This window comes from Saccopteryx leptura, chromosome 4 (assembly GCF_036850995.1).
Source record: "Saccopteryx leptura isolate mSacLep1 chromosome 4, mSacLep1_pri_phased_curated, whole genome shotgun sequence".
Classification (NCBI taxonomy): domain Eukaryota; kingdom Metazoa; phylum Chordata; class Mammalia; order Chiroptera; family Emballonuridae; genus Saccopteryx; species Saccopteryx leptura.
The window spans coordinates 216,814,894-216,954,983 of record NC_089506.1 but is presented as its reverse complement, the minus strand read 5'-3'; the positions used below and the strand labels follow the sequence as shown (position 1 = coordinate 216,954,983).

The 140,090-nt window shown below is 49.5% G+C and overlaps 6 protein-coding genes and 1 pseudogene across 14 annotated transcripts; 5 read left to right on the top strand and 2 right to left on the bottom strand.

The window, feature by feature from the left end:
• The first annotated feature begins 19,221 nt into the window (after positions 1-19,221).
• CORO1A (coronin 1A) lies at positions 19,222-24,666 on the top strand. The gene is made up of 11 exons (XM_066383194.1): positions 19,222-19,363; positions 20,850-21,048; positions 22,212-22,334; positions 22,427-22,556; positions 22,639-22,823; positions 22,984-23,103; positions 23,311-23,415; positions 23,522-23,667; positions 23,773-23,830; positions 23,926-24,141; positions 24,453-24,666. Exons 2-11 carry the CDS (start codon positions 20,851-20,853, stop codon positions 24,555-24,557), a joined length of 1,386 nt encoding a protein of 461 aa, XP_066239291.1. The 5' UTR covers positions 19,222-19,363; position 20,850; the 3' UTR covers positions 24,558-24,666.
• Positions 24,667-26,756: 2,090 nt separating this feature from the next.
• Positions 26,757-27,656, bottom strand: BOLA2B (bolA family member 2B). The gene is given in 4 exon segments (XM_066383193.1): positions 26,757-26,896; positions 27,187-27,284; positions 27,374-27,504; positions 27,507-27,656. Coding segments are annotated over 4 exon segments (477 nt in total). The 5' UTR covers positions 27,655-27,656; the 3' UTR covers positions 26,757-26,796.
• A 239-nt stretch (positions 27,657-27,895) lies between these two features.
• On the top strand, positions 27,896-32,258 carry SLX1A (SLX1 homolog A, structure-specific endonuclease subunit). 2 transcript variants are annotated; one of them, XR_010751193.1, is made up of 6 exons: positions 27,896-28,083; positions 28,601-28,652; positions 28,741-29,079; positions 31,662-31,789; positions 31,894-32,046; positions 32,120-32,258. XR_010751193.1 is itself a non-coding variant. In XM_066383191.1 (6 exons), exons 1-6 carry the CDS (start codon positions 27,896-27,898, stop codon positions 32,147-32,149), a joined length of 825 nt encoding a protein of 274 aa, XP_066239288.1. In that variant the 3' UTR covers positions 32,150-32,258. The 2 variants fall into 2 exon arrangements, 1 of the variants encoding a protein (XP_066239288.1); XM_066383191.1 differs by having other exon boundaries at positions 31,959-32,046.
• Positions 32,259-33,594: 1,336 nt separating this feature from the next.
• SULT1A3 (sulfotransferase family 1A member 3) lies at positions 33,595-37,567 on the top strand. The gene is made up of 8 exons (XM_066383190.1): positions 33,595-33,756; positions 34,663-34,845; positions 34,955-35,080; positions 35,166-35,263; positions 36,142-36,268; positions 36,360-36,454; positions 36,922-37,102; positions 37,399-37,567. The coding sequence occupies exons 2-8, from the start codon at positions 34,698-34,700 to the stop codon at positions 37,509-37,511; spliced, it is 888 nt and encodes a 295-aa protein (XP_066239287.1). The 5' UTR covers positions 33,595-33,756; positions 34,663-34,697; the 3' UTR covers positions 37,512-37,567.
• Positions 37,568-37,717: 150 nt separating this feature from the next.
• Positions 37,718-66,903, bottom strand: SGF29 (SAGA complex associated factor 29). 5 transcript variants are annotated; one of them, XM_066383185.1, is made up of 10 exons: positions 66,727-66,903; positions 52,889-52,977; positions 48,274-48,349; positions 47,576-47,735; positions 40,361-40,425; positions 39,340-39,469; positions 39,124-39,270; positions 38,955-38,990; positions 38,705-38,867; positions 37,718-37,924 (listed from the first exon to the last, which is right to left on the bottom strand). In XM_066383185.1, the coding sequence occupies exons 2-10, from the start codon at positions 52,961-52,963 to the stop codon at positions 37,808-37,810; spliced, it is 969 nt and encodes a 322-aa protein (XP_066239282.1). In that variant the 5' UTR covers positions 52,964-52,977; positions 66,727-66,903; the 3' UTR covers positions 37,718-37,807. The 5 variants fall into 5 exon arrangements, with proteins under 5 accessions (XP_066239282.1, XP_066239284.1, XP_066239285.1 ...); XM_066383187.1 differs by having other exon boundaries at positions 47,576-47,648; XM_066383188.1 differs by lacking the exon at positions 66,727-66,903 and adding an exon at positions 66,467-66,681.
• LOC136403378 (dynein light chain roadblock-type 2 pseudogene) lies at positions 42,356-42,681 on the top strand (annotated as a pseudogene).
• Positions 66,904-79,752: 12,849 nt separating the features above from the next.
• On the top strand, positions 79,753-133,393 carry ACSM1 (acyl-CoA synthetase medium chain family member 1). Of its 4 annotated transcripts, none has more exons than XM_066383165.1 (14): positions 79,753-79,825; positions 93,806-94,051; positions 102,130-102,340; positions 106,180-106,387; positions 109,277-109,417; positions 111,771-111,930; positions 113,959-114,038; positions 117,264-117,387; positions 119,962-120,042; positions 120,547-120,648; positions 128,188-128,315; positions 129,338-129,437; positions 130,297-130,416; positions 132,933-133,393. In XM_066383165.1, exons 2-14 carry the CDS (start codon positions 93,860-93,862, stop codon positions 133,017-133,019), a joined length of 1,734 nt encoding a protein of 577 aa, XP_066239262.1. In that variant the 5' UTR covers positions 79,753-79,825; positions 93,806-93,859; the 3' UTR covers positions 133,020-133,393. The 4 variants fall into 4 exon arrangements, with proteins under 4 accessions (XP_066239262.1, XP_066239263.1, XP_066239261.1 ...); XM_066383166.1 differs by lacking the exon at positions 79,753-79,825 and adding an exon at positions 90,371-90,468 and having other exon boundaries at positions 93,810-94,051; XM_066383164.1 differs by lacking the exon at positions 79,753-79,825 and adding an exon at positions 90,371-90,468.
• The last annotated feature ends 6,697 nt before the right edge of the window (positions 133,394-140,090 follow it).

Genomic DNA, 140,090 nt, shown 5'->3' with positions numbered 1-140,090 from the left:
CGGTGGAATAACTCTGATGAATTTGGAAGCTCGTGGTTGTTTGGCAATAAGGAGTTAAGGTAAAAAAAAATGATGTTATCTCAGAGGCTAAGGATGGGTGAGGTGCTTCTGAAGGTGGTGACAGGACAGAGGCTGGAGGGTGGCTGGAGAGACGGACAGAGACAGAGAGAAGGAGAGACAGGAAGGGAGAGAGATGAGAAGCATCAACTCATAGCTACAGCACCTTAGTTGTTCATTGACTGCTTTCTCATATGTGCCTTGACTGGGGTCCTCCAGCTAAGCCAGTTAGCCCTTGCTGAAGCCAGCGACCTTTGGGCTCAAGCCAGCGACCTTGGGGTCATGTCCATAATCCCGCGTTCAAGCCAGTGACCCTGAGCTTAAGCTGGTGAGTCCGTACTCAAGCCTGTGACCTTGGGGTTTTGAACCTGGGTCCTCAGCATCCCAGGCAGACTCTCTACCCACTGTACAACCATCTGGTCAGGCTGCGTGTTCCAATTTTTAAAATTAAACCTTTTCTTGATGTATAAGATACAAATATCCTATTTGTTAATGGCTAAATTTTCTGATTCCTGATACATTGTTTAGAAGTTCAGAAGAGGAAGGAGTAGCTTCTTGAAAAAATTGCGACTTCAGGAATATGGGTTGGGTTTGGTTGGGTAGGTAACACAGAGTGATAAGAAAGAAACACTAAAGGTGACAGTGAATGAAAGGGTAAGTTAGGAGTTGTGTGGAGAGAAATGAGGGCAGATTGTACACTTCTTTAGCCTAGTCCTGAGGGCTAGGACAAGAAGATAGGATTTTTTGTTAGAAGAGAGTATTTTATTATTCTTCTCAGCTTGGGAGTGTTGCAGAAAAACATTTACACATTTGAATGTTGATGAAGACATTTACAAATATAGATAAAATGTGATAATTTTTACTGTTTCTTGATAAGATCCCTGGTTGGTGTCAGTGACAGCATATGATTGCACTTGTTATAGTTTAGGTGAAAAAGTGGAAGTTCAGGATGTCAGGATTGTGCTTGAACTTTGAGCACAAATCTTACGAAGGGCTCAGCAAATGCTGGAGATGCGAATATGAAACTTAGCCACACAGGCAGCCTCCCGCAGTTTATGTGGTGAATCTGAGACCGCGTTTACTGAAAGGAGGTCAGCGAGAGAAAGTATAGAAAACTAAATACCTGTTCATTCAGAGGTCACCGTTCTCAACCATCTGTGGAAGATAGTGGTGGGCATTTTGAATGTTTGCCTGTAAGTATGTGTGCTCTTTTTTTTCTTTCTTTCTTCCTTCTTTTCTTTTTTTTTTAAGTGAGAGAGACAGACAGACAGTGATAGAGAGGAAGGGAGAGAGATGAGAAGCATCAACTCATAGTTGCAGCACTTCAGTTGTTCATTGATTGCTTTCTCATAGGTGCCTTGACTGGGGGGAGGGCAGGCGGGGGGCGCTCTAACTGAGCCAGCGACCCCTTGCTCACTCTAGTGACCTTGGGCTCCAGCCAGTGATCTTTGAGCTCACGCCAGTGACCCTGCATTCAAGCCAGTGACCTCGGGGTTTCAAACCTGGGTCCTCAGCATCTCAGGTTGACGCGCTATCCACTGCGCCACTGCCTGGTCCGGCTAGGTGTGTGTGCTTTAAAATTACAACACAATTTTAATTTCAAGTCAAAACACACCAAGTTCTCTACTTGTTCAATTTATAAACCTTTATAGGGAAAGCGAAGCTGGACCCAAACAAGAAGCCTATGCCCGCCCTGCCAGATGGAAGTAAGTGGTGGGGTGGGAGCCTGCTGGCCTTACTCAGCACGAGCATTACCCCTTTGTCTTTGGTGCGTTCCCTGGCCTTGTGCTTGGTTTGAGGTGTTTTATAAACATTGTTAATCTATTGTCCCTCATCAGTGTGAAAAGTACTAGTTAGAGTCCTGGCCAGATAGCTCAGTTGGTTAGAGCATTGTCCCGAAGTGCAGAGGTTGCTGGTTCGATCCCTGGCCAGGGCACACACAGGAGCAGATTGATGTTCCTTCCTCTCTCTCTCTCTTTCTCTCTCTCGTCCCCCTTCCTCTCTCACCAAAACAAAAAAATAAAAAATTTAAGAAAGTACTAGTTAGAAAGTGTGATATTAGCAATAAATCATTGTAAGTCATAAGAAAATGGTGACTGCTCATGTGTATATGAGATGCATTTTTCCCCAATCGGGACCATTCGGCAGAACAAGTATCTAATTATGCAACCTGCAAAGAAGTATCATTGACATTAATCGTCAGAAGAAGAGGAAAACAGACTGGCAAACGCCTCCCGTGCCTGTTAGCTTGATATTAATTAATAAAACTTACAGGCTAACTAAGCTTAGTGAAAGGTACTGTGTGAAAATTTGAGTTACCTGACCCTGGTGGTATCATACTCAAGGCGCTTCTGACACAGACAACATCCAAATGAGTAACCAGGAGGCCAGTGTGGATGTGGTTATCTGCAAGTTCTCACTGATACGAAGATATGGAGGGAGGAGGTTTCCTTCTGCCACAGACGTCAACAGTAGTGTTACAATAAAAAACAACAACATCATTTTCAAGTAGGATAAGAGGAGCTTGTTTCAGAGCTTGAGGACTAACACATAGTCCTGTTTCAAGCCCAACGAACCCTCACTTATTATCTTACAAGTGAAGGCACATGTGAACGGGGTCTGATCTGTTTGTAGATGAATGAGATTCTTCATTAGTTACCAAAACAGTGTTCTTCCAGATGGGATGTGTAAATAGTATCTATTGAGCACCCGCTGGGGAAGCAAAGCTGAATAAGACTTGCTCCTGCCCTCCAGAAAGTGACAGCTTTAGAGGGGAAGACATGCCCATAAATGGTTCATTGTAGTACTTTACCGTTGTGATGACACACTACATTATTATAATTATGTTACTGTATTATAATGATTGGATTATTCAGACGGGGCTGTGGAACAGACAGGAGAGTCTTCTTCCTGGAACAGGTGCTGCCTGACCTTAGTCCAAAAAGCATGAGACAGGCACTGTAGGGAGGGGAAGGAAGGTGAGGGGTAGCAGGATGTGCAGAGGGGTGCAGTCCTCTGGCCGATGAGCGAGTCAGGGCTCGGGTCCTGGAGGGCCATCTATGCCTCCCTGAGGAGTTTAGACCCTGTTTTCACACAAGGGAAAGTCATCGAAAGGTTTGAAGTGGGGTCTAGCATCAGATTTACAGTTAGGCATTGTATTTTGTTGTCTGTTGCTGCCCTAACAAGTTGCTACCAACTTAGAGGCGGAAAACAACATGTTTATTATGTCACAGTTCTGTGGTTGAAAAGTCCCGCTTGGCTCAAGTGCTGGCCCTGCTCTGGTTCCACCGGGCACCGGGGTGTCCCCCGGCGGGACTCTGACCGGGAGGCTCCGTGAAGAAGCCACTGTTCAGGTTGTTGGCAGAAACTGATACCTTGTGGCTGTCGGGAGGAGTGGGGTCCCATTTCCTTGCTGCTGTCAGCGGGGACCACCCAGAGCTCTAGAGGGCTGAGCCTGCACACAGCCCAGACACCCCGGCGTTGGCAACGATGAGCCAGATCTCTGACCTCGCCCTTGGCCACATCGCCTTCGCTTCCCACTGGAGAAAGCTCTCTGCTCTTAACGGCTTATGTAATTAAATTGGGCTCACCTGAAGAAGACAGGATGAAGTCCCTAGTTGAAGGTCTGTAAACTTGATTACATCTGTAAAATCCTCTCATCTATGCAAGGTGACCTAGTTACAGGTCCCGGGGGTACAGGACATTTCTGAGGGGGCATTACTTTGTCTCGGTAGATATCACAGAGCAGGTTCCCCGCTCACAGCCATGCTCTGCCCCAATGCCTGCTTCTCCTCCTAGCTCCCTGGTGCCTTTTTTTTTTTTTAAGGTGAGAGGAGGGGAGATAGTGAGACAGACTCCCACATGCACCCCAACCAAAATTCACCCAGCAACCTCTGTCTGGGGCCAATGCTCGAATCAACTGAGCTATCCTCAGTGCCTGGGGATGACGCTCAAACCACTCAAGCCACTGGCTATGGGAGGGGAAGAGGGAGAGAAGGGGGAGAGGAGGGGGAGAGAAGCAGATGGTCAGTTCTCTTGTGTGCCCTGACCAGGGATTGAACCCAGGACATTCATATGCTGGGCTGATGCTCTATCCACTGAGCCAACTGGCCAGGACTTTTTATTTTTCAATACCTTCATTAAGATATAATTTACAGTCACTCGTTTTATGTGCACAATTGAATGACTTTTAGTAAATTTAAGGAGTTGTGAAGGCGTTACCACAATCTGGTCTTAAACTATTTCCATTACCCTGGAAAGGTCTCTCACGCCTGACTGCAGCCTGTGGCTGTCCCTGTTCAGTCTTCTTGTCATGCTCCTCCTCCGAATGCTGACGGTGCCCAGGACTGTCTTTGGTGCTCTGCGAAGTGCCCACACCGGGGCGGGATGCTCTCTACCAGGTGTGTGGGAATGCACATCAAGTTGTTGACATGGATCACCTCAGGGCAATGAACTGGAGGGTTAGTGTGGAAATGATTAATTTTTTTTATTATTAAAAAAAACTTCCCCATTGATGAGAGAGAGAGAGAGAGAGAGAGAGAGAGAGAAGCATGGCCTGACCAGTGGTGGCTCAGTGGATAGAGCATCGACCCAGAACGCTGAGGTTCCTGGTTCAAAATCCCAAGGTCGCTGGCTTGAGCCCAAGGTCACTGGCTTGAGCAAGAAGTCACTCCCTCGGCTCTATCCCCCTGATCAAGGCACGTATGAGAAGCAATCAATGAACAACTAAAGTGAAGCAACTACGGAGTTGATGCTTCTCATCTTTCTCTCTCTCTCTCTCTCTCTCTCTCGCTCTCTCTCTCTCTCCCTCTCTCCCTTCCTGTCTCTCTTTTCCCTTCCCCTTCAAAAAGAGAGGGAGAGAAAGAGAGAGGCATCAACTCATTATTTCACTTAGTTGTGTCCTCATTGACTGCTTCTCACAGGTGCCTTGACTGGGGGTTGAACCCGTGACCTCTGATGTGCTGGGTGGACACTTTATCCACTGAGCCATCAGGCCAGGGCCAGTCACTGTTTCTTTGTGTATCTTTCAGGATTTAATATAAAATGAGCATGAATTACTTTTGAGATTAAAATTCTTCATTATAAAAACATTAAAAGGTAATTCTTTCTTTACTATTCTGTGGCTGAACAAGAAAGGCCAGGTGTAGTCCTTTTTATACCTACCACCCACTTTTGTATCTCTGTTAGTAGTAAAATTTTCTAATCACCCACCGGTTCCACAGTAATGGTGATTTATAAAGTAGGGAAGTAACTTTACTTTATAACATTTATAAAGCAGAGTTACAGCAAGTTAAAGCATATAACAATAATTACTTACCAAGTACTTTATGTGGGATTTTTGCTAAGTTTGGCAGAATAAATCTTTATAAAACAACTTACTATAGTTAAATCTATCTTTTTATTTATACCTTGGTTGCTCCACTGCCACCCACCATGAAAGCTGGAACGCCCACTAGGGGGCAGTAGGGACCAGGTTGACTACCACTGAGAAAGGCTATGCTTCAAATGCTATGGAACAGGAGCCCCACCTGGATGTTTGGGAAAGACCCTCAGACACAGGTGCCAAGGCACCCGCCCCAGTCCATTCGGAACCGACACTGGAGGGAGGTTCCCTGATGTTAGCAGCACACCCAGACTCAGGGAACAAGCGTCAGACTCAGGGAACATACTTGTTTTCTCAGTTGAGTTTTTTTTTTTTTTTCAGGTAAAGGTATATGATTTTTTTTTTAATTTTTAATTTTATTATTATTACTTTTTTACAGAGACAGAGAGTCAGAGTGAGGGATATACAGGGACAGACAGACAGGAACGGAGAGATGAGAAGCATCAATCATTAGTTTTTCATTGCGCGCTGCGACACCTTAGTTGTTCATTGATTGCTTTCTCATATGTGCCTTGACCGTGGGCCTTCAGCAGACCGAGTAACCCCCTTGCTTGATTGAGCCCGCGACCTTGGGTCCAAGCTGGTGAGCTTTTTGCTCAAACCAGATGAGCCCACGCTCAAGCTGGCGACCTCGGGGTCTCGAACCTGGGTCCTCAGCATCCCACTCTGACGCTCTATCCATTGCACCACCATCTGGTCAGGCTCAGTTGAGTTTTTGAAATAGTCTTATTTGCGTTTTCAAGAGAAAACCTGGTTTAGGAATGTTGGCAAGGGAAAGACAAAATACTGTGATGCAGTAACTGTGAAATATTAACAAAGTTCCAAGAACATTTAGGTCTAAAAACTGCCGTAAGTACGGTTTTTGTTAGTTTTAAGTTGATCTTGTTTTTTTTTGTTGTTGTTGTTTTTTTTAAGATTTTATTTCTTGATTTGTCAGAGGGCAGGGAGAGAGAAGTATCAACTCATAGTGGCTTCACTTTAGTTGTTCATTGGTTGCTTGTTGTATGTGCCTTGACCAGGCAAGCCCAGGGTTTCAAACTGGCAACCTCAGTGTTCTAGAGCGATGCTTTATCTACTGCACCACTACAGGTCTGGCTTAAACTTGTTTTCTTTTTTTAAACTTCTGCAGAAGAACAATAGAAAAGTATGTTGGCTATTTCAAAAACTAAAAGCTGTACCACTTTTTTATTGTTTGAAGGAACAAGGGAGAAATTTTGAATGGGAAATCTCACAGATTCCATCATGAACCAGGTTCATCTGAGATGCCTGACAAACAAAATTAATAAATATCATTAAACTCTTACAGTAGTCATGATTAATAATTTCTCATAATTATTAAAATATATTTCACAATTCTAGTAAAAACGTGTTTATATTTCAGAAGGGTAATAAAAGAAGTTGCCAGCAAGAGAGCCCTTTCATTGAATGGTAGGAAAGCAAATACAGCATTTCTCTCCTTAAAATTAGGATAAGAGCAAGGCCACATATAACCTTAAGAAAAAAAAAAAGCAGGCCCTGGCCAGTTGGCTTGGTGGATAGAGTTGGTTTGGCATGTGGACATCCCGGGTTCAACTCCTGGTGGGGACACACATGAGAAGCAACCATCTACATTTCTTCCCCTCCCCCTTCTCTCCCTCTTCTCCCACAGCCAGTGGCTCAATTGGTTCAAGCATTGGCCTGGGTGCTGAGAATAGCTCAGGTGATTCGAGCATCAGCCCCAGACAGTGGTTGCCAGGTAGATCCCGGTCAGGGCTCATGTAGGAGTCTTTTTTTTTTTAAATTAATTAATTAATTTATTTTTTACAGAGACAGAGAGTGAGTCAGAGAGAGGGATAGATCAGGGACAGACAGACAGGAACGAAGAGAGATGAGAAGCATCAATCATTAGTTTTTCATTGCGCGTTGCAACACCTTAGTTGTTCATTGATTGCTTTCTCATATGTGCCTTGACCGCGGGCCTTCAGCAGACTGAGTAACCCCTTGCTAGAGCCAGCAACCTTGGATTCAAGCTGGTGAGCTTTTGCTCAAACCAGATGAGCCCGCACTCAAGCTGGCGACCTCGGGGTCTCGAACTTGGGTCCTCTGCATCCCATTCCGACGCTCTATCCACTGCACCACCGCCTGGTTAGGCTCATGTAGGAGTCTTATCTTCCCTCCTCTCACTTAAAAAACAAACAAACAGAAAACAAAACTCCTACAGCTTTTCCCTGGACAGAAACTCGGTTGGTTAGAGCATTATCCTGTTGCACAGAGGTTGCTGATTTGATCCTGGTCAGGGCACATACAGAAGTAGATTGGTGTTTCTGTCTCTCTCTCCCATCCTCTCTCTATAAAATCAATAATAATAATAAAAAACCAATAGCTTTATTGAAATAAAATACATATAGAATAAACTTTATCTTTTTACTTAAAAGTGTTTTTTAAGAGTAATAATTAAAAATTATTTTATTAATTGATTTTAGAGGGAGAGATGAAGGGAGAGAGCAGGAGAGAGGAACATCTGTTGTATGTACCCTGACTGGGGATCGAACTGGCAACCTCTGAGCTTTGGGACAATGCTCTACTCAACAGAGTTATCCGGCTGGGATAATAAAATAAACATTTTTTTTTTAAATGTGTCTTGTGTAGAAGACATGTAGATTATAAGAATTTACAGCTTTTGTCCCAGTTTATCTCTCCATTTACTGGATGCATTCATGAGAAACATATTACAGGTCTGTGGGAAGAAACAAAAGAAAGCACAAAAGTGATTAAGAAGGCTCAAATAATGGGATTTATGCCAATTACCTACAGGGATCTATGTATCTTAAAGATGTGAGAGTAAATGATATAATGTTATCAATAGGCTTATTTTACAATAAAAAATAAAGGTCTAAATAGATGACAAGATACTCTATGTTCAAGAATCAGAAGATATAATATTGTTAAATTGATCTACAGATTAAATACAATCTCTACCAGAATTTCAGTGGCTGTTTTTTATTTTTGTAGAAATTGACAAGTGTATCCTAAAATTCATATGGAAATCAGGGGTACCAGAATAGGCAAAATAATCTTGAAAAAGACAAAGTTGGAGGACTCATACTTCCCAATTTCAAAACTCACTACCAAGTTACAGTAATCAAGACAGCGTGGTACTGGCATAGATCAATGGAATGGAATCTAGAATCCACAAATGAACCCATATATCTATGGTCAATTGCTTTTTTTTTCTCTTTCAGTCATTTCTTTTTATTTATAGTTTGTGCTTAATGCAAATGAATTCTGTGACATGAGAGGTGACTACGAAGCAAAGCCTAAATGCACAAGCACCACATACAGTCCAAAATAGATGGACAGCATTCAGGTGTGAAACAGAAACAACTGCTCATCCACACACACAGTAGCTTGAGATCTGTTGAATTTGGTCTTCCTGGGTGTCGGGGTCAGAAAAATCAACAGGGTTTTTAGAGTTTGGATTTCTGGAGGACAGAGGTGTGGGGGAACTGGGTTAAGCTGACAGTCTGCCCAACCCCCACCTCGCTTGCCTGATTGGGTTGCAAAAGGCTGAGCCCCCCCCCACACACACACACCTCCACGTATTTGCTCATCCTACCTCCCGTGTCCCCTGGAGAGACTGGAGGCGGCAAGTTTCTTCTTTGTGTAAAGTTGGGATGTTTATGTATGGTGGGGTTTCTTTGCACTTGGTAGAATTCTTGGGTTGCGTTGGAAACTGTACTCAGAAAAGTCATTGATTTGCTAATAGCCCACTTTGCCCTATAAAATAAAGGAAGAGGCGGTTTCTGGGAGGGCGGTCTGTTTCTGCCAGCAGTAATAATTGCAGAGCCCTTCTGACCCCATCTTTTAATTCTTTAATTATTTAAATCTATTTTCATAATTCTGCACCGTTCTCTCTCGGGACCTGAAAATACTAGTCGTGCTGGTTCGAGACACCTGGGTAGTTTTCTAAGGGTGGAAATGAACAGACATTTCTTCAAAGAAGATATACCAGTGGCCAATAAGCACATAAAAAGGTCCCCAGCACCGTTTATTAGTCATTAGGGAAGGGCAAATAAAAGGCACAGTGAGATTCCACTTCATACCCACTAGGCTGGTTATAGAAAGACAGTTAGATGGTAAGTTTTGGAAGGAGGCAGTCACCAGTGTCTTCTCCTTTTCCTTCTCATTCTCCTTCTTTCTTTTCTCCTCCTCCTCCTCCTTCTTCTTCTTCTTCTTTTCCATGAGCAAGAAAATCTTTACACAGAGCCTCCTCCCACCTCCAATGACTACTTCAGGTTTCACTGGTCACTCTGAGGCAAGTAACCGTTCCTGACTCAATCACTGGCACAAGTAACAGGATTTCCATGATTGGGTTGGACAAATTATTTGGAGCAAAATGGAGGTTATGTAGGCAACAATCATATCACCACTGCAGACTTCCAAAGGAATTTCTAGTTGCTATTAGATGATGATCAGGCAGAAACTACAGATGTCTACTGCACTTTCAGAAACAGCTGGAATGTGGTGAGGAAACTCTTTAACTTAGATTCTGGAGACGCTGCTGCTAACGTACTGGGTGGTTCTAGAGGTGATTTGACTCTTTGGTTCTCAGTTTTTTCAAATGAAATGGTCCCTTCTAGCTTTGAAATATGTGATCATATATATTGCTTTGTAGTAATGAAAAATGGCTTATATGCTTTGCTGTACTCAGATAGAACATAAAAACAACCTTTGTAATTACCACGCAAATATTATTCCCCTACCATTTGGATACCAGTTTAATACTCCTATATCATCAGAAACATAGGATTTGGTATCAATAGATGCTTAAATCATGCAGTTCAGTCCTCACTTTCGTCTGCCCTGATTTTTCTGCGGGGAACTGTAGTGGTCATGGTATTTGCCTCTCTGCATCAGTTCTAAGCCCCCTTCCTGGTCCAAGTAGTTTGGATATGGTTGACTCCACCCTTCCAATTGGCAGAACAGCCACTTGACTGAGGCTTGGCCACTCAGTCTATTCCATCCCTCAGGCCACAGGGATTGGTTCAAGGTTGGGCAATTGACCCAAGCTGGCCCAGTGAGAGTCAGCCCATGACTTTGGCTGGGAAAGAACAGCTCTCTTTTTCCTGGGGTTGCCCATCTGGAAGGTAATAAACCTGGAGCTCCTGGCGGTCATCTTTGCCAGCAGTGGAGAGAACCTGCCCAAGAATTAAACACATAAAGAAGAACTAGAATCTTGATGATCCTGACAGCATCCTTTTAGCATCTGGACCCAGTCTCTGGACTTAGCAGTCCTGTGAGCCATTACATTCCTTTGATTTTGCACCCTGTGGTTTAAAATGTGTTTCTGTAACCTGCATCTCCAAAAGACCTGACTAAAAAAGACGACTTCCTTGCTTCTAGTTTGGATTGAATGCTCCAGTGCTGTAGAAATATGAGAGTAAAATCTGGATATAGATCAAAGGAAATGGATTCAGAAATAGCCACATAGAAAGTGAAAAAGGTATAGCTATTTTACTCAAGGGCTACTGCACCCCTGTTCTTCCCCTGTTTGGTCTACCATAAGGAAGGAAACAGGACACCATCTGGATGCTTGAAAACACCTCAAGACTTGGTATTTATTTATTTTGTGTCTAAGCCGCAGTTGGGTGTGAAAAGGTCAGGGATCTTGTCTCAAACCTGGGAACACGGTTCTGAGGGAATTCAGACACAGGACTTTGTTCAGAATCGGTCTAACTGTGGCCTCTGGGTCTTGGTTCCCATAAAAAGAGGGAGCTGGATTAAGGTCCCTTCTAGTACTGCTGTCCCAAGGTTCTATTGCAGAGGTCTCTATGGAGGCTGCAGGGAGAGGTCATTTGCAGAGACCTGGCTGGGGCTGACAAAGCTTCAGGATAAAATTCTCCCTGGCTCATGTGTGGTGAGCTTGGTTTGTCAATTCCCAAATGGAAGTGGATCAGCGGTGCGGCTCGTGTTTTGAAAACGCAGCGTGGGGGAAATAAATCAAGCTGGGGCCTTCTTTGCTGAATGTCCTTTGCTTTACAGGCACATCAGTTCTGCTCTTGAGATTAGTCAAATCAGGCCTCTGAGACGACCGGAAGGCTGTCCACGTCACCCCGACACAGAGCTGGGAAAGCCTGGGATGCATGCAGCTCGAAATGGCTTGGGGGGGGGGACCTCGATTGGCCCTGCCTCCTCCCTAGACCCGCCGTGCCCGACAGGCATGGATCCTAGGCCCACAACTCAGTTCACGAAGTTTGGATTTGATTCTGCGGAATGAAAGAGGAATCGTGACATGGGGTTGACATGGTCAGACCTGTGCGTCAGAGAGGAGTCTGGTCAAGGAACAGGGGTTGGGGGCAGCGGAGGAGGCTGGAGTCGAGGAGACTTGCTAGCAGGCTCTTGGACCCATTCTGGGAAGAAGCCAGGAGCGGGCTGTACTAGGGAAATGGCAGGGGACAGAGGATGAACTGGCCAGAGGAGGAAATGGTGAAGGTAGGATGTATAAGAGTTGGTGGTTGCTTAGCGGTGTTGCTGGGAAGGAATGGAGCGTTTATGTTTATTGAATGCCAAGCGTTGGGCCCTTGGCATTCAATAAAATTCCATGTGGCGGAGGAGCTGGTCTGTAAACAATCACTAGCCAGAGTACCAGTTACCGTGATGGAGGGACGCAGCAGGGACCACTAGCACAGGGGAGAAAGGAATCCGTTCAAGGACTGGCGGGGGGTGGGGTGGGGGTGGGGGTGTCAGGGAGCACTTTACAAAGAAGGAAGTTTCAACCTGCTTCTTAAGGGATAAGTAGGGGATGTAGGAGTTCGGTAGCAGAAAGGAGTAAGAAATGTTAAGCCTGTGCCCAGAGCAAAGAACAGAGTCCACAAAATCGTTGGCCAGTAAAACTGCATCCAACCCAAAAAGTGTATTCAGTTTTGCTCATAGTATAACATTTTTAGACATTTTAAAATTAGTTGCCAACATTGAAAGATCTGGAAATTGCATATAAAAATCTGTATTTCTAACTCGTCCTGAAAAACCGGGTTTAGCTACACAAGACCCACATTCCCACATGACAACCAAGTGCTCAAAACGCTCCTTCAACCACAATCCCTATTAGAATCCATCTGCCCACAGCAGCTGCTTGTGTTATGCGCCCAGTCCTCCGAGATAATGAGAGCTGGCGAAGTGGTTGTCTTTATGTCACTAAGGGGTGGGTTCCTCTGCAACAGGCAACCACCTCTACTCTCCCCCTGCCGACAGTGAGGGTCCGGCCTCATCCAGAGGAATGAGGGAGCCTGTTGAGCTTGGGCAATGACTCGCAGCAAGGCCAGAGAGGGGGCGGGGGAAGGTCGTAAGGGCTTGTACACCATGCTGAGGGGGTTTCAACTTCTTCCCAGAGGAGCTGGGGAAGCTTTGGAAGGTAGCCATATCGTGACCAATGCCGTCGAAGACGAATGAGAGGAAGGTCAGGGAGCTAGCGCAATGGCCCAGGCAACTCAACTCTGGCGGCGGCGGGCATGGAGAGAAAGGGGGAGGTTCAAGGTCAAGACTTCCTTCTCTGTGAGGCGCTCCCCGAGGTGCCAGAGGGCCGGCAGGTCAAGCCACATAGTTGGCAGTCAGAACTAGGGAGCTCTGCGGAGCAGGTTTGGGCCACAGAGAGAGATGGAGGGGGGTGTCACAGTGAAAGCTGGGGGTGTGGATGAGATAGTGTGGGGAGTTTGGGTGGCGCCCCGGGGAGCACCTGCACACACCGTGTGGAGCAAAGGGAAGACACTCCGCGGGACAGGGTTGGGAGGGGGGCGGAGAGAGAGAGAGAGAGAGAGAGGGAGCTGCAGAGCAAAGAAGAGAGACCAGAGAGAGTGGAGCCCAAAAGAAAGACTGCAGAGGGAGGGAGCAGGCAGTGGCACCAGGCCATCACCAAAACATGCTTGTATGATTGATGATCAGCAGGTTGTTGGTGGCCTCGGCGAGGGCAAGTCTGCGTGGAACTGTGGGAGCAGAAGCCCGACACGTGGCGGTGGAAGAGTGAGCAGGAAACAAGGAAGTGAAGACAGTGAGTGTAAGCAGCTCTTTCAAGAAACAATTGTGAATGGTAAGAGTGCGATAGGGAAGTGGTTTGAGGTTGCCAAGCAGAGAGAGACTCTCCCAAAGACACAGGGGACTTAAGTTTGTTTTTATTTAAGGAAGAGAGAGAGAGTCTGTGGAGAGGAGAACTGGGCAGTGCAGGAGAAAGGGGTGAAGGGACGGGGTGAGTTCACTGAAGAAATGAGAAGGAATGTGTCCCAAGAAGGCGGAATCGGAGATGGGCCAGAGGAGGACACATCCTCTGTGATAAAGTGTATGGCTGTTGATAGGAGATGGAGAGGTTATTGCTGGTAGGAGCAGAGGGGTTGGAAGAATTTTCACCTCTTCTCTCCATAAAACAGAAGCCATGGTCACCTCATAAAGGGTGAGGAAGGCAGCCCGACTTAGGTCGTTAGTGAGAAGGGCCTTGCAAGGTTGGCTCAGGCCTGAGACTTGTACTGGGCATCCCTATGTGCCTCCTGCTGAAGGCTGGAATTGGTTTTGTGTGACCAGTGGTGGTGCAGTGGATAGAGCGTCAACCCGGATGCTGAGGTCCCAGGTTTGAAACCCTGAGGTTACCGGCTTGAGAACAGGCTCATCTGTGGGTTGCCAGCTTGAGTGTGGGATCTTAAACATGACCTCATGGTTGCTGGCTTGATCCCAAAGGTCGCTGGCTTGAGGCCAAGGTCGATGGCTTTCTCATATGTGCCTCAGTCAAGGCACATATGAGAAAGCAGTCAATGAACAACTAAGGCAGGGGTCTCAAACTTGCGGCCCGTGGGCCGCATGCGGCCCGCCGAACAATTTTGTACTGATTTTTTTTTGTTTTCAACTGCAGTGAGAAAAGTGTTGCGTAACAGTTGCCTTTTGTAGACCTAGTGCGGCCCGCCGAATGGCTGTGATCTTGCTCTGCGGCCCACATGCTGAGTTGAGTTTGAGACCCCTGACTAAGGTGATGCAACAATGAGTTGATGCTTCTCATCTCTCTCCCTTCCTGTCTGTCCCTTTCTCTGTCTCTCCCACTAATAAAATAAATAAATAAATAAAAAAAGAAAAGAAAATCTAAAAAAAATCATTGCTAAATTTTTAGGTGCGTTTATCTATTGTATAATGGTACTGTGCTTAGGTAAAATAAAATCTTTATCTGACATGCAGTGTCATGGATGTATCTCAAAACATTATGCTACTGAAAAAGCCAGAACCATTATGTATTATTTCATTTGTATGGAATGTTCTAGAACAGGAAAAACTAACTGATACTGACAAAGCATATCAGTGATTGCCTGACTGAGAGTGGGACTGACTGTAGAGGGCACGAGGGAGCTTTCAGGGGTGATAGAAATATTTCATCTTGATGATGGTGGTAATTACATGGGTATATACATTTGTCCAAACTAACTGAACCATGCACTTAAAGTGAGTGTGCAGCCCCGGCCGGATGGCTCAGTTGGTTAGAGCGTTGTTCTGAAGCACAGAGATCGCTGGTTTGCTCCCCAGTCAAGGCACATACAGGAGCAGATTGATGTTCCTCTCTCTCCCTCTTTCTCTCTCTCTCTCTTTCTCTCCATTCCTCTCTTGCTAAAATCAATAAAATAAAAAAAAACAACCAAGTGACTGTGTTTTATTATTGCATATAAATAAAGCTGATTTTAAAAGGAAATAAAATAAAGTTACAACTAGAATAAAAATAATCTATTCAAAACAGCTTCAAAACTATAAAATACTTATAATGTAGCTATGGGAGAAAATAACCTAATGTAATATAATACCTTTACAGAGAAAATTATAAAATTATGTTAAATATAGTGTGTTTGTAAAGTCACGGTGCACTTTTGACTGGTCACAGGAAAGCAACAAAAGACGATAGAAATGTGAAATCTGCACCAAATAAACGGAAAACTCTCCCAGTTTCATAACTATCCAGTGCAGTTTGCTGTGGGCTCACACACAGATTTTTTAGGACTCCTTAGGTAGCTATCTCGTATAGCCTCTACAGACTCATCACTGACTGATGGCCTACCAGAACGGGGTTTCTCCACCAAACTGCCGGTTTCCTTCAACTACTTATCCCACCGAGTAATGTTATTCCTATGTGGTGGCACTTCGTTATAAACGCGCCGATATTCACGTTGCATTTTGGTCACGGATTCGAATATAGTGAGCCACAGGACACACTGAACTTTCCTCTGTACCGTCCACATCTCGACTGGCATGGCCGTGGGCTGCTCTGCTGTATACACGGTGTTATGTCATCATCTGCGCATGCGCACATGCTACCACATTGTCCTACAGAAACTGGGAGGGTTTTCCTTTTATTTGGTGCAGATTTCACATTTCTATCGTCTTTTGTTGCTTTCCTGTGACTGGTCAAAAGTGCACCATGACTTTACGGACATATTGTATATAGAGAAATACACCACATTCATGGAAATCTTAGTATTCTTCCCAAATTAATCTATAAATTTATTTTTTAAAATATTACTGATTTTGGAGAGAGAGGAAGGAGAGAGAGACACACACATCAATTTATTGCTCCATTTGTCTATGCATTCATGGGTTGACTACTGTATGTGCTCCGGCCGGGACTCAAACCCATAGCCATTGTGTATCAGGACAATGCTACAATTAACTGAGCCACCTGGCTAGGGCAACCTATAAATTTAATGCAATTTATTAAAAACTCTAAGATGCCTGACCAGGAGGTGGCGTAGTGAATGAGCATCAACCAGGGATGCTGAGGACCCAGGTTTGAAACCCTAAGGTCGTTAGCTTGAGGACAGGCTCACCAGCTTGAGTGTGGGGTTGCTGGCTTGAGCGTGGGATCATAGACATGACCCCGTGGTCACTGGCTTGAGCCCAAGGTTGCTGGCTTGAACAAGGGGTCACTGGCTCAGCTGGAGTCCCCCCTCCCGTCAAGGCAGATATGAGAAAGCAATCAATGAACAACTAAGTTGCTGCAACTATGAGTTGATGCTTCTCATCTCTCCCCCTCAGGTCTGTCTGTCTCTCTCTCTCGCTAAAAAAAAAAAAAAAAAAAAAAATTCAGTCTTTGTCTGTTAGAGGTAAATACTGAAGTGTTTAAGTTGAAATGCTATGATGTTTGGGATTTAATAGATTCCAAGAAAATAATGTGGAAGAAGACATGAGTCAGTAGTGGTCACGTGTTGTTCACGTGGAAGTGGTGACGCACACACACTCTAGGAAGGGGGAGCAGTGCTGGGCCCGTGTCAGGGGAGGACGCGACACCAGGTTTGGGGGGCAGGCGGTGGAGAAGCCGCAGTTCTCTAGGTCTGTCTGACTCCTCCACGCTCTAACACTCCACTGCCTCTCCTCCACGCTCTAACACTCCACTGCCTCTCTAGGGTGCGATAGGCCAGGGAAGGTCTTGAGGGCCTTGCTAAGGAGTTTGGACTTTATTCCAAGTTCAGCATTTCAGGTCCCTCGTCACTGTATGACTCTGGCACGTTGGCATGGCTCTGGGTCCTGTCTCCCTCCTTGGTGGGTGTACCAGCCAGACCTCTTTCAGACGCAGGCACCAGACATCCAATGCAAATGTACTGTCTTATGTGGAAAAAGGATCTTATGACTTACATAACAGGAAAGTTAAGGAGTTCAGGCACAGCTTGATCCAGATACTCAAATGATGTCATGACTATGTCTGTCCTCATAGCTTGCCTCTGCAGTCCTCGGTGAGAGCTTATTCTGACCAGCTTCGCCTGCACGGTGACAAGATGGTCTCTACGAGTGCTGGGCTCACAGCCACCCGCTTGCTAACCCCCAGGGGAAGAGGGCCCTCTTTTTCCTAGAGGCCCCACTATGTCCGCTTCTCATCACACACTCTTGAATCAAATGCCCATCCTTGAACCGAGCAGAAAAGGTTGCTTTGACAGGGGAAGCCCTGCCGTGTGCCTACCCTAAACCTTCTCTTGAACCTCAGCGATTGCCAGCGAGGAAAGTTTGGCTTTCCAAGGAAGATCCAGCTGCGGTCATCAGTAAAGAGGGGATGGTGAGATGTGGGGCCACCGTGCGGGAGCCCCACCAGCGCCTCTCATCGGCGGCATCAGCCTCTTCGTAAACACGTGGAGCGCCTCATGGCAGGCCACCCTCCACTGAACTAACTCTCACCCTCGTGTCCACTCCCCCACTGGCCCCGCGTCTGTTCCCCGCAGCAACCGCACCCCGGAATGCCACCACCCCACGGAGCAGGCCACCTGGAAGGCGGAAGCAGCATCTATGATCCCCGGGCCCTCCCCTCCCCAGCCATCAGGTTCATGGCCTTTGGGGGTGTGGTTTTCAGGTCCCTCACCCACATGCTTGTCCTCACCGTATGCCTGAGTTTCCTCTCAGTGAAACGAGGTGGTCTCTGCCACTAGGGTGCTGTGAGGGTTAAACGGGTGGGGCGTGTGTACAGAGTTTAGAACAGTGTCCGGCACACAGTAGGCGCTCAGCGGACGCCGGCTGCTGTTCTTATCGCGGTCCCGTCCCGCCCTGTCCAGCCCAGTCCGGCAGCAGGCTCTCGGGTACAGTACAGCCCTTTGGTTGGGTCAACAGGACGATCTGTAGAGCACTTACAGAGACATTGTCCCATTTGAGCCTCATTGTTTTGTGAGGTGGGCGGGACAAATCATCTTTACCCCCCCCCCCCCCCCCCCACGCAGGTGAAGAAACTGAGAGTCAGAGAGGTTAGACCTCTGGCCCAAGATCACTCAGCCAATCCGTGGTGGAGGTAGGATCTGCTTGAAAAGTCCCATTTTGGGAACTTTGCTCAGGGTGCCTCTCAGTCAGGCTTGCCCGCTCTCTCTAGTCCCCTCCGGGGCGGGGCAGGTACTCCAAACCGCAGTAAGAGCTGACGTTTATTTACTGAGCACTGGCTCCACTCCAGAGGAGGCACATAAGGTGACCCTTTCCCGTAATCTTGTAAGATAAGTATTAGTCTGCTACAGAGGGAGAGAAACTGAGGCTCAGAGAAGTTAAGTAACCTGCCCAGGGTCATTCAGTAGGTGTGGCAGCAGCCAACTCAGAAAGCACTCTGATCCTAGAGCAGGCCTTTCTTGCCCTCTGGATGTGGTCTCTGAGTCCAGGGATGGGCACCAACCCCGCCTTCCTCCGAGTCTGAAGTCTGGGCTTCTGCTCCTGCCTCGCTCCCTCCCAGCTACTTGGTCCCCTCTTGCGAGCTCCCTGGGGACAGGGATCTGGCTCCTTCCCCCTTGTCGCCCTGCACAGAGAGGTGCTCCATATTCCAAATCATTTTATGTGCACAGGCCGGGCACAGGTGCTCCTGGAGGAGGACATGCGGACTAGAGGTCAAGTGACTCTCCCAAGGCGGCCCATGTGTAAGCGTGGGAGCCTGCATGAGACCGGGGCGGCCGCGCAGGGTCTCCCTCCTCCGCGCTGGTGCTCCACCTGGTGCCCTGCCTGCCCGGGAGAGAAGGCGAGCAGCCCCAGCTGGGGGGTGGGCGTGGGGGCCTGTACAAAGGCCTGATGGGCCCGGTGCGGGGAGAGGATGGTGGGTAGGCTGGGAGCAGACCCAAGGAGAAAAGAAGGAACAGAGTATTTTTGCATTTTGACATTAAAAGTGCAGATTAGATGGTCAGCGACTGGCCGGCAGCATCTGCTTCGGCCCAGAGTTGGCAGCGGAGGCAGGGCTCTGGGCGGAGGGAGGCGAGGCAGGCTGCGGGCTGGCGGCCCGAGGCGGTGCCTCCGCGGAGGGCAGGGCTCTGTCTTTCACGAGCTCCGCCCAAAGGGGCGCTGCCACCCCTAAGGAGGCGGGTGGCCGGGCTTCTCATTCATTGTCTTGACAAGAGCATCCTCAGCGGGCAGTCTCTGGCTCCTCCGGCGCCTTCCTCCTCCTCCTCTCCCTCCTCCATTTTGGGGGGGTATCAGCAGCAGGTAAGCCTGGGACCCCCGGGGAAGGGACCAGGCGTCGCTGTCCTGGGCCACCTGTGGGGCTGGCTTGAGCTTGGCAGAAGCCGGCTGTGGGGGGTGGACAGGCTGTCAGAGCTGCTGGAGCCAGGCTGGGGACAGAGCCCGTGCGCGCCCTGCGTGCAGGGAACTCGCGCGAGGGTGTGGGTGTGCGTGGGAGGGTCCATCTGCGTGTCTGGGAGCTCGGAGGAGAGGCCAGGGTGAGGGGCCACGGCAGCCAAGATGGAGGTAGAGGGTCAGGACATGTTAGGGAACCTGACTGTCCCCAGAACGGGAGTCTCTGGGGTGGGGGTGGGGGTGGGGGTGGGGGGCAGGGTGGGGTGAGCCGAGCAGCTGCCCTGAGCTCGGAGACAGGAAGGGGTTGAGAGCAAAACAAGAAAATACCAAGTTCCCTTTTCCGTGGTTTCCGGGCCTGGTACCTGCGGTGGGGGAGGTGGCAGGGTGGGGCATGGCTTCCTGTCCTCTGACCTCCGGTTTGGGGCTCTTGGCTCCCCAAACCCAGGCTTCTCACCTGGGACTGATCCCTGCCCCCAGACTGCTTCTCCTCACACGTTCGCACCGCGCTCCTGACCGCTCCCAGGGGCTCCAGGGGGCCTGCCGTCCCCAGTGGGAAGGAACAGGCCCTAAGGTGGGCGGATGGGTGAAGCTCAGGCGGTAGAGGCTCTGGGCAGGGTGCCCACCCAGTGGGCACCGCCATCCCCGCACCCAGGGAGCCGGAGGCATTCCCTTCTGCTTCGCCTGCTCTGTGCCCTGCCAGTGGGGGAACCATCCTAGCTGGACCTCAGAAAAGGCAGCTGGGCCTCTCCCTTCCTGTGTTGTGTTCCAGCGGGTAGAGGTGGCACTTGGGGCACCTGCATAAGTGGAGGAGAGAGGCAGAGGATTGGGGAGGAGGAGAACCCAGCCCCAGGCCACCTGCCCATCTGTGGTGCCCAGAGACCTCCTGGGGAAGCCATCCTGACACTGAAGGACCGCCTCCCGGGCAGGCCCATGGGCCTTTCTCTCCGTGTGTGTCCAGCCCCGTGCCGGGACGGGAGGAGGCCAGCCCTGCCCCTGACTCTAGGAAGCTCCCACGTGGGCGTGAGGGACGTGAGGGCTGGACTCCTAGACAGAGAAACCCCCTGCCCCACGGTGGGAGCATCAGAGAGAAAGGCTGTGTCCATCAGCCTGTCGGGTGACAAGTGGCACTCGGGGCTGCCCCTCCCCAGGCTCTGTTGAGGCCCAGGGTGCAGGAGCAAGGCCTGGGGGGCTGTGGAGAAGGTGGCCTGCAGGTCGGCCGGTAGTGAGGGGTGTGAGGGTAGCAGGGAGCCCTGGGTGATGACGCTGGTGGCGTTCGCTGAGACCTTAAACGCCAGGCTGAGGGGGTGTCCTGGGGGAGACAGGGACCGCTGTCGGGTCAGAGTTGACCTGAAGAGAGGAAAGCTCTCAACCTATGTGCCCCCCTCCCCCACCCCAGGATGAGCCGGCAGGTCGTTCGCTCCAGCAAGTTCCGCCACGTGTTTGGACAGCCAGCCAAGGCCGATCAGTGCTATGAGGATGTCCGCGTCTCACAGACCACCTGGGACAGTGGCTTCTGCGCTGTCAACCCCAAGTTTGTGGCCCTGATCTGTGAGGCCAGCGGGGGAGGGGCCTTCCTGGTGCTGCCCCTGGGCAAGGTGAGCCTGTGGAGCGGAGGAGCAGCAGTGCCCCACCTCCGGTGGCCCCCTGGGGGCTCTGAGCAAGGGGCTGTCATCAAGCCTTCCTGGGCCGTAGTGTTGTCACCTGTAAAACTGAGCTGGGTCAAATGAGCCGTAAGCTTTCCCCAGCTCTTGTATGGAAACTGAATCTCAAAGGAGAGATGACATGAGAAGGATCACACAGTGAGTCCCTGAGACCCAGGGTCTCCTAAGTCTCAGCCGGGGCCTTCTCCCCTCAGGAGCACAGAGAGGGATGGGCTGGGGTCTGGGCAGGCCCAGCAGTGCTCTCCGAGTCGGAAGGGACTTCGGGTCTGGGCCTGTCAGAGCCCGGTAAGTTCTGGCCCCCAGCGCACAGGCATGGATGATGTAAGAGGGTCCCCTCCTCTGCCCCAGCCCTGCCCTCCTTGGAATCCTGTCCCCTCCCCCTGCTGTCTGCTGACCCCTACTCCCAGCACACTGCTGTACTCTTGGGGGGTGAGACAGGAAGGGGAGATGGGCCCTAACTTGTTACCTTAAAAGGGCCGATGGAAGCAAAGAGAAGAGGAAGTGGTTGTCAGGGTGGGAGCTGAGCCTGCTCTTCACGCAGGAAGCCCTTCTGCACCAGCTGTCCCCGGAAGTGGCCGTTTCCAAACCTCTGCTCCTGTCTGGGGGCCGTGATGACAGACTTCCTGGTCTCTCTCCTTTTGGAAAGACCTGTGTCCACAGCACAACCTCTCACACACACTTCCCTGGGGAATGCTAATCCTAATGCAGCGGATTCCCCCTTCCCCACCCCCTGCCCCTGGCCTGGCCTGGGTGCCACGGAAGCCTCATTCAGAGGAGCTGGGCGTGGTGGACGCACCCAGGGCACGAATGGGAAACTGAGATAGAGAGGGCAGGAACTTGGCCGTGATGTGACAATAAGGCTGGACCACGACCTGGCGTGGCCCTGGTGCCCGGTCCCACACCCCCAGTCTGTGCTTCCTGGGGCCAGCCCTTTAGACATGCCCTGACAACTCTGGCCTGGGGCGAACGGAGGACCAAGCCCTCCCACCCGAGGCCCGATCCATGTCCCAGGGGTCCGGCAGCCTTCCTCTCTGAGGGAGGTGGGGAAGACAGATTGGGTTTGGAGGGCTAAAGCACCTCCCTGCTGTGCCCTCTAGACTGGACGTGTGGACAAGAACGTGCCCATGGTCTGTGGTCACACAGCCCCTGTGCTGGACATTGCCTGGTGCCCGCACAACGATAATGTCATTGCCAGTGGCTCCGAGGATTGCACAGTCATGGTGAGCAGGGGTGGGGACAGGGACCAGGAGGGGTCTCTGGAATGGGCTTTTTCATCTGGAGTGCCCTAGACTCAGTCATCCCTTCTCTGCAGGTATGGGAGGTCCCTGACGGGGGCTTGACGCTGCCCCTGAGGGAGCCTGTCGTCACCCTGGAGGGCCACACCAAGCGTGTGGGCATCGTGGCCTGGCACCCCACGGCCCAGAATGTGCTGCTCAGTGCAGGTGCCTAGGGGACGAGGGGTGGGCTGGTCACCTGACAGCGACGGGGAAGGCTCGTGGCTTCTGACACTGGGGCATTGCCCAGGTTGCGACAACGTGATCCTGGTGTGGGATGTGGGCACTGGGGCGGCCGTGCTGACGCTGGGCGCGGATGTGCACCCGGACACAATCTACAGCGTGGACTGGAGCCGGGACGGCGCCCTCATCTGCACCTCCTGCCGCGACAAGCGTGTGCGAATCATCGAGCCCCGCAAAGGCACTATTGTAGCTGTGAGTTGCCATGAACCGTGACCCTTGACACAGGGACCTTCATCCCTCCTACCCACCACCAGTCGGACCCTTAGATGCTGCCCTCTCTTGCCCCTGGCTGGGGTGTGGCCCTTAGGGTGTGTGCATGGGTGTCTGACTGAGCACCTCCCTTTCCTTCCAGGAGAAGGACCGTCCTCATGAGGGGACCCGGCCTGTGCGCGCTGTGTTTGTAGCTGATGGGAAGATCCTGACCACGGGCTTCAGCCGCATGAGCGAGAGGCAGGTGGCGCTCTGGGACACGGTGAGTGCCGAGAGTCTGGAGACTGGAGGTCTGGTCTCTGCCTTGACCAATGCCGATGGGCCTGTTGACCCGCTGACATACATGGGGGCTTCCGGTGGTTGGTTTGGAAGGGACCCCTCCCACCCCGCCCTGGGTCACTGCCCAGGGGAGGCCAGCACGGGGCCTGGTGTGGCCCAGCTCATTGTCACCTCCCACCTGTCTCTACAGAAGCACCTGGAGGAGCCACTGTCTCTGCAGGAGCTGGACACGAGCAGCGGCGTCCTGCTGCCCTTCTTTGACCCTGACACCAACATCGTCTACCTTTGTGGCAAGGTGGCCCAGCTGGACAGGGGTCAGGGAGGGAGGTGGGCAGACTCAGAAAGGCCCAGAGCTGCAGGAACCGGTCGGTGTTCACTTCCCTTGCACCCACCACCCGCAGGGTGACAGCTCCATCCGGTACTTTGAGATTACTTCGGAGGCCCCCTTTCTGCACTATCTCTCCATGTTCAGTTCCAAGGAGTCCCAGCGGGGCATGGGCTACATGCCCAAACGTGGCCTGGAGGTGAACAAGTGTGAGATTGCCAGGTGACTGACCCCTGACCCCGACCTGAGCCTGCGCCTTGCGTGATGCTGACCTCCAGTCGCAGCCCAGCTATGCTGTGGCCGTTGCTCACCTTCTTGTTCCCGCAGATTCTACAAGCTGCATGAGCGAAGGTGTGAGCCCATTGCCATGACAGTGCCTAGAAAGGTGATGCTCCCATGCTCCTCCCTGGGCTCAGGCTGGGGAGTGGCAGGGTGGTAGTGGGGCCTGGGCACACTCTTAACCACTCGGCTTGCCCACAGTCGGACCTGTTCCAGGAAGACCTGTACCCACCCACGGCAGGGCCGGATGCCGCCCTTACAGCTGAGGAGTGGCTGGGGGGTCGGAATGCTGGGCCCCTCCTCATTTCCCTCAAGGATGGCTATGTGCCTCCCAAGAGCCGGGAGCTGAGGGTCAACCGGGGCCTGGACACTGGGCGCAGGAGGACAGCACCAGAGGCCAGTGGCGCTGCCAGCTCGGTGAGGGGCAACGGGCTGGGAGGCAGGGAGGCTGGGATCAGGCTGGGAAGCCAGGGTACGGCAGGGGCTCTGTGGCTGTGATCACTGACCCAGCAGGAGGTAGCTGGCCTTTGAGGCAGCCCAAACTCCCAGGGGGCTGGGAGCGGGTAATCCTGTGGCCTTGGGAAACAAGTTTCAGATTATAGGCCTGCAGCTCTCTGGCAGGCAAGTGGCTGAGAGATAGAAGGGCCCACGCCCTGGGGTACTTAGTGGGTGGCAGGGCTGGGGGAGCCCAGGCCGGAGCCGGGCTTGATGCCGCGTGGACCCTCCAGGACGCCATACTCCGGCTGGAGGAGGAGATGCGGAAGCTCCAGGCCACGGTGCAGGAGCTACAGAAGCGCTTGGAGAGGCTGGAGGAGACAGTCCAGGCCAAGTAGAAGCCTCCAGGGCCTTCCGCTGGGGCCCACGGCGTCGTCGCCCTCCCCTCCCATTCCTACCCCCCAGGCCGCAGTGGCAGATAAAATAAAATGGCTTTATTTTCTGGTATCTCCCTCTGGTGACTGGTCACCGCATGCTGTCTGCTGACCTGACATGCTCGCGCTCCCCCCTCGGTAGCCTTGGTGGGACTGACCCACGGCAGGGGTTGAGGGACGCCTCCGAATGCCCAGACCACAGGAGCAGGTCTTGGCAGTGCATGCCAGCCCGCTCGGCTGTGTTCTGGGAGCCTGCTGTTTTCTGGAGGGCAGGTTTAAGGTCCTCAAGGCCCTCGCCTGGGGCCTCAGTATCCCTCATGTTTACCCCAAATCTGCCTTTTCTAGTCACTCATATCAGATTACCTGCATCCATATTGACACTGGTGCTTGTGGGGAAATGAACAACTAGCACTTCATGACATCTTTCGGTAGGCCCCAGGGGTCCATTAGTAAGGAGCCAGTGTCCACTTGGAAGGCTGAGGTCAGTGTTCAAGCCCCGGGATTGCCCAGTCAAGGCACATGACCGGTATCAAGCAACAAAACTCAAGTGAAGCAATGATACTTCTTGCTCCCCCAACCTCTCTCCGTAAAATCAATCTATAAAATCTTACGCTGCATAGTTGAGGGGCTTGAAGGGCAGGTCCCGAGTCATGCCTGAAGTCTCCCTTTCTAGGTCAGAGCCTTTCCTGTGCAGTGCTGTGGCCACTTGAGCCCTGGCTGTGGGTTCTACCTGCGCCGGGCCTCTGGGAGAGGGACCTGCATAGACCTGTCAGGCCCTATCAATTGAGGGCTTGGAAGTGGGTTTCCGATTCCCAACTTGGCAGCGGAGCCCCGAGCTGGGACACAGGGCTGTTGGGAAGGGGTGTCCTGGCCACAGGAGAATTTGGGTAACATTACACAAGGACAGCAAGGATTTAATGTCCCACTTGTTGTCCCCTTCTTCCTCTTCAGCATGCCAGAGAAAACCCTCTGGGTAGAGCACTGTCAGGCAGCCGTGACACCGTCCCTGTCTGCCCATTTTGGTCTCACCCTCCCTACGTAAGCCGTATTACCCTGGGCGAGTCTTCCTAGGCCCATCTATAAAGTGGGGAAAAATAACGCAACTCTGTGAATGCAGTAGGCGCATCCAATCAGGGATGTGGTGGAGAATCAGAAAATCTGGAGCCTGGGCCTGTCAAAGAGGCGAGGTTCCCTCTCTGAAGCTCTCCTGTAAAGGGGGATGGGCTCTTCTGAGGGACTCGGTCACTAGCTCTCCTCCTGGCCCAGGAGACGAAATAGGTTCAGGAAAGGATCCCTGGAACCCAGAAGGGTGAACCTGTCATCACCATGACTTTCAGCTTGACCAACCCATCTCCCTCTGATAGGAACATGAGACAGAAGTGGGAGTGGAGACAATTCAGGGGCCAAGAAACTGGCCTTCAAAACACAGGGGAACAGGGAGGGTGGGATGGCTGAAACCTGGAATTTGTTCTCCCAAAGAGCCCTGGCCCAACTGGGTCTCAGGGACTTCATCTGTGCAAGGCCTTACCAATCCTACCATTTGTGTTTAAGCTGATATTAAAGCCATCACCTGCCCCAATTTCATGGCTTCAGGCTGGCCTTATTTTCCTATTTTCCTCTCAATCCTATCCTCTGCCCAGACCTCCATTCCTGAAAATCTCATGGTGTTCCCAAGGGTATCTGTGGCCACATCAAACCCAGGGCTAAATGGTCATTGGACCTTCCCCAGTGGGCCAAAATTCATCAGTATTCCTGCTGTCGGAAAGCACCTGAGGGAACCTGCAGAAGTGTGGGATCCTCTATTATGCTTCTGACTTTGGGGAGATGTTGGCAAGAGGGAAATGTTTGGCCAGCACCCTGCAACCCTAAGCATTTTCTCATCTTGAAGGCTGGCAGAGGACAGGAACACCCAGCAATGGTCAACAGATAGGTGGGTTGGTTGGGTAGTGGCAGTAATCCTAAGGGTCTACCAAGATTACAGAAAAGGCCTGTGCGGCCTGCCCTGAAAGGGATTTTAAGGCTTGAACTTTCATCTGACAAGGGGACACAGAGGTCTATGTGTGGAGAGGGACTTGCACTAGGTCAAGCAATGGAGTAGCAGGGCAGGAAGAAGCCCCAGCCTCAGTACTCCTCCCACACACAACACACCAACGAAGAAGCGGGTTCTGATTCATAATTTAATAGCTGTGCACGTCCTGGTCCCTTACTTCTGCTGCTCACCGGCCCACTGCTCTGGGGTCAGGGTTTTCTGCTCAAAGGCATGAATACGCGGAAGCTCTTCTGCTAGGCACGCGTTCACCAGCCTGGGGGGAGAGATGGGGTTAGGAAATGGTAGGAGCCTGAGTAAGTCTCCAAAGCTGGGTTGACCCAGGAGATTGGAGGTGTCCCCAGGTTAGAGTCCCCAGGACCTGGGAACAAGAGAAGTAGAAGGCTTAAGTCTTGATGTAAGGGCCGAGAAGGCACGATCCTCGGGGTCGTAGTCCACGGTTCTGGGTCGAATTGGCGGGGATGAGGGACGAGAGTTGCGGGGAGTGTCCGGGGTTGTGGTCTAGGAGGTGGGACCGCGCTGAGCGAGGTATTCCCCGAGCCTCACCGGTGTCTCTGAAGCAGCGGCTTCCCCTTGAACTTGGCCGACACCACCAGGACTCGGAAGCTGGACGCGCAACGGTTGGGAGTCGTGTCCTCCACTTCCTATGGGGCAGAACGGCGTGGATGATGCCAAACTGCTCACCCAGGAGCCCTTTTCCCCACGCTGGGCGAATCCAGGCCGCTCAACTCACCACGTGCTCTGCCTCCAGGTCCCGCTGCAGCTTCTCCCGGAGGTAGTCCGCGCTGAGTTCCATGGCGGCAGCCCAGCGGGGGCAGCAGCCCAGCGAGGGCAGAACCCCAGCTGAGACACCGGTCACACTACTTCCACCCTTCCTGGTGCCACTTCCGCTGAGGCCTCCACTTCCGCCCTTACTAAGGCGTCCGTAAACCCGGCACTTCCGCCCTCACGCAAGCCCAGTTTTCTGTCTTGGGTTTTCGCGCTTACCGCCAGCCAGCCAATCAGAGTCTGCATATGGACGGACTCGGCCCCAGGCGACGCTAATCGGTGTCCGCCGCCTGCACAGCGGGGTTCCGCCGGCGAGTTTGTACACCCTAGCTCCAGCCAGGAGAGGGTGCGCCAACCTGCGTTGCTGCAGCCTCTAGGGTACCTCGAAATCGCCCCCAAGCGCTTTCACCTACACAAGCATATTGCGGCCCTGGCAACTGAGTCCTCCCCGAGGTCAGAGGCCGCAGCAATCAACCCACAAGGCCTGATGGGCCCCGCGGGAGGCGCGACAAGGCCCGGGCGCTTCTTCGGTGTTTACCTGCTCTATTGCCTGAACCCTCGGCACCGTGGCCGCGTCTACGTGGGGTTCACGGTCAACCCCGCTCGTCGGGTCCAGCAGCACAACGGGGGCCGCAAAAAAGGCGGGGCCTGGCGAACCAGCGGGCGCGGGCCCTGGTAAGACGGTGCGGGTTACTCAGGTGGAGGGCTTCAAGGAGGAGGCGGGGCCCACAAGGGAGAGGCCAGTGACAGTGGGCGGGGCCGGAGTGGGGCTGTGAAACAGGCCTGGCGCGACTAGAGACGTGTGTGGGCTTGTCTCGGGGGGAGACATGGGAGGGTAGGCTGTGGGACCCAGGCGGGGCCGGGGAGCAAGTGGACAGATGACTTAGGCTTGGTCCGGCGACTGGGTTGGGTGGACAAGGCTGGGATGGGAGATAGCCTGGAAGGGGGAGGCACTGAGGAGGGCAGTTAAGTCCCTGGACTGGAGGTGGAGCTCGAGGCTGGCATGTGCGAGGGAGAGATCTCTAAGAAGGAGGCAGGGCTTCCTGGGCTGGTCTTGACGCCAGCTGCGAGGACTACCCTCTCTGGCTGTCTGAAGGAGAACCGGGGCGAGGGGATTCAGCTTGACACGGTGGAGGCTGAGGGGGTGGGGGGCTTACAGGCTGCGCCCCGCCTCCCCCGTTCTCTTCCCCAGGGAGATGGTGCTCATCGTGCATGGCTTCCCTTCTGCCGTGGCCGCCCTTCGGGTAAGAAAGGAGACTGGGGTGGCGGGAAGATGAGCTGGGGCGTGGGGCCCTCCCTGGGCGGTCCTGAAACCCTAGTTCCTGCCCGCAGTTCGAGTGGGCTTGGCAGCACCCACAAGCATCGCGCCGCCTGGCCCACGTGGCTCCACGCCTGCGCAGCGAGGCCACCTTCGATTTCCACCTGCGCGTGCTGGCCCACATGCTGCGCGCGCCGCCCTGGGCGCGCCTCCCGCTCACTCTTCGCTGGCTGCGCGCCGACTTCCGTCGTGAGCTCTGCCCGCCGCCGCCTCCGCACGTGCCGCTGGCCTTCGGGCCTCTGCCACCCCCGGTATTGGCCTCCAAGCGCCCGGCCGATCCCTTTGCTGACATCGAGTCCCAACCAGCCCAGGACGCTGAGGCCCCTTGCACCCTGTGCGCGCACGCGCTCCAGGTGAGAGGCGCTACCTACTCTCGACAATTTAGGATCAAGCTGTTCTCTGAGGGTCGCGCTGCCCACTGACCCCCTTTGGCAGCTCCGCTTCCATCTCTAAAACGGGGATGAGAGTACTAGCGGTCATTCCTCGACATTAGTCCCCTCCCGTGCGGGGCCTTTGCCCTTCCCCTTTCTCTGCACAGTTCTTTCCTAGACCTTCAGCCTTGCAAAGTGCTGCTTGTTCTCTGGGAGGTCTTCCTTGGCCATATAAAATGGCAACTTTCTTGGTACTTCCCTGCTTTTCCTTTTTTCTTAAATGTTTATTTTACTGATTTTAGAAAGAGATGAAGGAAGATAGGAACATCAATCTGCTCCTGTATGTGCCCTGGATCGAACCAGCAACCTCTCTGCTTGGCGATGAAACTGTAACCAACAGAGCTATCCAGCCAGGGCTTTAAATTTATTTATTTATTTACTTTTTATTAGAAAGGGACAGACAGAAAGGGAGAGAAATAAGTATCGACTCGTAGTTTCAGCACTTAAGAATATTGTTCAATGATTGCTTCTCATGTGTGCCTTGATAGGAGGGGGGCTCCAGCTGAGCCAGTGACCCCTTGCTCAAGCCAGCAACTTTGAGCTCATGCCAGAGACCATGAGGTCATGTCTATGATCCCACGCTCAAGTGGGCGAGTCCACCCTCAAGCCAGATGAGCCTGCTCTCAAGCCCTTGACCTCAGGGTTTTGGATCTGGGTCCTCAGCATCCCAGGCCAACACCCTTATCCACTGCACCACAGCCTGGTCAGGCTAGGGCTTTTTTTTTTTTAAGTCTTAATAAACACATTTTCTGACATATCATGTACAGCTGACCCTTGAACAACATGGGGTTAGGGGCACTGCCCCTGCACAGTTGAAAAGCCAAGTATAACTTTTTACTTCCCCTTAAAAAATCCTCCCTGGGTATCCATAGGGCAGGGGTTGGGAACCTTTTTGGCTGAGAGAGCCATGAACGCCACATATTTTAAAATGTAATTCCGTGAGAGCCATACAACGACCCGTGTACGTTAGGCATTATCCAATAAAAATTAGGTGTTGTCCCGGAGGACGGCTGTGATTGGCTCCAGCCACCCGCAACCATGAACATGAGCGGTAGGAAATGAATGGATTGTAATACATGAGAATGTTTTATTTTTATTTTATTTTTATTTTTTGCATTTTTCTGAAGCTGGAAACGGGGAGAGACAGTCAGACAGACTCCTGCATGCGCCCGACCCGGATCCACCCGGCACGCCCACCAGGGGCGATGCTCTGCCCATCCTGGGCGTCGCCATGTTGCGACCAGAGCCACTCTAGCGCCCGAGGCAGAGGCCACAGAGCCATCCCCAGCACCCGGGCCATCCCTGCTCCAATGGAGCCTTGGCTGCGGGAGGGGAAGAGAGAGACAGAGAGGAAGGCGCGGCGGAGGGGTGGAGAAGCAAATGGGTGCTTCTCCTGTGTGCCCTGGCCGGGAATCGAACCTGGGTCCTCCGCACACTAGGCCGACGCTCCATCGCTGAGCCAACCGGCCAGGGCCTGTTTTATATTTTTAACGTTATTTTTTTATTAAAGATTTGTCTGTGAGCCAGATGCAGCCATCAGAAGAGCCACACCTGGCTCGTGAGCCACAGGTTCCCGACCCCTGCCCTAGGGGATTGGTTCCAGTATCTCCCTGCCCCTTTGGATTTTCAAGTGTCTGATATAAAATGTAGAACAGTGCATATAGTCAGACCACTGCGTATGTGAATTCCCAATCCAAGATAAAAAATACTGTTTTTAATCTGTGATTGGTTGAATCTGTAGATGCAAAACCTGGGGATACGGAGGGCCCACTGTGTATTTATTGGGGAAAAAATCCTTGTGTAAGTGCACCCCTGCAGTTCAAACCTGTGTTCTTCAAGGGTCAACTGTATTTTATTTAGTCTATTACCAGTTGCTCCCACTCCCCCACACTCCACTCCACAAGGGTATATTCAATTTTTAAAGTATTCCTTCCTGTAGAACAGGGCAGGTAATATTTTGTATATTGACTGAGATGATAGGTCTGACTTCTCATAGTAAATATAAGTAAATAGAATACAGTTACGTGCCACTTAACTGGGGGAATATATTCTGAGAAATGTGTCCTTAGGCAATTTTGTGGTGCAAACATCATCGAGTGCACGTACACCTCGACGGTGTAGCTTACTACACATCTAGGCTCTGTGATATACCTCCATCATATATGCGCTTCCTCATTGACCAGAACGTTGTGTGGCACATGGCTGTACTTGCCATTCAGAGATTTAGCGACCTGCTGGAGATCACTTAGCCTGCAAGGAACTCTGGTCCAGCTGCAGTGGCCATGCTGTGTAGGACCATTGCTAATACTCACAATTGACCAGCTTAGTCCCTGTGGGCAAGTCGTTCAATCCCTCCGTGCCTGTTTCCTCATCTATAACATACAAATAATAGTAGTACCTGCCTCATAGGGTTGTTTTACGCAAAGCCCTTGGAACGGTGTCTGGTCCGTAGAAACTCTTTATGAGTGTCAGCTACATCATTACTCCCCATTTCGCTCTGCCAGGATGAAGAAGGCCCCCTGTGTTGCCCCCACCCTGGCTGCTCCCTAAGGGCCCACATGATCTGCCTGGCAGAGGAGTTCCTGCAGAAGGAGCCAGGGCAGCTTCTGCCCCTGGAGGGCCAGTGCCCTGGGTGAGTCCAGCAGCCCTGTCCTAGCCTGGCTGACCTCTGGGAAGATGGTGCCCAGTCGTCCAGGTCTAGGCCCAGGGCCTCTGAGTTCTCCTCTTGGCTCCCAGGGCCTAACCTGGACGAGGCTTGTGACCCTGACTCTGTGTCTCCCGCCACCTGCACCCTTTGGTAGCTGTAAGAACTCACTGCTGTGGGGAGACCTGATCTGGCTGTGCCGGATGGGCGCCCAGGAGGAAGAGGAGGACTTGGAATCAGACGAGGTGAGAGGTGGTTTTGGACCATACCCCTCCCCCCCATCCCCTGCGCTGCCTCTGACTACCCTTGTCTCCCCAGGAACACTGGACGGACATGCTGGAGATCTGATCCTCGGCGTCCCCACCCTCTACCCAATCCTCTTCCGGGCCACTCCAGTCAGGTCTTGGTAGTTTTTATTGTTTTACAATTTTGCATTAAAAAGTCTGAGTTAAGGGTACCTTCTGGTGTTTGTCAGGGTGTGTGTGTGTGTGTGTGTGTGTGTCCAGCATGGAGGGGCCCTGCTGGTAACTGGGGCCTGGAGGAGAACAGGGGGGTGTAGGAGCCACTGGGCCCAGCATGGACCAGCTCTCCGCCTCAGCTTTCCTCCGCCTGCCTCTGAGGTCCCAGTTCTTGAGGGCTTGGAGACTCCACTCTTGCCTCAGAGCTCACCCACCTCCAGTGCCCAGCTTGACTTTGGACTTTAACCCAAATAGTAAGGACAAAGGCCAAGCCCCCTTCAAACCCAGGGAAAGAAAAACACCTCCTGGGGGCCTATTTTTCCACTATCCAAGTGAGGCCCTTGGGAACCATGGAGCTGGGCTCACTCCCAGGATTATGAGACAGCATTCTTGCTCATTCCCATCCTACGCCGCAAGAAGAGCCTGCTGGCCCTGGCTGGTTGGCTCAGTGGATAAAGCGTTGGCACAGCATGCAGACATCCCAGGTTTGATCCCTGGTCAGGGCACACATGAGAAGTGACCATCTGCTTCTCTTCCTCTGCCTCTCCCCCTTTTCTCTCTCTCTTCCCCTCCTGCAGCCAGTGGCTTGAATGGTCAAAGCATTGGCCTCAGGCACTGAGGATAGTTCAGTTGATTCGAGCATCGGTGCCAGAGAAGGGTTGCTGGGTGGCTCCCAGTCAGGGTGCATACAGGACTCTATCTCCCCTCCTTTCTCTAAAAAAAAGAACCTGCTGCGCCTGACCAGGTGGTGGCGCAGTGGATAGAACGTTGACCTCGGATGCTGAGGACCCAGATTGGAAACCCCGAGGTTGCTGGCTGGAGCATGGGATCATAGACATGACCCTGCGGCTGCTGGCTTGGCTGGGCCCCCACTCCAGTCAAGGCATGTACAAGAAGCAGTCGATGAACAATGAAAGTGACACAACTACGAGTTGATGCTTCTCATCTCTCCCCCTTCCTGTCTCTAAAAAAAGAGCCTTCCTTGCCCTGTCCTAAACCCTGTCACTCTGGAAAGCCTGGCTTGCCCGTGACCTGAATGAACCCTTGGTGTCTTCAGACTGGCGAGGAGGCACCTTTCCCCCCCACCCGTCCTCTCTAGACCGGGTTTATTCGAGATAGCTGTTGGCCGGCAGGCTGGGGGTCCAAGTGCAGCTCAGGAGCCAGGATTATAGCTCAGAAACCCACAAAACACTTTCCAACCCTTTTGTCTAGATTCAGTCTTTTATTTTCTACACACTAAACCCACATCTTGGGTTTTCAGGCCAAATCCTGGCCCCAGCTGGGGTGCTAAGAAGGGGAACAAACAGGGAGGGGCCCTCCCACTCTGAATCCTACCCTTTTCTTCCTGGAGAACAGCCGAGTCTCAGCGCTGGTTCCAGATCCCTCCCACTTTGGACCTCTGAAACTCAGCTCTGAGCAGTTCTACACTCCCCACACTGCACCCAGACAAGCCACAGCACACCGAGGTGGTCGGGAGGCCAAGTCTGGAGCGGTCAGGTGAGAGCGAGGCTGGTGGTGGGCTCGCTCCACCTCCCTCTGCCTGCACCGATAGCTCTGATCACTTGATCTCTCTCTTCAGCTCCATCCCAGCTCCATCTGCCACCACCTCCAGCCAGGCTGAATCCCTTCCCTCCTTCCCCTGAGTCATCAGTTTTGTTTATTCACACTCTGCCTTTCCAAACAAGCTCCTTGGTTCAATTGGCTGTTTATCTCTAAGCCAAGAGGGAGTGTGGCTAAGAGGGAGTGTGGCTAAGCAAGGCGGGGGTGGGGTGTCACAGGCCCAATGGCTTTTGGGGGGTTTCTATACGTCAGGGGTCTAGGGAGATCAAGGCGGGAAGGACGGAGGGAGCCCACGGGAATGAGACCGGCACGCAGCAAGCAGTGGAAGAACACTGGGTGGGGCTCCGAGTAGGACCTTCCTCAAGTGCATATTGCAATCTCCTGGAGAGCTTCCAAACATGGGGCCTGGGTTCTGCCCTGAGAGCCATTTAATTGGCTTGGAACGTGGCACCGGAAGCAGGGTTTTTAAAAGCTCTGCAGGTAGATTCCAGGTGCAGTGCAGAGTTGTGGCCGCATCACACCTGGCGGGGAACCGGCCCCAGCTCCCATTAGCTCTGTGAGAGTGGGCAAGTTGCTCACCCTTCCTCAGCCTGTTTCCTTATTTATTTATTTTTAGAAGATTTTATTTATTGATTTTAGAAAGGTGGGGGCGGGGGAGGAAGAAGCGGGGAGAATCAATTGGTAGTAGTTGTTTCTTGACTGGGCAAGTCTGGGGTTTTGAACCAGCAACTCCAGTGCTCCAGGTCAGTGCTGTATCCACTGAGCCACTGCCAGTTGGGCCTGTTTCCTTATCTTAAAACAAAGCAAGAATTCAACAGGTGGCATCATTGTGATGTTGTTCAGGGAGGTGGGCCCTACTCCGGCCTCCGACTCGCAGCATGGAGCTGGTCCAGGGTGACTACCGCCCGCCACTGGAATATGTGAAAGGAATCCCTATCATCAAGTACTTTGCAGAGTCTTTGGGGCCACTGCAGAGCTGGCAACCCAGGCCCGACGACCTGCTCATCAGCACATACCCCAAATCCGGTAGGTGATGAGGACCGGCCTCTTCTCCCCCTCTCCCTCTCGGGGCTGCAGTCTCTGCCTGAGCCGGCAGGGGCACGCCCTCCGGCCTGCTCACCCTTCTCCTCTGTAGGCACCACCTGGGTGAGTGAGATCCTGGACATGATCTACCACGGTGGGGACCTGGAGAAGTGTCACAGAGACTCCATCCTCATCCGGGTGCCGTTCATTGAGTTCAAGGTTCCAGGGTGCCCCACAGGTGAGTGGTCGCATGTGGGGCCGAGGGAGGCTGCGGGCAGGGCCCTGGCTCCAGCTCACCAGACCTCCCCCAACCCACGGTGTAGGTCTCGAGGTTCTGGAAGACACCCCAGCCCCACGGCTCCTCAAGACACACTTGCCCCTGGCTCTGCTCCCCAAGGGCCTGCTGGATCAGAAGGTCAAGGTGAGTGGCAGAAGCCGGGGAAGACGGCTGCTGGGGCATCCAGCTTTGGCCCTATCTTCTGGAAGGGTCCCCTTATGTCTTCTTTTTTTAAAATCTGTTTCGTATTTTGGTTTCTGTGGTTTTATATATTTATTGAGACAGAGAGAGGGATAGACAGACAGGAAAGGAGAGAGATGACAAGCATCAATTCTTCGTTGTGGCCCTTAGTTGTTCATTGTTGCTTTTTCTCATATGTGCCTTGACCGGGGGTGGGGGAGGTGGGCTCCAGCAGAGTGAGTGACCCCTTGCTCAAGCCAGCGACCTTGGGCTCAAGCTAGTGAGCCTTCCTCAAACCAAATAAGCCCGCCCTCAAGCCTGAGACCTCAGAGTTTCGAACCTGGGTCCTCCACTTCCCAGTCTGAAGCTCTATCCACTGCATCACCGCCCGGTCAGGCGGGTCTCCTTACTCCTGCAGGCCTGGTTTCATCTTAAAGGCGGAGAGGTCCTCAACCTCATGCTCTGGTGGGAGCAGATGGCCAGTGAGAGTATGGCTCTTTGCGGAGCCTGTGGAGGAGGCGGTTGGCAGGAATTCTGCAAGCCTTGTTCCCAGTCTGTATAGAGTGGCATCGAGCAGACTGGATTCATGTAAAATTCAGTTCTTGGGGCCAGGCTGGGCTCTGGCAGCAGCACAAGGTCCGGTCCCAGCTCAGTCATACCTATACTATGTGAACTCGAGCAGTTAGCCTCTACGCCTACTTCCCTCCTGGGCAGACCCAGAGAGAACCTCCCCTGCAGAGATGCTGTGCAGGGCAGAACGTCGTACTTAGAAGAATGGCTAGTGTCCGGCGTGCTGTGGCGATGACGTGGTGCGGGGTAGAGTATGTCTTCTGCCTTTCCAGGTGGTCTATGTTGCCCGCAATGCAAAGGATGTGGCTGTCTCCTTTTACCACTTCTACCGCATGGCCAAGGTGCACCCTGACCCTGGCACCTGGGAAAGCTTCCTGGACAAGTTCATGGCTGGGGAAGGTGGGCTTGACTCCGGAGGGAGGAGGGGGTGGAGTGGAGAGGCAGTAAAACTAACATCCACCTCCGCCTGTGCCCCTGCCCTTCCCCACAGTGTCCTACGGGTCCTGGTACCAGCATGTGCAGGAGTGGTGGGAGCTGGGCCGCACCCACCCTGTTCTCTACCTCTTCTACGAGGACATACAGGAGGTGAGACTCCCCTGCTACCACTTCCCTCCACGTTGCATGTGGGGAGGCAGGAGCCTCATGGGGACCTGCCAAGGCCCTCTAAGCCCCCTCCCCAATGACAGCCCACACACTAGTCTCCCAGGTCCCCCACCTCACCTTCCCTGCCCCCTGCCCCGAGCTTCAGTGCCACCTGGGCAGCAGCTCTCCCAGTGCCTGGGTCAGGGCCACGTGCGGTCACTCATCATCCATTTACTGCCACTGACGCTCCCAGGCCATGGTTATGGCAGGACTGGCCCTGCCCTCGTCCATAAAGAACCAGAAAGCTTATTAATAGATCAAAGGGCAGAAAGCAATTAACTTTGCTCCAGGGACAGAGTACTAGAGTCAAGGGACAAAACCAGAAATGGCCATAAGGTTAGAGAGGCCTCCCTTTTGTTTGTTCAATGAACCACCCAGACCTCCACTGAAGAGCCCCCCTGCTGCCCCAGAACCCCAAAAGGGAGATTCAGAAGATTCTGGAGTTTGTGGGACGCCCCCTGTCAGAGGAAACCGTGGACCACATTGTGCAGCACACGTCATTCAAAGAGATGAAGAAGAACCCCATGGCCAACTACACCACCCTGCCCGTGGAAGTCATGGACCACAGCGTCTCTGCCTTCATGAGGAAAGGTGAGGGCGTCTGGGGAAGCAGTGGCGGGGGTGGTGGAGCTGCAGCCAGGGGGGCGGAGCTGCAGCGGGGGGGCGGAGCTGTAGCGGGGGGGGGGGGGGGGGCGGAGCTGCAGCCAGGGGGGGGGCGGAGCTGCAGCGGGGGGGGGGGGGGCAGAGCTGCAGCCAGGGGGGGCAGAGCTGCGGGGAAGGGGAGCAGCGGCGAAGGGGGAGCAGCTGCTAGAGCTGGCCCTGAGCTGCCTGGGGCCGCCCTGCAGCCAGGACCTCCAGCCTCTCTCCTCCTTTCCCCGCCTCCCCAGGTGTCACAGGGGACTGGAAAAACGTCTTCACAGTGGCCCAGAATGAGCGCTTTGATGCCCACTATGCCAAGAAGATGGCAGGCTGCAACCTCAACTTCCGCTCAGAGCTGTGAGTGGTGTTCACAAGCCAGCCTGACAATCTCAAGAATAAAATGCAATTTGTGATGCATGGAGTGCCTCTGTTAGAAGCAAAGCAAACCGGAGCTAAAACAGTCAAGGCCCACTGCGACCAAATGAGGCCCTATGGCCTCCAGTTCCCCAGCTTGCCCTATGTGGGGAGGAGTGAGAAGTCTAGAAAAGGGAAACCCAAGAGGCACTGTCAAAGGGGAAGGATATTTATTTGCTCACATAGTCCTGTGTCGCACTGCCCCTTGAGGGCGGCAGGAGACCGAGAGTCTGCCAGCTGGCTTCACTTTTTCTTGGGCTCCTTACAAGCCACCACGTACCTCTGGGCCACATTGAGGGGAGGGGAGTAACCATCTGCATAGGAAGTGTCTTCAAACAGGACCGAATAGTCATCCTGGGGCTGCAGTGGGAGGCAGACAGGAGGGGCTGGTCAGAAACACCCCGACAAGCCCCCACCAGCCCCCTACCCCAGCCTCGAGCTGAGGAACCTTGGAGCGTGGGCTCCTAGCCTTTCCTGCCCTCACGTTCACTCTGAGTCTGGACGCTGGAACCCAGTCCCTGCTACTACAGCGCTCTCCTCAGCAGCCGAGGGCCAAGAGTAGAGAAGAGCAAAGAAAAGGGGACTGCCACCCACACAGGCAGGCCACAACGGAAGGGGACCCTAGGTTAAGGGGAACAAGGACAACTCAGAGGGCAGCAGGCAGGGAACCTGGAGGAAGGGGGAGAATAGCCTTTTCAACTGTCATGGGTAATAAGTGACCAGGGTGCCAGCAATGTCACAAACTGGAGAAGCAGCCCCAGGTGACAGGGCAGTGAAGGACTCGGGGGGTTGGAAGACAGGCCCGGGTCACAGCGCTTCCCTCTCACGGCACAGGCTTCTCAGGTCAATGCACAAGTAAGGTCAGCCCAGAGGACACATCAGGCCCACTCCACTCGGGGCCTGCTAAGGCTCTGCAGGTGGGCGGGCACTGCCCAGAGAACAGGGCTGCTGTGGTGGGGGGGCATGGGGCAGACTGTCAGAGGAGAGGGGGGCGCTCACAGGACCCTCCAGCTCAATGAGGCTGTAAAGGTGTTAAGGTGAGGACAAGAGGGAAGGAAATGGGAAGGTGACCCCCGGGCCCATCTGGTGAGGTTGGTGGTCCCAGTGGCATGGCCGGCCCCTCCCACGGGGGCGCCTTACCCGCTGCGGGGGCGTGTGGATCAGGGCGCGGTAGAAGCAGGTGGTCTGGGGATACAGGGCCAGCACAAGCTGCTCCTTCTGGAACAGGGCTTCCGGGTCTGTCTCAGGGTTGGCCTTCCACTGGGGCAGCGGGATGATGCGTCGCCGGCTCAGAGTGTGTCTCCTGGAGGCAGGCGCGTGTAGGTCAACCCGTGGTGGGCGGGGCTCGCTCCCGCCACCTCCCGTGCCCCCACCCCGCCAGCACACTCACTCTTTGCCCTCTTCATCAATGTCATCTACTTCATACCTGCGGGTGAACAAAAGAACAGCGATGCAGGCAGGTGCAGGGCCAGGTTGGGGACCGAGGAGGGGGTTGGGGAGGCAAGGAGCCGGCTGTCACATCCCGTCCCAGTTCCCACAGGGCTGGTGTGTCCACTCACTTGTTGGTGGCATGGCTGTAACTGACCACCTCGGCCAGAATCCACTGCTCATCCCCATCCACGGCCTTGACCCGGGCAGCCACCTTGTCTCCAGGTTTGGCCACGTAGTCCCCAGAGGCAGGAATGGCCCCACAGAGGGGAGGCGGCCTGAGGGGGGGACCAGGCGTTAGTCCCAGCCCCTCCCTGGCCAGCCGCCCTCCCCGGGCCTGCCCTCACTTGTCACCAGGCTTCCCGATCCACAGCGGCAGGGTCATGGCCGACTGCTGCAGCAGAGTCATCAGCACGCCCCTGCGCATGGTCTTCCGAGGGGGCTCCGAGTCATTGTACAGGCCGGCGATCTTGGCCGCTGCGGAAGCAAGCGCACGCCTGAGGCGCGAGGGAAGGTGCCGCCCCAGGCCCGCCCGCACCCTGCCCGAGCTGTCAGGGGAGCTCTGCCCCACCCCCCGAGTCAGCCCCGAGGACCCGGATGTGACCGCTGACCATCCCGCTAGATGCCTGTGGCGAGGAGAGCGCCAGGCTGCACCCGGGTGAGACAGCAGGTGAGTGGATGCCCTCCGGGGAAAGGAAGTAGAAAGGGCAGAAGGGGTTCTGAGGTGCTGGTCATGTTCTGCTCTTTGATCTGGGTGCTGGTTCATCCATTGTTCAGTTAGTGAAAACCTGACTGAGCTGTATGCACACTTAACATGGATTTTCTATTACATACTGTAATTAAACAAGGTAATAGAATGATCAGATGTGGACACACCCCTTACATCCTCGGGCACGGCTCACACACCGAGCTGTGTCAACTCCAGACCCAGCTGGCAGGGTGACAGCGAGGAGCCTGCCCACTGTGGGTTCATTGAAAGGGCCAGGGCCAGGGAGAGGCGGGCCAGCGCCCTGTGTAAACCCCGTCTGAAAGGCTGGCTTGCAGACATCCCATACGGCTCTCAAATCACAGCCAGGCTTTCACTACAGCAAACATGGACCAGAGTCAGGAGGCAGCAGAGGAGGGAGTGACCTGAGGGACAGGTGCCCTGTGGGCTGCAGAGGAGAACGGGAGGCCCGGCCTCTGAGCCCTGGGAGCGCCGTCCATTCCTTTCCCAGCCCAGGCTGCCCCGAGGAGCCCGGTAGACACCCAGGGGCGGTCACCACACCAGGCTGACCTTACAGCCCCCAACCCCTAAGACAAGACTGCTATGCTTGGGAACTCTCACTCCGCTTGGTCAAGGAGTGCTGACCTCGTCCGCTAACTCACCGATCCGCCTCTCTTCCAACAGAGACTTGATTTCTGCAATCTTATCTAGAGCTTTCCGGAGGATGCTGAGGGCGGGGAGAAGAGAAAGAGGAGGCACGGGTGAAGCACACAGCACAGCCTTCCTTTTCTGTTAACAATTCAGACCACTCTTCTTGCTGAAAACTATGAACCCTACATGTACTTTTAATCTTAAAAGCATAAAACTGACGAGAGGCCCGGGCTGGATGGCTCACTGGATAGTGTCGTCCTGGCGCACTGAGGTCATGGGTTCCATCCCCGGTCAGGGCACACACAAGAAGCCACCAATGAGTGCACAACTAAAACAGCGAAGTGGAGCCTGGCCTGACCTGTGGTGGCGCAGTAGATGGAGCGCGGACCTGGAACGCGGAGGTCGCGGGTTCGGGGCCCTGGGCTTGCCTGGTCAAGGCACATGTGGGAGTTGATGCTTCTGCCCACCCCCCCGAAATGAATAAAATCTTAAAAAAAAAAAAAAAATGAAACAGCTAAGTGGAACAAATTGATGTTTCTCTCTCTCTCACTTCCTCTCAGATCAATGAAAAAATTAAAGAACACAGCTGCCTTTGCCTGGTGCAGCTGACACACCCCTAAGAATTGCTGCTGAGATTTAGAAGGCAGGGTGCGGCCTGTGAAAGGGGGCGCTCCCAGGACCGTGGGAGCTGTTGATTCAGAGCAGGGCCAAGGGGGGAGGGGGGAGGGAGCTCATTCCTGAGAGGAGCCTCTGGAGTTAGTTTACGGGGTTCCAGACCGACTGCCGCCCAGCAATCCTACCAGAGGAGGCGTCCGCACCCTAGATTTGGGGGAGTCTTCTTCCCTAAAGTACCTTCCAACAGCGTAAGTAGCACAGACTACAATTGCTTATTCGGGGTTCTTCTCTAGTCCATGCCTCTAGTGAGTTTTTAGTAAATGTCCACATAGTTAAAGGCCTTCATTCAGTAGGAGGGACAAATGAGAACACAGCACAATAGTGTCCCAGAGGGTGGCCAAGGGGGTGGCCCATAGGGCATGACTTGTGGAGTTGTCCACCAGGCAGAAGCCAGAGGATGAGGCAGGAAGCAGCAAACACCTTGCCCAAGAAGCTTAGAGCATCACAGTCAGGTGAGGCTGGTGCCGGAGGCAGGGAGGACTCGGCCAGGGCCCCTGCAGCTCGTGAGCACTGGGACACGGGCCGTCCGGCTCCGGGAGCACAGAGGAGTCAGAGCAGGGGCCGGAGGGAGCTCTGAGTGTCTGATCACTGGGCCGGGTCTGGCGGGAGGACACGGGTTTATGCGGCATGTCCTAAACTGTATTTGGTGACAGGAATGGAGCAGTTCTCAACCTGAGCTGAACATGAGAATCCCCGGGAGAGCTTAAAAAAACACCACCACCCAATTGTTTTAAGCAAGAATCATAAACAGATGCCAAAGCTATTGGGTTTGATGTGAAATGGGATACTTACAATCTCAGAGTTACCTCCCACGAGATACTTACTAATTACACAATGAAAAAGAGCAGGAACTTGACACAGGAGAAACCTGGAAAAGGCCACCTGAACCAATGGGACAGTGTCTTCTCGTACGATGCCCCAGGGACATCACTTCCATGCCCTCACTGCCCGGAGTGTAAAACCTGAGCCTAATCACGAGGAAATACCAGACAAACCCACACTGAGGGCCATTCCAAACCATCACTGGCCTATGACCTTCAAAACATCAAGGTCACGAAAAGTAAAGACAGCCCGACAACTGCTTCTGATTGAAGGAGACTAAAGAAACGTGACAACCAGTGGACATTAGTAGACAGAGATGAAATTTGAGTAAGAGCTGTAGGTTAGTTAAGAGTTTTACATCAGTCCTGCTTTTGAGGAATGTCCCCTGGTTAATAGAAAAATGTCCTTAGGCACTCTGTCCGACCTCCATCACTACCACCTGCAATTCTGACTCAGAACTCTGAACAAATAATGACCACAAAAGAAATATCCCAATGGGTTAAACAAAAATACTGGCAGAGGTAGAGGAATCCCTCAAGAGGACACAGAGCCACAGAGGGGTGATCAGAACAATGGCTGTAAATGCAGACTGCATTCCAATCCGAACAACGTCGGGCAACTCAACAGCAATTCAACGTGCAGGTCTTGTCCATCAGCCGGCAAAGCCGAGAGAGAGCACGTCTGCGATGCCGATCCTCTGGACGACCTCACCGTCCTTAGGATCAGATCAGGAAGCAGCGCGATAGCTCCAGATCAGGAATACCTTCCGACTGTCACTCAGAGTCCGTGTGAACGGCTCGGCCGGGGCCAAGAACACCCTGTGACACTGGGCTGAACACACATTTTAATGATGACTAAGATTCCATTCCAACATAACTGATCTTTTGAACCTTCTTTTCTGTTTTTACATTTAAGCTAGTCTACATGTCTCATTTAGTCCCCTTTGAATGTAAAGTTGTGATTTAGCTATATATTAAATTCTGGTTTAAAAAAAAAAGAATGTCCTTGTTTTTAGGAAATATCGACTGATGGCTGCATTTAGAGGTCAAAGGGCATCTTGTCTGCAATGGAAATGGTCCAGAAAAAATGTACGTGCCTATACAGAATAAGGCAGATGTGGTAAAAGTGCATTTATGCAAATCCAAAATGATGTAAAAATAAAAAGCTAAATCAGTACCAGTGTCTGAGCTCCAGCTCAACAGCATCGGAACCTTAGCTGCAGCCAGACTTGAGAACCAGAGGGCACACACAGAGCCGCCACGCAGGGGTGTGACACGGAGATAAAGAGGATGTGCGCGGCCAGCAGAGCCCGTGGCATTTTAATTTGCACCGTGAATCTTTAAGGAGAGGAATGTAATATTCTACTTCCTAAAGTTATTGCAGGTCCACAGCAGAAACTGGAGGAAACAATATTTTAAGATCATTTACTACTTCAAGAGTAGTTTTCTGGAACCTAAACTTTCCATCTCAGAACCATAAAAGCTTCAGGTCACCCAGTATGACCTCCCGGGTAAAGCATGGTTCACTGCCCTCTGACAGGCAGGCAGCCTGGCAGCAACGCCCGGCGTGGTGCCACCCCGAGTCCCACTCCGTCTGGGACCCCTGAGCAGGGGCTTCTTCTGGCTGACGTTCTGCTGGATGCAGCCAAGACTTCCAAGCCCTACCCCCCCCCCCCACCCACACACACACCTTGGCATCTCCCCACTGACCAGCAGGGAACGGCTAAACCTAAACTGATGTGGCCCCTTTCACATACTCCGATACTGCTGCATACAAGTGCACAGTGTCACCACTGGATTAGGGTGACTGCTTAAAAAGACAAAAGGAAAAAGAGTAATTCCTTTGGGGCCTTCCTCTCTTGCTGAAATAGCTGGAGTTGTGCTTGCAAAGCTTGACACGAAGCAGCAAGGCCCAGGAGCACTAACAGGGAGATTGGCTGGAGCTGCCGGCTCCTCCTGCCCACCTGCCCCTCTTGCCCACCTGCCACAGAAGCAGGGGTGGGGGAGGTGCAGCCAGAGGAGCAGAGAGGTGATCAACGAGCTCCTGGGCACATGGCATCTGCGCCCTGGGCAGCGAGGGGCGGCACGCCTCTGCCCAGCCACATGGGACAGGGCCCGTGTTGCCAGTGCCCACGGGCAGGCCGCCTGCTGCCCGGGCCCCAGTGCCTCACTCAGAAAGACGGACTGGGCCTTCACTCCCTCCTCCAGGCACTTGAGTCGCTCAGCCCCGGGAAATGCTGCCCGCACGGGCTCAGCCCCTCCCGAAACTACCTCCCCCACGCTGGCACCGAGTGACTGAGGCGGCGAGCGGCCCACTATCTGCAGCCAGAGCTTACACACCATCCCTCACGCTGTTCCCCACGCCCCTGCAGAGCTGCATCCTAAGAAATGCCTTTTGAATTAATGCTGGTAAATCACTTGCTCCCACCTGGGAATGGCTACCTGTCTCCTACCGGGATATGGGAGGGAGCTCTGACAGGAAAAGCAATGCCTCGGGACTTGGGCTGGTTCTAGAGGCTGGCTCTTGGCACCTCTTCGGTTTCCAGATGGTCTTAATTCCCTACTTAGAAAGCGAGCTGGGCGCGTGTTGCGGCCACCGCACCAGTGCCAGAGAACGCGTGAGTGTGCCCTTGCTGCCCAGGCTGGGAGCCCCCTGCAGGCAGGGCGGGTGTCCTCACTACCTAGCCCATTGTCCCATGCCCGGCAGGGCACCAGGTGCCCAGGAGGAGGCCTTGCTCAGGTTTAGCCAATGAATAAGCAGACGCACGTCTGAGAGTCTGTAGGGGGAACCGCAGCAGAGCGGGAAGAGGTGGCACCTGCAGTTATGAAACAAGCTGAAGTCTGGGGGAGTCAATGCCCTGGCAGAGCTCACACCCGACTGGTTTCAGAAGCTGCCACTTCCCTTCATCAGCAGTTAAGCTGGGAAGGGACAGTTTGCCTTCCTCTCTCAAATGAGCATGCGTCTCTCTGCCTTATGCAAGCCAAAGTCCAGCCCTGGGGTCTGGGGAAGGGTCGGACTATGGCCTGAGGAGAAATCTGCAAATCAGGGAGAAGATGGGGCAGGAAAGAGTGACTGGGCACCAAGGAGGCAACACCTCCAACCAAAATTCACGGTCTCCTCCCCCCAGGTCCGCCCACCCTTTGTTCTGCTCCCCAACCGGGCAAAGGAAGCCCCACCAGCTCCATTTGTCCAAGCTAACAACCTTGGAGCCTTCAACTTCTCTGCTCCCAACTGGCCCCCAGTTTGATCTCAGAAACTGCCACTGAAGCCACTCGCTGCTCCGTCCCCACCACCACCGTCTGGGCCCCACTTGGTCAGCACCTCTTGCCTGGTCTAACCAGCCCTCCACCTCACCCAGTCTGCCCTCCCCGCGGCAGCCGGGGCCTTTCCTCCTGCCTTCCCGTCTTCACTGGCTCCCTGGCACCTCCAGATCAAGCCCAGGTACTGGGGGCTCCCCGCATTCCTGCCCCCTTCCCCAGCCGCACAGGACTAGTTCTCAGTCCCCAAATGCACGTGCCCACAGGCCCCCTCCGTGGCCTCTGCACACTCCATCCTCTGCCCCATCTGCCTGATCCCTAACCCTAACCCACTCCTCCTCGAGGCCGTCCCTGGTCCCCAGGCCCGGTGAGCCCCATCTCTGCTGGCCCACCAACTCCACTGTCCTGTAAGCTTTCCTTTTTGGACTGCGTGCCCTCGAAGGCGGGACCCTTCCCATCCTGTGTCTCTGTATGGGGACTGCCCAGAGCCAGGGGCAGGGGAGCACCAGCACAGGTCTGCAGAAGGACTGACGGCAGGCTAAGAAAACAGAGGCTCACGAGCCCAGGGAAGAGCCAGGGGCAGGGGAGCACCAGCACAGGTCTGCAGAAGGACTGACGGCAGGCTAAGAAAACAGAGGCTCACGAGCCCAGGGAAGAGCCAGGGGCAGGGGAGCACCAGCACAGGTCTGCAGAAGGACTGACGGCAGGCTAAGAAAACAGAGGCTCACGAGCCCAGGGAAGAGCCAGGGCCAGGGGAGCACCAGCACAGGTCTGCAGAAGGACTGACGGCGGGCTAAGAAAACAGAGGCTCACGAGCCCAGGGAAGAGCCAGGGGCAGGGGAGCACCAGCACAGGTCTGCAGAAGGACTGACGGCAGGCTAAGAAAACAGAGGCTCACGAGCCCAGGGAAGAGCCAGACGGGAGGCCAGGGAGCCCCCGGAGCCCCCGTTCTGCTTAAGGCACCAATTCTGGCGTGTGTGTGGCCGCAACCCGAACTCCGCGTGTTAGCTGTGTCACCCACATGTGCAGGGCAGCACTGTGTAAACTGTAGGCTATGACCTATTAGTGAGTTGTGAAACTAATTTCTCGGGCAACAACCAGCATTTAAAAAAATAAATAAAACAGGAGATACTATATAATAGTAACAGTAAAAACTATACTTCTGGTCCCAATTCTGTGACATATGTACATATAAAATAAATGTATTCTGTGGGAAGGCACCCTCTGGAGTCACACCATTCTAGCACGGTGTTAAAGAATATGGCGCTGGGTTTAAAACTGGGCTGCCAGCTTACTAGTTGACTTCTAGCAGATTACATCACCCCTTGGTGTTTCAGTTTCCTCATCTGTTAAAAGAGGGTGACCCCCATTTCAGTATTGCTCTAAGGATTAAATGAGGTAAATATAGAAAATATATGGAATAGCACCTGGCACAGAGGAAGGCCACACAGAGTTATGTTGTTATTATTGTCACAACAGAGAATGTATTCCCTAATGCAAATTACGGTCAAAAGAATTTGAAAAACACTAACTAGTCTTAGGCACTTCCTATGCATTATCTCATTTTATATTGACAATTCTATAGGTAGCTATTATCCCTATTTTTAAAAAAATTAATTTATTTTTAAAGGTAAATTGAAAAGTTTTTTTTTTTTTAGATTTTATAGATTTTAGAGAGGGGGGAGAGAGAAAAAGGGAGGGAGGAGGAATAAGACGCATCAACTCATAGTTGCTTCTCATATGTGCCTCGACCAGGCAAGCCTGGGGTTTTGAACCAGTGACTTCAGTGCTCCAGGTCAATGCTTTATCTACTGCACCACAACAGGTCAGGCTTATCCCTATTTTATTTCTTTTTTTTTAAGTGAGAGGGGGAGTGATAGACTCCTGCATGCACCCTGACCAGGATCCACCTGGCAACCCCACATCTGGGGCCAATGCTCGAATCAAGTGAGCAATTTTTAGCACCTGAAACTGACATGCTGGGACCCAACACGCCATCCTCAGCACCCAAGGCCAATGCTTGAACCCATCGAGCCACTGGCTGCAGGAGGGGAAGAGTGAGAGGAGGACACAGAGTGGGAGAGAAGCAGATCGTTGCTTCTCATATGTCTGACGGGTAATCAAATCTGGGACATCCATACGTGGGGCCGATGCTCTATCCACTGAGCCAGCTGGCCAGGGCCTGGCTTACCCCTATTTTAATGATGAAGCAACTGCTTCTCAGCTGAAGTGACCACCCAAGGTCACATGACTGGTAAATGGCAGTGCTAGGAGGTGACCCTGGCCTTGCTGCATCTATAAAACAGCAGGCCTAGGGAAGAGGTGGCCCTGAGTGGGCTCCAGAGAGGGCGGGCCCTGCCCCGGCCCCGCCCCTGCCTGACAGGAGAGGCAGGCCAGGGCCACGGTCCACAGGTTCCTGCAACCCACGTAGGTGAGGAAGGGGAGGCCGCAGCAGGGCGGGACGGTACTCACTTGCACTCGGCCTCTGCGTCGGCTTTAGCGGTGGTGTAGAGGCCGCGCAGCTTTGTCCGGTAGTAGGGAGAGACTACAGAGTAAGCACAGGGAGAGAGAGGTGTGGGCGAGGGGCGGCTGCCAGTTTGGGGCGCTGCGTCCTGTACACCGGAATCAGACCCTGGGAGGCACAGAGAAGCCGTGGACCACGGTATGAGCTTTACTGGCTCCGAAGTGCTCTCCGAGGCACTTGAACCCCATGTCCTGTGAGTTCACCTCTTTACATGGTACAAATACCATCACTACATTTCCCACCTTTGCCATAGCATGATACACACAGAGACTATTTCTCGGCACGTGGGAAAACAGAAAACTCTCAAAGCTGCTCAAGCTGGAGACAAGGCTGGGGGCCCCGGGGCACCCTGGGAGGGAAGCTCTCTCCAGACAACACCAGCTAACCCGGGTGCTCGTGTGCTCTGGGGCGGTTCCCCACATGCAGCTTCCTTTCACTGACTTTCCCAGCCCTACAGTTGGGGACTTTCGGGTTCCTTAGTGCTAGGCAGTCTGTTATCTGCCTCCTAGGTCACCTCAGGTCACCCAGTCTAAGGGAAAAGTGTCCCCTGGCCTAAGAAGCAGCTCATTTTGGATGATGCAGATGCATGCACAGTCTCCTCTGAAGAGGCAGCAGCGAGTGCCCGGGGCCCCCAGCCAGCACTCACTCTTGTTCTCCGTCTGCATCCGCTCGTGCGTCTTCTGGATGTTCACCAGGTTGTGCTCGCTCCGCGACCGCTCCTCCTGCAAGGGTGAGGCCAACAGGCTTCGAGGGCAGGCCCTCCTCCTGCTGTGGCTCCCTGCTCCCCAGGCCAGAGGGCCCACGAGTACGGCCCTCATTTTCCAGATCCAAAGTCAGGACCAGTTCAAAAGGAGGTTTTACCCCTTGACTGATACAAAGCATTATACAAGGCATTGAAGTTAAATAACAATTTTTAGATTCTGACTCTCCATCAGAAAAGACAAATTGCTCTACAAAGTCAATACAGTCCCCATCAAAATTCCAGCTGACTTCTTTGTAGAAACTGACAAGTTTATTCTAAAATTCATATGCAGCCTGACCAGGTGGTGATCCAGTGGATGGAGTGTCGACCTGGGATGCTGAGGGCACAGGTTCTAACCCTAAGGTCGCCAGCTTGAGCGTGGGGTTGCCGGCTTGAGCCTGGGATCATAGCCATGACCCCCAAGGTCACTGGCTTGAGCCCAAAGGTTGCTGGCTCCACTGGAGCCCCCAGGGTCAAGGCATATACCAACTAAGGGACTGCAACTATGAGTTGATGCTCCGATCCTTCTCCTCTCTCTCCCCCGCCCCCGCTCCAAAACGACAACAAAAACATACTGGCTCTTAACTCAGTTATACCAGATGCCCAAAAGGGTGAAGCCATCTTTTCAAGACCACCCCTGCTTTAAGAACCTGACACAGTCAAATGGGAGCCTGCAGTCCTGAGTGGCACCCGCTGAGAGACATTCTGGTTACATGGGATGATGATGAACTGGCCAACTGCTGGACTGAATGGAATTCTAGGAACGTGCCAGTATTTTCTTCTTTTTCAAAAAATGTTTGCCACTGATTTGGGAAGCAGGGGGAGGAGAGAGTGAGAGACATAAAAAGAGAGAGAAGCATCAACTCGCTGTTCCACTCAGCTGCGCCATTGTTCCATTGATTGCTTCCTGTACGCCTGCCCTGACTAGGACCCGGCCAGCGACCTTGGATTGGCGCCAGCGATCTTTGGGGTCAGGATGGTGACCTGGGGATGTCAATGAGCCCACGCTTAAGCCGACAACCTCAGCGTTCCGGGCCCACCGCCGATCAGGTGGGCCTTCTTTTTTTTCAGCTTTAAATTTTTATTAGTAAACTACACTCAGAGCAGTTTTAGGTTTACAGAGAAACTGAACAGATAACATAGAGAGTTCCCATACACTACTTGCTTTCCCTTACACCAGTGGTCCCCAACCTTTTTTGGACCACAGACCGGTTTAATGTCAGAACATATTTTCACAGACCGGCCTTTAGAGTGGGAAGGATAAATGCACAAAATAAAATTATGCAACCGGCATAAAAACTGTGGTATTTTTAAATATAATTGTCAAGCTTACGAGACAAGCGTCAAGAGTGAGTCTTAGATGGATGTAACAGAGGGAATCTGGTCATTTTTTAAAAATAAAACATTGTTCAGACTTAAATATAAATAAAACAGAAATAATGTAAGTTATTTATTCTTTCTCTGAAACCGGTACCAAATGGCCCACGGATCAGTACCAGTCCGCGGCCCGGGGGTTGGGTACCACTGCCTTACACAGTTTCACCTTATTAACACCTTCTATTAGTGTGGTACATTCATTACAATTATTAACCAATACTGATAATTATTAACTCAAGTCCACTGATCATATTAAGGTCCACTTTCTGTGTTGTACATTCCACAGATTGACAACTGTATAATGTCAAATTACAGAATCATGCAGAATAGTTTTACTTCTCTGACAGTCTCCTGCGCTCCCCCTGGCCCCTCCCCTCCCTCCGAGGCCTTTACCATTCACACTCTCGCTCTGCCTTTTCCAGAACGTCTTTGCTGGAATCATCCAGTCCAGAAGCTCTCAGACTGGGTTCTCTCACTTAGGAATACGTGTGTCCGTATCTCCTGACTCTCAGTTTCCAGGTTACAGCCCACAAAGGCTATCGTTCAGGAAGGAATTTCCGGGAACTGCTCCATCGAGTGCACGGCTCTCGGCGGACTGATCTATAAGCTGATCTATACAGACTGTAACTGTGAACGTGGACGAAGGCACACTGAGAGGCAGAATAAAATACGGCGCCGTGTGCCCCACGAGCCGCGCTGTGCTATGCACAAACACGTATCACCCTTGATTTTGTGAATGAAAAGCTATTAATAATAGGGGGAAAACGGGTTTCTGCTTGGATTAAAGCACGGGGCACTACACGCTCCATGTCCCTGGGGAACAGCCCCACCCTGAGACGAGGAAGGCTCTGGAAGGCTGATTGATACATGCAGGTCAAATTACATCCAGATGGAACTACCACTCACCTAACCCTAGAAGGGAGCGCCCAGCATTTCCGCGTACAAAATGTGTATCCTAACTGCACCACGGCCATCGGTCACGATGGTGACAAGATGCAAGGCGGAGTGAGCAACCCTGGCCCACAGACAGAAGAGGGTGTGTGCGCTGTGGGACAAGCTAAGCTCACTTTCGATAAGCAGCAGCATTCCAGGGGAAAAGATGTGTCAACAAAAGAAACCCAGACCGAAGGGAGCTCCCTAGCCAGAGGGAGGGGAGAGGTGGGAGTCAGCCCCCGGAAAGATGATGACTCTTGAGTGAGGTGGTTCCGGCTAACGCAACAAGGAACGCTGGGTGAGTCCAGCACCCCTCTGCTGCTGAGAAAGAGGCTGCACCCTGGCCCTGCACCCTGGCCCACAGGGCAATGGCTCTCTGTACCATCTGCTCAGCCCCCAGGGGTTCAGCTATGGGGTGTTATGGACCTCCCAAGCTACGGAAGCCCCTTAGGGGCACTCGTAAGTTATAGCGACGCACCATGACTACCCCTGACCCAAGAGCTGATCAAAATAAGACCGATCCTGAAGTACCGTTAGCAGAGATAGGACCTTACACGGGGTCCCGCCCGTTTTCCCGTATGAGGGAGGTGGGCCCTGCTCTACAGCAGCGCACGATGGGAACTAGTCTCAGCATAAGCCTCTGAATTGACACAGGGTGACTGGCTTCATCCCCAGTGGACTTGGAACCCAGCAATAACTGAATTGTGGCCAACTGTAATAAAGCCTGCCCATAACAATATCTGATAAGTGGGCAGGGCCAATTCTGATGGGAAGACATAACGAATAGCTCTGTAATTTTTACTGATTTGTTCTGTAATGAAACTGAATTTTACCATGACCATGCTTCAACATGGTCACATACTGGCATTGTTAAGATTCAACCACCTTACGAACATCTAAAGTGAAGCGACCAGTTGATGCTTCTCATCTCTCTCTCAAAAAAAAAAAAAAAAAAAAAAAAAGCAAACCAATCAAAACCACAACAATCTACCTCACGTAAGTAAGTGAAAACACTGACACGGCTGACCAGTGTCCCGGGAGACTGAGTCACAGAGTTCTCAGAATGTATCTCATTCCCCACGTAGAAGACGCACCCTTTTTTCAAAAAATTTGAGGTCTACAACCTGGGTGCGTCTTAGACAGTGGTTGTAGATTGTTTACTTGTGTTTCTGCTTTTTCGTGCTTCTTGTTGAAGACAGTGATTCGTCATCAGACACAGATGAGGACAAGCTAACGGATGGGAGTTTTGACAGTGATGAGGAATTGTATGAATTTTATGATGAATAAAACTTGAGTTCAATAACTTTATGTATTTTTTTCAAATTTCGGGCCCCCAAATTAAGGTGCGTCTTATACATGGGAGCGTCTTACACATGGGGAAATACGGTAAAACTTGCGGAAAAGGAGTGAGCTGGGGAAGAACTGGATTTTTCTAACCATCGGCTGATTTCTATGCTAAATACTTCTCACAAATTTATCATAATGTACAGAGAGTGGTAGATGAAGGGGGGAATGAGTCATCAGATCAGTTCAGTATGAAAATGTATATAACGGCTCTAAGCACAGACTAGTTATCTCAGGCCCCCCGCCCCCACTGGCTTCTCCACACGCAGGGCATGGCCACACTGATGTTCCTGCTGCACCGTGCTGTAAATTGCTAGGCTAAGAGCAGGTGCTCACGTATGGCCGCTCTGCTTAGGTAAGAAGGCCCGAGTCAAGGTCCAGGGCTATGCAATTGAGACAAACTCAGCGGGCCTGGGTTTTCAGGCCCTGCACGCTCCAAAAAAGCTTTGACCCTTGTCCAACTTCTGAGAGATGATCTCTAAACCCTTGGCCTATTTTGCCTGATAAGAGTATCTCTGTTTTCCCGGGCAAGGAGTGGAAGGAAACAGGAGTGACCGCTAATGGGTACAAGGTACTTTTGTCAGGCAAGGAAATCTTCCGACACTGATCACGGTGAGAACTGCACAACTATCTGAACATACTAAAACCCGCCGCGCTATATACTTAAGTGGGTGACCTGTACGGTACATCAATTATATCTCAATACAGCTGTTATTAAACAAACAATCGTGTGATCCTGCACATGATGGCTTAACCTAGAGGAATGGTAGTCACACCCTCCTCCTGAACACAGCTCCCGCCCCCCTCCGAGCTCAGCACCACAGCCCAAGTCCTCCTCCAGGAATGGAGGGTGGAGGCTGTTTACCTGGGTTTGTTTGATCAGCTGGTGGAGCTCTGTGAGGAGCTCTGCAATGCGAGAATCAGCAGACACGAGAGCCATGGTGTATGCGGCGCCTGGGTGAAGGGGGACAGAAGAGAATCTTGTTAGTTGCTCTTATGGTTACACTGTGTCCTCAAAAAAATATGCTAGAGTCCTAACCCCTGGTACCTGTGAATGTGACCTTTGCAAATGTAATTACGATCAGTACACACTAGAGGAGGGGTGGGCTTTTATTTTTATTTATTTATTTATTTTTTTGGTATTTTTCTGAAGCTGGAAACGGGGAGAGACAGACAGACTCCCGCATGCGCCCGACCGGGATCCACCCAGCACGCTCTGCCCACCAGGGGGTGATGCTCTGCCCCTCGGGGGGTCACTCTGTCGCGACCAGAGCCACTCCAGCGCCTGGGGCAGAGGCCAAGGAGCCATCCCCAGCGCCCGGGCCATCTTTGCTCCAATGGAGCCTTGGCTGCGGGAGGGGAAGAGAGAGACAGAGAAGAAGGAGAGGGGGAGGGGTGGAGAAGCAGATAGGCGTTTCTCCTGTGTGCCCTGGCCGGAAATCGAACCCGGGACTTCTGCACGCCAGGCCGACGCTTTACCACTGAGCCAACCGGCCAGGGCCAGGGGTGGGCTTTTAATCCAACAGGACTGGGTGTCCCTGTAAAAGGAGAAACACAAACACACACACACACACACACACACACACAGCGCCAGGTGGAGACACAGGCACCGAGGGAAGACGCCACGTGACAGAGGCAGAGGCTAACCAAGGTCGGCCCAGCACCGCCGGCCACGCTAGAAGCTGGGGGAGGAATGGAGCTGATTCTCCCTCCGAGCTCCTGAGAACGAGCCCACTCTTGATTTTGGAACCAAGCCAACACTTTTTAAATTCTTCTCCTTCATTTTTTTTGTTTTTTTTTAGATTTTACTTATTCATTTTCTTTTAGAGAGAAAAAGAGAGAGAGAAGGAAGGGAGAAGCAGGAAGCATCAATTCCCCGAACTCTCAAGGCAAATCCAGGGTTTCAAACTGGCAACCCCGGCATTCTGGGTCGATGCTTTATCCACTGCGCCACCACAGGCCAGGCGATTTCAGAATTCCAGAGCTGGGAGAGGACACTTCTGTTGTAAGCCACCCCGTCTGTGATCGTGAGCATTGGTTACAGCAGCCCTAGGACGCCATCCAAGCAGAAAGGAGCCCTGGAATTCTACCCCACTGCAATCAGTATGTTCGACCAAGTCAAAGAGTACTTGTTACATAACTTCCCGAGGAGCGCGCCCTAGCCCCAGCTCTGCTGGCAAATGCATTATGCGTTCTGGTCTCCACTTAGAAACATCTGTAAAATGGGGATTCAGAAAAGACACTTTCCCCATCATAAAGCATTGTTACATTTTTGTTTTCCCCCTTGAAGGTGATTTACAATTTATTCCAAGAGTGTTAACCTAGATTCACAAACAATAGATCTTGCTCATGGTAAAGACAGGCCAGAGAAGAGGGGGCCTTGGGGACAGGTTCAGGGGGTCAGCCCAGGACCAGCTGTCGCTGCCCGCTGGGCCCCTGGTTGCAAGTGTAGGAGATGCGGGCTTGAGGGGAAAGAAGGGGGGAAAAGGGAAGAGAAGGGCAGAGGGGAAGAGGAGAAAGGGAACAGTTCGGGCATGCTCCCAGGAGGGACAGTGACACACTGTTACTTTTTTACAATAGAGGGAGAGAAATTAATTTCTAAAAAAATCTGACTTAAGGAAAGATAAATGTATTGATGAAAATAAAATGCAATAAAAGGTAATTAGAAAAAAAATAAAGACAATAAAAGGTAATACAAAGAGTAAGGTATAACAAGGCAAAAGTGGTCATATGCCTAAAAATAAAGTTAAGAAAAAAATTTTTTTCAGGTGCTGAAAATTTGCACGATGACCTATCTTCTCAGAAAGGTTATCCAGCCCTGGCCGGTTGGCTCAGCGGTAGAGCGTCGGCCTAGCGTGCGGAGGACCCGGGTTCGATTCCCGGCCAGGGCACATAGGAGAAGCGCCCATTTGCTTCTCCACCCCTCCGCCGCGCTTTCCTCTCTGTCTCTCTCTTCCCCTCCCGCAGCCAAGGCTCCACTGGAGCAAAGATGGCCCGGGCCCTGGGGATGGCTCTGTGGCCTCTGCCTCAGGCGCTAGAGTGGCTCTGGTAGCAATATGGCGACGCCCAGGATGGGCAGAGCATCGGCCCCCTGGGGGGCAGAGCACCGCCCCATGGTGGGCGTGCCGGGTGGATCCCGGTCGGGCGCATGCGGGAGTCTGTCTGACTGTCTCTCCCTGTTTCCAGCTTCAGAAAAATGAAAAAAAAAAAAAAAAAAAAAAAAAGAAAGGTTATCCAATTAATACATCCTCATACCCACAAAGATCAAATTTACACTACACAGAGTAATCACCATGTATTTAAATATTTACATCTTAAAATCTCTACTTCTGTTTGCTAAAAAGGTAATCTCAAACTACGAACAGAGGGGAACTTCCTCAACCAGGCAAAGGGCATCTGTGACCGCCCACAGCCGACACACTTAATGATGACAGACTGAAAGCTTCCCCCAAGGTCAGGAACAAGCCAACACTGTCTGGGAGGTTCTAGCTAGGGCAAATAGGCAACACACCGAGATGAAATAACCCAGACCCGAAGGGAAGAAGTACAGCCATCTCCACCTGCAGACGACAGGACCTTGTGGAAGAAAAGCCTAGCCCACACAGCCACTGAACAACTAGCAGAACTAACGGACAGGTTAGACCAGCGAGGCTGCAGGGCACAGGAGAGGCTCCCAGCCCTCTCTCTCCTGGGCCCAGCGCCTCTGCTCCCGTCTGCCTCACATCCGACAGTTCAGCAGTACTGCCCCGCTCCACTTCCTACTAGGCGCCCCTGCAATTTCTTATCTCCGGGCCCTGTGATCATGTGGTTCCCTCTGGATGTTCTTCCTACAACCAGTTCACCCCTAGTCCTCTACCTGATTTAACTACTTATTCTCTTCGACCTGGTTTACTACCAAGTCACCTACTCCACTAATCCTCATGCGGGTTAAGTGACCCTTCTGTGTTCCCACAATTCCCTGTGCCCCTCTCACTGTGCCTAGTAAATCACATTAAGTTCCCTCTGTGTGTACTTGTCTCTGAGGGTAAGGATCACCTTATCTCCCGTACCTAGCACAGAGCAGGCGTGCTGTGCCCCCCATTCTTCCCTCTGCTCTCCCTCACTCCTCAGCCCGCCAGCCTGGTGCTCCCGCAGTCCCCAGTGATCGCCTGCTTGCTCCTGGAACTTCCTGCTGCGCTCACCACCTGCCCACAGGCCACTTCCCAAAGCTCTGCGCTTTGGGCTCCAGGCCTCCCATCTCCCCATATCTCTAAGCACCTGCTGGCCTTTCTGCAGCCCTCCTCCTCCAAGCCTGGGACGGTCACCCAGGGATCCTCTCCTCATTCTCTGAGCACACCCTGAGCATGTCGGTGGCTTCCGGCCCCATACCCCGGAACTTCCAGATCAACATCATCAGCCCTGTCTTCTCTCCAGGGCTCCCACGCAGACGTCCACCTGCCACCTCAACAGCTCTACCCAGAGGCCCCCTCACACACCCGACACTCTGTCCTGCACCGCTCTGCCTTCCGGATGTGGCTGAATGGCGCCCATCACTGTCCAGCCAGCTGCCCAAGCTGGGAATCCTGGAGGCCCTCACTCCCCCTTCCTGCCCGTCTCCAAGCGCCCATCTCAGCGCTGGGGTTTGGATAACTTAACAACTGGTTCTCTGCCCTAATGACCATTCTGAGTATAAAAAAAGATACCAAAAGGTAGTTTATTATTTCATGCTTTTAATACTTAAGTAAGAACAATAAAAGAGGTCCACAAAACTAGATTATGTTATAAGAAAGAGTTTTAAAATACTAATAAAAAATGTTAAATAATAGCTGATAAAAAAACAATAAAACTGTTATTGAAGGTATTTATTTCCATATTGCTTCTTGACTGGCATCCTCACGCCATTTTTTTCACCCATGGACAGAATGCACATGACTACGGGCACTTAGAATACGCTGTTGCGCAGATAAACAGTAAACAAGAGTAAGGAATGTAAATGTGTGATGTCCACTTTGGACAGCTGCCCAGGTGCCCACCTTAGACGGAACCCTGATTACAAGTGCCATCTTAACAACTGGTTCACCGAACTAAAAAATTAGGTATCAGTTCTGCCGAATCGGTGCTAACTGCCTGAATCCCACCCCTGGCCCATCTCCATGATCAATCTCCATTCCAATTCTATTGCTTTTGCCTCAGAAACGTATCCCAAATACAGCGCCCTCTCTCCCACACCTGCCACTGAATTAGCTCAGGTTCTCATATTATCAGTGTCATCCCATCTCTGTCTTATTGTGATTGGACCCAAAGTCTGTATTTTTTTTGAGTAGATAATATAAGTACAGAGTAAAAAATATTCAAACAATTCAGGAAGAACAATATGTCCTACCCCTAAAGGCAACCAATATTGCTTCTGAGTATAAAAAAAGATACCAAAAAGTAGTTTATTATTTCATGCTTTTAATACTTAAGTAAGAACACTGGGTATTTATTTCCCAGTGATCTCACGATCTCACATGCACATACAAGGAAAACAGTGTCTTTTTTGTGTGTGTATTTTTCTGAAGTTAGAAGCCGGGAGTCAGTGAGACACACTCCTGCATGCGCCTGACTGAGATCCACCCGGCAAGCCCACTAGGGGGCGATGCTCTGCCCCTCTGGGGAGTTGCTCTGTTGTGGCTGGAGCCATTCTAGCGCCTGAGGTGGAGTCCTCAGCACCTGGGCCAACTTTGCTCCAGTGGAGCCTTGGCTTTGGGAGGGGAAGAGATAGAGAGAAAGTAGAGGGGGAAGGATGGAGAAGCAGAAGGGTGTTTCTCCTGTGTGCCCTGACTGGGAATCGAACCTGGGAATTCCACATGCCGGGCCGATGCTCTACTGCTGAGCCAACCAGCCAGGGCCAAAAGTGTGTAATTCTTAAGACCTTTTGTAAATGGTAGCTGCAGAGACACACACAAGTTTGAAGTTGCAATGTTCAGCCAATCAAAGTGAAGAAGCTGACTCAGGTGGTCTGGAGGGGAAGGCGGAGGTCACAGACCAAACCAGGCAGGCCCTAACCCTGCAGCCACAACCAGCAGGCAGCAGAGGAAAGGGGGCCCTGTTTCTGAAGGACGTGTCTAGGCCCTCCAACACGCAGCACCTCTACCATTTATCAGGCTCCCCACACAAATAAAGTGACTTGCGACTTTTAAAATGCTGTCTTCTCACCTTGCTTCTATCCCATGTGAAGTGATTTTGAAGCGCTGAGATGAGTGACAAGACTCTGGAGGCTCGCCTGGCCTACTGGGCAGTGCCCTGCCTCAGAGCACCACCTCATTTTAGGGTTTTACAACAAACCGCTGCTATCTCCAGATCCAGTTAGTTACGAACCTGGATTCTCTCAGAAAACACACGTTAAGGAGAAGCCAAGGTTTCTCAGGTTCTCTGCTCTGAGAATGCCATGCCCACTGGGGCAAAGCCAGTACGAACGAGGTAGCGGGGACTGGAACCACACCTGACCCCAAACACACCCGACGGAAAGGCCACCAGCGCCCGGCTGGCTGGGAAGCTTGCAGCCCAAGCCACCTAATTGCAGAGTCCACGGCTCCCATTATTCTCGAACCCTGACTGGCTAGGCAATCCCTGCACGGTTCAGGCATTCGCGCTGGGCAAGGGTCGGCGCTGTACACTTTTCGGCTCCTGGCACTCTTCTTTCCTATGACTTAGAAGGCCACACCATCTATTTCTACCCACACAGGGAACCACTATTCTGATATTTTTTACTACAGATTAGTTATGCCTGTTCTAGAACTTCATATAAATATAATCATGACATCCAGGTATCGTCCGGGTTCTTTTGCTTAACATGTTTTTGCGGTTTACCTATGTTGTATGTCTCAGGAATTAGTTCCTTCCTACTGCCAAGGAGCATTCTATTGTGTGAACAAATTACCGTATTTCCCCACGTATAAGGCGCACCATTTCCTGAAAAATTTGGGGTCTAAAAACTGGGTGTGTCTTATACACTGGTTATGGCATTTCAAATGCCACAGATGGAACTGAGAACACGGCAATATATGAAGTCAATGATTTGTCATCAGGCACAGGTGAGGACAAGCTAATGGATGGGAGTTTTGACAGTGATGAGTTGTATAAAGTTTATGATGAATAAAACTTGAGTTCAATAACTTTATGAAGAAAAAATAACTTTATGTAATATACTATATTTTATTTTTTCAAATTTCAGGCCCCCAAATTAGGGTGCGTCTTAAATATGGGGAAATTAGATAAGTTTCTTTAACCAGATCTTTTTTTTTTATTTCATTTATTTATTTATTTATTTTTTTACAGAGACAGAGAGTGAGTCAGAGAGAGGGATAGACAGGGACAGACAGACAGGAACAGAGAGAGATGAGAAGCATCAATCATTAATTTTTCATTGCGCGTTGCGACACCTTAGTTGTTCATTGATTGCCTTCTCATATGTGCCTTGACCATGGGCCTTCAGCAGACCGAGTAACCCCTTGCTGGAGCCAGCGACCTTGGGTTCAAGCTGGTGGGCTTTTGCTCAAACCAGATGAGCCCGCACTCAAACTGGCGACCTCGGGATCTTGAACCTGGGTCCTCTGCATCCCAGTCCGATGCTCTATCCACTGCGCTACCGCCTGGTCAGGCTAACCAGATCTTTTAATGGTGCCTGGGCTCTTCCAGGTTTTGAGCTATTATATATAAAACTGCTCGGAGTAGTCCTATGCGATTCCTTTTTCAGGCTGTTCACTTCTCTTGACTAAATATTCAGGTCAGAGGTATATATTTAATTTTATAAGAAACTGAGTAGCTATACCATTTACCATCCCAAAAACAATGTATAGATTTCTAGTTGCTCTATATCCTTGCCAACATACAGTGTTGCCATTTTTATTTTATTTAAAGAATTTCAGCCATCCTAGCCAGTGTGAAGAAGTACTTCATTGTGGTTTTATTTTTACTTCCTTGGCGCACCCTGGCCAGACAGCTCGGGTGGTTAGAGCCTTGTCCCGATCACAAAGACTATGGGTTCGATCCCTGGTGAGGTCACATACAAAAACAGATTGATGTTTCTGTCTCACTCTCTCTCTCTCCCTTACTTGCTCTCTAAAATCAGTAATAAAATTTAAAAGTCTTTATACTTCTCTGGTGACTAAGATGTTGAGTACTTTCTCATGTGCTTGTCTGGCTTCCTTTATGGCATATATGTTAAGTCTTGTGCCCATTTTTAAATTAGGTTGTCTTTTATTATTGACTTTTAATAGTTATATATTCAGAGAATAAGTTTTGTTTTATTTTTGTTTTGTTTTTCTGTATTTTTCTGAAGCCAGAAACGGGGAGAGACAGTCAGACAGACTCCCGCATGCGCCCGACCAGGATCCACCCGGCACACCCACCAGGGGGCGACAGTCTGCCCACCAGGGGGCTATGCTCTGCACCTCCAGGACGTCGCTCTGTTGCGACCAGAGCCACTCCAGCGCCTGGGGCAGAGGCCAAGGAGCCATCCCCAGCGCCCGGGCCATCTTTGCTCCAATGGAGCCTCGCTGCGGGAGGGGAAGAGAGAGACAGAGAGGAAGGAGAGGGGGAGGGGTGGAGAAGCAAATGGGCGCTTCTCCTGTGTGCCCTGGCCGGGAATCGAACCCGGACTTCTGCACGCCAGGCCGACGCTCTACCACTGAGCCAACCGGCCAGGGCCCAGAGAATAAGTTTTTTGTTAGATGTGAATTTTGAAAATTCTTACTCCTAGTCTGTGGCTTGTCTATTCATCTTAGTGGTGTCTTTTGATTAGCAGGGTTTTATTATCATCATTATTATTTTTATAATTTTCTTGAGAGACAGAGACAGGAAAGGAGAGGTAAGAAGCATCAACTTGTACTTGTGTTGCTTTTAGTGGTTCACTGATTGCTTCTCATGCGTGTCTTGACTGGAGGGCTCAAGCCAGTAACCTTGGGCTCAAACCAATTACCTTGGGCTTTAAACCAGCAATCTCTGGGCTCAAGCAGAATGACCTCATGCTCAAGTGGTGACCTTGGGGTTTTGTATCTGGATCCTCAGCATCCCAGGTCAATGCTCCAGCCACTGTGACACCACTGGGTCAAGCTGGTTAGCAGAGTTTATTTTTATTATTTTTGGGGGAGATAGAGAGACAGACTCCCCTATGTGCCCTGATGGGATCCATCTGGCAACCCCAGTCTGGGGCCGATGCTCTGCCCATCTGGGGCCATGCTCACAACCAAGCTATTTTTAGCACCTAAGGCGGAGGCTCCCCGGAGTCATCCTCAGCGCCCAGGGCCAATGTGCTGGAACCAATTCAGCCATGGCTGTGGGAGGTGAAGAGAGAGAGAGACAGGAGGGGGAGGAAAGGCGTGGAGAAGCAGATAATAGCTTCTCTTATGTCCCCTGACCGGGAATTGAACCCAGGACATCTACACCCTGGGCCAACATTCTACCACTGAGGCAACCTGCCAGGGCCGATTAGCAGAATTTTAAACTTACCAATTATTTTCATTCATCGTTATTACTTTCTGTGTCCCCAGGTGACAAAGATACTCTTCTGTTTTCTTCCAGAAATTTTATAGTTTTAGTTTTTAAGTTTATGATCTGTCTCAGATTAATTTCTATCTTTAGTATAAAGTAAAGGACAATAGTATTTGTTATCCATATAAATATCTAGTCATTCCAATATGCTCTTAAACTCATCTAATAAAGCCTTCATTTCAGATACTGGATATTTTTGTTCTAGAATATCTATTTGGTTCTATTTCTCTGCTGAGATTTCTTGTCTGTCCACTTATTACAAGTATATTTTTATACTTGAGCACAGTTTTAGTAACTGCTTTAAAATTCTTGTCAGTTAATAACAACACTGGGTTATCTTGGGGTTGATCTCCATCGATTGCCTTTTCTCATATTTTCCTGTTTCTGTGTCTAGCAATTTTGGATTGTACCCTGGACATTGTGAAAGACACAGTATACTAAACTCTGGATTTTGCTATATTCTCCTCAAGAGTTTGATCTTTCTGTTTGTTTATTTTTAAAGATAGCTGAACTCACACCCCCAATATGCCTCCCCGTGGCAGGCATCAGCTGCTATCGGTACAGGTCTCTCAGCTTCAGCTGAGTTTCCTGGAGTATGTCCCATGCTTGTCTAGCTCAAAAATCTGGCAGATTTTAAAAAATAACAGCCTTATTTATTATAGATATAGTTCACATACCATATAATTGCCTCTTTTAAAGTTGTCAATTCATTTTTTTTAATTAAAAAATGTTTCGTATATTCACAAGATTGTGTAACCATCACCACTACGGGACATCTTCATCATCCCAGTAAGAAACTTCATCCTCATCAGCAGTCAGTCCCCATTCCCTCCTCCCCTCCGCCCCTAGCAGCCAGTATTCTACCTCATGTCTCCGTGGATTTGCCATTCTAGACAGTTCATATAACAGAATCCTACCATATGCAGCCTTTTCTGTCCAGCTGCTTTCACTTAGCATACTGTTTTCAAGATTCATCCCTGTGGTAGCCTCCACCAGTTCTTCCCTCCTTTACAGCTGAATAACATCCCATTGTATGGATGCACCTCATTCTGTTTATCCATTCATCAGCTGATGGACATTTGGGTAAAACTAAAAGATTTGGAAGTCCTTCTCTGTGGCTTTTTTCCAAGATGCACCTGTGTCATAATGCCCACAAGGCATTAAAGACAACAAACAAGTAGGACACTCACCGGTGTCATCCCTTTCCTCTGGGCGTCACCTCTGGTCCAGTTACTGCCTGCTTCTGGTTATTCTCCAGTACCTTCAAACAGTGTTTCTTTTCTCCGATGTTTTGTGCAGAGTTTACATTCATTATTTGCAGGAAGGCTGGCCTGGTAGCAACCTCTGAGTATCTTGCTAGGTACTTTTCTCCATTTTGGTAATAGCACTACAATTCCTTCTGGGGAACTGTCCCTCACCTTGGCTCTAAGGACAGGCCAATGAAAATATTGCATTCTCCCTGACTACCATGACTGGTTCAGGAAGAAATACGTGATCCAGGTCTGACCAAAATCTATTTCTGATCTTTTGCTGGAGCTATCTGCAGAGATACCCCTCTCTCAGTTGTTGATGTTTGGGTTAGTTTTTCTCATCTGCAACATAAAAGTTTGACTACTAAGAGGTAATACATAGGGACAAAGCTTGCAGAATGGAAGCATATAGTAACTGCTAAACATCCAGCCTAAAACAGCACCCTGGCCCCTCTACTAGCAGCCATGGCCTCATCCTATACTTAAACTACTCTAAAATTAACCCCATAGGGCTTAAGACAATATGAGCTTTGTTTTGAATCAAAGGGAAGCCTGACATCTAAAATCCTACTCTCAGATCCCATACCTTCAATCCAGCCACCATCAACAAGAATCTACATTCATCAATTGGTTTTTTAAAAAGTTAAGAAGAGGCCCTGGCCGGTTGGCTCAGCGGTAGAGCGTCAGCCTGGCGTGCGGGGGACCCGGGCTCGATTCCCGGCCAGGGCACATAGGAGAAGCGCCCATTTGCTTCTCCACCCCTCCCCCTCCTTCCTCTCTGTCTCTCTCTCCCCTCCCGCAGCCAAGGCTCCATTGGAGCAAAGATGGCCCGGGCGCTGGGGATGGCTCCTTGGCCTCTGCCCCAGGCACTAGAGTGGCTCTGGTTGCGGCAGAGCGACGCCCCGGAGGGGCAGAGCATCGCCCTTTGGTGGGCAGATCATCGCCCCTGGTGGGCGTGCCGGGTGGATCCTGGTCGGGCGCATGCAGGAGTCTGTCTGACTGTCTCTCCCCGTTTCCAGCTTCAGAAAAAAAAAAAAAAAAGTTAAGAAGAAAGTGACATTTTTCCCCCTAGTACTGACCATGCTTCTATATGGGAGCTTAAAAAACGATTCTCATTTAAACTTTATAGCAATCCTATAGGCAGGCCTCTTTACATCTGGGGACACTCAAGTTCAGAAAGGTTGTTATGCTAGGTAACTCAGGTAGGAAATACTGGTAGTTAAGCTGAGATTCCAAGACTGAAAACTAAAAATCTGTGCTCTTCCTTCCAATTCCAAGCTTAACTTGGAACCTCACATATTCAATAGCAAAACAGATCATGGATATATTTAGAAAAATCTGTCTACTGGAAATTGTCCATCACCTGTTAGGTTATTATGATTACACTGATGGTGATTTACTGTGCATCTGAAAAAAAGAAGTAAAAAAAAATAAAGGTGATAATGACAGCTATTCCTTACTGAGTATCTACCATGTGCTAAGTACTTTTACATAGATTATCCTGTTTAACCCTCCTAACAATCCTGCAAAGTAAGTCCTATTCATTTAGCACTGTGGAAAAGTGAGTCTTGGAGAAATGACATTATCAAGGTCATGCTAGTAAAAAGGGGCAGGAGTGGGATTCAAATCCAGATTTGTCTGAGTCTCCAACGGAAGCCGTATGGGCTCAAATAGCCCTCATTATCATCAGCATCCAACTTCCATTGGTTCATGTTACCCACACCACCTTCCACTCCGTGGACAGTGACCACAAATTCTGAAGTGACATAAATGAAATATTTTCTCCAATGCAGATGATTCACCAAAACTCTAAATGAGACTCACTTCTTAAGCCTTTGTAAGAACCTTTGTATAATATATAAATTTAGGAGAGAAAAAGAAGAAATCCTGTGGCTTGGCACATGTCCACTTCCAGCTCCAGAACAGCAGTCACTGAAATTCCCGACTGGACCGGCCCTGAACAGTCCCAGCACCCCATCCCAAACAAGCACAGACTTCCATGCTTCCGTCATGCCTGCCCAAACTGTTATGTCGGCCTGATGTGCCCTTTAATCCTTCCCCTCCTTCTGGAGATCTCACAAATCTACTCCTCTTTCAGGGCACAAGTCAAATGGCAGCAGCACTCGCACTCTTCCAGCAGAACCTGCCACCTCCCACACCACAGCACCCAGAGAACGCGGTAATACTCGAGCAGCATACTGGGGTCAAGAACAATGCTGCCACAGCCAGAAATGACTGGCAGGGCGACCTGGCTGCCCTAGGCCCCAATCTGCTCCAGTGCCAAAGGCAATCAAAACTTTCAAAGCACCATACATAAACTTTTATCCTTGCACTTGTCACATATACACTGAAAAACGGTTTCACTTGTCTCTCCTGCCCAATCATGAGCTCTTAGCAGAATGGGATGCAGTTTTATTCATTTTCTATTCCCAGCAACCAGCACAGTGCCTGGCACCTACTAAGTCCTCAAAACAGACTGCTGAACCAAATCCTGGAAATCTCTTAAAACAGTCTTTAAAGTCATAAGCACAGCAATAATTCTGAAGCTGGACTATTCCATATCTTCTCCCTGACTCCCGAATAAAAGGTTGTTGTTATCAACATACTCTAGGAGGGACTGTCTACTTCCCACCTATGGAAAAAAAGTACTTTCCTTTTATAAACTCATCCATTTAACAGTATTTACCAAGCACCGACTCTGTGCCAGGCATGGGGGATATATTGCAGTCTCTCTTAGGAAACTTTCAGTCCAGGAAAAAACACAGATATTAAACAAATAGTTCCATATACTTATCTGTAGGTGAAATAAACACTTCAAGATGAGCATATAGGACAGAACACAGAAAAATAGATAAATCTCAGTAATGACAAAGAATGTCAAAGAAATGAAAACACAAATTCTCAGGCAGAAAGGACCAATCAAGTGCCAAAGAGAGTATTTACAATTAAACACTCAGCAGTGAAATTTCAAAGCCTCAAGGATAAATATGTGCTAACAGACTGATGGGAGGGGGAGGGGGAGGAGAGAGAAGCAAAAGACATCAAGAATAACTCAAGCTGTTTGGCCCAAGGAACTGGAAGAACGGGTGACTGTGGAACGTGGAGGGTAACACTCAAAATTTCAGTCATTTAAGAGATGCCCCATGGGAGCTGATATAATAAAAATCTGATTCAAAGTAGAGCACTGAGTTTCAAGGTAGTAACCTGGGAATTGTCACAACAGATGGTATTTATATTTAATGCCTTGAAATAGCTCACTCCTGGAAGTGAAGGCAGGGAAGCCAGTCGAGTAAGGCCTCGGGGGCAGTACAACCATTAAAGAAAGAGGGGCAAGGACCCCGGGAAGAGAGACGAGAGGCCACTGAGAACGAGAACGTGCCCCAAGCCAGGGGCAGTGATCAGCTGCATCAAATACCGCGTAGGAGCTGAGAACTTAACATTGAATGTGGCGACCTCGAGATCCCTGGTTGCTCTGGCTAGTTCAGTGGGCTAGTTCACCGGAGGAGAAAAGGTGCTAGTGAGTCAAGACTGAAGCTTTGGCTGCAAACGAGGGCGGAGAATTGAGAGAAGGCAGCTAACTGCAGATAGGAGCACATCTTGATCCTGTAATAAAAGCTGCCGGAGCCTGGAGCCCATTCTCAGCCCTCGCGTCCTCGCACCACCTGGGCTGAAGATCGCACTTGGGCCGACTCCGCGCCAAGCTCCGCCGGCTGCGGCTTCCCAGGTTAGCGGCACCTGCGGGCGCACGCGCAGACCCCCCGAGGCCCGCGCGGGCCCTTCCTCCTGAGCCCCGCCTCGCCCCACGGGGACCAGGCGCGTGCGCACCGCCTCTCGGGAGCAGCCTCGGCGAGGCCGCGGAATGGGGACGCGGCGGGAAGACCCCAGTTCTCCGCTCCCGCCATTCGCTGGAGATGTCAGATCGCGACCCAGCCCCACCTACCGACCCACGGTGGAACGAGCACGTCGCGCTGGAATTGCGGGGGCGGGCGTTGGCGCGCCCCGGAATGCTTTTCACAGTCTGGATAATAAGGCGCCTGCCTTCGAAGGTTCGCGGCACGTCGAGAACCACGCTTTTTCCCTCTTTTGAACCGAGTCGCCTCGCGGAGGACCCCTCTACGCATGCGTCGTGCAAACTCTGTGACGTGCCGCGCTGCCCCTTGGGAAATGTAGTTTTTACTTTACATACTTCCCAACTCTTAAGCTGAGCCTTGTTTTAATAAACCAGGGTCCTTCTGTGTTTCCAGTATCCTTTCCCATTTCCCAAAGCCTCTGTAAAAGAACATATATTTTAAAAGTAGAAAAGAAGAATATTGTTGTTTGAGGGGGAGCGGCGGGTATATGAGAACTCTGTTTTCTATTTCAATTTTGCTGTGAACTCAAAACTAAAGACTAAAAAATAGTCTATATGATTTTTAAAAAACAATTAAAGAACAAGCAGATCTGTAGACCCAGAAATCGCGCTTTTAGGAAACCACCTCAGGAACATAGTTAGGATGTGAGCAAATATTTAACTGTTATAGTTTACCTGTTAGGTTCTTATTTCTTACATAACTCATACCAAAGTTTATGATTATATATTTATCTGTTTCATTATTTCATAAACTGGCCAACTCGGTGAGGTTAGGATCATCTGTTTTGTTCACCTATGCATTCCCAGTACTTAGTACAGTGTCTGGCACATAATAGGCCCTCAATATTTTTGTATTCATTGAAAGAATCTCACACTTCAACACAAACTGTTTCAGCCCAAAACTTCACGCATCATTTTTGTCCATCGAGCGTTTTTTCCCCCCCTGTGATGTCTTATCACAATGAATGGCATGACAATTTACCTGGTCTCAGTTCTGTAGCCAGCATTTTATGACCCTTGTGCCAGCAGGAATTTCACAAGTTTGCATTTGTACGGGTCTCAGGAGCAATGCTTCTCTCCTGAATGTCAAACATGAACCTTACTTGCTCCAAAGGAGATATTTCGGACTCACGATAATTTGTTTGAATTTATCATTTCTGATGTTTCTACAATAAACCCGAATTACTTTATTAATTTTTAAGAAGTGTTTTAGAGCCTGACCTATGGTGGCACAGTGGATAAAGTGTCGACCTAGAATGCTGAGGTTGCTAGTTTGGAACCTCAGGCTTGCCCAGTCAAGGCACATACAAGATGCAATGATGAGTTGATGTTTCCCTCTCCTCCTCCACTTTTTCTTTCTCTCTCTCTCTCCTTTCCCTAAAACCAATAAACAAAATCTTTAAAAAATGCTGGTTGAGGCCCTGGCCAGTTGGCTAAGCAGTAGAGTGTTGGCATGGCGTGTGGAAATCCTGGTTCGATTCCCAGTCAGGCAACACAGGAGAAGCGCCCATCTGCTTCTCCACCCTTCCACCTCTCCTTCCTCTCTGCCTCTCTCTTCCCCTCCTGCAGCCAAGGCTCCATTGGAGCAAAGTTGGCCCGAGCACTGAGGATGGCTCCACGGCCTCCACCTCAGGCTCTAGAATGGCTCTGGTTGCAGCGGAGCAACACCCCAGATGGGCAGAGCATCACCCCCTGGTGGGCATGCTGGCTGGATCCTGGTCGTGCACATGCTGGAGTCTGTCTGTCTGCCTCTGAGCTTCTCACTTCAGAAAAATACAAAAAAAAAAATGCTGGTTGAAACCACGAAATTGATTTTAAAATCATGTTTTAGAGTGTTGTCCATATGTAAAGAACAGCTGTATCTTCCCCTTCTCATTCAAATTCCTCAAAAATAATTGTGGGTTCCCACTTTTCATTTTTCTCACCTCCCACTTGGCATCATTGGCCAACCCAGCACCTAGGAATTATCCTTGACCTCACTCTTCCCTTACATGTTTATTTCATCACTAAGGGTCTGCAATGTGGACCTTAGAACAGCTGGCATTTGTTGTATCTGGCACTGTTGAAATGCTTTACATGCGTTCGTTTGTATAACATAGTCGAGCCGCTTTTCATCACCACGTCCACCCTAGTCCAAGCTGCCTCCGCTCTTGCCTAAACAATTGCAAGATTTTTTATTTTAAATTTTGGGTGCACAGGTTGGGTTACTCATTTCTCACTTTATGGCAGACCATCGTCACTGGGCTCTGCATGGCCCTTCTCTGGTTTTATATATTTATGGCCCTTTCTCTCTTTTTTCCACCCCTGCCACCTTCCCCAGTGGTGTGGGAGCGTCTTTGGAAAACATGTGTAGTGTGCATGTATTTTTAATTTACGTAAATGGTACTGTGCTATAAAGCTCACTATATTTCTTACACTTTCTACTCAGCACCATGCTTTTAAGATTTAAAGACCTGTCCTTGTTGCTGTGTGGGTATTTAGTCCGTTACTTAGAACAACTGTGCACTATTTCATAGCGGACGCCCACATTTTAGTTATTCAGACCCGTGGTGACGGACCTGCCACAGTGAACACCTCATGCATGCCCCCTTGTGGCCCGTGTGGGGATTTTTTGGGGGGATGCACGTATATCCATTAATAGGACTGAATAAGGGCCTCTTAAATGGTCTCCCCTCATCCATTCTGGCTAGAGAAATCTTCTTAAAACGCACATGTGTTCATGTCATGATCTGGAGCCCCTGTCTCCTGCCCCAACTCCCCCTCTTCCGTCCATTTCAGCCTTCCCAGTCTTCTCCAGGGGTTCCACATCTGCCATGCGGTCCTCCTACCCGGCCTCTGCCTGGACAGAGCACGTCTCAGTCCCCTTTCCCTCCGAACCATCAGGTCTCCCTGACCGGGCCAGATCCCTCTGTTACAGTCTCTCAGAGCAAGTGCCTGTTTCCTGCCATTGTGACAATTTTACATTTGTGACATAATTTCGTTCAAGTCTGTCCCACTCTTCATCCTCTATATCAGGGGTAGTCGACCTTTTTATACCTACCGCCCACTTTCATATCTCTGTTAGAGTAAAATTTTCTAACCGCCCACCGGTTCCACAGTAATGGTGATTTATAAAGTTGGGAAGTAACTTTACTTTATAAAATTTATAGGCCTGGCGTGCAGGGGACCCGGGTTCGATTCCCGGCCAGGGCACACAGGAGAAGCGCTCATCTGCTTCTCCACCCCTCCCCCTCTCCTTCCTCTCTGTCTCTCTCTTCCCCTCCCGCAGCCAAGGCTCCACTGGAGCAAAGATGGCCCAGGCGCTGAGGATGGCTCTGTGGCCTCTGCCTCAGGCACTAGGATGGCTCTGGATGCAACAGAGTGACGCCCCAAAGGGGCAGAGCATCACTCCCTGGTGGGCGTGCCGGGTGGATCCCGGTCGGGCACATGCGGGAGTCTGTCTGACTGTCTCTCCCCGTTTCCAGCTCCGGAAAAATGCAAAAAACAAAACAACACAAAACAAAAAAACTTACTATAGTTAAATCTATCTTTTTATTTATACTTTGGTTGCTCCGCTACCACCCACCATGAAAGCTGGAACGCCCACTAGTGGGCGGTAGGGACCAGGTTGACTACCACTGCCCTATATGATAAACACCATGAAGGCCAGGCTCGTTTCTGTTGGGGCTCATCACTGTATCTTTAGTACTTAGCCCAGTGCCTGGTAAATCATAGAAACATTTGTTAGACGAAAGAGTGAACGACGCAATCTCTGCCGAAGGAGGGCCTCTGAGGAGGCAGCCTCTCAGAGGAGTGACTGCTGATGAATTTGGTCCCCAGCTTTGCAGGACCACAAATTCCGTTTTGTCAGCAACCCCACGGGATAGACGCCTCCTAACGCAACTCACTAGAGACCAAGGTATAAACCAGGAGTCTGCGGAGTCCTACGGGGCAGTAAGAACGGACTGACCAGAACTCCCGTTGCCAGGGCGGCACCGCCCTTTCAGGTGAGAGCCCACAGCGTGGCCAAGAAATCCGGGACTTCCTGGTCTAGTCTTAAGTCTCACTGCACCCGATCATCACATCTGCAATGCTTTCCCAAGGAGCCCTGGAAAGTCTCAGGATCTTTACTGAAGGTCTCTTGATTGAGGAGGGAGTCACACGGCCTAACTTCCTCACAAGGCCTTCACAGATCCCGCCCTTCACGGCGTTGCACTGCTGACGGCAACACTCACATCTCCCCCTCCTCTTCGCTTTCTCTCCTTTCAGAACTGGCTTTTTGCCATGGGGACTTCAGGTACCTCCTCCATAAAGCCAACTAGCTACTCATCTCTCAGCTTGTTCGTGTTTATGCCCCCCCCCATCACCCACACGAGGGAAAACAAAGAAAGCTCTCTTATAGGATCTGACCCCCGTGGCAGGCAGGTGGGGGAAATTACAGCTATTCAAATTTAATGGTATTTTTCCTTAACACATACCACAGAAGCCATATCAGAAGGTGGCATAATATGCATGGAACCCAGTGGAAAAAGAGGACGAAATAAATGAACTCTTAAAAATTGCCTTTCCCTACACGATAAACACCAGGAAGGCCAGGCTCGTATCTGTCTGTGCTCATCACCGTATCTTTAGAGCTCTAAAATCCATAATGGAGAAAGTAAAAGATGTCTCCAATCCCAGTCTAGGATATAACCAGCATTCTCCACTCTACAGATGTTTCGGGAGAGTTTGGTACAGACCCCATTGCTCTCCCTCCAGCTGTGCTCCCTCTCCCGCCACCCACTCAGCCTGCAAGGAGCTGGTCGTCCCCGGCCAGAGAGTATTTGATTAGATTTTCCTCTGTGAGGAGGGAGTGATGTTTCAGAGTGAATGAGCCACAGTAGCACTCAAAGGTCACTCTGATGGTTCCCAAAGATCCTCTTGATGTTCCTCAGAATGTCACCTTTGAAGACCAGGCCTCCATAGGGGGCCCCAGGAGTATGTCACCATTCAGGTGTGGTCTACTGAAAGTCAACTAGAGCCTATGAAACCTGGATGGGCATTTATACAAGTCAGGAATGGATGACCCAGAAAACCTTCATCAAGAATTCATGAGAAAAAGATGAAGGGATTAAGAAAAGAAAAGAAAAAAAAAAACTCATAGAAACAGACAACAGTTTTGTGATTACCAGAGGAAAAAGGGGCTAGGGACAGATAGAAGAGAAAGAAGGGGTAAATGGTGATGGAAGGAGACTTGACTTGACATGGGGAACACACAATATAATATACAAATGATGCATCATAGAATCGTACACCAGAAACCTGGATAATTTTATCAACCAATGTCACCCAATATTGCCCACTTGGTTTCTTTGACATATAGCAGGACACTAATGACCTCTCCCTGTTCACGCCCCTGGGCACATGCCAGACTGCCTAGCAGAGAAAGGTGAGTGTGGAGCCTGTGAACACAGAGGTGATAGCATCGGACATCACATGCCGTCGTCCCGAGGTGAAGACAGACTTGAGACTTGAAGAGATAAGACTCTTAATTGATATATGTGCTGAATCATCACATATGGGCTTATAGACCTACAGAGACAGGTAGTATTTTAGTACCATCCCTGAACTGGGGGACAGGAGACAATTGCTCTAAATCCAGGACAAGAATCCCTTGTCCTCCAACTCTTTCTGTTAACTAAATGCACAATGCTTTCCCCCGCTTTGGGCCTTCCTGGAACACTGTTCTTTGACCTTCTGGTCAACCTGACCTCTGCTCACCTGTCACAGGTCAGCTCACACATGACCTTCACTGGGAGCTGCCCAGAAGCTTGGATTAGGTGCACGTTACAACTTGAACATGTACTCTCATCCACTAACCTTGAGTATGTGTTCCATGTTCTGCTTACTTTTATATCCCGGCACCAAGCAAGTATCTGCCTGGTGGTCACCTTTTGGGCCCTACAGGTCCATGCCATGGTAAGAACCTCTGGATCTATTGGCCCATCCTCCTGCCTCCCCCACTTACACACATCTATCCGACCTTCTGAGCATGGTTGCCCTATGAAGTCAACGTCATCAAAGCACCCAGAATCCAGCTCGAGGCCTGGGCAGAGTTTGGCTCAGGGAGGCTGTGGGGGAACACTTACCTCTCTTCTCTTCTCTTCTTCAGTTACAAGTTCCCACATCTACGGAACTGCTTCCATAGAGGGGAGACCCTCCACCCAGACGCTCTGGAGGACTGAAGTCTCGCCCAGGACTGGACATCGCGAGTTCTACGGCCAGACTGACACGAGACGTGCCCCGAGGGGAACCGTAAGCTTAGGGACTGATGAAAATTCAGAGAATAAAACGGGCCAAACTCCCGCTCTCGTGGCGATTGCCTTCTCGTGGGAGCGGGGGAAGAGACATCAGCTAATAAATGTCTGTCACGGCAGACAGTGAGTTCTCTGGAGAACAGTCAAGATGAGCGAGATGGGGGTGGGGTGGGGTGAAGGCTTGGTTTCTCAGAAATGGTGCTCAGGAAAGTCATCTGTAGTGGGGTAGCCTTTTAGCAGAGACCTGAATAGCAAACGTGTCAGGCACTATACTGAGCTGCTCAGATGGAAGTGAGGGATAAGGGGAAGCGCCCACTGGACCCCCACCTCACCTGCTGAGATGGCTTCTGGGCAGTCTTGGGACCCCTTGAGCACCACGTGGACTCCTTGCGCTGCTTATCAAAACAATCTGGGAAGTACTTCCTCTCCCCCCACCCCCACTTCCCTCCCCAGCGCCTCTTACTTGTGGCTCACAACACTTCCCACCTCCTCACTGCCACTCTTAGGGGTCCCCTGGCAGAACTCCCAGGAGGGCTCACGGTGCGGTGCTGTGGAAGAACTTTGTAAATGTCGGGGAAAACATGCGGTCATGGCAGGGGGCCTGCTTTAGAAACTGTGCTTGTGGACAACAGCGTCTCTGAGGAGAATTTATTTCAGGATTCAAGCAAGACCGGCCCTCTTATGGGAGGTAATTTAACCCCATACTGTTTTTAAGGACTTCTGGTGTCCATGGTCTCTTAGGAAAGCATGGCTTCCCTTAAAAAGATTGTGATGCAGTTGTTAGTTCCTTCTTCCCGGGGAGTCGTCAACCAGACTGCTTTCCAAACAATTTAGAGCGACGGCTCCGATGGGGTCCGGTGAGGGGGACAGAGCCAAGGAAAGGGAGGGATGGAGCCACCAAAGGTGAGCCGTCTTCCGGACCGGACCGGACCGGACTGTGTCAGGACCCGCCCTGCTGAGTTTTTTGTTTTCCTGCGATCTCAGGACCCTCCCGAGCTTAGCCCCAGTGTCTGCCGCTTTCCACGGGGACTCGCCTGTAGAGTTGCCAACACAACGGAAGTCCAACCTGGCCGCCCGCCGGGGGCTGTGATTCCCCAGGACGATGTGCAGGTGTGTCAGGGCGCTCAGGCCGGAGGGGAAATGGGAAACACACGGTTTTCAACAACTTGTTTATTGCATTCTTCACTGAGGAAAACTAATAAAAAGTAAAGATATTAAAATAATGTATAAAAGGAGGGAGAAAGGAAAGGGAAACATTCTTAAGCAGAAAAAAAACACACTTTGAAAAGCTAACAAATTAGTTGGTTAGTTAGTTATATAAATATATACATTTTATTATTATTATTATTTTTGAGAGGCAGAGAGAGAAAGACAGGAACATTGAGCTGCTCCTGTACGTGCCCTGACCCGGGAATCAAACCGGCAACCTCCATTCTCTGGTATGATATTCCAACCAGCCGAGCTATCAGACCAGGGTTTAACCTTTGGTTGATTTTTAGAGAGACAGAGAGAGGAAGGGAGAGAGGAGAGGGGGAAGGGAAGCAATCATTTGTTCCACTCAGTTGTGCACTCATTGGCTGCTTCCTGTGTGCGCCCCGACTGGGGATTGAACCCGCAACCTTGTCCTTTTAGGATGACACTCTTAACCGACTGAGCTAACCAGCCAGGGCCTAAATATATACATTTATTAAAAAAATAATAGGGGTAAATTTTTGACATGTCATTTTGTTACTTACTTTCATCGTTTAACAATCTTAGTGAGTATCTTCCAGGATCGATTAATGCCGGCATACCCCAGGATTTTCAATGACTACATAGCAGTAGATAGCGTGGTTTCACCACTCTTCATGCAGTTCGTTGTTCAATAGATGATCTAAAATTTTCGCCAGTAAAAACATTACAATGCATATGTTGTAGCTACAATTTTGCTCGCTTCCTTTGTTATTTCTTTGGGCTCAATACCAAGCCATAGAATTTGTGTATGTGTATCTCTGCTTCTGTGTGTAGCTACACAGATCGAGAGAGTAACAATTTATATTCTATTCAGTATTAAATGTCATTGCCCGCTCCAAATATGGTAACCAGCTCCATTTATGTAGGGTTGTTTTTTTGTTTTCTTGGGGTTCTTCTTTAGTGTCCTATTCTATTCTGATAACAGTCATGTGAAATAAGCTGTTACGCCCTATCCGGATAGCTCGGTTGGTTGCAGCTTTTAGTGTAGTTTTAGTCCTTTGTTCTGAAACACTGAGGTTGCCAGTTCGAAGTTCGATTCCTCAGTTAGGACACATACAGGAGCAGTCTGATGTTCCTGCCTCTCTCTCTCTCTCCCTGCCTTTCTCAACATAAGTAGATAAAAACAAAAACAACAACAACAAAAAAACAACAGCTGTTATTTTCTCTGTTTAGAGATGAACCACTGAGACTTAGAGCTTAAGGAGCTCACAGACAACAAGGAAGGTGGCAGAGTTGTAGTTTGAGGTTTGATCTGTCTGATGTCCCAGACTTCGGGCCTCAAAGACAATGGGAGACTGCTACACTTCCTGAGCTTAAAAAGCCAGAAGCTTCCCAAGTTCATCTGGTCCAGTCTCAATTAGGGACTACACCTAATCCATTCTAGGGGGATGGATTAGAGATCTGGGTTTCAAACTGCTGGTTTCCCTTGGTTTCTGGTTCTTGTTTGCACCGCTAGCTCAAGATTTGAGCTAAAATTGATTTGGTCTCCAAATCGATCAACTCGGCTCTTCCATGCTGCTTTCCAAGGCATCTCCTGTTATGCAGATCATTCTTCCAGGTTGTAGATGACAAGGGCCACGCTCTGTCCCCTGGTGCAGAAGGAGACTTGGGCATCAGGGTCAAACCGATCAGGTGCATAGGCATCTTCTCTGGCTACGGGGTAAGGAACATGTGCTCTTCCATCTCTGTCACCTGGTGGGAGTATGGGGTCCTGGGAGGCGGGAGGGGGTGTCCCAAAGTTACCAACTTCCCAAGAGGCATTGGCAAGGAGGAGTCAGTCTAAGAAGAGGTGCTTTGCCAAGAGAAAAGACTGACCACTCATCCCTGCCATCTTAGGCTATCACCAAGATTCCATTTGAAGAATTATATTAATTTGGATACCCCTTTCCGCCCACAAGCACTGTTTCATGGCACAAAGCTATTGCCCCTGAACTATATATGGCAGCATCCTCCCAAGGACAGCCCTGCCCCTCCCCCCAGCACCACCTCCCTACTCTCTGCCATTGATCCGCTTTAGAGCTGTGTCAGACACATCGCAATGAGACTTCGCCGCATAGTTGGAGGCGTTTCCATCTTTAAACCTCAGAATGTTAGAAATAGATGATCCTCTAGTCCAACTACCTCGCTTTACAGGTGAGGACGGTGAAACCAGAAATTCTAAGACGCATGCGAGCCCACCACTGTTGAGAAGTGGGCAGGGAAGACCTCCAATATTAAATCAAATAATAAATTCAGTAATAATAGCTGCTATTATTTATTCATGTATTTTGGAAAGAGAAACAGAAAGGGAGAGAGAGGGTGAGAAGCATCAACTCGTAGTTGCTTTCACTTTAGTTGTGCTTCTCATGCACGCCCTGACTGGGGCTATGCCAGAGTCCTGTTGTTCAAGCCAGCGACCTTGAGTTTTTCACGCCACCAACCTTTGGGCTCAAGCTGGTGAGCTCTGGGATTGTGTGGACGATTTTCTTGCTCAAGCCAATGACCCGAAACTGACGAACCCACATTTTTCTATATTAGTATTCCTCAAACTATATTAGTATTTTCTCAAACTCCAAACCACCTGACTTCTACACCAATGCTCTGGCAAGCTGAGCTGTGTATCCAGAAGCCTCAGTGAATTCTCCTCATCACCTATATCTTAGGGTTCAGGAATATTAGCAATGGAAGAGTCCTCAACATCACACATCCCTTCCCACGGGTGAGAAAGATAAAATGGGAGGTTTTTTAGTTCTGCCAAAGACACACCAGTAGGAAATGATGGAGATGAAAGTCAGCGCCAGGCTTCCTAACTCTTTGATGTCTATTGTCTCTACTCCAGATGCATAATGATGGCTAATGGTTTGGAGTGTTGACCCATGCCCAAGAACTTAGCCTGCGTAACCTCATTTCACCTTCACAGCAACTCAGCAGAGTTATTATTCTGAGGTTTACTCAGTGGGGAAATTGAGTCTTGGAAAAGGCAGTGAAGAGAGTCTGGGGTCAAGCTCGGAAGTCTGACCACTGCGTCCTGTCAGTTCGCCGCCCTGCTTGTCCCCGCCCTAGAGTATGTTGGAGATTAGTTGTCCGACTTTCATGCCTATTCTGGTCATTTGCTTCCTTTCCTTGTCCCAGAGTATTTTATGAACCTCCTTATTGCACAGGGGGCAGCCCGGGGAATTTTCCAGGCTCAGGAGTTTGTGACTTGGGGCTTGCAGCCTCCAGAGCTTCCCCTCACCCTACAGCAATTCCTCTAACAAGTTCTGCCCTATTGGGGTCATGGTGACCAACCTGGACTGATTCGTCTCAGCAGATGGAGTCTGCCCTGGACCTGCTCGAATCTGTCCCGGGGAAAACCCAGCAGACGAAGCTTCTAGGTAAGAAGCGGAGAAGGTCTGGGCCAGCCGAGGCCCGCGGGTACCTGCAGGCGCCTCTCCGTTGGGTCCTTCCCTCCATTCCCTTCTATTTCCCTTTGGGTCGTCTGCCTTCCTCCGGAGATGTGAGATGCTTTATGACAAGACATCTGATTTTTTGCCTTTCCCTGGTTACTCGCTCAAAATCTTGCCATGTTAGGTGTTGAAGGAAGAAAGGGAGGGTGGGAATGGAAGTGAGGAAAGGATAGGGGAACAGAGATAAAAAGAAAGAAAAATGAGAGAGAGAAAAATTAAACCAGCAGTTGAGAAAGAAAAAAAAAAATAGAGGCAGGGAGGGGTGGTGGGATAGAGGGAGGGAGGAAAGATGGAATTAGAGGGAGAAAAAAAAGAGAAAGAAGGAGAAAGGGGGAAAGAAGGAAGAAAGGAAGAAGACAAGAGAGATTGATAAAAATAGAAACTGGCTCTGGCTCAGCAGTAGAGCGTTGGCCCAGTGTGTGAAAGTCCTGGGTTCAATTCCCGGTCAGGTCACACAGGAGAAGCACCATCTGCTTCTCCACCCCTCCCCCTCTCCTTCCTCTCTGTCTCTCTCTTCCCCTCCCACAGCCAAGGCTCCACTGGAACAAAGCTGGTTCAGGCACTGAGGATGGCTCCATGGCCTCCGCCTCAGGGGCTGGAATGGCTTTGGTTGCAATGGAGCAACGCCCCAGATGGGCAGAGCATCGCCCCCTAGTGGGCTTGCTGGGTGGATCCCGGTCGGGCACATGAGGGGAATCTGTCTCTCTGCCTCCTTGCTTCTCAGTGAATAATAAAAAAAAGAAAAAAAAAGAAACTGATAAAGAAAAATGATGAAAGACAGGAACAATGATAGAGAGGGAGGAGAGAGTAACTTATTATTATCCCCACAGATAAACAGACAGTAACCAAATCAAACAGAAAACTGGATTTTAAGAAGGAAATAAAAGGCTATAGCTCTCCATTTCACCACTGGCTCTGCTGGAGCACCCCCCCCCCCCCAGTCAGGACACAAATGGGACAGCAATCAATGAACAACTAAGGTGCCACAACAAAGAATTGATGCTTCTCATTTCTCTCCCTTACTATCTATCTGTCCCTTTCTCTCTCTCTCTCTCTCTCTCTCTCTCTCTCTCTCTCTCTGTCACACACAGGATCTCCATATAGACTCAACAGGATCTCCATATAGACTCAACGATGACTGATGACCTGACCAGGTGGTGGCACAGTGGATAGAGCCTCGGGCTGGGACATGGAGGACTCCAAAACCCCAGGGTGGCCAGCTTGAGTGCAGGCTCACCAGCTTGAGTGTGGGGTCGCTGGCTTGAGCGTGGAGTCATAGACATGACTTCATGGTTGCTGGCTTGAGCCCAAAGGTCGCTGGCTTGAAGCCCAAGGTCACTGGTTTGAGCCCAAGGTTGCTTGAGCAAGGAGTCACTGGCTCTGCTGGAGCGCCCCCCCCCCCCCCAGTCAAGACACAAATGAGACAGCAATCAATGAACAACTAAGGAGCCACAACAAAGAATTGATGCTTCTCATTTCTCTCCCTTCCTGTCTATCTGTCCCTTTCTCTCTCTCTCTCTCTCTCTCTCTCTCTGTCACACACACACAAAAAAGGATGACTGATGACAGGAACCCATACCTTTATGGAAATCTGAGACTTACTCAAAGTAAAGGTTCTCCTCTCTTTACTCAATCCCTTCACCCTATGGCTTGTATAAAGCAATCATAATACTCAGCCAGTACATTTCACAAAGACTAGTTTAATGTGAGTACAATGAAATTACCAACTCATCTTCTTTAGGATAAGGTACAGCTAGATCACCTCATTCTTTCTGCCCTTAAAAGTCTTTAAGATATCCCAGTGACCTCAGAACTAAGAAGTAACATTTGCCAAGTCCCTGTGCATAACTTCCCTGGACAATCATTAGCTCTAGAGGGGTCCCAGACTAACCCGGATATGTCTTGGTGGCGAGGAGTCTCACAGGCTTGCTGCTATTATTCACAGAAGGTGGAATTTATCTTGGAGAAAGGTGATCACTTCACTTACACTCAACATGATTTCAACATCAGATCCAAGTTGTGAAATGGCAGAAGGGGTGGTCATTATATCACATGATAGAATTTGGACTTTATGTGGAGGCTAACGAACTGAGGGCGTTAGGTTCGGGTCCAGGGTCCTTTACCGAGAAACCTCTCCAAAGCCAGGTTAAACCTGAAGTGATCTAGCACTTTCTATCTGAGCAACCCGGACTGATACCCCTCATCACCGGGCCGACACCACCCTCTTAGGCTGTCCCCACGGGGACAACTTCCTCAGTAAGTGACCCCTTACCTCAGTAAGTGACCTACCTCCTCACCCCACCTTCCGCTTGAGCACATCCCCACACCCCACCCCAAAATATTTTACCCAAACTGACCTCCAGGCTAAACCTTGCTCACTAACCCTACAAAAGCTTACATCCCGGACCCTCAGGGCTGATGCCACTGGGGTCTCACCCCAGCTATTCACAGATGCATAAATACATTTCTTATAAAACTCATCAGTTTATAAGACTGGTGCATCCCTCCTTTGGTGACCTAACATTGGGTGCCGAAACCCAGGAGGATCCCACTTGGGCAGCTCCGGTCCCTGACCATCTTGGGCTTGTGACTCGGAGAGCAGTCGACAGTAGCAGCTTGTCCTAGGCTAAGCTCTGAGTCCAGCTCAGGGTCTCAAGACCAACCTGCACCGGCTTCCTCCCCTGTGGCCCTCCTGGGCACTCCAAGGAGGACATCGGACATTGGGAATGTCTCCTCTCCATTGCTGACTTCTCAGTCCACGCTGGTCATCAATTCCAGCGAGTGAGCCTACGATCCTTTCTGCTGGGTCTGCTTGTTCGCGCTCTCTCCGGCTTTGGCCCCCATAGGAAGCCCTAGCGCTGGGCCGGAAGACTCCCCCACGTCTGCCCTTGGGACCCCTCAGACTTAGGGATGCCTGACCTAAGAGACCCCCCTCACTCTCCTAGGTGGCTTGGCTACCACGTGGGATGTCTGTCCATGGCCAGCCTCGCCCAGGGATACTGTCAGTTCTCACCCCCACCCTCACCTTCGTTGCCATTCTCTCTCAGCACACGCTCCACGCTCCACACTTCGGAAATCCACCCCCTTAGGCTGTCCCCTCAAAAATTTAACCCTTCTCAGTCTCAAGGGAAACATCAAACCAAAATGCCTTTCAATGATCGGAGACCTCTATGACTTCTGTCACTGCAGTGGAAATGGTCAGAAATCCAATGTCCAGTCCTTCTTCACCCTTCATTCTCTCTGTCTCTCCTGCTCCACCTATCAAATTATTCTCAAAAATAGAAAAATGCCGCTCAGACTGACCGGGTGGTAGCGCAGTGGATAGAGCATTGAACTGGGATGCGGAAGACCTCCTTTTAAAACCCTGAGGTCGCTGGCTTGAGTGTGGGCTCACCAGCTTGAGTGCAGGGTTGCTGACTTGAGTGTGGGATCATAGACATAACCCCAGGGTCACTGGCTTGAGCAAAGGGTCCCTCACTCTGCTGAACCCTTCCAGTCAAGGCACATATGAGAAAGCAGTAAATGAACAACTAAGAAGCCATAATGAAGAACTGATGCTTCTCATCTCTCTCCTTCCTGTCTGCCTGCTTCTATCTGTCCCTCTCTCTGTATCTGTCACAAAAAGAAAAAAGAAAAATGCAGGCTCAAATATTAAACTAAATCAATGAAAAGCATTATGATATACTGTTCTGTTTGTATATACTCTGTAGAATAGTTTCATTCCTGTACATCGCTGTTTTAAAATTAGAATATGCAAGAAGCACTCCTTTAAATGTAAACAGAATGGAATGGTATATCCTGAACTTGTTTCTGTATTCTGTAAGGTCTTGGCCTGTTATTGTGATGCTCTGTGTTCATCCTCTCCAATGTTAAGGGCCAAATTGCAACTCCATTTGGTTTAATCAGATTTTATTGAAGTGTCCTGCTCATGTCTCTGTACTGTAATTGTCTTGTTTGTATGTAGTTAATTTTAGTTTGAGAGCTCTTATCTACCTCATATGTCTCATGTATCTCCTCTGTCTATCTGTCTGTCTGTCTGAAGTTTTGCTGTTCTACGCACATTGGGAATTCTGTCTCTGCATTTGGGCTTTGTATCATCTGGACCTTCTAGCTGTCATCTGTGCTCTTGGTTGGTGTCAAATAAGGTTCTAAGGGTTGTGTCTCAGTCACTCCTTCTAGAAGATTTAGTTTGCAGATATTCATTTGTTTAAACTTTGTGTCCTGAATTTTGTTTTAAAATAAGCAGCTTAATCTCGGTTCCACTAGCGTTCACCTGGCTGCATTCTAGCTGACTGGTCAGCTTGCAGCTGGACCTGTTTGTCCAGTCCCAGGTCATATATCCAAACCTCTATGGCTCTCAAGGATGACCTTAAATTATGTAGATCTCTCTGTAGCTGCTACAGAGCCTGAAAGAAATATATACCCAGGTAGAAAACAATCCTGAGATGGGCGAGTGAATTTGTCAGTCCTTTGCCAACATTTGGGTGGCCACCTGGTCCTTGAGGTATTGAACACCACTGTCCTTATTTTACAAATAATGTTTTTGCAAGATCAAAGGTGTGGCTCCAGAAACAATTCACAAAGCCCACCAAACATAATCTATGCCATCTTTTAAAATCCAAGTTTCTGGAAGGTAAATCTTAATAAAAGGGAAAATAAAGTCTTTTAAACTTCTTAAAGCTTCCTGCTGGAGGTCTGGGAGCTGCTGTAATCCTGAGAACAATAGGAGAATTAACACCACTCCAATGGGAGGAGTAATACCAGGACCTCAACTCAAAGGGGGAAAAAAGGCTTGCAATGGCTCGTTTAAAATCCAAGCAGCTCAGGGGCCCATCTGCTCCCTTCGCTATGGCCTTCTTGAAAGGCTGCCAAGGACAAGTTAAGAGTCTTGCCTTCTCTGCAATTAGCAGTACTGTTTATATATATAGTAAAGTATAAAAGTATTCCAAATGTTTTTGTTTTTTTTGAGCCAGGTGGTCTAGAAAAGCATTTGATACTGCTACTGGTTTAAATTTAATTAATGTCTTTTAAAGTTCTTAAAAGAAAATGTATGTTTGCTCTGCTTGGGTTGACAAAAGTTTCCTGTTTTCTTTTTCTGAATTGAGAAAAGGGGAGGGGGACAGACAGACTCCCGCATGTGCCCACCGGGATCCACCCAGCATGCCTACCAGGGGGCGATGCTCTGCCCATCTGGGCCATTGCTTTGTTGCACCTGGTGCCATTCTAGCGCCTGAGGTGGAGGCCATGAAGCCATCCTCAGCACCCGGGCCAACTTTGCTCTCATGGAGCCTTGGCTGCGAGAGGGGAAGAGAGAGATAGAGAGGAAGGAGAGGGGGAAGGGTGGAGAAGCAGATGGGCGCTTCTCCTATGTGCCCTGGCCGGGAATCGAACCCGGGACTTCCACATGCCGGGCCGACGCTCTACCACTGAGCCAACCGGCCAGGGCAAGTTTCCTGTTTTCTCTGTTATGTCTTCTGAATGCTGATTACTCACCTTTGGTTGTCCCTGAAAGTTTGTTTTTATGTCTGAATGGGTAAGAAGGTTTGTGAAAGTTGCAGAGGGTTTGTGCAGAGGGAGGAAGCGAAGGAGAGAGTGAACAAAGGGAAGCAAAGACATACATATGGCAGGAAAAAGAAACATTAGAAGGAGCATCCTAAACCAGGCCTTTAAGGTCTTCAATAATCGGGAGGAGGAACAGAGACTAGCCCAAACTCAGGCCTTACAGATATTTGCTGAGGAGGCCGTAAAACCACAAAAAAAAGGCTCCAAAGGCCCCCAAAAATCCCAGCGGGGATTTCCTGGCCCTCCCCCAGAGGCCTGCTTTCACGGCAGACAGGGGGCACGCTGGAGCTCTTCCTGCGCCAATCCCAGGCCACCAGCCAGACCCTGCCCTCTCTGGGGTCGTGTGGGCCATCGGAAGTCAGACTGCCCACGAGCCCCTCAAGGCGTGAGGCCCGTTTCATCCCAGCCGTGGCCCCTCCCCAGCACCGACCTGGCCTGCACACAGCCGCACTCCTCGGCGTCCTGGGGGTAGGGGGGGGCTGAAGGGGCCCCGGCCTCACCACAGGCCTCCACATCCTCCATTTTCTTGCCCCCACCAACCTCAAAACAAGAATTTTTCTCTTTCCTCACACTTACGGGTTACTTTCTAATCTGGAGTCCCACTTTTGAACTCTTAGCAAAACCCTTCTATCAGGCGACTAAGGGCCCCTTATCAGAACCCCTAGATCCCACCTTAAGCATCTCCCCACCCTTCAAAACCTGCAACAAGGCTTTGTCTCAGCTCCCGCCCACACTCCCCCCAATCTTACTAAGCCCTTCAAACTGCATACTGACGAGAGGAGGGTCCAGCTGTCGGCCTTTTAGGACAAGGTCTAGCGCCAGACCTACAAGGCATAGCCCATTTATCAAAACAGCTTGAAGCCACCATTAAAAGACGGCCAATCTGGTTAAGGGCTGTAGTAGCAGCACCCTCCTCACATAAAAGAACAAAAAACTTACTTTTGGACAATCAGCCATAGTTTTTTTTCCTCCCACAATCTTTCTGATGTTTACTATCTCACAAAGTTATGCAAACTCTCCCTCCCTCCCTAACTCAAGCCTTTCCCATCGCCTTGATAGCCTCTCACATGTCTCCTGGGCCAAGCACACAAGACTTCACCCTGCCACCGTCCTGCGCTTGCCTGACCAAGACACCACCCGTTCATGTTCAGACATTCTTGATTTCAGAGCGCCTCTCTTTCCCTACATCACAGACCAAACCCTGCCTAATGCAGACCACGCTTGGTTCACTGACGGCAGCTCATACATGTTACATCCCAGAGAGATAGGCCACAGCAGACACAAAGTAAATTTTATAAGTTTTATTGCAGACCTGCACAGGGACTGCAGGCAACCCATGCAAGGGAGCACTACAGCCCCCCAAACCTGCACAGGGACTGCAGGTAATCCACACAGGGGAACACTGCAGCCCCCCAAACCTGCACAGGGATTGCAGGCAACCCACGCCTCCGAAGAGACTGGAGCACTGCAGCCCCCCAAACCTGCGCAGGGACTGCAGGCAACCCACGCCTCCGAAGAGACTGGAGCACTGCAGCCCCGAGCTTCTAAAATGGCTCCTTTTTATAGGGTGGCTATCTAGGATGAGCAAGCATTATACAGAAGCTGATGTGGCTGTTAGCTATTGGCTAGGAAGGTCGTGCGCAGTTACAGGGGGGGTGGGTATTACTCAGTGGAGAATTTCAAACATAAACTTCTGATAAGGGTCTCTGACTCAATGCAGGATGTTGCTGAACTCTTTGTTCTCAGCGTCACAGGGACCTTGTACACTCTTGGCAGCCCCAGCATGTCAGTACTCCCTGAATCTAACAGTACACACACGAAGGAACACAGGTAGCTGGGTACGCCATAGTCTCCCTCCACCAGACTATCAGGGCCAAGTCCCTTTCCCTACTGACCACATTGCCAACAAGCTGAATAAATAGCTCTCACCAGAGCCCTTAGCCTAGCCCAGGGATGTGAACTTAACATATACACTGACTCTAAATATACCTTTCACATCATATACTCACATGCCTTAATATGGGAGGAAAGGTGATTTCTAACCACTAAAGGTTCTCCAATAACTAATGTCCCACTAATACTTAAACTACTACAAGCTGTACACCTCCCAAAGTCAGCAGCTGTAATCCATTGTAGGAGGCAGCAGGCAGGGGATGATCCTATCAGTCAAGGCAATAACATAGCAGACCAAGAAGTTAGATTAGTGCAGGGGTTGGGAACCTATGGCTCGCAAGCCAGATGTGGCTCTTTTGATTGCTGCATCTGGCTCGCAGACAAATCTTTAATAAAAAAAAAAAAAAAAAACCATTAAAAATTTAAAACATTCTCATGTATTACAATCCATTCATTTCCTACCACTCATGTTCATGCTTGCGGGTGGCTGGAGCCAATCACATCTGTCCTCCGGGACAACACCAAATTTTTATTGGATAATGTGAAACGTACATGGGTCATTGTATGGCTCTCATGGAATTACATTTTTTTTTTTTTTCCTGAAGCTGGAAACAGGAAGAGACAGTCAGACAGACTCCCGCATGTGCCCGACCGGGATCCACCAGGCACGCCTACCAGGGGGCGACGCTCTGCCCACCAGGGGGCGATGCTCTGCCCATCCTGGGCATCGCCATGTTGCGACCAGAGCCACTCTAGCACCTGAGGCAGAGGCCACAGAGCCATCCCTAGCGCCCGGGCCATCTTTGCTCCAATGGAGCCTTGGCTGTGGGAGGGGAAGAGAGAGACAGAGAGGAAGGCGCGGCGGAGGGGTGGAGAAGCAAATGGGCACTTCTCCTGTGTGCCCTGGCCGGGAATCGAACCCGGGTTCTCCACACGCTAGGCACGGAATTACATTTTAAAATATGTGGTGTTCATGGCTCTCTCAGCCAAAAAGTTTCCCAACCCCTGGATTAGTGGCTCAAAGGACTCCACCACAGAACCAACTCGTGGCCATCCCCAACTAGAACCCCTACTATATCCTTACAAAACAGGTGAGGATTAAATCTCCTCACAGCCAGAAAAGGGGGACTTTGCCTCTTCCTAGAAGAGGAATGCTGCTTCTATGTCCATCAATCAGGTCTAGTTCGAGAGGCGGCTCATAAGGTAACTGAAAGAGCCGCTAAGATAAGAAAGCATCAACCCACACCCGGGACGCTTGGTTAAACAAAGTCAGTTGGTATGCGTGGCTACCACCCCTCTTAGGTCCCATGACCCTTCTCATCCTCGCTCTAATTTTCGGACCATGTCTTGTACACCTCCTTTGTTCTTTTCTCAAGGACCACCTTAGGACATTTATACCAACTAATCCATTGGAGAGATTATGTCACTTCGAGCCACCACTTCAGAGCAAGCCCTAGCCCAAACCTCAGAAAACCGGGCAGACTGATATTGACAGCCAGCCAACTCCCATTCATCCCCTCCTCCTAAATGCTTCAACGACTCCAACCAGCAGGAAATAGCTACAGAAGAAGAGACCTTCACCCTTTTTCCTTAAAAGACAAAAGGCTGGAATGTTGGGATCCAGTCCGGGGCCCCTTGCCAAAAACACTCTGCTAAGCCAGGTTCAACTTTAGGGAATCTGGTGCCAGGGCAGTTCCCGTACCTCTCCACCTGAGCCAAGCTGACTGGCATCCCACATCCCCTCACCCAGCCTCCCACGGGGACAACTTCCTCAGTAACAGATCCCCTCACCCCACCTCCCCCAGCTTGAGCGGATCCCCTCACCCTGCCCTCAGATTCCACACCCAAACTAACCTCCTGGCTAAGCCTTGCTCACTAACCCTATTTTTATAGGGTTCTGTAGCTTAAACCTCCAGACCCTGGGGGCTGACGCCACTAGGGCCCCAGCCCATCTGTGCACAGATGCATAAATATTATACATTTCTTATACAGTTCGTCAGGCCTGTGCGCCCCTCCTTTGGCGACCTAACAGTAAACTGGGGTAGGTGGTTATAATACTTTCTGAGGACAGGTTTGGAGGCAGGAACCTTGAATTCAGTTGTGATGATGGTAATTTATCTATGTTATCTATGGAATACGAAGGTTAGTATATATTTGGTAATCAGATACATATTGAAGTTAGAACTCAGAGGGAAGGTCAAGATTTTACATGTGGTTTAGGAAAGTATTGAGAGAGAAAGACCTTGTCCGAAGAGAGCGTCCGGGTGGTGTGGAAAGCGAGGTTGAAGGAGTGAAAGAACCGTCCAGACTGCAGACATCTCTCCAGCTCGCTGCTCGGCCCCAGGTCCTGGGCGGGAGACGCATCCACCAGCCAAGTCACCAGCCTCGGGGTCAGCCCTGTCGTCTGCTGTCCCATTGCTGTAGCCGAGGAGGGGCTGCTGACCAGCAACGTGTGTCCGTTGCCTAGTTTCATTGTGAATAAAATAGTAATTGCCTTGAATGCGCAAACCTCGTTACTTTACAGGTCCTACATAGCAAGAACTTTGGCTGTAAGGAGGCCAGCACTTCACTGTGGTTTCAGCATAATGTAAATAAAGATACAATCCAGAAAAAGAGAGAGAGAGAGAGAAAATGAGATGGACAGACTGCATATGGGACGAGAGCAACTGTTGGCTGAGGATGCGTCCTTGGAAAACAGTAACATTTAAAGAGAAAAGAGGAAGAGGATCCATGGACAACACCGTGGGGAAAAAAGACTCAGAAAGACAGGGCAGGATAAGAGAAAGAAGGAATAGACAATTTGGGAGTTGATTGATGTTGCCAAGACCAGCCAAGGGTCAGAACTGAAAAGGAGCCATAGCATTTGACAGCAAAAATATTAAAGAGCTTGTTTCTAGAAAGAAAAAAGTTTCAATAGAGTCATTAAGGGTAGAAAACTGATAGCTGTGGGTCATCAGATAGGGATGAAAAGCACCAGAGGTTTGTTATAAGGTTAAGGAAGGTAAGCAGGCATCCCCAAACTACGGCCCGCGGGCCGCATGTAGCCGCCTGAGGCCATTTATCTGGCCCCCTGCCGCACTTCCGGAAGGAGCACCTCTTTCACTGGTGGTCAGTGAGAGGAGCACTGTATGTGGCGGCCCTCCAACGGTCTGAGGGACAGTGAACTGAACCCCTGTGTAAAAAGTTTGGGGACCCCTGGTAGAGTATTCAGGTCGACAGTAGACTAGGCTACACAGTTACTCAGAGAACTAGGCTGGTAGAGTCTCTGCCATATTTTGCTGTTACCATCTCCACACATGGTTCTAGGACTACTGAGTCAGGGGAAAAGAGTAGCGAGAAGTCAGTCTTGCCCTAGACCAGGAGTGACCTGTGTCACGTCCAACCGGGGTTCACTGGCCAGCACTGGAATGAGGTGGCTTCATTCTAACTACAGGAGAGGCTTGACAACAAAGGACAAGTGTGTATAAAATCCTCAGAGAGTTCTACTATCTCTACCACCTACCCATTGTTACGGCCGAGGAAACTGAGGCACAAGGAGATAAGAAATCTTCTCAATGTCACAGAACTAGCAGCTGGCCAAAGCTAGACCGACACCCAGGTTTCCTGGCCCCAGAGCCCATCTTCTCGACTCCAACCCTGATGTTACGATTCCACAAGAAGAGACACTGAGTTCCAGAGTGCATCCTGTGCACTTTTTTCTTCCTGTCCCCATTCTCTTCTCAAAAGTGACTGCTTCTAGGCCCTGGACAGTCGGCTCAGCAGTAAAGCATCAGCCCGGTGTGTGGAAGCCCCAGGTTCGATTCCCAGTCAGGGCACACAGGAGAAGCACTCATCTGCTTCTCCAACCTTCCTCCTCTCCTTTCTCTCTGTCTCTCTCTCTTCCCCTCCTGCAGCCAAGGCTCCATTGGAGCAAAGTTGGCCCGGGCACTGAGGATGGCTCCATGGCCTTTGCCTCAGGCACTAGAATGGCTCCGGAAGCAATGGAGCAACAGCCCAGATGGACAGAGCATCGTCCCCTGGTGGGCATGCCAGGTAGATCCCGGTCAGGCGCATATGGGAGTCTGTCTGACTGCCTCCCAGCTTCTAACTTTGGAAAAATACAAAAAAAAAAAAAAAAAAAAAAAAAAAAGTGCTTCTTCTGCTTGAATAACAGGGTGTTTTTTTTTGTACTTTGGCATGTTTAGTGTTTAGCCATTAGCTTAACGTGATCAGTCAACTAGCCCCGCCTTTTCACCCACTCCTCTCCATAAAATAGAAGCCTGCCTTGAGCTGGAAGTTCATCATGAATGAATGGATCAGGAAGAGCAAGACCCACCTGTCAGAAGCCAGGGTTTCCCCCTCAGTCACGGCAGGGCTGTTCTAGATGTTCCAGCGATCTTTGGTGGTGACTTTGAGCAGTGGTATTTCTCTGCCTGCTGCAGTGGAGGTTGGGAGGCGAAATGGTCTGGGAACGTTGAGTCAGAATACTGGAGTTCCCCTATCCAACCACACCCCCAACAACACCCCCAAAGTGGCTCTAGCAGAAAACGAACAGTTCAAGCCACTGCCTGTGACGGCCCAGGCTGGCTCAACGCCACCTCCGCATCCGCATGGCTGGGGCAGGCGCCTTTCAGGTACCCACCAGGCCAGCCTGCCGGAGATGCCACCAGACAGATCTCATTCACAACCCCCACTCCTCCGTTTTTCAGACGAGAAGGCCAAGGTTCGCATGGGCAAGTGGCTTGCTTCCACGTGGGCCATCTTATAAGTGGCTGAGGCAGAATTTAAGCTCAAGACTTTGGGATTCCAAAGACCCTGCATTTTGCTGGTACACCACCAGCCTTTCACTTAGAGGCCTGCATTAATAATTGCCAACATGGCTTATGCCAAGCACTGTGCTCTATGCCCTCACAACTGATTTTATCCAATCCAAACAACAACAAAACAGCCATAGGAGATCGGTGTCCCTATTGTCATCCCCATTTTACAGATAAGAAGCCCGAAGCATAGAGAAAGGAGGTCGAAGAAATGGTAAATGGCAGACTTGATGCTTACACTCAAATCCTTCTGCCTCCAGAACACTGCTTTACCTGCTAGGCAACACTGCCATTTGGCTTTCATTTAAATGAGAACATTGGAGGTCTGGTGACCGTTGACTTTATTTGCTCACTCAGACTGCAAGCCACCCTTCAAGAATTGGGAGGTGACTCCCTATATTTTGTTTTCCTAACCCACTGTCTCTCCATGCGGGCCTGTGATTGCTCTCTGCCTGTTCTACCTGAGTAGATCTTCCTCCTTCCGAATCACCTAATTCCTGCCCAGGTCTCCACCCTATCTGTGGCCAGGGGCCAAGTTTGCTTATGTATACACCGCGGAACACTGCTGATCAGACAGTACAAAACACAAAGCTCTCTTTCCCATACCCGTCCAAGACCTGACCCAACTGCTTCCTAGACAGTCCCCAGGTAAGACGGAGGCGAGTGAGAGTGACAGTGTGTATGTGTGTGTGGTGGTGGTGGGGGGTGTCAGTATATACAGAGCCCTGAATTTACCATCTGAAAGCCCAATTTCAAGTTCTGGCAATTCTACTCATAGGTTGGTTGACCTTTGGCAAATCTGTTAACTTCTCTGATACCTCGTTTCCTTAACTGCACAATGGAGGCAGTGAGATTGAGTGGGGGGATGCGTGGGCTAGGCATATGATATGCCTAGCACAGTGGTTGATCAATCTAATTAATGGTCGACAGCTCCGCGTGGGATGCAGGGTGCAGAGGGGGGTCACAAAGACCCAGTGGGTGGATACTTGAAAGAAGACCCCACCGTGCCGTAGTGGTTCAAGTTATACAAAGGGCATGGCTTTCATTTCAACAAATGTCTAATATATCTTATTGGGGGTTGGCTTTAGAATTTGCTGGGTGTTATAAGGCACCTCAACATTTATTGCGCCATTACTCTTTATTGGACACAGTGCTGGCAAAGTGATTTTTGTACATTATCTCACTAATCCTTGTGAGAAGCTGGGTGGTGATGTATTATACCTGTGCCCTCAACTTCAGAGACACAAATAGTGGGCAAAATCACCCAGCTGGTCAGTAGTGAGGCCACATCTGCCTGTGCTGCTCTAGGATCCCCTATGGCATACTGAGTCTGTGGTTTTATCAAACAAACGCTGTTCTCAGGCCGAAGTGTAGTGAGAGATCAGGGCCCTGTGGCCGGCACAGAGCGGGGCGCCGACATGCCTCTCCGAGCCACCGTGCCAAACTGACTTCAAAAGACACGTGAAGGAGTTTGAAAAAGAATTGTCCTTTAAAACTATTTTGTAGGTTGTCCTTAGACCACTAAATTTCAACCATTTTCATCTCATGGCACATAGAAACTATTTACTAAAAATTCTGGGGCACACCCAAAAATATATTATGTTTTTTGCTAATCTGACAACAACAACAACAAAGGTATGATTTTGATTCATTTGCCCCGGATGGCTGTTGTTGTGTTGGCTCTTGTCGCTTTTTTTTATTTGACAATCTAAGAGAGAAGAGGTCGGTGCCCCTAACTAAATAGTCAGGTACTCCATGTGTTAAAGATTCTTGCAGCTCACCGATCGAAAGTCATGCCTTAGACTATGGACTCCAAGGGGCAGGAACTCTTGCAGCCTAACCAATCTCTGATGGTATTAAAACCACATGTAGTGCAGTAAATATTTCATGAACGAGAAGTACATTTATCTGTAGTTGGGACATTCCACGGGCACACTGGGTTTTCACTCCCCAGTTTTTATCTTTAAGCTTTCTGAATTATGACAAAAAGGGAAAGGCTGACATTTTGTTGAGTACTAATGTGTCATGCATTGTGACGAATATGCATACATATACATATACAAATAGTTACAGATACAAATATAATTATAGATATAGTTATAAATATCAAGATAGTAATATGCAGTGACAGATATATCAGTATCAATATGGTTATAGATAGAAATACAGATACAGATGTAGTTATAGATCTAGATAGTGATGGTAGGTATGGGCATAATTACAGATACAGAGATTGATCATTATAAAGACAGATATGCATGTAAAGATAGACATATGAGTATAGATATGTCTGACTTTCAGTCTTCTCAGCACACTGTGAAATTAGGTTCTTAACTTATTAAAGCAGAAGCTGGATACTGTGGTGTCCATGTGCAAGAATTTATCCCTAGTGAAGTCTAGTAAGTCTAATTCCGAATATCAAGCAGCTTCTTTCTTTCTTTCTTTCTTTCTTTCTTTCTTTCTTTCTTTCTTTCTTTCTTTCTTTCTTTCTTTTTATTAAATGAGAGGCTAGGAGGCAGGGAGGCAGAGAGACAGACTCCTGCATGCACCTGACTGGGATTCACCCAGAAAGCCCCCTACAGGATAATGCTCTGCTGATCTGGGGTGTTGAGCAATAAAGCTCAACAACCGAGATCTTCTTAACACCTGAGGCAGAGGCCATGGAACCACCCTCAGTACTTGGGGCCAACTCACTTCAATCGAGCTATGGCTATGGGAGGGGAAGAGAAAGAGAGAAGTGAGAGGGGGAGGGGTAGAGAAGCAGATAAGCACTTCTCCTGTGTGCCCTGACCAGGAACTGAGCCCAGGACATCCACACGCCAGGTTAATGCTCTACCACTGAGCCAACCAGCCAAGGCGAAAAGTACTTGACTCTCAAAGGTATTGGTGAGGTGGCTTTCTCTCAGTCAGCATTCTTATGGAAAGGTAATTCTAGCTTAAGCCAATTTAACACTTAAACTTCAAGAAGGGCCCTAATAAGTGAGGGTTTGCTCCCATAGGAGGGGCATTTGTTGGGATCTGGAGTGGCAAGAAGTTTCATGCGTTAACTCTGATGGATAGGTACCAGCTGCCTGGAAGGTTGTCCTAGAAAAGCCCTTGAGGCCAGACCCGGTCCAGCAGGGAAGGTGCTGTGATGTTAGCCTCATCTGTCCTGAGTCTGGTGGGGTATATTTGTCAAGATACAGACAGTCTCAAGTGACTGAAACTGATCTCAGGCAGGAAGAATTGCTGGCTCACAGCATCCAGGACAGGATATTAACTAAAGAGGGGTGGAGATGCAGATGGGCCTCAGGAACAATATGAGCCAGCAAGTTGGACTCCTCCATGATGCTCTGCCCCTCAGCCCATGTTTATGCACATCAGTTGTCCTCTCTCACGTAGAGCCGTTAACAGAAACCATAACCAGGGGCAGTTCCTCAGAGGCGCACTTCACACTTCCGCCAGAGAGAGCCTGCCTTGGCACTCTTTGGTAACAAGCGCACGGACACAAATTTGAGAGAGGAATTATGAATAGCCCGGTCTGAATTTAGAGAATGGTGAGCAATGACTGCTCAACCCTGGACCAATCAACTTTGAACAGGGACTGGCATCATCTAAAAGTACAGTAGCTTTCACGAGAGCTATACAGTTGGGGTTGGTAGGAAGAGAGGTCTCCAGAGCAAGACTAGCATGGAGCACAGGTCTTTCGAATGGTGAGTTTCTACCACAGAGGGGCTGGCCACATGGCTATCAACCCGGGCTGAAATCCCAGGGGGTGAAAGAGAAGAACTCCCGCAGGAATGCGTACCAGCCTCATCTAGGAGCTGCAATCCCTCCTCATAATTCTCTGCCTGTGGTTCCTGAGTTGGGAAGAGAAATCCTAAATCTTAAGTCAATTAAGTTGTGCCTTCCAAATACAGGTCAGCTAAAACAAAGCTCTAGCCGTTAACTAGAAATGTGGAGGCAAGTTCGGCTCCATGGCTAACCTATTAGCCATCTTCCCAAGGCAGGTGGTGACCTGAGGATCCTGTGCCTGCTTCTGAGGACTGACTGCTCCACCATGCAGTGGCTGACAAGGTTCAGGGCCCTTTGGGTCACCTGCAGATCCGCCCAGGGCTCCTGCCGTGTCCCTCAGCACTTGCGCTACCAGTCTGTGTCAGCACCTGGAGCCCCCAGATGGAATGACCATGACACACCCAAGGAGTTTAACTTTGCCAGGGATGTAGTAGACTACTGGACTCAAATGGAGAAGGTGAGGAGGCACTTGTGTTGGGGGGGGGGGGGGGGTTGGTGGTAAGGGCAGGAGTGGCCTCCCTGACTTATCCTGCTCCTGGCAGGCCGAGGGGTGCAGAGTCAATAGGGATTCTGCCTCCGCTCGCCAGAGTCAGGGGAAAAGCTTCTGTTTTGGGGGTGAGTTCTCCGCCTGGCCATGTCTTCACTTCTCTGAGCCTCAGTGGTTTTTATCTGTGAAATGGGGATAACTACATTTAAGGAATAAGATAGTAGGCCTGACCAGGCGGTGGCGCAGTAGATAGAGCGTCGGACTGCGATGCTGAGGACCCAGGTTTGAGACCCTGAGGTCGCCAACTTGAGCGCGGGCTCATCTGGTTTGAGCAAAAGCTCACCAGCTTGGACCCAAGGTCGCTGGCTCGAGCAAGGGTCGCTGGCTCGAGCAAGGGTTACTCTGTCTGCTGAAGGCCCGCGGTCAAGGCACATATGAGAAAGCAATCAATGAACAACTAAGGTGTCGCAATGCGCAACGAAAAACTAATGATTGATGCTTCTCATCTCTCTGTTCCTGTCTGTCTGTCCCTGTCTATCCCTCTCTCTGACTCTCTGTCTCTGTAAAAAAAAAAAAAAAAGAAGAAAAGAAAGAAAAGAAAAGAAAAGAAATAAGATAGCAGGTGAAAGTGTCTGGTACAGTTAGAGAATTGTGACCACATGCAAAATTCTAATCACAAAGTCAGCAATTGGATGTCAGTCTGAGCTCTGACCTTCAACTAGTGGGACTGTGAGTCTCACAGGAAGTCATCTCATCGAGGTTGGGCTTAACTTCAGGCTACACTCAGGGGGAACAGGGTGGACCACCTGATTGTTCACTGTCGCATAGAGCTGGGTCATGTCATCAATCTTCCTCTGAGGCTAGCAAGTCCAGCTGGAGTCCTCCCTGTCAACTACCTACTGGGGTGTGGCATTAGGGGACATGCGGAGAAACCAGTCCCTGTAGCCTCTAGAATTTACTTGTCTCTTCAGGGGAAAAAACAGGTGCTTGGTTTGTCTTCTCCCAAGAGACAGACCCCAAGGGCAGCAGTGGTGACACCAGGGATTGGGGCAGACAGTGCTTGGGGTGCCAGCTACGAAGTCCCAGCTGCTGACATTCACAGTGTGACAAGTTACCCAGCATCATCTTTGTTCAAAGAGAGAATTCAACTGCGATGGAATCAGAGAGCTGAGAGAAGTGTTAAGTTTCCCAGGACATGCATTCATCTGTTCGTATTCAAGACTCCTGGCCCTTTCCTGGGAGCTTCCTCTTACCCCTTTCTTTTTCCTGTCCCTGGATTTTTATAATAACTCCAAGGAAAAGAGAGCCTTTGCTTACAAAGAGCATGTTTTATATGCCAGCACTTTGCGTTTAATGGTCTGATTAGATGAGCACTTTTCTTCTCCCCATTTTCCAGATGAGATAACTGAGGTTTCCAAGAGTTGTAAATAACCTGTGGAAATCACATACCTAATAAGGGAAGAAGCAGAATTTGGGTGTAGGCTAATTTTAAAACCCATTATTTAATCTGGTCTCGTGATCCGATGACGCCACCATGTCTCCTCCTTCAGACTATAAATTGACTTTCATGACTGCCCAGACCAAACATCTGATGAAGACCTTTTGAACCATGAGATGGGCTGGAGAGGGAGGAGGCAGAGAGGAGCCCATCACTTTTTTTCTGCATTTATCTTCATAAAACTCTTACTGGTTAGTTTCTGCACCAACCCACGGAGATAGCCACCAAGTAAATGATATTCCCACATGGAATGCCCGTTTTTGCTGGGGTTTTACGTCATCGTTATCGGTCACTGTCAGTTCCTCCATATCTCCCAGTGTCTCCGACCCTTCGCACCCTCATCCCATTCACATTCTCTCTTAAAAACACTTCTGATCTGTTTTCTCTTCTCCAATTGCCTTAATCATGATGGGTGTCTCTCACGTTGGGGAATAAATGAATTTTGGAACCTGCCTTACCATCTATAGGTATTGATGCTGCTCCCATTAAGGACTCTGCAGAGAGCACGTCCCTACCGTCCACTCTGTCTTCCTGAACCTACTTTTGCAACTTAACAGTCATCACCCCCAAACTGACCCATGGCCTAGCCAAGAACACAGCCAAACCAAAATAGGGTGGCAGAATTTATTTTGACTCTCATTTCAACACTTGTAAAATGTAAGTAACCTCCAGCCTTTTTTTTTTTTTTTTTTTTTTGTATCTTTCTGAAGCCGGAAACGGGGAGAGACAGTCAGACAGACTCCCGCATGCGCCCGACCGGGATCCACCCGGCACGCCCACCAGGGGGTGATGCTCTGCCCCTCCGGGGCGTCGTTTTGCTGCAACCAGAGCCACTCTAGCGCCTGGGGCAGAGGCCAAGGAGCCATCCCCAGCGCCCAGGCCATCTCTGCTCCAATGGAGCCTTGGCTGCGGGAGGGGAAGAGAGAGACAGAGAGGAAGGAGAGGGGGAGGGGTGGAGAAGCAGATGGGCGCCTCTCCTGTGTGCCCTGGTCGGGAATCGAACCCTGGACCTCTGTACGCCAGGCTGACGCTCTACCACTGAGCCAACCGGCCAGGGCCACCTCCAGCATTTTTATGTGTACTCTTCTGATTGTGCGTGCATGCGTGAATGCGTATGGGTTGCCAAAAAAAAAAAAAAAAAAAAAATCACTATAAAACAAAAGAAAGCGCCTTGTAAGCCAGACACAATAGGTGCAGCCATGGGATGCAGTCACTCATTCAGGCTACCAATTAGAAATCCTGACCGTTCTTGGCAATTAAACTCTCCATTATTCTAGGGTCCTCGAATATCACATACAACTTCAGCTGGTCCCTGCAGCAGCATTCCGAATCTGCTCATGAGGGATTCCATTCACGTCCAAACTCGGTCATTCTGTCTCTTTGATCCCCACGTTCATTTGTTCAGCTAAGACTTGGCGAGCGCCTACATGTGGCGAGCGCTATTCTAGACAATAGAACGAGAAAAGAGATACATACAAGTCTTCGTTCTTCCTCTGGAGACAGCGGGGCTCTCCCACTTCACGCTGCGGGAGAGAGGAGCACAGCAACATTGATATTCGCTTCTGTTTGTTTTGACAAAATCATGACAGGCATGAATTCTTCTTACCGGCCTCTGATGCAATTGAATAATAAACATTGCTCAATATAGTCAGTATGTGTTAACCACAAATCTTAAAAAAACAACAGCTTAATCCCTTTGCCCGATAATGTCTGAGAGCACTTGGTTGCATCATGTTTGCCCAAAGAAATGAATTTACGTACTCTCAAATATTTCAACCGCTTAATATCCAAAAGTCATGTTTACCTGGATTTCTTTGAGCCAGGAGGTCTGTGCTTTGTAGATCCTGGATTTAATTCTGTAATTTTACATAAATAATTAGTAACAACAGCCCTAGGACCTGTATCATTTTAAAGAGTCTTCATGTTCCTCTGAAACTATTAAACCTTCGTCCTAGAGTCCCAGGAAGGAATCCTCCATTGTAGTCACAAAGTCTATACATCTTTGGTAATTCTAATACACGCGTAGTATCATTGACACTAGGATGTAAGTCCCATGAGGTCATGGGGTTTCCACTGTTTCAGTAACGGCTGTGTCCCCAGAGTGTAGAACATGTCTGGCACCTCAACTATTTGTTGAATGAATCTGCATGCACGTAGCACCCTGGACAACAGCACAACCAGCACAAGGCAGCATTGGTGCCTGCGACCCAGCTGTATGTTAGTAGCAGGTGGCTGGCTTTGTCACGGATGTGCTGTGAGAAGGCATGAGGGAATGGGGGGGGGGGGGACTTGGCACAAGCAGGCCTCACACAGAGCCAGCGAGACACTTCAGGAGCCAGTCTGAGGCTTTGAGCCTTCTTCTGTAAAATCGCATCTCAGAATCCTAAGTATTCATTCCCGGGTAGCAGCAGCCAGTAGAACTGAATGGTTGCTGCTTCTTGGAAGGTGTGTCGTTCAGCGGTTTGCCCCTAAGGAACCTGGCGGGCTTCTCTCATTTATGTTACTTGCCCGGCCCCTGTAGGCTCTGAATTTGCAACTTCTGGTATAAAAACAAAATTATCTCAGCCCTGGCTGGTTTGCTCAGTTGGTTAGAGCATCATCCTGAAACACTAAGGTTGGGGGTTCAGTCCCCGGTCAAGGCACCTACGACTAAGTGGAACAACAAAATGAATGCACTCCACTTCTCCTTTCCTCTCTCTGTCTCTAAAATCAATTAGTTAAAAAAACATATTTCAATGTATCTAAATATCAGTGACATAATACATACTACCTACATACTGAATACATACTACATTATACACACAATTAAACATAATGTAAAAAAGTTTTAGCTTCCAGATCTTCAGAGTAATCTTCTTTGGTAAATTCTTTTAGAGCTTGGTAACCAGTCGGTCGGCTTATCCAAGTCCGTTGGTGCTCCATGACTGTCTCCCAAGTTGACTTCTAGCCATCATCTGATGAGCCTGTGAGGAATAAACCCATTTCTTATCAATGGCAATCTACAAAGGAAGAACATGCCATTTTTAACTTTAAATTATATTAAAAACACATTCTTTCTAACTTAAATTACTATCAATTTTATATCTAGTCATATTTAAAATGAATGGTTTGGCCGTAATCTATATCCAAAAATTTGATCACTACCAAATTTAGAAAAACAAATCATTTCCTTTATCCAAAGAAACAGAAGTCTGATTTCATCTTAGATTTCTTTTAATGCTGCAGTTTCTTATCATTCCTTATTTATATCCCAAAGCTGTTTTTTATTTCTTGATTTAATAAATATTTACGGATCGTTCACTGTGTGCCAAGAGCTCTTCTAAGTGTTTTTATAAAGAATTGATAAGTCATCACTATTTTTTGTTGTTGTTGTTTATGACATAATTGACACATAACTATCATTATTTTAAAAAGAAAACAAATATCACCATTTATTTATGTCAAACACTTAAAACACTAGAATACGCACCAAAAATTTTGTAGACATGACCCCATGGTCACTGGCTTGAGCCCAAAAGTCGCTGGATTGAAGCCCAAGGTCTGCCCTGGCCGAATGGCTCAGTTGGTTCGAGTGTTGTCCTGAGATGCAGGCGTTGCCAGGTTGGTCCATGGTCAGAGCACACACAGGAACAGACCAATGTTTCTGTCTCTCTCTCTCCTCTTCCTCTCTCTCTAAAATCAGTAAATAAATTTTATAAAATCTATCAAATCTTTATTAAAAGAAAAAAAGAGAACTTTTTCTGTGCATAAATTTCTGCATTGCTTGATTTTTTACTCTGAACATGTTTTGTTTGGGGAATAAAAAAAATCTTTTTTAAAAAGCCATGCTCAGCCTGACCTGTGGTGGCGCAGTGGATAAACTGTCAACCTGGAACGCTGAGGTCACCAGATCGAAACCCCAGGCTTGCCTGGTCAAGGCACATGTGGGAACTGATGCTTCCTGCTCCTCCCCCTGTTCTCTCTCTTTCCTTTCTCCCTCTCTCTCCTCTCTCTCTCTCCTCTCTCTCTAAAACGGAATAAATAAAATCTAAAAAAAAAGCCATGCTCATTATAGAAAACGTAGGAAAACTAAGACTGGTGATTTTAAAAAGAAAATAAAAATTGGCCATAAATATTTAAAACCATTTACATGTCTTGCTTACCGTCGTATCATTTTGGTCTAAGAAGAGTGCCTAAGAAGAGTGCCTAAGAAATAATGAGAAAGTAATATTGAATGAATAAGTGAATTATTATTATTAAATTTGGATTATAATGTAAATATGGTTTTGCTTTTATAAATTGATATTATATTGTTGGCATTTTATTGCAAACAAGTGTGAATTTTTTGTTGGCTTATTATATTCTGTAATTTTGTAGACAGCATGTAGTTAGCTGCTATACAGTGGTACTTTGAGATACGAATTTAATTCGTTCTGTAACTGTAACCGAGCTCATAAGTCAGTCAGCTCATATATCAAACTGCTGATACTGGACCCGTGCGCCAACGCACCAATAGCGGCAGCTTCCCGAATCACGACTCGTATCTCGGAATTTTGCTTGGATCTCGAACAAAAATATGGACCGAGTCGCAGCTCGTATCTTAAAAATTCGTATGTTGGTCTGTTTGTATCTCAATGTACCACTGTATTTTTCTTTTAAGTGAGAGGAGGGGAGATAGAGACAACTCCCTCATGTGCCCCAACTGGGACCCACCAGGCAACCCCCGTCTGGGGCCAATGCTCCAATCAACCAAGCTATCCTCAGTTCCTGGGGCGATGCTTGAACCAATTGAGCCTCTGGCTGCGAGAGGAGAAGATGTAACGAAGTTGTACAGGGAGGGGAAGAGAAACATATGGTCGCTTCTCATGTGTACCCTGACTGAGGATCAAACTTGGGACGTCCACACACCACGCCAATGCTCTATCCGCTGAGCAAACCAGGCCAGAGCCATTGCTCAAGCCAGTGACCTTGGGCTTCAATCCAGCTACCTTTAGGCTCAAGCCAGTGACCATGGGGTCATGTTTATGATCCCACGCTCAAACCGGTGACCCCATGCTCAAGCTGGTGAGCCCATGCTCAAGCTGGACAAGCCCTCACTCAAGCTGGTGACCTCAGGGTTTTGAACCTAGGTTCTCAGAGTCCCAGGCTGATACCTGGTCAGGCTTTTATAGTTTTCCTTTGTGTGTAGTTGATATTTTGTAGCGATATGTAGTGTTTTGATTCCCCTTTCCTTTCCTTCTATGTATGTTTTGTATATTGTGTCTATTACATATAGAGTCTTAACATTATACCAATTTATTTTAAACTAATGAACAACTTAACTTCAATTGTATATAAAAACTCTAGTCCTTTCTAGCATTTCACCCTCATTGAATGTTACAAACAAATTTTACTCTTTTCCTCCTGTCCCAAGGAGGGACTTGGAATTGGGTAACTTCCTCCTGACCACACGGCACCACACCAGAGAAGAGATGGTGCAAAAGTGAGCACGAACATCACAAAATGTCCTACCCTCCTGAGTAGGGTGCTGACTGCTCAGGCATTGGTTGGTTGCTGCAGACCCACCACCAGTTCCCGAGCTCCCACGGGGCTATTTCAGTCTGTTTACTTGACGTTTCTCTGCAGGAAGGGGGGCCTGAAGCTTCCCAGTCTGCTTCTTGCAAATTTCACCTTTAGAAATACCTTAATTAAAAAAAATTATTCAGATATTCAGAACCTAAACTAACCTCTTTTATTGTGTAGCAATTATGTATAATAATCGTATTGTTTATTGAGCCCTTCCTTGTGCCAGGCACTGTTATGTATACTTTACTCATCTAAATAACTCATTTAGTCTTTACTACCTTCTAGGTAATGTTATTGTCCTCACTTCACAGGTGAGAAAACTGAAGCACAAAGAGGAGCCCACTGTCTGTAGGGCACTAAGACAAACACATGGGGAAATGGAACTTTAAGCCTTAATTAACGTGAAAGCTATTGGTGTTTTTATGTGACTTGAGAGGAGGTGGCTACAGTAGATCAGAAGAAGTTGGTTGGATCACCATTGCCCCCAAGTTTATTGGCTTTTTTTTTTTTTAATTCAGTGAGAGGAGGGGAGGCAGAGCCAGACTCTCACATGCATCCCAACTGGGATTAACCTGGAAAGCCCACTAGGGGGCAATGCTCTTCCCATCTGGAGCATTGCTCTGTTGCTCTGCAACTGAGCTCTTCTTAGCACCTGAGGCAAAGGCCATGGAGTCATTCTCAGTACCCAGGGCCAACTCGCTCCAATTAAGCCATGGCTGTAGGAGGCAAAGAGAGAAAGAAGCGAGAGAGGGAGGGGTAGAAAAGCAGGTGGGCACTTCTCCTGTGTGCCCTGACAGAGAATTGAACTCGGGACATCCACATGCTGGGCCAATGCTCTACCACTGAGCCACCCGGCCAGGGCTCATTGGTTCTTAACTAATTTAAAATGGGGTCTCGGTCCCTGAGCTATGCTTACACTGGACTGTGACTATGGCAGCGGACTGGGGAAATAAGTGCCCTTTTCCTTTGAGACGGGAAGTAACCCTTGCTGTATCATCTTGACCAGGAAGGCAAAAGAAGCCCAAACCCTGCCCTGTGGTGGGTGAACAGCCATGGGGACGAAGTGAAGTGGAGTTTTAGAGAGGTGACAGACTACACCTGCCGTGCAGCCAACGTCTTCACACAGAGCTGTGGCCTGCAGAAGGGAGATCGGCTCGCCCTGATTCTGCCCCGAGTGCCTGAGTGGTGGCTGGCTACCCTGGGCTGCATCCGAACAGGTCAGTGACTCAAAGACACGTCAGTAGACCTTAGGGACGGCCTAGAGCCAATTGTTCCTAGATGATTAGGAGCTTTCTCTTCCCTTCCACGCTTTCTTCTTCACAGTCTTTCTCTTTCTCAGCCTCCCTCAAGTACATTTCACTCCTCACTCACTCTCTCCCTTACACTGACATGTGCTCGGATGCAAAGTCATAGTTCTCTTTCATTCACACACACACACACACACACACACACACACACACACACACACACAAACTTTCTCTTGCACAGTCTTGGCATTGCTTTTTCTGTTTTTTGTTTGAGGTTTGCAAGAGAAGAGAGAGACAAGAAAGGAGAGAGATGAGAAGCAACGACTCATAGTTGCATCACTTTCGTTGTTCATTGATTGCTTCCTGTATGTGCCTTGACCCAGGGGGCTCCAGCCGGTGACTCCTTGCTCAAGCCAGTGACCTTAGGCTCAAGCCAGCAACCTTGGGCTTCAAGCCTGCGACCTTTGGGCTCAAGCCAGCAACCTCACATTCAATCTGGACAGTTTGCACTCAAGCTGGAGGAGCCCACACTCAAGCAGGTGACCGTGGTGTTTCAAACCTGGGACCTCAGCATCCCAGGTCAACACTCTATTCACTGCGCCACCACCTGGTCAGGCCAGTCATTACTATATATTTTAAGATTCATCAATTATTAACCTTTTGCCATATTTGAGCCTCTACACCAACTGAGCTATTTAAGAATCAGTTGCAGCCTGAGCAGCTGGTGGCGCAATGGATGAGTGTTGGACTGGGATGCGGAAGGACCCAGGTTCGAGACCACGAGGTCGCCAGCTTGAGCGCGGGCTCATCTGGTTTGAATAAAGCTCACCAGCTTGCACCCAAGGTTGCTGGCTTGAGCAAGGGGTTACTCGGTCTGCTGAAGGCCCACGGTCAAGGCACATATGAGAAAGCAATCAATGAACAACTAAGGTGTCGCAATGGAAAACTGATGATTGATGCTTCTCATCTCTCTCCGTTCCGGTCTGTCTGTCCCTGTCTATCCCTCTCTCTGACTCTCTTTCTGTGTTTCTGTAAAAAAAAAAAAAAAAAATCAGTTGCAGACAGTGTGACATCCAGAAATACCATATAAATACCCATAAACACTGGATCCTAGACCTTTTCATGACATAATCACAGCAGACTGATCACACGAGAAGTCTGACACTGGTAAAGTTACCTGATATGTCTCCATAGTCAAGATCCCTCGGTTGTCTCAATGATGTCCTTGAGAGCCCTTTCCTTAAGTCCAGATCCTACCGAGGGTCGTGCACTGCACTCAGTTGCCATGTCTTCTCAGTCTCCTTTACTCTACAGTGGTTCCCCAGCCGTTTCTGCACGACAATGACATTCTGGAAGTGGCTAAGCCAGTTGCTCTGCAGGAGGTCCATCCAAAGGCATATTTCTGACTCTTGCTTCACGATTACATTCCTGTTAAACATTTTTAGCAGGACTGCTGGGAGGACAGTGTTGTGCGTCTTTCAGCGCATCACCTCAGGGCACATACAAAGTTGTTTTGTCCTTACATCAGTGACACTGCTTTATGGTGTTAAAAAGGCAGTTTTAAAATTTTATTTATTTATTTATTTATTTATTTATTTATTTATTTATTTATTTATTTATTTTAAAGGAGGGGGGGGGAGAGCAGGAAGCATTAACTCCCATATGTGCCTTGAGTGGGCAAGCCCAGGGTTTTCAACTGGCGACCTCAGGTTCCAGGTCAACACTTTATCCACTGCACCACCACAGGTTTGCCTGACCAGGTGGTGGTGCAGTGGATAGAGCGTCGGATTGGAATGAGGAGGACCCAGGTTCAAGACCTCGAGGTCGCCAGCTTGAGTGCAGGCTCATCTGGTTTTAGCAAAAAGCTCACTAGCTTGGACCCAAGGTCGCTGGCTTGAGCAAGGGGTCACTCAGTCTGCTGAAGGCCCACAGTCAAGGCACATATGAGAAAGCAATCAATGAACAACTAAGGAACCGCTACGAAAAACTGATGCTTCTCATCTCTCTCTGTTCTCGTCTGTCTGTCCCTATCTATCCCTCTCTCTGTCCCTGTAAAAAAAAAAAAGGCAGTATTTATCCTTGTAAAGGTGCCTTTTCCCATTATAATTGGGAAGTAATCTGTGGAGTAATACTTATGAGACTGGGAGAATAACCTCTTCCCTAACTGTTTGTCACCCTGTGGTTTGAGTATCCGCTGTTGATTCTTGACTGGATTGGATATTATTATGGTGGTTTCATGTGAGGATTTCCTGTTTATCTCACCCCCTCAACATTTATTAGCTAGCATGCTTTTGTAGAGATTTCCCTTTCCCTTCTAATTATCTCTCTCTCTATCTATGTAATATAGAATCAGTATGGGACTTGTGCCTTCTTTTTTGAAACACTTCAGTTAAATCACATGCTGTATGCATGTTCACACCACAATCTGTTCATGCTCTTGCTTATATATTCTCTCTCTCTCTCTCTTTCATCATCATTTCTTACAAATAAAATAGTTGATTAATCCACCAAGGTCATGTGGAATAAAAAATTAACAGCCAAAGCAGAGGGAGCGGGAAGAAGACATGTCATCTGTGGAGCTAGGAGCTGGGAGCTGGCCTGTGAGAATCCATGACACGAGCTGAGCCGTCTGGGATAAGCACCGCTCAAGAGCAGTAGAAACAAAGGAAGGGAATTCCAGGACTGGGCACCACACATGCAGAGGGTTAGAGTCAGGAATCACCTCGGTGAAGAATGGCCATTTTGAAACAGAGAAAAGAGCTGTGGGAGAGAAAGGTTGAGAGTGGGCAGCACCTTCGATGTTAGCATGGGGAGTGTGGTGTTTTCCTGCAGAGAGGGCCCAGGTGTTAGTGAAGAGAAGGAATGTAAAGGGGGAAAGCCAATACTCTGTGGAACTCAAGAAGGTTCAGCGCAAGGTATCAGGTGGAGAGATTAGAATCCTACAGGTGCACACAAAGACTTGAACTAATTGTTGGTTATAGAAGACGGAAGGGAAGGTAGGAAAGTTCAGAGGACAATGTGGTTAAATTTGGATATGAGGAATAAAGGAAAGAAGGGAGATTCGCAATGACACAGGGACTGACAGAGAAGGAAGTGAGAAGGGAGGGGAGAGTGGGGGCAGGGATGCCCCTAGTTCTGACGTCAACACACGGTTTGACTTGCATCTGTATTCCCAGATCCCATGTGAACTGGTGCGAAGTAGGTTCTGCCTGTCGATGGGCTGCACTCATCCGGAGTAAAAAGGTTTAGGGCAAGCTTTTCAAATTTTAGAATGCATGGGAATCATTTTTTTTCTTTTTTTTTTTTTTTTACTCAGTGAGAAGAGGGGAGGCAGAGAGACAGACTCCTACTTGTGCCGGACTCCTACCCAGCATGTCCACTAAAGAGTGATGCTCTGCCCATCTGGGGCCCTTGCTCTGTTGCAACCAGAGCCATTTTTTTGCGCCTGTGGCAGAGGCCATGGAGCCATCCTCAGCACCCAACTCACTCCAATAGAACCATGACTGCAGGAGAGGAAGAGAATAGAGAGATAAAGAGAGAGAGAAGCGAGAGGGGAAAGGGTGGAGAATCAGATGGGCAGTTCTCCTGTGTGCCCTGGCCGGGGATCGAACCACAGACATCTATGCGCCGGGTGGACATCTAACACTGAGCCAACCGGCCAGGGCCGGAGATGTTAAAATGCAGATTCCGATTCAGTAGGTTTGGAGTGGGGCGCAGGATTTCATGTCCTACTTTGCATAACCAGAGGTTAGGGGATTTCTATGCTGAAAAAGCAGGCCTCAAACAAATGGTTTCTTTCTCACCCCCAGGGATTATCTACGTGCCAGGGACAACCCAAATGAAGGCCAAAGACATTCTCTACCGACTAAATAAGTCTAAAGCCAAGGCCATCATGACCACAGACACCCTTGCCCCAGAGGTGGAATCGGTGGCTTCTGAGTGTCCTGCTCTGAAAATCAAGCTCCTGGTGTCTGATCGCAGCCGTGACGGGTGGCTGAACTTCCAGTCTCTGATAAAGTGAGTTTCCGGTCGAATAAGTGTGCTCTCCACACACTTATCAATGTGTGCACACTTAGCAGTGGTGACATAGGCCATCCACTCCCAAGCACTAGTAAACAGGCAGACCAGGTCTGACCCCAGGAAACTCTTCCTAGCTATGTCACTTACTTGCTGTGTGACGCTGGGCTAGTTCCTTCCCCTCTCTTAGCTAAGGTTGCTCTGTCTGTAATATAAGGAAGGACATGGTACTTCTATGCCTCTCTCACTAAAACATGATCACCCCCGGAACTGTGCAAAGGAGAATGTGGAAAGTCAGAGGATTAAAATCAAGCTTCTTAGAGGATGGGAATCTATAATAAAATATCATTCATATACTAATACATATGAGTAAGTTGAGTGAGAGATTAAAAATTAATCTTTAAGGTGAAACTTGAGGCTGTGGTTAGCAGGGAGTTTAGGGAGCAAACATTTTCTAGGGGCGGGGTGCCATTAGCGACACCTTCTTTGTAGGAAAGGTCAGGGGAATATGGGAGGTAAGAAAGACCCCTTCCACCTCCAAAACTCTGATTCTGTAAGCCTTCAGGCATTTATGATATGACACACACCGTGGGCCTAAGAAATGTACAAACCTGTAGAGAATTCTTATAAGAGTTTATCCAAGCCAGACTGACCACGTACGCTGGGGAGCAGCAAGATCTCAAATGCTCCAGAGAGTAACAGTCTTGCTGCTTTTTTATGCACTTGAAATTAAGAACAGGGTGTAAGTAAGATCACATGGAGGTGGGAGAGAGCCAGGTGGGGACTGGATTACTGGTAATAAAATTATGTGCTCTCTGAGGATTAATACCCCCCCCATGAAGGGGTATTACTTTTCATATTTCAAAGGTGCATTAATCTAGATGCACAAGAATAATGGTCACGACTGTGTTAGAACCTTTAACTGAAGAAATGAGCCCGTGCATGACTACCCACCACGTCCTGCCCACTCAGGAATTAGAAATCAGATCACCCTGTGAAGTTGGTTCTATAGAATCCCTTTTCCCCCATACACAAAACGAACCATGAGGTGTTTCTTTTCTTCCTTGTCGTAAATGGCAATATGTCGTCATTTCTTATGGCTGAGTGGTATTCTATTGTGTATATGTCACACATCTTCTTTATCCAGTCCTCTATCGAAGGACACTGTGGTTGTTTATATGTCTCGGCCACTGTTATGTTATGCTAGATTCTAAAGTCAGAGAGTTCAATTTAAAAAGTTTAAATAAATAATACCATTTAAGAAGCCCTTCAGGCCTGACCCGTGGTGCTTCAGTGGATTAAAGCAAGGACCTGGAATGCTGAGGTCGCTGGTTTGAAACCCTGGGCTTGTCCGATCAAGGCACATATGGGAGCTGATGCTTCCTGCTCCTCCCCACTTCTCTCTCTCTCTTCTCCCTAAAATGAATAAATAAAAACCTTTAAAAAAAAAATCTTAAAAAAAAAAAAAAAAGAATCCCTTCAGTCGCCTGGAGTCAGAATGGCACCATTTCTGAGGAAGAGCCGGTGTTTCCTCCAGCATTTGGATAAGCTGTAGTTTACCTGAACAGCGCAGGAAGCTGACTTCCAACCACTGCAGCCCCAAGACTGAGTCTAGAGGCTCCCAAGAATCAGGCCGGCTGCGGGAACTGTAGATTTGACCTGCGGTCTCAGGTTTACAGCAGGGCTGATGTACACACTTCTTCTTTCATACCCCCTCTCCTTCTCTCCCTCACCCCTCATCACAAAGGCTATGGAACTCAATTCCTGTGAAGCCAGTGTGTGTATAAAGCAAGCTTAGCGGTGTGGTTAGGAGCACAGTCTACGGATGAGCTAGGTTTGGACCTGGCTCTGCCACTGGCTGGCTGTCTGTCTTCAGGCAGGTGACCGAACCTCTCCCAGCCCCGTTTCCTCTTCCGCGAAGCCGGCACGACAAAGTGGGCACACTCACCTCTTAGAATCCCTCTGAAGATTGAATAGGCTCTTATTTCTAAATCATTTAGAGCGTTTTCTGAAACATAGTAAGTGCTGTTTCCATATTTGTTAAATTAAAAAGTAAGCCACAGGCCTAATCAGGTGGAGGGGCAGTGGATAGAGCGTTGGACTGGGACACGGAGGACCCAGGTTCAAGGCCCTGAGGTTGCCAGCTTGAGCGCGGGCTCATCTGGTTTGAGCAAAGCTCACCAGCTTGAGCCCAAGGTCGCTAGCTCGAGCAAGGGGTCACTCGGTCCGCTGTAGCCCCCCCTTCCCCCCCCCCCGTCAAGGCACATATGAGAAAGCAATGAATGAACAACTAAGGAACCGCAACAAAGAATTGATGTTTCTCATCTCTCTCCCTTCCTGTCTGTTTGTCTCTCTCTCTGACTCTGTCTCTGCCCCCCCAAAAGTAATCTGCTGTACTTTCCCCATTTTTTAGGTTTGGTTGTCCAGCCACTCACTGCTTTTCTTTTTTTTAAAATTTTTTATTTATTCATTTTAGAGAGGAGAGGGAAAGACAGAGAGAGAGAGAGAGAGAGAGAGGAGAGACAGAGAGAGAGAAGGGGGGAGGAGCTGGAAGCATCAACTCCCATATGTGCCTTGACCAGGCAAGCCCAGGGTTTTGAACCGGCGACCTCAGCATTTCCAGGTCGACGCTTTATCCACTGCGCCACCACAGGTCAGGCCTTTCCCCATTTTTTAAATGAAGAAATGTCAGTTCTCTTATGCGAGTCCCCCATGGTCTCTGTCTGATGCCCCAGACCTGGAGAGCCAGTTTTCCCTGGAGTGTCGCAAAGCCCTGGTTTTCTGACTGCGAGCCTCCCGTCGTTCCTCTTGCTCACCCTGAGGATGGGAGCCAGCACTTCTCCCCTTGTCAGGGAACCTGACTTCTCTTCTCTGTTGAATTCCTTGCAGATCAGCATCCCCAGATCACACCTGTGTTAAGTCAAAGACCACAGACCCAATGGTCATCTTCTTTACCAGCGGGACCACGGGCTTCCCCAAGATGGTAAAACACAGCCATGGCCTGGCTTTACGGTCCTTCCTCCCTTCGTGGTAAGAAAGAGGGCACCAACTTGGCTGGGTCACCATCAGGGGCAAGCCGTGTGTGCGCACGTGTGCGTGTGCGTGGGTGCGTGTCGGGAAAGGTGCTCTAAGCGAAGCCAAGTCCATCCTGCTTCCCCTCTGCCCTCTTGGGCTCGGACCACGGAGGGTCTGAGAGGCGAGCGCCTGCACTCTTCAGTGTTGGTCAGTAGGAGCCTTCGAATGACAAAGAAGGCCCCTCTGAGCACCTACAGGGGCCTGGAGGAAATATGGGGGAGGCACCAGGCGTTCTGCAGGCCACACAAATGACAAGTGTCTTTGTCACTGGTTCCAGGGTTTGGTGAGGGGAAGACAGACGTTCTAGCAATGTGACCTGAGGTGACAGGCCCTCTATTGTCCCACATGATGAGCAAATCAGACTTGCAGTTTCCCAACCATGAGCCATTAAGGAAAATGGCACCTGGGACCACGCCACTGCCTTTAACCTAAAATAAATAATGGCAGAGGCTGAAACTACAGCCTTGGATTAATCATTGAATCAATTTTAAAACGAGCCTCTTCTCCCTCTTCCCTCCTTCTCCCCCAACTGCTAATATTCAGAGCAGACCAAGTTCTCTGTATTTTCTACCTTATTAACCAGACCAGGGGCAGGAAGCTGTCGTGTGGACACTGGGTATCTGTGCTAACAGTAGCCCTGAAACAACAAAACCCTGGAGGAGTGGGGTGGGCAAGGGAGAAGGGGAGGGTTTTCTGTATAGTCAGAATAATACGAAAGCACAAAGATATAAACTGTAGCATTCAGCCTGACCAGGCGGTGGCACAGTGGATAGGGCATTGGACAGGGAGGCAGAGGACCCAGGTTCAAAACCCCGAGGTCGCTGGCTTAAGCGCAGGCTCATCTGGTTTGAGCAAAGCTCACCAGCTTGAGCTCAACGTCACTGGCTTGAGCAAGGGGTCACTTGCTCTGCTGTAGCCCCAGTCAAGGCACATATGAGAAAGCAACCAATGAACAACAAAGGTGCCACCACGAAGAATTGATGCTTCTCATCTCTCTCCCTTCCTGCCTGTCTGTCCCTCTCTCTGTCCTTCTCTGTCTCTGTCTCTCTCTCTCTATCTCTCTATCTCTTTCTCTCTCTCTCTCTCTCTCTCTCTCACACACACACACACACACACACACACACACACACACACACACACACACATGTAGCATTCACACAGGGCAGAGATTTGAGATGAGCTGGTGCTCAGGGTGTAAGGTGAGGGACAAACAGAGGAGCAGAGAAGTGAGCCAGGCCCCGATCATACAGGATCATACAGGGTCGTGCGAGCTTTGCGATAGAGATTGGAGCTCATTGGGAAAACAATGGGGAGGCCCCGAAAGGTTTATACCAAGGAAGAGACCTGATCAGACTTGTATTTTGAAAAGATCACTGTGGCTACAGGATAGGGAATGGGTTAGAAAAAGAATAGACTTAGAAAGATTAGTTTGAGGGTCTTAGAACAATTTAGGTGCCAGATGGTGGTGGCTTGGACAAGGTGCTGGGGACATGAAGGTGAACATATTTGAATTTTAGGAGAGAGACTGGGCAGGGCATGCGGGCTGGATGTGGGAGTCAAGCCCTGGTTGCGGGCTTGGACGGTGATGAGGTTCCCTGAGATACAGAGAACGCTGGAGAAGAATTAGTCTAGGGAGGCAGGAGAGACTAGGATGCTTTGGGCTGGAAGCACCTGAGAGACATCCAAGGAGAGATGGTCCGGGAGTTGCTGGGTTCCAAGCTCAGAACAGAGGTCCCCTGGCTAGTGATTTCCTGTGGACGTGTCCCGGTCCTGAGAGAGAAGGGATGAGGGAATGTGGGCGCCTCCCCAGGCCCCTCACTTTTGTTAGGAAAGCCCCTCAGAGCCAAGCCTGCGAGTGCAGAGTTGTGTTTTTCTCAAGGAGTTACACCCATGGAGGTCCCGCGGAAGCAGTAAGAGGAGCCTCTGGGTTCCACTTCTCTCTCCATCCTCCAGCTATTTCCATTGTTTTGATGCTGTTCTCCCAAAGGCTCATCCCTTATTATCCCCAAAGGGCAGCCAGCCTTGCCCCAGACTATACCAGTAATAGATCTGAGCCGGCAAAAAGAGCGACAGACTTCCTCCCAGTCTCAGGGAACATGATGATTGAACCAGTTAAAGTCACACGGGACCAGGAGATAGGATGGCGTGTACCCTTGGGACCTGGGTGGGAGTGAGTCTGGAGCCCCACACCAACCACGTGACATGAATTGAGAATGAGTGGGGCGGCTGCTGTGAGACCCGGCTCCCCCAGCCCGCGATCCCGTCCCCCCGCTGTTACGTAGCTGAGACCGCTGTTTTTTGGAGTTAGCAGGAAATTCCTACATCTAAAGATGCACGATGTCCTCTGGTGCCCGTCAGATCCAGGCTGGATCTTGGCGACTCTGGGGTGCCTGATTGAGCCTTGGACAGCAGGGTGCACGGTCTTCATCCATCATCTGCTCCAGTTCGACCCTAGGATCATTGTACAGGTAAGAAGACGAACCTCTCAGTATCAGTGAACTCCCAGAAGTGACTCAGGTTTCAAGCAGAAAAGCTGGACCCTTCTGAGAAATAGTTTAGACAACAAAGAAGCCCATTCGGGTAACGGAACCCGGGTTCTGGGTTCCTCGGCGCTCGATCAGTCATTGTATCAGAATCGCCCGGAATACATATTTTGAGAAATTAAAGCAACCAGAACAAGCTCAGGTCTCCTGGCTCCTCCAGAGCCAGTTATCTGGGGAAGGGGGGGGGGGGGGAGGTGAATTTAATGAAGTTTTTAAAAATCAGAGCCTGTGGAATATGATGTGTCTAGTTTTTTTTCACACATTTACCATTTATTGGTGGTCTCCTTACCTCTGAACTTCAGTCTCCTCATCTGTAAGGTGGGAGTTTTAATAGTTGCTAACTCATAAAACTGTCGGGAACATTGAGGTGATCCAGGTCAAGTGTTTAAAGCGTGGCCTGAGGGCTGCACCTAGCCACTCTCAGTAACCGGTAGAGCTTGCTGCTATTGCTGTGCGTCCCTCATGGTGACCACACCACCGAAGTGGCCTGCAGACAACCCCCCCCCCCCCCGCAAATTGCTTTCCTACACTCGGAAACACAGTTTGTGTCTCCACTCACCCTTGCTTTCCTTCAGCAGACCTGTCTCTCCACCTCTCAGAGTCCAAGCCTCTCCCCACCCCGTCGGGGCCTTTGACGGCCATAGGTGAATCCATGCATCCCCAAAAGTTAAAAACGACCATAGGCAACACAGCACAGTTATGTGTCGGCATGGGCTGATTAGTCATGAATCCATTGCCATGTCTTTTTTTTTTTTTTTTTTTTTTTTTGTATTTTTCTGAAGCTGGAAACGGGGAAAGACAATCAGACAGACTTCCGCATGTGCCCGACCGGGATCCACCCGGCATGCCCCCCACCAGGGGCGACCGCTCTGCCCACCAGGGGGCAATGCCCTGCCCCTCCGGGGCGTCGCTCTGCCGCGACCAGAGCCACTCTAGCGCCTGGGGCAGAGGCCAAGGAGCCATCCCCAGCGCCCGGGCCATCTTTGCTCCAATAGAGCCTTGGCTGCGGGAGGGGAAGAGAGAGACAGAGAGGAAGGAGGGGGGGGTGGAGAAGCAAATGGGAGCCTCTCCTATGTGCCCTGGCCAGGAATCGAACCCGGGTCCCCCGCACGCCAGGCCGACGCTCTACCGCTGAGCCAACTGGCCAGGGAGCCATGTCTTATATAAGAGCCTGCTGTGGGCGATCTTAGGTGCATGGCCCTGAGGTAAGAACTAGGTGCCCTTTATGACCCAGTTTAGAAACCCCCACTGTGGATGGACCCCGGGCGGGCGAGAAGAGTGGTACTGTTTGGCGGGCTGTTGGTTGCATGGAGGTAGGTAGACAAAGAGATTACCATTGGACAGGATTAGTCCTGTTGACTAGGACTTATTGGACTTAATGGTGTATCTACCATCAATAATCTTACATCCTATGCCGTATTAGTAATAATAATGCATACTTGCTTATTATTCACGGGGAATATAACTTAATGCACGATATACATAATTATAATTGATCATTGTTCATGCTGGGGAAGCACTTTAGGGGGTTTTGAGTCCTTGTATTGAGCACAAGGAGTAGTTTGATTAGGATTTCAGCTTTGGGTGTTGATGGTGAGGGTTGTGCCTTCTCCTTGAGTCTTTGAGGGAGGTCATTCCCCTTTACCGGTTTATAAGACCGAGGTCATGGATAGACTACGGAGACTCCTGTTCTGCCCCAGGCCCTCCCATTGGAGCCCCTCTCTACTCATCTTTCATTTTCTTTTGTATTATGAGCCTCTCATGTTTCACAACCTCCACTCCTTCAGGCCATTTATAGTCAATATACGTACACTGGAAAAATTAATGAATGAATAAGTGGGCTCTCCTAGAGGGGGGAGCAGAAATAAATGCTTATTAGTGGTCAATATTTTTTTTCGTATAAAAGTGGTCAATATTTTTAACAATAAACTTTTTTCTTTCCGCACTTTGTAGACACTCTTCAACTACCCCATCACCTATTGCTTTTCTGCGCCCTTGGTGTTTCGGATGATTCTGCAGCAGACCTCCACCGGGTAGGGGAGAAGAAGAGCCTGTGGTACTAGCAATCCTTGGCTAGGACTTGAAGCAGTCTGATGCGCTGTGGTCTGACTGCTTCAAGTCTGGTTCTCCGGGGGTTGTGTGGGTGTATATGTGCGTGTGTGTGTGTGTGCGCGCGCGCGCGCGAGTGTGTGAACTGTCGGTAGTGATAATGATCAGCCAGTGTAATCAGTTTAGTAAGTAGGATTTCGAGACCCAAATGACATATTCAGTGAGCCTTGCAGCATTGTAGGTTTTTGTCCTTTTTAAAACATTTTTATTGTGAAACAACAAACATACAGAAAATACATAAGACATAAACTTGCAGATTAAGGGATTGTTGAGACTGAAACACCTATGTAAACACTCATTCAAGTTACAGAAAGAGAACATTGCCAGCCCCCCCGCCCCCCCATGACCTAGTCATCCCTCTCTGTCTCCCCTAAAGCAGTGGTCCCCAACCTTTTTTGGGCCACGGACCGGTTTAATGTCAGAAAATATTTTCACGGACTGGCCTTTAGGGTAGGATGGATAAATGTATCACGTGACCAAGACAAGCGTCAAGAGTGAGTCTTAGACGGTTGTAACAGAGGGAATTTGGTCATTTTTTAAAAATAAAACATCATTCAGACTTAAATATAAATAAAACGGAAATAATATAAGTTATTTATTCTTTCTCTGTGGACCGGTACCAAATGACCCACGGACCAGCACCAGTCCATGGCCCGGGGTTTAGGGACCACTGCCCTAAATTAGGGACCCACACTATCTTGACTTTTATGGTGTTCGTTTCTGGTTTTGTATTACTTTATCTTCCCTTCTTGTTTACCTCCTAAGGAAATATCCTGAAAGAAATCACTCTATTTTACTTGCTTTTGAGCTAGGTAATCACACATTATTCTGTAATACCTGCCTTCTTTTTTCAGCATTATATTTCTAAGATGTGTCCCTAGAGAGGAGGGTGGAGAGGAGGGCGGTAAAGAGGGACCACTATATGGTGACAGAAAATGATTTGACTTTGGGTGATGGGTGTACAACATAATCAACAGTTCAAACGCTACAGAAACGTTTGCCTGAAACCAATGGGCTCTGTTGATCAATGTCACCTCGTTAAATTTAATTTTATAAATAAAAATAAAAGACATAAGTGAGGCTCAAAAAGGCTGAGACAGAGTCTTAAAAAATAAAAATAAATAAATAAAGCCAAAAGTGATAATGAAGTTAATATTAGATTCCTTAAAAAAAAATGTATCCACATTGCTGCAACTAAATTTCCTTGCTATACGATATCCCAGTTTATGAAAAGTCCACACTTTTTTATTAGTTCTACCATTAATGAACATTTGGACAGTTTTCATTTGAAGGCTGTTGATACTGCACTGAATTCTTGCACTTTTACCCTGATGCATATAACCACACGTTTACAGTGTTTTTCTACGAGGGAATAGATAGGCCACCCTGACACTGCACCTTACCTCCCTATTTTCCAACACAGCAGATCACTTTTGGCTCCCACTAGTGAGGCAAAGAAGACTACGCACTATTCTGCATCTTTGGCAATACTCGTTCTTGTCAAAGCTTTTATTTTTTTTGCCAATCTGATGGCTGCATAGTGTTCTTTTACTAGTTTTGTTTTAGCATTTCCCCATGTTTGTAGATTAATTTTTAGTCAAGCTGCCATCTTCTTGTTGAACCTAATGAGCATTTATGCATATTTTAAAGACTCTGAAATGGAAATGGCTGCTTCAAATCTCAGAAGTAACCATGTTTAGACACAGAGTTAAAATATAAAGGAGTTCCACAACTGCCCTTATGAAGCTAACTTCGAAATACAACTTGATTTTGCTCATGACGCCTCCATCTGGCTGGATTCTGCTTCTATCTGCATTTCAAAGCTCATATTTCAGCTATTTTGCAACATTCCTCAGATGATAAACTTTGTCCAAACCCAGTGAAAATCCAACCAGAGCACAACTAATGACTCCACTGGTCACTCTGCTCCTTTAATCTAAATACTTTGGAGGAAGTTCCAGATGAGTGAGGAAGACACCTTGAGTGAAACCCACCCCCACCCCAGTCCATCACTCCTGACTCTGGGTGTACCAGGTGGGAAGGCCAGCCAGATGTCTGCCTCCTCCCTCATCCCCAGGACCTGGCCCGGCTTAGACCTATGCCCGCTGGTACTAGGGCCTCAGTCACTCCCCATTTTCTTCAGGAATCCCCTCATGATCCTGTGATTGTTTTGTATTATTTACAGGAATTTTCATGGGGGAAATGGAGGAGAGGATCTACAGCACACGATGTACCTAGCATACACTATACCTACTACACGCTCACAGCAGCCTTTCTGTTCTCTCCCAACTTCCTGGTCTCAGGGCCGTTAGCCCCACCCCTGCCCTCCTTTCCAGTGCTCAGCCTGATCCTCCTTGATGTCCTGCGCAGCTCATTCCCAGCCCCTAACTTGCGCTCAGTTCACATAAACGCCACTCTCCACAGTGGAAGGGGAGGAAGTGCAGTCTGATTGCCATCCGTCCCTCCCAGGGTGTCCTTGGAGTCCTATCCTTCACCCCTTTGCGGTTTAGAAAGATGCCTCTCTTCCCTCGGATGAGGTCGGATAAACACGTTTTTACTCTTTTGTTACTTCAACGTCCAAGTTTAGTTTGATCCCTAACTGAACCCATGAGCCCAGGGGTCGGGAACCTATGGCTCACGAGCCAGATGTGGCTCTTTTGATGGCTGCATCTGGCTCACAGACAAATCTTTAATAATAAAAAAATACTAACGTTAAAAATATAAAACATTCTCATGTATTACAATCCATTCATTTCCTACCGCTCATGTTCATGGTTGCAGGTGGCTGGAGCCAATCACAGCTGTCCTCCGGGACAACACCAAATTTTTATTGGATAATGCACAACGTATACGGGTTGTTGTATGGCTCTCATGGAATTACATTTTAAAATATGTGGCGTTCATGGCTCTCTCAGCCAAAAAGGTTCCCGACCCCTGCATTAGCCCCGTCAGCAGCACCACCCCCTGCCTGAAGAAGAATGGATAGGGACTGACAGGAAGTGAATGACTTTCACCTGGAGAGCCAAAGTGAGGAAGCAGGAGGAGGAATGATCTAAATGACAATGCTGTGAGCTCTTAACTCCTGGGCTGGGCTGGGCAGAGCACCGGGCCTGTTCTGAAGGTCTGATGACACCTTGTCTCTCCCTCAGTGTCAGGTTCCCCACCCTGAAGCACTGCTGTGCTGGAGGGGACTTCCTGTTGCCCCAGGAAGTAGAGAAGTGGAAAGAGCACACGGGCCTTCAGCTCTTTCAGGGCTACGGACAGTCAGAAACGGTGAGTGCACGGTCCCCTCTGGGCCAGTCAGGGGGTGTCCAGCCACTGAGCCCAGCAGACCAACCGAACCGAATCACGCCATGAGCGTGTGCAAAGGCCCTACTGTGCACATAGCAGGCAGATGGGAGGCTCCAGAGTTCTAGGCTAACTTGCCCCAAATCATTGTGTAGAAGGACAGTTCACACACAGCTCACCAACATGTCAAGACTCCAGTGTGCTGAAAACTATTGGACAAAAACTTATAAAGGGGTCTAAGGACATGGTGCTGTGTCCCTGTGATCAGGGGAGCCCCCAGGGGCAATGGAAATGGAGGCACACCCCTGCAACATGGAGGTCCCACCTGCAAGTCCTCCTGCCCAGGTCACCACCCTCCTGAGAGTGGAAACCACAGGGCCAGGCAGGAGTGGGCCCTAGAAGTTCATTTCTGGGTGTTTATGAGGGAAGCACACAGGTTTGACTGTGGAGCACCTGCAGGAGTGGAGGAGGGGCAGAGGCATCTCACACACACACACACGCATGCACGCACGCACGCAGTGTGATCCCACAGGGCGTCACTGAGTAGGCGGGTGAGCAGGGCACTCAGAGAATTGTGTCTGTCTGGAACCTTGTGCACTTCCTCAGTGACAGTGTGAGGAGCTACCTCTCTCCCAACACATCCTCAGTCCATTCTGACGCTGGATGGAGCCACTGTCCCTGGCCGCCCATTGTCCCTTTAGCTGACAGACTCGACTGCCAGCTCAGGACCCAGAGCAAAATGGCTGTTTTAGTCCTAATTCACCTATTTGTTTGACTTTTTTTTTTTTTTTTGCAAAATACAATTTATTTTAATCACTTACTTGTTCTGCTTCCCGGCCTGAGGAATGTCCTTGCACGGCTCACAGTTTATTTTTGGACAAGGAGAGCCACGCTGTACACCCGTAACCCCAGTCCCTTTGCATCAGCTATTTGAAACAACAGAACGCTCCCTTATCCTGCATGGTGCTTACTTCTCAAAGCGCTTTCAACCCTACTCACTCATCGGCGAGCATCTTCCACGTGCCGGAAGTGTGAGCAGCAACGTGGCAGAGGGGGAGGTCTTCCTCTCCCAGGAGCTTGGGCCTCAGTTCCAGCCTCAGCATTGCCAATGACAGGCTTCAAGACCATAGGCAGACCAGAGAACCTTCCAGAAGCTCAACTTCCTTATCTCCCAAATGGGAAGTAGAAGGCCGATCTTGCGGGTTGTGACAAGGGGAGTGTTAGGAAGTGTGTAAAGCTCCAGCCACAGGGCCCAGCCCTGTGCGTGTCCACACTGCAGGTGCCGTTGTCCTCCCTGGGGCGGGAGGCGGTGTACCACGTGAGGAGTACAGAGATGAACGGGGCCATCTCCATTCCCAAGGGTGCTTGTTATCTGCTGAGAGAAACAGACCCGCAGAAACCGGTGTGATGCCCTGTTGTCAACTGTAGAAATGTGGGGAACACACTACAGAAGGAGAACCCCCCAGCCAACTTCTCGTGGGGCCTGGGTAACAGCCGGTTGACCGAAGTAGCTAGTTGAACTCACGAGGTGGGTGCGGGCACTGTGCAGTTCCCACACTCGCCAGCTCTCGGAGAGGGGGCGCTAGAATCGTCCCCTGTGACGAGGAGATCAAGGGACATGAACTGGTCGAGATTCAAACCCTGGTCTGTCTGACTGTAAAGCATTTAACTTTAGAAAGAACAGTATTTCAGAGAACCATGAAGGAAGCATCGGCTCAGCAGGAGGACACGGGGGGTGGGGGGAGGGCAGTCGTAGCAGAAAGAACAGTCTGAGTAATGGCAACACAGCCCTGAGAAGCTTTACAGCAGGATTCCTGTCGCTGTTTAACAGTCCTGAGTAAATGTTTGTCAAATAAACTCATGCCTAGCCTGCAGTGAGCACTCCACCTCCACCAGCACATGCCCACAGTCCCCGGCTCAGCCATTTGCTTCTTTCTGGGCCTTCCCTACTGGACCCTGCAGCCCCGGCAGCCAGCACTGGCTCAGCACGTGCCAGGCACACTGAATGTCTCCTGAAGAGCTGGGTCAAAGCCTTGAGCCTACTATCCACACTTTCTGGCTTCCCCACAGGGCTCCATGGGCAGCATCAAATAACATCTGTGGGCCCTGGCCAGTTGGCTCAGTGGTAGAGCATTGACTCGGCGTGTGGATGTCCCAGGTTCAATTCCCGGTCAGGACACACAGGAGAGGCGCCCATCTGCTTCTCCACCCTTCCCTCTCTCCTCTCTGTCTCTCTCTTCCTCTCCTGCAGCCAGGGCTCGGTTGTAGCAAGTTGGCCCCCAGCGCTGAGGATGGCTCCATGGCCTTGCCTCAGGCACTAAAATAGCTCGGATGCCGAGCAATGGAGCAATGGGCAGAACATCAGCCCCAGACAGGGATTGCCAGGTGACTCCCCCTCAGAGCGCATGCGGGAGTCTGTCTCTTTGCCTTCCTGCCTCACACTTAATATTTATAATAATAAGAAAAAAAACATCTGTGAGTAGGGATGCCGTGTATGATTCTTGCTGCTTTGTGACTAGGACCTTTTGATGACCGGAATTCTCTTTCTTTTGTGCACAGGGAATAACTTGTGCCGTTATGAAGGAAATGGAGGTGAAGTCCGGTTCCATGGGGAAAGCCATCCCACCCTTCGACGTCCAGGTTTGGTCCCAAAGGCATTGTCAGGCAGCACGGAGGGCTCAGCTAAGACGGGACGCCCGTGTGACACCAGGTGGCCGAAGCAGCCACGCCCTTGCCCCAGCTGTCCTTCCTCCTCCCCTCCTACGTGTCCTCTGGTTTCCTGGGGGAGATGTCAGTATCGTGGTGGGCATAGCTGCAGCTCACCGTGGCAGCCGGGGCCTCACACACGGCGGCTGGCAGACAGCACCTGGAGTAGCCCTGGCGGCTCTGTCCACCAGCTGGTGCTTTTAACTTTTCCCGAGCCATGTCTTCTAGCTTAAAGACACATCTGCGATGTCCCAATGTCATGACAAACAGACCCAAGACTTGCTGATTTCAAAGAATTGACAGTTTTATTCTGTGTTCTGACAGCGGTCTTCCCCAGTGATCCCTTCTGGTGTCACACTGAATAAGCCAGGCAGTGGGCGGGTGGAGCAGGAGTGCTGGGGAGCCCAGAGGGTGGGACTCACAGACCTCTTGCTGCAGATTATTGACAGCAAGGGCAACATCCTGCCACCCAACACTGAAGGCAACATTGGCGTCAGGATCAAGCCCACCAAGCCCATCGGCCTGTTCATGTGCTATGAGGTAAGGGTCCCCCATCACCCCTCTCTGGCCTGAGAATCTCTATAATAATAAGGGGGGTACACTCCACTCCACATCCTGAGACTTCACATCTCCCTTTATTTGCTCTATTTCAATGAAGCCTGTTCTAGTTCATTGCAAAGTTTAGAGTGTGTTCCCGTATCCTTTCCTGTCCCACCCATCTGACACTGGGAGGGTGGGAAGAAGCCTGGCTTTAGAATCTTCAGACTTGGGGGCCTTTGACTGCCTGTGGTTAAGAATGCAGGCTTTACCCTGACTGGCCGATGGCGCAGTGGATAGAGCGTCGGACTACGATGCCAAGGACCCAGGTTCGAGACCCCGAGGTCCCTGGCTTGAGCGCGGGCTCATCTGGTTTAAGCAAAAAGCTCACCAGCTTGGACCTAAGGTTGCTGGCTCAAGCAAGGGGTTACTCGGTCTGCTGAAGGCCCGCAATGAAGGCACATATGAGAAAGCAATCAATGAACAACTAAGGTGTCGCAATGAGCAATGAAAAACTAATGATTGATGCTTCTCATCTCTCCGTTCCTATCTGTCTGTCCCTGTTTATCCCTCTCTCTGACTCTCTCTCTGTCTCTGTAAAAAATAAAAAAATTAAAAAAAAAAAAAAGAATGCAGGCTTTAGCCGATCTGTGGTGGCGCAGTGGATCAAGCGTCGACCTGGAATGCTGAGGTCACCGGTTCAAAACCCTGGGCTTGCCTGGTCAAGGCATGTGTGGGAGTTGATGCTTCCTGCTTCTCGCCCCTCTTCTCTCTCTCTCTCTCTCTCTCTGTCTCTCTTCTCTAAACTGAATAAAGAAATAAATAAATTTAAAAAAAAAAAAAGAATGCAGGCTTTGCCTGACCAGGCAGTGGCGCAGTGGCTAGAGCGTCGGACTGGGATGCAGAGGACCCAGGTTCGAGACCCCGAGGTTGCCAGCTTGAGTGCGGGCTCATCTGATTTGAGCAAGGCTCATCAGCTTGGACCCAAAGTCACTGGCTCAAGCAAGGCGTTACTCGGTCTGCTGAAGGCCTGCGGTCAAGGCACATATGAGAAAGCAATCAATGAACAACTAAGGTCTCTCAACAAAAAACTGATGATTGATGCTTCTCATCTCTCTCTGTTCCTGTCTATCTGTCCCTGTCTATCCCTCTCTCTGACTCTCTCTGTCCCTGTAAAAAAAAAAAAAAAAAAAAAAAAAAAAAAAAAGAAAAGACAAGAAAAAAGAATGCAGGCTTTGGCTGGGTTCAAATTCTACCAGGGTGTGAACAAATGTGTTCACTGTGCTGAGCCTCTGGGGTCCACCACTATCCTCACTTTACAGAGAACAAACTACAGACTGGAAGAGTTATATGTCTTCCCATGTCAAATAAATAGCAGGTCTAAGATTCAAACCCATCTTTTTGAGCCCCAAAGCCTAAATAAATGAGAAATCCAGGAATTACGGAAAACTATGATAGGCTTTGAGGAAACCTGCTGAAACTCTTGACCTTTGAGGATAGTAGACGCCACTCAGAGGAAATTCTCAGCTTCTAAGATTGGCCATGGAAGGGCGTTTAAATTAATCTCAGACGCCTCTCCTTTCTCCAAGGGGCAGCCTCTTTCTTACAAAAGGAGCAATGGGGACCCTGTTGTCATCACTCTGGCCTCCAGAGGGCGCTGCTATACTATCGCCCAAAAGCAAACACGCAGGAGCACAATTTTAAACTCGGATGAAAGAGAAGATAAGCCCAGACCAACGTGTATATAGACCAGTGGTTCTCAACCCTGCCTTGACGTTAGAGTCGTTTGGGGAGCTTTTTCTAAAAAATATTACTGATTGGATTCAACCACAAAGATTTTGGTTCAATTGAACTGGGGTGGTCCAGCGCAATGACATGTACTTTTACTGATGTGACATTTATTTCACAAAGATGTCCTCACATATGCCCACATGTGCTCTCCCGTTTCACATGCTCTTGTGACAATACGTTGCCTCTCCTCCGCTGAGGTTTGCTTGCTTCCCGTCCACCCCTTCTTTTCTTTTTATTGAGGTAAAACATATACAACATAAAATTTACCCTGTTCACCATTTTGTGGCATACAATATAGTTCTGTGCATTGAGTAATTTCACAATATTATGCAACCATCACAAGTATGCATGTGCAGAAAATGTTCACCATCCCAAACAGAAACTGTTCTCACTAAACACTAACTCCCTATTCCCCATCTCCCAGCTTCTCCTCTCACACACTTCTTGGTTGTAGGAATGTATCTGTTTTCGGTACCTCAGTTGAGTGGAATCCTACAGCATCTGCCCTTTGGTGTCTGGCTTATTTCACTTAGCACAATGTTTTAGGGTTCATCCATGCTGTAACACGTAACGAAGTGTCATTCATATTAAGGCTGAATAATATTACGTTGTGTGTATAGACCACACTTTGCTTATCCATTAATCTCTGATGGGCATTTGAATTGTTTTCACCTTTCGGGTATTGTGAATAGTGCTGCTGTGGACATTGGTGTGCAAGTATGTGTTCAAGTTTCTGCTTTCACATCTTTGGGGCACATACCTACACATGGAATTGCTGAATCATAAGGTAATTCTATGTTTAAATTTTTGAGGAAGTATCAAACTGTTTTCTTTCCTTCTTTCATGCACCCCGACCAGGATCTGCCCAGCAAGACCCCTATAGGGCAATGTTCTGCCCATCTGGGGCTATTGTTCCATTGCTTGGCAACTGAGCTATTTTAGAGCCTGAGGTGAGGCCATGGAGCCATCTTCAGTGCCTGGGGCCCACCTGCTCCCACCGGAGCCATGGCTGCAGGAGGAGAAGAGAAAGACAGAGAGAGAGAAGGGAGAGGGGGAGGGGTGAGGAAGCAGATGGGTGCTTCTTCTGTGTTCCCTGACCAGGAATTGAACCCAGGATATCTACATACCAGGCTAAGAGGCCAGGGCCCCAAACTGTTTCCTATGGTGACTGAACCATTTAACATTCCCCCCAATGAGACACAAGCCTTCCAATTTCTCCACGTCCTTCCCAACACTTGTTATTTTCAGGGGTTTTTGCTTGTTTGTTTTTGATAATAGATCTCCTAATGGGCGTGAGATGGTATCTCAGTGTGGTCTTGATTTGCATTTTCCTAATGCCTAGTGATGTTGATCACTTCTGCATGTTCTTCTTGGCTTTTTGTATTTTTCAGCAGAATTCTCTATTCAAATCTCATTTTTTGAAAATACATAGTAGGCATTCTTTAAATTTTGACAGTTTTCTTTCAGTGATTTGAGTTGAATTGGTGAAGTCATTTTCAGTTTTTAAAATTGAAGTGTAATTGGCATATAATATTATATTAGTTTCAGGTGTGCAAAAAATATTTTTGCTTTTTCACATACATTTTTAAATAATTTTTTATTTTTCAATTATGGTAGATGTTCAATGTTATATTAGTTTCAGGTGTATAACCTAGTGATTAGACCCTCACATACCTTACAAAGTGATCGCCCCAATAAATCTTGTACCCTTCTGACATCAAACAAAGTTAATATATTATTGACTGTATTCCCTATGCTGCACTTTACATCCCCGTGACTATTCTGTAACAACCAACTTGTGCTTTTTTTTTTTTTTTTTTACAGGAATAGAGAGAGAGAGTCAGAGAGATGGAAAGATAGATAGGGACAGACAGACAGGAACGGAGAGAGATGAGAAACATCAATCATCAGTTTTTTGTTGGGAATCCTTAGTTCTTCATTGATTGCTTTCTCATATGTGCCTTGACTGTGGGCCTTCAGCAGACCAAGTAACCCCTTGCTAAAGCCAGCAACCTTGGGTGCAAGCTGGTGAACTTTGCTCAAGCCAGATGAGCCCACACTCAAGCTGGCAACCTCGGGGTCTCGAACCTGGGTCCTTCCACATCCCAGTTTGACGCTCTATCCACTGCGCCACCACCTGGTTAGGTCAACTTGTGCTTCTTAATGCATTCACCTTTTCCACCCATTTCCCCAACCCTGCTCCCATCTGGCATGCCTGCGATCCCAGCTGGGGTTCCTTCACTGTGTTATAGTTGTTCAATTTGTTGAAATATATATTAAGGGGAGAGCTCAGGACCATCTCTCACACTGCCATTATTCTGATGTCACCCAATCTTAATTATTTCAAGCTCTAAATCTGATTTTTTTGTTTGTTTTTTTTACAGAGACAGAGAGAGAGTCAGAGAGAGGGATAGATAGGGACAGACAGACAGGAACGAAGACAGATGAGAAGCATCAATCATTAGTTCTTTGTTGCAACACCTTAGTTGTTCATTGATTGCTTTCTCATATGTGCCTTGATTGCGGGCCTTCAGCAGACCGAGTAGCCCCTTGCGTGAGCCAGCGACCTTGGGTCCAAGCTCGTGAGCTTTTTTTTTTTTCCCCTCAAACCAAATGAGCTCGTGCTCAAGCTGGCAACCTCGGGGTCTCGGACCTGGGTCCTCCGCATCCTAGTCTGACACTCTATCCACTGCGCCACCACCTGGTCAGGCTAAATCTGATTTTTATGTGTTGAAAATACATGCATTATTCCCAACTTATTCCCTCAAAATGGATTCATCTCGTGGAGCCGGTGCTTCTTCTTTTCTTTTTCAGAGACAGAGAGAAAGAGAGAGGATAGATAGGGACAGACAGACAGAAACGGAGAGAGATGAGAAGCATCAATCATCAGTTTTTCATTGCAACATCTTAGTTGTTCATTGATTGCTTTCTCATATGTGCCTTGACCATGGGCCTTCAGCAGACCGAGTAACCCCTTGCTCAAGCCAGCGACCTTGGGTCCAAGCTGGTGAGCTTTGCTCAAACCAGATGAGCCCGCGCTCAAGCTGGTGACCTTGGGCTCTCGAACCTGGGTCCTCTGCATCCCAGTCCGACGCTCTATCCACTACGCCACCACCTAGTCAGGTGGAGCCACTACTTCTTGTAGCTTCCTCAGTACCCAGAGAGAAGTCTTGAGAATATAGTGTTTAAATTCATGTCCCAAATGTTACTCTCTTTAATGCAAGTTGAGTGTGAATTTATTAGAAACCATTAGTGGGATAAATGTTCTCCTATTACGTAAATCTGAACCTTTAATCTGTAGTGTGGAGCATGAAGTGCTTTCCAAAATATCTGATCTGTGATTCTGTAACTGGGCAAGCAGGTGGTTAGTTACAGGTACATTTAGGAACTTGCTCCTCATCACAAGAATACAGATAGCTAACTGTATGTGTCCCAGGCCATTCAGAAGGACAGCTGTGTTGGCAACACAGTTTTTATTTTTATTTTTTTATTTTTTAATTTTATTTATTTTAGAGAGGAGAGAGAGAGGGAGAGAGAGAGACAGAGAAAGAGAAAGAGAGGAGAGAGAGACAGGGGGGAGGAGCTGGAAGCATCAGCTCTCATATGTGCCTTGACCAGGCAAGCCCAGGGTTTCGAACCTGCGACCTCAGCATTTCCAGGTCGATGCTTTATCCACTGTGCCACCACAGGTCAGGCCTGGCAACACAGTTTTTAAATATGCAACTCTGTGAAGTGCCTGAGTCCATAAGTGGCTCAGGCTGTGTGTGTTTTTGTTTTATAAATATTGGAGTTGACCTTTCAAGACTAATAAACATTTAAGGGGAAAAATGTCATGGAGTCTCATTGATACAACCAGAACAACTGGAAGGGAAGCTTAAAAAAGGCTATGATTTAGTGTTTTTTAAAAATGTTTTCTTGGCCCTGGCCGGTTGGCTCAGCGGTAGAGCGTCGGCCTGGCGTGCGGGGGACCCGGGTTCGATTCCCGGCCAGGGCACATAGGAGAAGCGCCCATTTGCTTCTCCATCCCCCCCCCTCCTTCCTCTCTGTCTCTCTCTTCCCCTCCCACAGCCAAGGCTCCATTGGAGCAAAGATGGCCCGGGCGCTGGGGATGGCTCCTTGGCCTCTGCCCCAGGCGCTAGAGTGGCTCTGGTCATGGCAGAGCGACCCCCTGGAGGGGCAGAGCATCGCCCCTGGTGGGCAGAGCGTTGCCCCTGGTGGGCGTGCCGGGTGGATCCCGGTCGGGCGCATGTGGGAGTCTGTCTGACTGTCTCTCCCCGTTTCCAGCTTCAGAAAAGAAAAAGAGAGAGAGAGAAAAAAAAAAAAGAGAGAAAAAAAAAAAGATTAAAAATGTTTTCTTACTGGAGCTTCATAAAATCATTTCATGTTCCACAAGAGGAATGACCTCGTCTTATTGCTTAGTGGTTCAAGTACCAGTCCTGCCGCTGATCAGCTGATGTCTTTGAGCAACTTACTGTGCCTCTCTGAGCATCAGTCTGCTCTTCCATTAAATGGGCTATTAAATTGTCAATCTCACACAAAGACCTGTGTACAGATGTTCACAGCAGCTTTATTCACAATAGCTAAAAACTAGAAAAAAATGCCAATGCCCTTCAGTGGGTGAACAAACTGTGGTTCATCCTTAACATGAAATATTGTTCAGCAGTAAGTAGGGTCAACATATTGATGAACACAACAGCCTCGATGGCTTGCTGGAGAATTATAACGAGTGAAAAAAAGAAAAGCCAGTCACAAAAGGTTACATGCTATATAATTCCACTTAGGTACCATTCTTAAAGTGACAGAATTATAAAACTGGAGAGAAGATAGTTATTTCAAAGAGTTTAGGAATGTGGGAGGAGGGAGAGGGGAGAAGAGGGAGGTGGGTGTGGACATTAATGAGCAACATGAGTGGTTCTGGTGAAGATGGGACTGATGGTGGTGGTGGGTTTCAAACCTCCACATATGATAAAATTGCATTGTACTAGATACACACACACACACCTGTGAATACTAGTGAAAAACTGGGGAGATCTGAGTGAGGTTGGTGGCTTGTAACAATGTCAATACCCTGGTGTGTGTGCTTGGCCTGTGGTAGCACAATGGATAGAGTGTCGCCCTGGAATGCTGAGGTCACCAGTTCTAAGCCCTTGGCTTGCCCCATCAAGACATATATGACAAGCAATCAATGAACAACTGAAATGAAGTGGCTATGAGTTGATACTTCTCTCTCCCCCACCCCTCCCTCTCCTTTCTCTGTAAAATCAATAAATAAAAACTTTTTAAAAATTTAAATATCCCGGTTGTGATACTGAACCATAATTTGGCAGGATGTGACCATTGAAGGAAACAGGATAAAGGGTACATGAAATCTCTCTGTTATTTTTCATAACTACATGCAAATCTACAATTATCTTAAAAGTTCCATTTGAAAAATCCCAGCCCCATAGACTTTCTTTAAGGATGAGATGGGCTTGGGGCAGTAAATTTATTCAGCACATGTTTATTGACACCTCCCATCTGTTCAACTACTGTGTTTTATTAATATCAGTGGTCAGTGTATTTGTGCACTAACTGACCACTCGCATGCCTTGAGTGTTTGCATGCAAAGAATACAGACTCAAAGAGATTGCAAAAGTCATGCAGGTACCTGGTAGAGTGAGAAGCAGGACTCAAACCCAGATCTGAGACCCTGGTTGCAGCTCAACATCCCTAAACTCAGCGCCGTCAGTAAGAGTGCGGTTCTCTTTGCAGAATGATCCGGAGAGGACCGCTGAAGTGGAGTGTGGGGACTTCTACAACACTGGGGACAAAGCAACTATGGATGAAGAAGGCTACATCTGGTTCCTGGGGAGGGATGATGACATCATCAACGCCTCTGGGTAGGTGTGGCAGACCTGGAACCTGGAGGTATCACCTTATATGCCTGGTGGGATCTAGCCTGTCTTGCCATTCCTCCATGCGTTGGTGATGGGACCCTCAGACTATTTCTGAACAGAACCATGTCTACAGGAACCTGGCCAGGGTATCTGTGCATCTCCCTCAACATCAAATAAAGTTCAAGAAGGTTTGGAAGTGCAACCACAATAAGACATCATGCAATTTAAAGGGGGGGGATCAGGAAGGGATACCTCATTTTGGTCCCTATCGGTCCCCATTTTGGTTGAGGGAAATGATTCTCTGAGCTCCTCTGATGGGGCACATGTCACTAAAACAACAATAGCAGCTGACTTCTATGGAATACTTGCTGTGTGAGCGCACTCTCCTCATTACTTTTTATAACCCAGTAGATGCCATAGTTATGCCCACTTTACAGACAAGAAAACTTGAGTCACTGACAGGTGAAGTAAGATGCAGAATGTTTCCAAGATTGTGCAGGGTGGAGCCTAGCTTTGAACCAAGGACGTCTGGCTCCCAATCTGTTGTCCCTAATGCTTATGCGATTTAAGGCGGAAAGTGACACATGTAACAAAGTTTTCTTGGGTGCATCAGGGAAATTAAATTTGTTCGACTTTTTAAATTTCTAAATGAAATGCTGATGTAGTGGAACGAGGAGGCAGACTTTCCCTAAATGTTTAAGATGAAGTTTGACACTCCCAAGAGTGTAGTAAGAGTCTTGCTAACTGGGGAGCTGCTCGCACCAAGTCCCACATGCCCAGGATAGCTGCCCCACACCCTCCTCCCCAGAGGCAGTGGAAGGGGGACCCCGGAGCATCTGAACTGGGATTTCTTACACCTGGAATGCCCAGGTCTTCACATTTTGGTCTCACTACACAGCCTTTTCACAGTCCTCTGGCTCTTGTGACAGTTGCTCTCTGTGCCAAGAGAAGTTGTGACCCTCCCAAACATGAGATTGGAGGGCCTGGGTCACTCCAGCCCTGGCATCTGAACCGTGTGTCCGTAGGTACCGCATTGGGCCAGCAGAGGTGGAGAACGCGCTGGCTGAGCACCCTGCGGTGGCCGAGGTAGCCGTGGTGAGCAGCCCGGACCCGGCTCGAGGGCAGGTGAGGAGGACAGGGAGGTCATCACATATGTGCGCGGGACACTGGAAGGCTGGGGCAGGGGAAACTTCCAAGAGGGCAATTGGGGTGCGTGGCGCACTTACACCACGTGAGCAGCAGGAGGCGCTGTGCCGTCATCGGTGATTTAATATAATCCCAACTGAGAATGTTGACTGGAATGAGAGCTAATATTCCGTGGGCCCTTACAGTGTTATGAGGGTTCAGTGACCCGGCACATTTAACCCTCACAACAGCCTAATGAGTTAGACTTTTATTATGCCCTTTTGAGAGATACAGAGACACGCATATGGAAGTTAAATAAACTTTCCCAGATTACACCGTGGTAAACCAGGAGGGAAATCGAAGCACTCCAGTTCCAACACATTGATTTAACAAGTGTTTATTGGTCACCTACTATATGCAAGGCCATGTACAATTAATGGGGACATAAGTAACAATATAAAAACAATAACTTGCCAATGAGTATTAAATGCCCACAAGGTTCCAGGCAGAGAACTGTCCATATATTAATAGTAAAAATGATGATAGTGTGATGGTGGTAATAATAGAGTTAAATTATCTATATGTTATATAGTTATTATCTCTGGGAATCTGTACACAAGGCCACTGATGGATGAGCCTCTATGTGAGCATGTCACAGAAAAGGAATGTGAGGTTAAGTAATTTTCCAAGGCAAAGAGCGAAAACTGGAATTATTTGGATTTGAACCCAGTCCTGTCCTTTTGCAAAGGCTCGAGTCTCCCTCCGCTTGTTTCTCCCTTCATTACATAAACATTTGCTCTGTAAACCGGGCAGCGGGCTGGCCCTCACCCTGAGCCTCCGCTCTGGCTCTGCACTGCAGGTGGTGAAGGCGTTTGTTGTCCTGACGCCACAGTTTCTGTCCCATGACCCGGACCAGCTCACCAAGGAGCTGCAGCAGCACGTGAAGTCGGTGACAGCCCCGTACAAGTACCCGAGGAAGGTGAGTGCGGGCAGGTGCTCAGTGCCCTTCCTGTGCTCTGCTGCCCCGCTCTGGTCGGGTGGCTGGGCGACACAACCCACAGTAGAACTAGCATTTTTCTCTGCAGAAGAAGCAATTCAGCCTAGGGCTGGAGTGCAGCCAACTGAGTGAGATGGAGCCTCTATTCTGGGTCAGCAACGCCCAAAGCAGTCCATTCCTGGCATGTTAACCTGTAGGCAAAAAAAAATGAAAAAAAAAACCAGACAGGTACCCAAAGATATCCGAGATAGTTATTTAAAATCTTTCAAAATTTGAAAACAGCATCCAAATGAACAGCTTTCACAATATTTTCAAAACATGATTCATACTCAGAAATGCATTCAATACTGCAACTCAATACATAGTTACACAACAAACGAATGTTAGCAAAACTATATTTATCCTTACAACAGGCAGCCCATTCCAATTCTTTTTATTCTACCGCATTTGTTTGAAATTTTGTGTGCAAACAACAAAAATGTCCAACAGTAAACAAGTTATTAAATTATTTGTGAATTTTAATATTATCCTCTGATTTAAAGTGGTGATGTATATTTTTTTTTTTTTTTTTTTTTTTTACAGAGACAGAGAGAGAGTCAGAGAGAGGGATAGATAGGGACAGACAGACAGGAACAGAGAGATAAAAAGCATCAATCATCTGTTTTTTGTTGTTAGTTGTTCATTGATTGCTTTCTCATATGTGCCTTGACCGTGGGGCTACAGCAGACCGAGTAACCCCTTGCTCGAGCCAGCGACCTTGGGTCCAAGCTGGTGAGCTTTGCTCAAATCAGATGAGCCCGCGCTCAAGCTGGCAAGCTAGGGGTCTCAAACCAGGGTCCTCCACATCCCAGTCTGATGCTCTATACACTGCTCCACCACCTGGTCAGGCTATTTTTATTTTTAACATAAAACTATCACAATATACAGTGTGTCCGTAAAGTCATGGTGCACTTTTGACTGGTCACAGGAAAGCAACAAAAGACAATGGAGCCTGACCTGTGGTGGCGCAGTGGATAAAGCATCGACCTGGAACACTGAGGTCGCCGGTTCGAAACCCTGGGCTTACCTGGTCAAGGCACATATGGGAGTTGATGCTTCCTGTTCCTCCCTCCTTCTCTCTCCCTCTCTCTCTCTCTCTCTCTCTCTCTCTCTCTCTCCCTCCTTCTCTTTCTCTCTCTCTCCTCTCTGAAAATTGAACAAAATCTTAAAAAAAAAAAAAAAGACGATGGAAATGTGAAATTTGCACCATGATTTTACGGACACATTGTATTATTAAGAGAAAAAAAGCAGGTTAGGAGAGAATATACATAATATTATCCAATTTTTTTTCTTAAGTGAGAAGCAGGTAGGCAGAGATACAGACTCTCACATGCACCCCAACCGGGATTCATCTGGCAAACCCCCTAGGGGGTGATGCTCTGCCCATCTGGGGCCATTGCTCTATTGCTTGGCAACCGAGCTATTTTAGTGCCTGAGGCGAGGCCATGGAGCCATCGTCAGTGCCGGGGCCAACTTGCTCCAACCAAGCCATAGCTGCAGGAGGAAAAGAGAGAGACAGAGAGAGAGAATGGAGAAGAGGAGGGGTGGAGAAGCAGATGATGGCTTCTCCTGTGTATTCTGACCGGGAATCAAACCTGGGACATCCACACACCAGGCCAATGCTCTACCACTAAGCCAACTGGCCAGGGCCTATCCAATTTGTTTAAAAAGAAAATTTGAAAGAATATATATGCCAACAAGTTAACTTTTCCTACATGTCTGAATGTTCATAGCCTGTACATACTGTAAAGCTATATAGCTAATTCTTACTAAATATTTACTACAGAGCCAGGCCCTGGAGTCCATGCTGTACATGCATTATCATTTCATTTAATCCTCTCTGCAACCTGAATGGTTTAACCATCTATTTTACAGGGAGGACATTGAGGCTCAGAGACTCAGTGTAAATTGCCTGAGAATAGAGTTAATCAAGGCAAGAGCTGGAACTCAAACCCCCGTGTGCATCTGACAACAGAGTTCTTGCTTCTCGTTTTAGGCTCTGCTGCCTCTAGGGGGTAGGATCGAGCATGTGGACCAGCTAAGATGGGGTAGATGCTATTGTGGGTAGCAAACAGCTCCAAAGTCTCCCTAGCTTACACTAAGGAAGGGAGTGCTCGTGCCACATGCCCACCCTTGTTCTCCCGGAACCACCACGTAGGTGCCACCAGGGGCTGTTGAGTTGGACAGAGAGGGTTGCCAGTCTCAGTGCTTCCAGACTGTTCTGTCAGAAGTGGCATGCTTCACTCCCACCACATTTCATTGGTCAAAGCATGTCACACGGCTGTAGCCAACTTCAGGAGATCGGGAGGAGAGCCTGACACAGTTGGTGGGCCCTAGTAAAGCCAGCACATGGTGCCAGCCTGTTTGGGGGACTGTGTAGAGGCAAAGAAGAGCAGTGGGGGGTTGGCAGGAAATGACAGAGGGTCTAAGTCAGGATGGTCTGCTTTCTCCTCAACCAGGTGGAGTTTGTCCCTGAGCTGCCGAAAACCAACACTGGCAAGATTAAGAGAAATGAACTTCGGAACAAGGAGTTTGGTCAGATGTAATCTGCAGTCAAGTCAGAACTCACTTCTGAGTGTGACCTTGGGTAAATCCCTGACTGCCTTGGCACCCCCACTATGGTTGGCTGAGGCTGGGGATGGTGAAAGAGTTGATTGGGAAGGGTACAGGATTGTCAGCATTACTGTTCTTTGAAATTAACATCAGTCAGTGCCCTGGCAGGATAGCTCAGTTGGTTAGAGCGTTGTTCCGATACACCGAGGTTGTGGGTTCGATCCCTGGTCAGGGCACATACAAGAATCAACCAATGAATGTATAAATAAGTGGGGCAACAAATTGATGTTTCTCTCCCCCTTCCTCTCCCATAAATTAATCAATAAATAGAGTTAAAATAAATAAATAAACATCAGTCATTACCTTACTTCCAGGTCTCTTGTTTCTTTGGATTGCTCAGGTGAGCTCTCGAACTGGGGCTAACAGTAATAAAGTGCTGACATCCATGTCAACAGCAATCCTGTGTTGTGCATTCATTCTGTGCACGCGTCGTGGTGGTTGTTAGTTCTTGGAATTCCAGCTCAGTGTTCCAACAGAGGTTCGGCTGCCAGGCTCCCGCACTCTACGGGAGATCAGCAAGCACGTGTGCAGCGCTCCTCGCACCCAGGGGACAAAAAGCCTCTAAAACCAAGTGATGGTAAAGCTTAGCCCCCAAACTCTTACTGAGCCTGATTCCAGACTTTCTGATATCTCACAGGTGGCAGTCTAGCGCGGGTTCCTTGAAGGTGTCGCTCAAAATTTCATTAGCCCCTTCAAATATGTCGGTGTCATCTTTCAACAAAACATTTTGAATCAGTCATAATTACTCATTGGTTTAACTTCTCTTTTTAAACTGTAATCCAAGCAAGGAGGAGATTTTTACCTTAAATTTAAGTGTTTCATCGGGAATAATTTTATGTTGTTCCTTGGTTCCTTAGAGACTTCTCTTGGATATATTGATTTAGACCAATATGTAAGAAGGGAATTGAAGTTGAAGAATATTTATTACAGTGGTAGGAAAGCTGTCGTTTGGTGAGGCCTACGCAGAAACAAAGCAGTGCTTTATGCATATGAAGCCTTGTTAAACTTAGTGTTTACAGAACTGTGGAATAGGACCGTAGTATGAGAGAAGAGATAGCAAAATATCAACTACCGGAGGTGGGAGCAGTTAAAACAAAATCATGAAAAATAACTGAAAGGACCATGATGCCGTCTGTCCCCAAATGGATATTTTTTCTGCAGGTTCTGCATTATCTTTCATGAAGTTATAGCTCTCCTCAGTTTAGTGCTGTAAGTTAACTTTAAAAGGTAAAACAGGCCCTGGCCAGTTGGCTCAGTGGTAGAGCATCGGCCTGGTGTGCAGGAGTCCCGGGTTCGATTCCCAGCCAGGGCACACAGGAGAAGCGCCCATCTGCTTCTCCACCCCTCCCCCTCTCCTTCCTCTCTGTCTCTCTCTCCCCCTCCCGCAGCTGAGGCTCCATTGGAGCAAAAGTTGGCCCGGGCGCTGAGGATGGCTCTATGGCCTCTGCCTCAGGTGCTAGAATGGCTCTGGTTACAACAGAGCAACACCCCAGATGGGCAGAGCATCGCCCCCTGGTGGGCATGCTGGGTGGATCCCGGTCGGGCACATGTGGGAGTCTGTCTGACTGCCTCCCCGTTTCCAGTTTCAGAAAAAAATAAATAAATAAAATAATAAAATAAAAGGTAAAACAATTATATGGTGATAGAAAATGATTTGAATTTGGGTGATGGTTATACAACAGAATTACTGGTTCAAATGCTATAGAACTGTTTACCTGAAATCTATGTACTCTTATTGATTACTGTCACCCTGTTAAATTTAGTTTTCTAAATAAAAATTTTAAAATAAATAAATAAATAAATACAAATTTATGGTGGAAGGGAAGCTTACTTTTTCTCTTGTATATTTATGAAATATCTGGATAAAATTCTTTGAATCACCAAATATATGACTAAACTGTATAATAAAAAATAGAACATGGTAACAATAAAATATGTATATTAAATATACAAATGAGAATAATATATATAAAGATGTTTATAGGTATAGACATCATGGGCAGAGACGGACAGCTGCTACTCTAATAATCGGATTATTATTCCAACAAAAATTAATTATAGATTACTGTTTAGCCCAAGTTTCTAAAACCATTGAAATTATTTTTCAATGTTTACTTTGATTGTGAACCAGGACTCATAATATCAGATTTCTGAAGTACATAAAAATTTGCATAACAGAATGATCTTGCATATTATGATTAAAATGATGAGAACTGATGTTAGTTAAGAAAATAATTTCAAATAGCCAGCAGGAAAGTTCAGGTTTTATTTCACAATGTTGTACCTAAATGAACCAACAGCAGTCTTGACAACTGATCTGTGAAGAACACAGTTTCTGGAATGCGGGGTCACCAAAACAGTATGTGATGCATTGATTTACAAAAACTAGATTTACAAGTATTTTAGGAGAAAATAGACATACAGTGCTCAAGATCATCAACATGATCCTCAGGTTGCTGGCATGAGCCCAAAGGTCACTGGCTTGAGCAAAGGGTCACTGGTTCAGCTGGAGCCCTCCCTCCCCTCTCCCAAGGCAAGTATGAGATGCGATCAATGAACAACTACGAGTTGATGCTACTCATCTCTCCCTTCCTGTCTCTCATTCTCTTTAAAAAAAAAAAAAAAAAGGCCCTGGCCGGTTGGCTCAGCGGTAGAGCGTCGACCTGGCGTGCAGGGGACCCAGGTTCGATTCCCGATCAGGGCACATAGGAGAAGCGCCCATTTGCTTCTCCACCCCCCCCCCTCCTTCCTCTCTGTCTCTCTCTTCCCCTCCCGCAGCCGAGGCTCCATTGGAGCAAGGATGGCCCGGGCGCTGGGGATGGCTCCTTGGCCTCTGCCCCAGGCGCTAGAGTGGCTCTGGTCGCGGCAGAGCATCGCCCCCTGGTGGGCAGAGCGTCGCCCCCTGGTGGGCGTGCTGGGTGGATCCCGGTCGGGCGCATGCGGGAGTCTGTCTGGCTGTCTCTCCCCGTTTCCAGCTTCGGAAAAATAAATAAATAAATAAATAAAAAGCGCTGGGTATCTAAACCATGGAAAATGAAATAAAATGCACCCAATGCAGCGCCTCCAAAACCACCAGTCTGCATCTTCCTCTTCCCTCTGGCAGGATGTCTTATCCTGCCTTCCGGTGATTGTCAGAATGCGGGGCGGGAAGTATTGGCGGGGTTCCTTGGGTTTACTGCAGGTGGTGGGTTTCCAGCTGCAGCCAGGTGGAAGGTGCGCAAAGTTGCCACTGCCTTCCCCCTCCAACCCCCAAGAGTCGCATCACTGCTTGGTGTTTCCGGAGCGGTGACTTGCGGCCTGTGTGGGGTGAAGAGTGGTGGAGGAATGGGAGGCGGGTGGGAGGAGGCATTGCTGGGGACAACCCGGCAGGTTCCGAAGTTCGCCTGCTCCGACGTTCTGCCAGTTCACTTGCCTGTGCGCACCAGAGGGTGGCACGCTAGTCGCTAAGAAGGAGACAGGAGGGGGAAATCAACAAATTCTCAGGCGCGGCTCTGGAGAGAGCTCCCAGCTGATTAGGAACCCATTCCCACCCCTTTACGGAATAAGTGAGCTTCTGCCAGACTAGGTATTAGAGAGTTGAAAATTTCTAAGATGAAAAAGGCTTGGGAGAGTTTCAAGATCGAATTCGTTCACCCTCCTGGTCCCAGGAAATCCGGCCGCTGGGTGTGCGTATAATTGGTGGTGGGTGTCTAGTCGCTGTGAACAGCATCTGAACTGTTCCTTTGTGTGGTGTTTTGCAGTTGCTGGATTTGTGTGACTCGGTGAAGGATAGTGCCCTGAGGGTGCTCTTTGCCTTTAACATTCCGCACACTTCGCTGCACGCGCGGATAGCCCGACTTCCCCACCCGCTGGCCCGCCTGGGCCTTTGCACCGCGCCGCGGCAGCCCTGGGCCCAGGCAAGGAGGCTGTTTCGGCGGCCCACGCCCGGAGCCAAGTTGTAGCGGGCCTGGCGGCGAGGTGGTTGTAATCCCTCAGCTGCCACCAGTCACTTTTCTGACTCCGGAGCTGGAGCGTTGGCCAGGCCGGCGCGCAAGGGGCCACTGAGCCGGAGTCCCGCCGAGGCGCGCGCGGTGCTGTCGCGAAGGGAGTGCACGCGGCGCGGCGCGCTCTTCCTGTAAGCCGCCGGCCCGCACCACCTCTCTGGCCTCGGACGGAACCCCTCGACAAAGTGGGCTTCCTGCGAGCGCACTCCAGGGTCTGGTGCCATCCAAGGTCTGCGGCTGGCAGCGGCGACTCAGATTCCCACGGATTTCGAAAAACTGGTGCTGGGTGAAATAAATATATCAAAGCACAGAAATCAAACACCCGTGGGAAGAGGGAGGTTCAGCTCAGCCAGCGACGCGGCTCCGGTGAGTCAGACCCCCCGGGGCTCTGCCGGGAGACGCGCGGCCGCCGGGAGCCTGCGCTGGGGTCTGGCTCCCCAAAACACCAGTTCCTCTGGTCCTCGCAGGCCCACAGCGCCCGGCCGCAGGACAGTGCGCGGAAAACGTTTTCACCTGGTACAACTGTACTCTTTTTCTCTAGAAGCGCAGATACTGTATTTAATCAAGAGACGAAGCGAGGAGCAGGTCTCCCGCCGTTTGCCGAGGGCGGGGCGGCGGGCCGGGCAGCACACTGCACTTTGTCATGACGCGTAGGAACTTGGACAGACTATCCCGGCGACGCCCGTGCGCCTGGCGAGGGCCGCGGACTTCCCGCCCAGATGCCCGTGGCCCATTCGGTCCCAACCATCCTCGGTCCTTGCGCTCCACAGGTCGTGGAGGAGGCACGGCGCTACTCCGCTCATATCCGCCAGGGCGCCATCCGTGACCGGAGCGGAGATCTGATGCCTAAAGACCTTCTCGCGATGAACCCTTCTCTGGGCTCGGTGGGTTCCGCAGGACCTCGGGACGCTGCCGGACCGAGTGGGAAGGGCTCGCTGTTACCAGCGCGGGGCCCTCAGCCCAAGCTCCCCCGCAGAGCCTGAGTGGCTTGAAAAGTCCCCTCCGGGTCAACCTCCTGGTTGTGTGTCAGCTAAGAGCGCTTAAACGGTGGCTTTCGCCAACACCTTTGTTTCTCAAAGTGCTCACAGCGTTGCTAGAGCGAACTGCGCGGGGGCAATGGAGCTGCGGGAGAACAGAGTGCCCAGCACGGCTTCCTTCTGCGCGTTTCTTTGCCCGCCCCTGCCTGCCTGCCTCGCTCGTCCCGTTCGTGCGCGGAGCACTGGGGCGCGCGGCGGCGTGGGGCTCCCAGCTGCGCAGCGGAGACCATGGCTACAGCGCCGAGTTCGCTTGCGGCGGACTTCTGCGACCAAGAGCGATGCCCCAAGTCCCGGTCAGGATAGGCTTCCTGCCTCTGCGTCATCCTGGCGGCGTCCTCGCCCTGTTCCAGGGGTCGGGAACCTTTTTGGCTGAGAGAGCCATGAACGACACATATTTAAAAATGTAATTCCGGCCCTGGCCGGTTTGCTCAGTGGTAGAGCGTTGGCCTGGCGTGCGGGAGTCCCGGGTTCGATTCCCGGCCAGGGCACACAGGAGAAGCGCCCATCTGCTTCTCCACCCCCCCCCCTCCTTCCTCTCTGTCTCTCTCTTCCCCTCCCGCAGCCGAGGCTCCATTGGAGCAAAGATGGCGCGGGCGCTGGGGATGGCTCTGTGGCCTCTGCCTCAGGCGCTAGAATGGCTCTGATTGAGGCAGAGCGACGCCCCAGATGGGCAGAGCATCGCCCCTGATGGGCATGCCGGGTGGATCCCGGTCGGGCGTGTGCGGGAGTCTGTCTGACTGCCTCCCCGTTTCCAACTTCAGAAAAATACAAAAAAAAAAAAATGTAATTCCGTGAGAGCCATACAACGACCCGTGTAGTTACGCATTATCCAATAAAAATTTGTTGTCCTAGAGGACAGCTGTGATTGGCTCCAGCCACTCGTAACCATGAACATGAGCGATAGGAAATGAATGGATTGTAATACAGGAAAATGTTTTATATTTTTAACGTTATTATTTTTTCTTATTCAAGTTTCGTCTGCGAGCCAGATGCAGCCATCAAAAGAGCCACATCTGGCTCGCGAGCCATAGGTTCCCGACCCCTCAGTGAGTTTTTTCCCTCCTGCTGTGAAATCTGATGCACCATACCGCAGGAACCCTGACCACTCGCTCAGGACTCGAGGATGCGCTAAGACTTGAATCTGAGGCTGTGCTGTCATGGGGCCCTTCTATAGCTGCTTACAGACACTGACCAATGTGACCAGACAGCGGAACAGCACCGAGTGCTGGCGGCGAAATTGGACCTGGGTTCCTGAGTTCAGCAAAGAAAGAGTTCAGAGCCAAAAACTCAAATTATAAAAGAAAGTTTATTTAGTGTTCATAGATATAACGAATTAGCATTAAAATGTTCCTATTACCCAAAGCAATTTACAGATTCAATGTAGTTCCTATCAAGATACCAATGGCATATTTCACAGAACTAGAACAAATATCCCAAAAATGTATATGGAACCACAGAAGACCCCAAAGAGCAACAGCGCTCTTGAGAAAGAAGAACAAGTTTATTAGAAAGTTACAGAGGTAGAAGTGAGCCCGCAGGGCTGCACATGCGCGGGGAAACAAGTGACAGAAGCAAAAAAAAGGGCCCTTGGTCCGAGGAAAGGGGAAGACTAGAGTGACTGCAGAAGAGGCAGGGACCGGATAGAAACCGTGCTCCGTCTGGAGTGGGAGAGAACGCCTAAGGGTTTTAAAGGCTGGGAGGGGGGGGGATCTCAATAGAATATTCATCAGCTTTATGCTGATGAGCCAAAATGAGATTTGTTCCCCTGACTTCATCCGTCCTTGGGTGCAGTCGGTATAACTGGCACTAAATTGGATTTTTGCTATCAATCTCCCTGAGTAGGGTGATTTAAGCTGTTTACTTTCTGATTGAGGAGAAGTGTAAACCATTTACTCTTAAAAGTCCTTGGTTAGGGAAGCCAGGATTTTGCTCTGTGGTTGTGAACTGCTTGGCAGTTTACCTGTGTCTTTCCCTATTTCACTTG

What these genes read in the sequence shown, in the direction of transcription:
- CORO1A (XM_066383194.1), top strand. Translation starts at nt 20,851, where the DNA reads ATGAGCCGGCAGGTCGTTCGCTCCAGCAAGTTCCGCCACGTGTTTGGA. An exon ending in GCAAAGGCACTATTGTAGCT is followed by an intron (nt 22,824 to 22,983) that starts GTGAGTTGCCAT and finishes CTTTCCTTCCAG; the next exon opens with GAGAAGGACCGTCCTCATGA. An exon ending in AGGTGGCGCTCTGGGACACG is followed by an intron (nt 23,104 to 23,310) that starts GTGAGTGCCGAG and finishes CTGTCTCTACAG; the next exon opens with AAGCACCTGGAGGAGCCACT.
- SULT1A3 (XM_066383190.1), top strand. Translation starts at nt 34,698, where the DNA reads ATGGAGCTGGTCCAGGGTGACTACCGCCCGCCACTGGAATATGTGAAA. An exon ending in CAGCACATACCCCAAATCCG is followed by an intron (nt 34,846 to 34,954) that starts GTAGGTGATGAG and finishes TCTCCTCTGTAG; the next exon opens with GCACCACCTGGGTGAGTGAG. An exon ending in CTCTGCCTTCATGAGGAAAG is followed by an intron (nt 37,103 to 37,398) that starts GTGAGGGCGTCT and finishes CCGCCTCCCCAG; the next exon opens with GTGTCACAGGGGACTGGAAA.
- ACSM1 (XM_066383163.1), top strand. An exon ending in CCTGGGCTGCATCCGAACAG is followed by an intron (nt 102,341 to 106,179) that starts GTCAGTGACTCA and finishes TCTCACCCCCAG; the next exon opens with GGATTATCTACGTGCCAGGG. An exon ending in TCCCACCCTTCGACGTCCAG is followed by an intron (nt 120,043 to 120,546) that starts GTTTGGTCCCAA and finishes CTCTTGCTGCAG; the next exon opens with ATTATTGACAGCAAGGGCAA.
- SGF29 (XM_066383185.1), bottom strand. Translation starts at nt 52,963, where the DNA reads ATGGCTCTCGTGTCTGCTGATTCTCGCATTGCAGAGCTCCTCACAGAG. An exon ending in GACGCAGAGGCCGAGTGCAA is followed by an intron (nt 40,426 to 47,575) that starts GTGAGTACCGTC and finishes CCCCGCCCTCAG; the next exon opens with CATCCTCCGGAAAGCTCTAG. An exon ending in TCCACACGCCCCCGCAGCGG is followed by an intron (nt 37,925 to 38,704) that starts GTAAGGCGCCCC and finishes CTCCCACTGCAG; the next exon opens with CCCCAGGATGACTATTCGGT.
- SLX1A (XM_066383191.1), top strand. Translation starts at nt 27,896, where the DNA reads ATGGGCCCCGCGGGAGGCGCGACAAGGCCCGGGCGCTTCTTCGGTGTT. An exon ending in ACCAGCGGGCGCGGGCCCTG is followed by an intron (nt 28,084 to 28,600) that starts GTAAGACGGTGC and finishes TCTCTTCCCCAG; the next exon opens with GGAGATGGTGCTCATCGTGC. An exon ending in CTGCCGTGGCCGCCCTTCGG is followed by an intron (nt 28,653 to 28,740) that starts GTAAGAAAGGAG and finishes TCCTGCCCGCAG; the next exon opens with TTCGAGTGGGCTTGGCAGCA.